The sequence below is a fragment of the Danio rerio genome, chromosome 7, assembly GCF_052040795.2.
Source record: "Danio rerio strain M-AB ecotype USA chromosome 7, GRCz13ab, whole genome shotgun sequence".
In the NCBI taxonomy this organism is placed as follows: domain Eukaryota; kingdom Metazoa; phylum Chordata; class Actinopteri; order Cypriniformes; family Danionidae; genus Danio; species Danio rerio.
In genome coordinates this window covers 43631182-43775360 of record NC_141027.1, presented here as the reverse complement: position 1 = coordinate 43775360, position 144179 = coordinate 43631182, and the positions used below count along the sequence as shown (strand labels likewise).

The window sequence follows — 144179 nt, the reverse complement described above, 5'->3', positions numbered from 1 at the left end:
GACCCCGGATTGATAAAGGGACTAGTTCGAAAAGAAAATGAGTGAATGAATGAATGACCCTTATTGAAATATTTGTTTTTGTACCATCTCTAGGAAGGCATATGTTTCTTAATATATGTTTCTAGTAAGACTGAGAAATTTTTTAGAAATCAATGTTTTAGTAATAATTTTCCACCACAAAACAGGTGAATTAAAAAAAGGGGTATAAATCTCAAACCACTTCCATAAAGGAAAAACAAATACTAAGTCAAAGGTTACAAAATAGCTTATTTTGTGTACAAAAGAAAAAAAAACTCTTAATGGTATGATACCAATTAAGGATGAGTAAACTTTCATTTTTGGGTGAATAAATGGGTCTGTGACAAGTGAAGGCAAATCTCTTCTAGAAAAAACATTGACTCTTTATTTACAAGTTTGTGTCGTATTTGAGTAGTTGCTGCTATTATGTGATGTGTGTTTGACAGAACGGATTGTACCTTACGTTCATTTTTAAGTGCACTTGGTTCATTTAAACGTACAGATTTCAAGCTTTATGTGGATATATTTCTTATGTCTGTGAAGCAAGTATTCACTAGGATTCCAGTGTGTTTGTTGACCACAAAGACTGTCGCAATAGCACACGTCTGATCAGAGTAAAAACTGCAGAATTTTTATTCCATGAATACCATGAGGAGGCCATACAAATAATAATAATAATAAAAAATAAAAAAACACTTTCTCATGTACTTACACAGGTGGGATGAATGCAGGGCCCTTCTTCATACACTGAAATCACAAATATTTATCCTGGAGTACAAATAATTCCCAAATTGTATTTTATCTGCTACTTCAATAATATCTCACCATTGGATAATTGCCTCGGAGAATACATTAACAATGTTAACGTCACGGTATTGTGGGCAAGGATTAATTTTGTTTTGAGACAACACAAACATACAAATTGTATTTTTCATGATTTCTTAACAATTTGCAATGCAGTCCTTGTGTTTCCATTAGATTAACCTTATTTGCAGCCTCATTTAAATCCCAAACACATGCTGTCTCCTCCACAAATTAATAACGCATCCCACGCTCCAGGTGAAAGTGTGGTTATTGCTACTAAATATTATTTTTGTTCACCCTGCTATCGAGCTTGCAGCAGCTTAAATCTTAACCATTGCAAGGTGGGAGAAAGTCGGCACAATTACAGCCAGACCTGCAAGCCCAGCAAACTGAGTCCGCTAAAACCAGGAAACCCTTTGTCTTTGTGTTTTGCTCCCATTAATAATAAACGTTCTCTCTGTTTTCCAGCCTTTGGACTTTGAGTCAAAGGAATTCTACAACCTAACAGTGGTGGCCACCAACATTCGAGCCGATTCCATTACGGGTGGGCCCTACATGGACCAGGCCACCATTAAAGTCGTCGTTCAGGATTCGGATGAACCCCCAGTCTTCACGAAACCATCATATTTGTTTGACGTGCACGAAAATGCTGCAATCAACACAGTCATAGGAGCCGTAGCAGCAAGGGACCAGGATGCCACACACAGCCAAGTCAGGTAAAGAAAATCATTTCTAGCACATGCAACCTTGTCAGATGAGGTTTGGCTGTTGTCCTACTGAAATAAGACCTAAAAATGACACAAAGATCAAGCTCAGGCTTCTATATCAATCTAATAGCCAAGTACTCCTTCACAGCTGCATCCTACCAGCCGTTAAATGCCACTGATGAAATTGCCCGTAGAACTGCATTTGCATTCAGACCAAATGGAGCTCTCACCTCCACAGAATTGGTTGTACTGGGAGCGAGAGATAGGACAGTGACACAATAAGATTCCTCCCCTTCCTCCCGCTGATGTATTTCACATCTGTGACTTGCTTCTTGAAAAATTACAAGGGCACCTTCAGTATAGGTTATACAGCCAATTTCTCTTAGTCCGACCTAGCATTCCATTAATTCTCCAGTGACTCGCGATGTTTCGGGGACAACAGGCAACAGGTTGTGTAATTACACAGGGAACTGGAAGCAGAGATTGGGCTTCAGTGCTGCAGTGGAGCTTACAGAAAGTGACCATTGGTACGTGTGTGATATTTTTATTCTTGAGCTGTGAAATCGACAAATGGCTTGCTTAAATTATTATAGAACTTTGTAATAATAGAAATACATTTATATGGGGCGACAGTGGTTAGCACTTTCGCTTCACAGCAAGAAGGTCGCTGGTTCGAGTCCCGGCTGGGTCAGTTGGCATGCAAGCGCATGTTCTTCCTGTGTTTGCGTGGGTTTCCTCCAGGTGCTCCGGTTCCCCCACAAGTCCAAAGACATGTGCTATAGGTGAATTGAAAAATCTAAATTGACTGTAGTGCATGTGTGTGAATGAGTGTGCATGGATGTTTCCCAGTAGTGGGTTGCAGCTGGATGGGTATCTGCTGTGTAAAACATAAGCTGGATAAGTTGGTGGTTCATTCCTCTGTGGTGGCCACTGATGAATAAATGCTAAGCTGAAGGAAAATGAATTAATTAATTTATATGTATATATATTTTTTTATATACAATAAGTATAAGCTTACTAGTAATACATGCCTCAGCCTACATCATGTTTGCAAATGTAAAATACTTGTAGGTATGTTTCATTGCATGTGCATGTGCATGTTTCACAAGTCCACTATAGGGTGCTTATTTACATTTTTGCAATTAAAGATCAAAGTTGAATTTTTTAAAAATAATATTGCTGTTTTTTCCCCAATTCAAATGTCAAAAGGCGAAATTCTGGCTATTTTCAAAAGAACGTTTTTCTTCTCTGCAGAGAGCGTTTTTTTTTCTACATTCTGTTGTGTTTATTTATGTAGCTTTTTTGTAGTTATTTGGCTGTTGTTTTAAAATACAACATATAATCATTTCCGAGTCATTTAAACATTGCAGCTCTGACTTCTGCGCACAATGATTGAAAGTAAAAGTGAAATTATTAGAAATGAAATGGGACATTTGCTGTTCCCAGGGTAGGGTGCTTTCTTTCTTTCTTTCTTTCTTTCTTTCTTTCTTTCTTTCTTTCTTTCTTTCTTTCTTTCTTTCTTTCTTTCTTTCTTTCTTTCTTTCTGTCATTCAGGCTTTTCATATTGATGTGTTTGTGTTATTTGGATGATGAATTACTTCTCTCCTGAGGCCATCGAGCAGATTGTGTTAAGCTCAACATGACAACATCCACTTAAGCATTAAGAGATGAATTATCTTGTCTAATGTGATCACGTTTGACCCTTTTCCTTTAGTATTTTGAACCATAAAGTGGTAAAGTTACATGCTTTCTCATGCTGGAGCAGAAGGGTGAACAAAATTTTTAAAAGCTATAAAAGGAAATTTGTAAACAGGAAACCAAATGCCAAAAAAAGGGATGACTGACTTTATCCGCCAAATAGCCTGTGCTGAATTTCATAGAGTAATAAGATAACCATACCTCACCTCAAATGACAATTTCTGCTTGAATACAGCTAATTGTGCTCATCGGTATGGTTGTCACATCAATAGAAGAAGCAATCAAGGTGAAGCGGGCAAAAAAATAGTATAATTGTGGCTTTTAAAAGACTCTGATAAAATGGAAATGTCAGTTTTAATCGGAGCGCGGCAGGGAAACAGTTATTCACTGAAACGTTATTCTGCATCAGCCTGACCTCTCAGACCATCAGCCTCTCTTACTGTAACATTGCAAGATTTCTCTTGTTATTGTGAAACTGGCCCGTATCAAACGATGCCAAGCTGTGCCCGACTTTAAATTAGCCTTGTTAAGAGTATTGTCTATCTGTCAAAAGAAGTGTGGGTGTAATCAGTGGGGATCCTTTAACCTTCTCTGACAGAAACCCCTCTGGCTCCAAATCGTGTTGTGGCACCTGATATCTAGCACATGCTAATGCATGGTGACTGCTCTCGATGGCGATTGTGCTTTATTGATGTATGCTTTACTTATATAAAGTAGGCAGTCATTTGATTTGGTTTCTGCGCATCTACAGAGTGCAGCCGACTGGAAAACATTTGGTACAGTAGAATAAATGGCACTCTTGTAAAAGTCCTCTTAATTACTCGATTACCCCACATAATAACTACATGCCAAAAAGCCTAGAGGACATGTTCTATCCTGTGCTTTTTTAGTAAAAAGAAAGATTTTTAAATACCTTTTTTGTTTTATTTGTGTTATTACTCCACTGTGCAGTGTTTTGTTTGCTGTTTTCATTTATCATGACATTTAATAAAATGGTCAGCCTTTACATTAGAGTGCTCAGGTTGCACCATAATTGCATAAACGAGTAGGGCTCTGAGTAATTATATTCCTCATGCACTTCATATGCAATTATCCTGTAGTGATCTGTAATTAAATGACTATTTTTACTATAATATTTTTAATTGTATTAACATTAAGTATATGTGGTTTTGTGCTTTTATCACACAGATTAATGTTTGATTAATGATACTCTTTGTGTATAAAAAAGGTCTTATTTTGGCAATGGGGTTGTTTTATTAAACAATTTAATAATAATAATAATAATAATAATAATAATAAAAATAATGTAAGATTTTAGTTGAAGAGGTGTTCATACAGTAAAATTGTCGTGAAACCTTAATAATCATGATTTGACTAGCATAGGCTCATTCTGAAAACGTAGCTTCATATACATTTCTGGAGATCGTGAATTATGTAGCCAGAAGTACGTATGGCTGCATTTGGTCTTTAAAACAAACACTACGGGGCAGTATAGTGCTGTACCTTTTCACGCTTACCAGCTGAATACTTACCTCCCAAAGGATGGCTTTCCCGCTGTTACCAGTGTCTAGCCATGTATGACAAAGGACTTGAGATGCAGAGAGAAGTTGACCACAATGATGGGGTTTGAGTCCATTGAAGAACGGTTCCAGAAAGCGAATAAGACAAAAACCGAAGCCAAAAAATAAAATAAACAAGTAAATAGCAGAGTGAGAATGTGGCAAAATATGAAAATGTGGTAAAAAGCAGGGGGCTTTTCTTTATTCTAGGTTGCTTTTTTAAAAACTGTTGGTTGGGTTTAGGAAAGTAGGTGGACGGGTCAATTTGTGCTTTTGAAAACACTTCTGGGTTTAGGTAGGGAAAAGGGTTGGTCAGTGGATCAGTCAGTCAGTCAGTTTTTAAGTATTTTTAAGCTAGAAGAGCAGGTGCGAATGGCACTATTGAGAGAAATTTGAGATCTCAAAAAGCATACACAGCAGCCTCTGGTGGTTTGACGAAAACAAAAACGTCAAAAAAATAAAAAATAAAAAATGTAGCTCCTGGGATTTATTTGCCGTTCTCCAGAAATGAATATAGGGCTACATTTTCAGAATGAGCCTGGGTTGGATTTGACTAGTTGCATGCATTTGCATGAGATTATATGCAAACATAAAATCTGTTTTTAGGTCAAGCTCAATTATGTCATTTGAAGGCAAAACGACATTGTTTGTTATGACTTCATCTTTAGCATAACAATTTGATGTCACAAAGACAACATAACTTAATAAATCTGACATTTAATGACTTGTTATAAGCTTGCATAAAATATCATTAACATTCATGACATGTGTCATGTCATGATTATAAAGGTTTAATGACTGTCCTATGAACACCCCTTCAAGTAAAGTGTTACCAATAATAATATTGTCATTTAAAGATGTCTGTTTATGAATAAATTTTAAAAGATACAGTATGATAGTATAATATTGACTTTTTGATTCATTATTTTATTTGTATTACATTATTTTATTTGTATTACATGTTTCCACTGAGGACTTATAATAAAACAATATGTGTAAAATAAAAAAAATTACTAATGTTTTGCTTCTTACACTTTACCTACCTGAAACTCACCTACAGCACTTATTCATTGTTGCTCTTGTAGTTGTGTAAATTGCTTCCTTGTCCTCAATTGTAAGTCGCTTTGGATAAAATCGTCTGCTAAATGACTAAATGTAAATGTAAATCTGAACCATATAGTCTAATCAGTTTTATCCTTTGAGCTATATTAATTGTGGTTATAATTGACTTTGCATTATTTATTTCACTCGGCTTAATCTGGGGTTACCACAGTTTAATGAACCACCAACTTATCCAGCATATGTTTTACACAGCTGATTCCCTTCCAGCTGCAACCCAGAACTGTAAAACATCCATACACACTAATTTACACACATACACTAAGGCCAATTTAACTCATCCAATTCACCTATACCACATGTCTTTAAACTGTGGGAAAAACCGGAGCACAACTTCCAACTGACCCAGCAAGGACAAACCAGCGACATTATTGCTGTGAGGTGACAGTGCTAACCACTGAGCCACCGTGTCTTCCCACTCTGCATTATATGAATCATAAAAAGAACCGGAATATCAGGTAAAATCTTCATTTTTTTTACTAAAGAAATAAAGTCGCCTGCATCTTTGATGACCTCGGTGTGAGTACTTCTTTATTATTATTATTATTATTATTATTATTATTATTATTATTAGTAGTAGTAGTATTATTATTATTATTATTATTATTATTATTATTATTATTATTATTATTATTTGTTTATTTATTTACTTTTTACCTCACAAAAATAAACATTTTTTTTATTTTTTGTGTGGAATAATTAGATGTGTGATTTCTGTTTATTTCTCCTTTTTTCTCCCACTCCATTTCCCCGCTGTAGCTTTGTCAGTTTGATTGACACATAGCAGAACATTTGAGGGTCTGTCTCTCGGTGGTACGTGGAGCTGTCAGAGCCTGACTGAAATCCACTCAGCCTCCTGGAGACTGATCCCAGGTGGGAATGCTGTCAGCAGTAGAGCCCTCCTCCTGGACTTCCAGCCTCAGTCTCAGGATCCCTATACCATGGCTCAACATTCTCCACAAAGCCACACATTCTTTTTTTTTTTTTTTTTTTATTTATTTATTTTACAACATTTTTTTTAATCCTCTGAGGCCTTTTTGACAGCTATACCTCACAATCAATCTGTTTTTTTTTTTTTTTTTAGAAGATGCACTAATAAACTGTACTTTTATAATTCAAAATTAAAAAGCTGCATGTGCATGTACACTGGTCGCTTTGAATCCAGTTGCTTGTTTTGTGAATATTAAAGGTGCCATTGGTATACTGCATTGGTTTAATAAGTTAAATTGTTCTCTGATATTTACATAGTAGGTTTATAGCTTCGGTAAATTAAAAAAAAATATCCAGCAACGGTTTTATAAGTTCATTTATCACTACATAAAATACCCATAAAATCAGAGGGTCCATGATTGACCATATATGGCTTGTATCATGAATATTAATGAGCTCTGCTCTGACATGCCGCTCTTACAGACACACACACAGCATGATGTGCGCTGAACATGGACAAATATAAACCTAATCAGAGGAACGTTTTGCTTTCCAGATATGTTGTGGATAAAGGCTAAATTATAATTAAACTTGATAAAAGAGAGTGATAGAGATGTATGGCGTTGTATTTTGAAGCTATAGTCAAAGAAAATAGCCAGGAATTCTTATTAACCTCTGCATGAACAGATGCCATTTGAGCTGAGTGATTTAACACGATTCAGCAGTCTACATGTGTTTGTTGAAATGCACACATTAAATTTCATAATAAACACGGTAAATTAACAAAATATAAAATATAGAGCTAAACATACCTTATGCCTATTTAGTGTGGAGAATAATAAATGTGTAATCTGTAAATCCTGCATTTTGCATCATGAGGCAATATTGAAACAAGTCTCGTTGCCCAGTAATGCACAGTTAACAATTGGGCTCTAGCGTTTTCAAAATAAAAGCCCCACATACATGGTAAGTGAAATGTATACTTAAAAAAAACGAAGGGAGGAAAATGATCACTGTTGTTTCACTTGAAATTGTTGTTGCTTATCAAACGCAGCATAATATTAATGATCTCAGAGCTTTTTATGATCTCAGAGCTTAAAGACATGGCTGCTCGTCTGGTCTGGATGAATGACCCAAATTAGGCATATATGCAAATGCACAGAGCATGGTCTGTGAGTCTCCTCACAGTTTGTTTTGTCTTCTGATTGGCCCGTTGCCCACCAGGGTTTTACACTTGTGGAATTTACATGAGAACGAGAAAACAGTGGTGTCTATGGCGGTTGTTGCTATATCAGATTCGGTTGCAGCCAAGAATTATTTATATTATTAATTACATTTCCCATTTATTGTATTTTATAAACGTATACTCCCACCCCAACACTAAACCCAACTATCACAATAACAAAATAAAAGTAGCTGTATCTATGCTATCTATTACCCAACATTTTTTTTTTTTATGTCTAGTTGCACTCCAGCTCTAAACCCAACCGTCACAGTACTGTAAAAATATGAATTATTGTTATACAGTGTAATAAAACAATGCTGCTATATTGATGTGCATATTGGACTTCCGACCAGCCGCAATCCCGATCTAGACTTTACTGTCTGTGGCTCACAGTATGCCCATCTCCATATACTGATCTTTCATTATTCTACCATGATCCAGATTTTCATTATAGGGCACTTTAAGTCAAATAAACACATTATGTTATTTCAATTAAATGTTATTGCTTTCAACTGTGACTTTACTATTGTGATGTGAAAATGAATGTTATGACTGTATAATAATCCACAAGTGAAAAATATTATATCAGGATGAAGTCAGGACTTTTAGCCCCCCTGCATTATTAGCTATAGTTTTCCCCAATTTCTGTTTAACGGAAAAACATATAATAAAAACACTTTTCTAAACGTAATCGTTTTAATAACTCATCTCTAATAACTGATTTCTTTTATCTTTGCCATGATGACAGTAAATAATATTTTATTTGGTATTTTTCAAGATACTTATATACAGATTAAAGTGACATTTAAAGGCTTAACTAGGTTAATTAAGCATGTTAGGGTATAACTGTATAATGATGATTTGTTCTGTAGACAATTGACAAAATAAATTGCTTAAGGGGACTAAACATATTGACCTTAAAATGGTTTTTTTATAATTTAAAACTGTTAATTCTAGCATAATAAAATAAATAAGACTTTTTTTCAGAATCAAACAAATAATGATAGAAAAAACACCTGAAAAAAAAATCACACGAGGGCTAATAATTTCTACTTTAACTGTATAATTGCAGTACATTTTTACCTCTACTAAAAGATTTGTTCTGTTTTCTCTCTGTTGTCTTTCTGCAGGTATTTCATCGATAGACACACAGATTTGGAGAGGCAGTTTAACATTAACGTTGATGACGGGAAGATCACATTAGCTAAACCTCTGGATAGAGAGACGGATATGTGGCACAATATCACAGTGACAGCCACGGAAGTTCGTGAGTACAGTTTTCCTCTTCTTGATTGAAACATTAATTTTTTTTAATGCTTCAAAATGATTGTGTAACAATATCAAAGAGATCGTTACGGTAATGCGCAGAGATCATTAAATTTTGCATCGAGGCACTTCAGGCCAATAAACATTTTACATCACAATTAACGTGTTTTTTAATTATGCAATGTGATTTCCAATGGAGAAACAAATGTTGGGTTATTGCTGAACATTTCAATAAGATTCACTAAGATTAAAAGGCCAAAACCGGGTCTCTGTCTTTTAATGAACCAGAACAGCTAATGTAAAAGAAAAGCATAACGTAGCACCTCGGATATTAATTTACCATCAACAGAATTTTAAGGTGGCCAAGTTTCTTCTCAGAAACTGAAGACACAGAGATTTTACTAAATTAAACAACTCAGCAGTCAGTTTGTGGACATCTAATGAGTAATTTCTACTCACGCCAGAGCTGTTTGCTGTACATAACAGATAAAAGAACATCTGTTGACTGGATAAAGAACTTATTAAACACAAGCTGTGGAGCAGAAATAAACACTGCACAAGCCATCCACGAACCTCGAGATTCAGTTTGATTGGCATGTACAGCAACATTATTCGGATATTGGAGCCAAAAATGGTTCCCTGGAGGCGGAATAAAATACTGATGTTGTCATATACAATTAGCATAAGATTTCTTGGAGCTCAAAGAGCAGAAAAAAATAAAACTGAGATATTTAAGGGCTGCTCACATAGCAGCACTGTTAATGATGAGCAACAAATCTGCATTATTTTGGCTGATGCCTCAGAATTTGAGAAATATTTGTACAGCATATGCTGTGTGTACAGCATGGCTAAATATGACTAGTGATGGACTGTAATTAAATACATTTTCCAAGCATTTTTAATCAGAGTATTGCTATTTTATAAATTTTTGCTTCATTCCAAACTGTATTATAAGGTATGTTATTTTTTTGTTTTTATTGTTGCTATTTCTTTCTTTAAAATGTGTCATTCCTTAACATTTTGTTAAGGAAAAAATGGTCAAATTAAAAATATTTACTCTCACAGAAACATGATGGTTATGTCTGATTCATGAATGAACTGATTCTTTTGACTTGCATGTGTGATTCATTAGTATATTGGATCTGCATCTGTTTATGAGTCAACAGCTCACTGATTCAAATGATCTGATCAGGGCAGGTCTCCAGTAAACAGCTTACTGATTCAAATGATCCAGTCAAAGTGAGTCTCCAGTAAACGGATCACTGATTTAATGTCACTGAATCAGTTATTGTGGTCAGTGGTGCATTTCCTAAAACCAACTATGGTCACAAGTTCTGTCATCACCGACAGAATTCAATAGAACCCACAGTCAGAGTTGGCTAACAAGGCTTTCAGGGCTTACACTTTAGTTTAGGTCACAATTCATCTGTGTTAACAAACCATTAACTAGCACTACTAGCTAAATAAACTAGTAATTAGCTGTTTATTACTAGTTAGTAAGGCAGAGGTTGAGTTTAGGTTTTGGGTAGGATTGGGGATGCAGTATACTTTGTAACTAATAAAGAACAGTTAATAACCAATTAGAGTTGGGTATTGTTTATTTTGATACTGGTGCTAAATCAATACTTTTAAAATAATACCAGTGCCTGAACTGATACTTTTGAGTGACAAAATTAGTTTGGATGACTCTAGAAAAATATATTTTAATAATTTTAATTGAACAATATAATTAAATTTTGAAGTATGCATCAATTCATATATATATATATATATATATATATATATATATATATATATATATATATATATATATATATATATATATATATATGTATACATGGTAGACTCTTAATCAGAGGATTGTCTTAATCATATTAAAATCAGAGTATTGGTATCCATGTAAAAATTACTCAATGAAAGTACCCGATGATGAATGTGATGAATGTGTCAAAGACATTCCTCTGCCTTTAGGTTGATTCCATGAGCCCTCAAATGTTTCATTAAGTTTGACTTGTTTGCCCCTATACATGTACTCTAACTTTGGTAATGCATCTGCTGCACGTTGTTGTGTCAGCAAAACTCCCATAATTTCAGCCTCCCCTTGACATCCCCACCATGCATCCCTGTGCCCATTCCCCATGGTTATGACCAGCCCTGTTTGTGAACTAAATCTGCTGTAAACAAAAATCTTAATAAAACAGTTGCATGTGGGATAGGTTTTGATTAAGAATTGTACATTTAAAATTTCCTCAACTACTTGATTTTTGTGCTTTGTCTACTAAAATATGAGAAGTCTTCTCACACATAGACACAGTCACGCACACACCTCTCTCTCTCACTTTTTATTCAATTTGGTTGATCAAGGATCGAATTTAATTGACAGGTCAAATGCATTTCAAATGCTGTTTGCTATTCTAAGTGTCAAACATTACAGCAAGAGTGCGCCTTGAATTACACCTAAGCTGTTAAGGTGCCATGTCATGTGCTAAAGCCAAACGAATAGATAATTGCTTTAAAAGTCGACGGTTGCAACCCTAATTAAATACAATCATTTACATGGGTCCTCAAAAGGGACTGTAAATTACTGCCAATGAATAATTCCAATGAAAAGTTAATCTAATTAAATTGCCCTTTATTGTCTTCTAGACTTCAGCTGCCACCGTTTTATTAATATTCATTTTTTTAACCTTCATGTATAAAACATGCACCTGTACAGGGGATTTCAAAAGCACTTTGAATGTGTGTGTGCGTGTGTTTTTTTTTTTCTCCACCGTAATCCTGTTTTGCATACTTGATAAAGTCTAAAGCTCAGACTGATGCTGCATCTCATCTGTCTCTCCATCCAAAAAAATAAATCGATAAATAAATAGCAGGAGCAGGAGAGAGAGAAAGAGACGTGTGTGAGGCAGAAAGAGAAAGGAAATAACTGGGTCATTGTATTTACCTGGGATTTGCAATAGCTCCCTTCTATATTTGGGCCGCTGTTCTCGCCTTTTCAGCATTTTAATAGCTTGTCTCTTTTCATATTAGATAACCACAGCCAGATTTCCAGAGCCATCGTGGCAATCAAAGTGCTGGACATAAACGACAACGCCCCCGAGTTCGCCACCGAATACGAAGCCTTCCTTTGTGAAAACGGCAAACCCGGACAGGTAAGAGGGCATCAATCAGAGCCGCCAGCAGCATCTCTCTCTCTCACAGCTCCTCCGTAACGATCAGCCACGGTAAATTATAGCCTATCGATTTAAGAGAGAGAAGTAAGAGACACCCGGGTGGCCTTTTTTAGCTACTTTCCCTCTCTCTCTTTTCTCTCCTGCTGCAGAAAATGAAAACAATCAGATCCATTCAGGCTCGGTCAGAGTCTGCATTGCTCTAGCCGACAAGCAGTGTCTGTAACTAACATTACTGTAGGTGTGTTCCATTAAACCGCTAGTTGACTTGGAAGTGGACTTCACACAGTATTTTCTTTATGTATTATGCAAGAAAGAACATTTACAAAGATACAATATGAACAAAGAGACAAAAAATGGTTACATAAATAAAATTCCAGCAATTTAAACAAGTTTAAATGATTTACATGAAGAAAGAGTTTTACATGCAATATAATTGTTAGAGCCTTTTAAGGAGTTCACATATAGATCAAAGTCCTTTCTGAAAATAGAAAGTATGGTGTTTCTGTGAAAATGTACATTTATGGATGTAAAATGTAGCCAAAAAAACTATAAATTAACTATACATGGACTTCACACAGTATTCAGGCTATAGAGTGTTTTCACATGAAGTCACACTTGAAATTTAGATCGGCTGCAGGAATTGATATCAGAACATCGAAATGTTTCTGTTATGTGTTGTTTATATTTATTTAAATCAGCCAAAATGAGAAATGCCGAACCGCTTTTATAGACCTCAAAATGTTTTTGCTCTTATAGGGAGGAAACGGAAGAAAAAGCAGCAAATAAACATTTATTCAATACATCCATGTGCACAAAATTTTTTTGAACGTGATAATTTGTTTGACAGCACCAATAAAGATTATATACAGGTCTAACTGTGTATAAATATTTTCATGTGTTATATAAAAGTTAGATACAAACACCTCAGGCCTGTAGCCAGGGGGGGTTCGGGTGGTTTGAAAGAACCCCCTTTCACAGACAGATCCAGAATTTGTCCCATCATACATGAGGTCATTTTTGACTGATATGCCAAAATAAATTGTTAAAATAACCCATCAGAAAAGGGAATCCTGTGTCAGCTGTCGGTACAGAATTTGGGACACCGAGTTTGGCCATTTTAGTGCCAAACTCGGTGTCCGAAATTCCGACTGAAGAAAGATGAATGTGCTGGCTAGTTTGTTATTTGCTTTATTAAATTATTGTAGGCTACTCTTTTTTTAATTTAAAAACTTTAACCGATTCCTATTATTTCCTTTGATATATGATGTAATAATTTTTAAATAGGTATTGTATTTTTTGTATATATTTTTGTATTATTTCTTTATTCTAAATCTTTAGGAAAGGTTTTTGGTACATTAAAATGTGGCGTTGACACAATACTCGATTGGTACTAATGCACCCAAAGTGTGCCAAGAAAGTATCCTCCACCACCAGCCTGAACCATTGATACAAGGCAGGATGGATCCATGCCTTCTCTCAGCTCAAATTAGTCTGGCCATTCTTCTCTGACCTCTGGCATCAACAAGGCATTTGCGCCCGCAGAACTGCCGCTCACTGGATATTTTCTCTTTTTTGGACGATTCTCTGTAAACTCTAGAGATGGTTGTCCATCCCAGTAGATCAGCAGTTTCTGAAATACTCCGACCACCCCGTATGGCACCAACAATCATGCCACATTCAGTCACTTAAATCACCTTTCTTTCCCATTGTGCTGATCAGTTTCAACTGCAGCAGATTGTGTTGACCATGCCTACTTGCCTAAATGCACTGAGTTGCTGCCATGTAATTGACTAAATAGAAGTTTGCGTAAACGAGCAGTTAGACAGGTGTGCCTAATAAAGTGGCCAGTTAGTGTACATTGTGTGGCTCAAATTTAGATTTAGTTCTTTTTTTAGCAAACAATCTGTAGGATAAGCTAAATATCATGTTCTTTGAACATATTTTGTAAACCTCCTACTAGAATTTAGGCAGCATTTAGGAAATTTTCTCAATATTTTTAACATTTTACTAATATGTTAACCCTCAAATTCCAGATTTCCAAAAAGTTTCATTTATCAGTTACAGAAAATTTACCCTTAATGTCTTAGGGTTTTGTCATTCAGGATCACATTTTATATAAATAAAATTATTACTGTATGTATTTTTCATTTTTAAAAAATACTCATGGATTTATTAATGATTATAGCAATGCACAATAAATTACTTCATATTATACCGAAAAACTCTATATGTCATAAAACCTCAATCTCCTAATATAGTTTCCTTTCAGCGTGATGACACGAGGTGTTGCAAATGAATGCATTTTGTTAAGAATGGAAAGAGTATTAACAGATATCCCATGCACAGTGAAAAGGGAGGAGTTAAGACTGCATAGGGACCCTGTTGATCGGAAAGCAGCCAAAATCAGTTTGTACTTCCTCCCCATCCGTCCTCAAAAACAGTCACCATCAGACCATTTTCCATCCAAGAGGAGAAAAAGAACAACCAGGACGTCGGGTCCTGCTTTCCAGGCCACTGTTAATCATGAAGAAAAAGAACTTGTCGTGAACAGGGGTGGCAGATATATAGATGGACTTGGCACAGAAAAGTGGGCTGCCAAAGCATGCGCCCCCTTAGCTTAGGGTCTCTCCTTTTATGAGTGAATGGGACAGATTTTTCATGCCGTGTTTGCTGCTGTCAGTGTCTGGACCCGTATGATGTCAAAAGTAGAGTAATAGATGGCTGATCTCTTTCTGTGTCCACAGGTGATTCAGACCATCAGTGCTGTGGACAAAGACAATCCTTCCCAGGGACACACTTTCCACTACCGCCTGGAGATGCTAAACAATCCCAATTTCACCATCAAAAACAATTTAGGTAAGATAGAAGTATGAGCAGGGAAATAAATATTAAATGAGAAAGAGAGGAAAAGATGAAGGTATCTGAAAGTACAAACATTTAAAGAGTTCAGATGCAAAAAACTCTAAATGCTGTTGAAAATGTTCACCTAAAATGAGCATTTTTATTATTTATGTTTATTATTTATGTTCAGTTATTTCACTTGAAAGGCAATGAAAAAATTAATTTGTCACTATAAAATTAAAATTACTGAGCCTACACATAAGAGTCAGAGACAAATGCTAATTTTATAAGAAAATATCAAATGGTTTTTAGAGGTTTTTGCATCTAAACTCTTAATTCATTTTATTTTTTTGTATAGCGTAAAAATAGTACAATGTAAAATATTGCAAGATAGTACATAAAGGATAAATATTGGTACCTAAAAGTTATATATCACTACTTAAAGGGCCTTTGTTGATTGTTAAATGTATATATTACAACCTAAAAGTACAAAAATATATTTTTGGAAAGGGTACTGCCTGAGTGACAACTTTTGTACCATTGTTGTACCTATTAAGCAGAAAAAAGTCTCCTTTTGAAAAGAGGGCTGGGTGTACAATCTCATTTGAATTTAAAGTGACAGCCACAAAACGGCACAATTAAGATCAAAGCCTAAAGGTGGAAGATTTAAAGAGTTATAAAACATTATTTTATATTTGTTTATTGTTTTGAGCTAAAACGCCACATACACATTCTAGGGACACCATAGACAAATTTTTAATTATCTCTCTTGTAAATAGAGGGCATATTGGGTCCATTTTAAGGCGACGCGGTGGTGCAGTAAGTAGTGCTGTCGCCTCACAGCAAGAAAGTCGCTGGTTAGAGCCTCGTCCGGGTCAGTTGGCATTACTGTGTGGAGTTTGCATGTTCTCCCCATGTTTGTGTAGGTTTCCTCCGGGTGCTCTGGTTTCCCCCACAAGTCCAAAGACATGCCGTATAGGGTATGCAAAATTGTCCATAGTGTATGTATGTGTGCGAGTGAGTGTGTATGGGTTTCCCAGTGATGGGTTGCGGTTGGAAGGGCATCCACTGCATAAAGCATATGCTGGATAAGTTGGGGGTTCATTCTGCTGTGGCAACCCCAGAATAATATAGGGACTAAGTCGAAAAGAACATAAATGAATGGGTCCATTTTAATGCATTGTCAGAAAACAAAAAAACTAAAATGGAGATACAATTTTGCATGTAGGGCAGTGGTCCCTGACCTTTTTTTAACCATGGACCTGTCAACACTTGACAATTTTATCACGGACTGGGGAGGAGAAGGAGGGGGGCAGTATTGGCGGGAAAAGTTTGGTGCTAGGCGACCATCAATTGCTTTCTCAGAGGATGACAAGCTGCCAAAACATTGCTGCAACTCTAATACAAGTTTTATTTGCATTAATGTGCATATTTCATACAAAATATGAAACTGATCGGTCAGTCACGTGACTTGCAGTGCGCTTGTGGCATTCTGAAGATTTTTTCAACGGAATCGCTCCTCGATTAGAAAAAACAACCTTGCACGCAGAAAAGATATGCACGTGATGTGTAAATGATTACGTTCATTTGCGATCTCCAGCAGTTGATCATTTTACACAGACATGCTGGATTTACCTGATTTGTTGACAAATGGGTTTCAGATTTATTCCTGGGCAGTTTGTGGGTCCTTTACTAGGTCTTTTCCTCTTTGCAAAGAAACTTTTCAAAAATGATGTTTCTTACTCATTTTGCTAGCTTGTGGGTTAAATTTTGGTGCTCAAGTAACTGAAAAGATATATAAGCCGCAATAATACAGTAGTTTTTTTCTAAATAAAAGGTCGTTCAGACTCAGAAATAAAACGAAAAAAAAATGTATGATTTCTTGTGCGGCCCAGTACCAATTGATCCACAGGCCAGTACCGTCTGTGGCCAGGACCACTGATCTAGAGGTCTTGTAAAGGTCCACAATAGGTATTTATGGTACAGTTTTTCACCCACAATGATTTTTATTTTTTTTTACTTTAAAATAGAGGTACAAAAGGTATCTCTCAGGGTGCTATCCCAGTGACAGCCATTTGTACCTTAAACATTACAGTATTGTACCTTTTTTTCTGAGAGTGTATGATGATATTTAATTGTTTTGTCTGCTATGAATGTATTTACTGCATAGGTCTCACACTCAATTCCTGGAGGGCCGCAGCTCTGCACATTTTTGCTCCAACCCTAATCAAACACAGCTGATTCATCTAATGAAGGTGTTCATGACTCTTTAAACACCTTGGTTATTTGGATCAGCTGTTTTCGATAGGGTTGGAGCAAAAATGTGCAGAGCAACAGCTCTCCAGGAAGTGAGTTTGAGATCTATGATTTACTGTAAAGGACAGTTGTGCTGAAAAATCCACAAGACATTTTAATAACAATCAATAAATTGAGATATGGTAAAAATGGTAGTATTAGTCAGTCATTGCTGTAAAACAATTATAAGATTAAAAAAAGAATGTAATGATAATTAAATGCACAACTAGATGCACAAATTGGTCTTGCAGAAATGTGATGGCAATACACAAATAGTATTAGCAGTAGTGTAAAGTATTTAGTATTATGAGAATGTAAAAAAAAAATGATTGTGTATATCTTTTTTGCTTAAATGTTGCTTTAATAGATTTAGTATGAATGAGATGAACAGAGAGAGTGGCATCTGCAAGTGTGAAGCCTGTGTGTGGAGTGCAGTCCGGAGGCGTGCATTTGAAGGGAAAATCTGGCGGAATTAGTGTACCCAAAAGTTAGCAGATGCACAATTGTCTGGACATCAGCTATTTTGTACTCCCCAGTGCATTTTGAAAGAAAGCAAATGAACAGAATCCAAGCGGAGGTTTAGCGATGCAGCTCGATGTAGGGTGACACACTCAAAGCTGAGGCTGTGCAGCAGATGGTTCCAAATTTGTTTGCTAAATACACTGACTTTTTCCGTCTTTTTTTCACATAACCTATCCGACCTTCCTTTTCACACTGCGCTCCTGCTGTTCTCTCTGCACAACCTAGCAATGCACTATGCTTTCGAAGACTTGAGGGACGACTGTATTGATCTAGTTCCATTTGGCATGTGGTCTTATGGCTGACCGTTGAAGGAGCTGTTGTTTTGGCTGCTCACCAAAAAGAGGAAACGTGATATTTTTGAACCAGACGGATCAGACGTTACATCAAAAGAGCTTTGCCTTCCGAGGGACAGTCGTGTTTTTGAGTTAATATGAAAGTATAAGGAAAAATGTGAAGTGGAAAGAGCATCTGAAGAAAAAAATGTGTTTCAAGTGGAGTGACACAGCCGCTATACATAGTTATAGGGTATTGATTATTATTGCAGGTTAATCTAAGTATAATGGAATTTTTTTTCTAATAAAAATCAATAAATAAAATTCACTTGAGCGTATAATTGTGTAAATATTATGCTCATAATGCTTAAGACAAATGTGTTCTTAGAAGTGTATTATAATAATTATACTACTACTAATATTAATACTACTACTACTAATAATAATAATAATAATAATAATAATAATAATAGTTATTGTTCAGTCCCTGCAGGATTTAGCGAATTTTGTGATTGCTGAATTAATCACAAAATTGTGCAAACTTGGCAAAATTTTGAAGATCTCACTTTTTTTTCTGAAATACGACGTATTTCCGGGAAATCCTGGGTCGAGATGCTTTTTTTATTATGACACAGATTCACCCGAATCAAAGGCAATGTGGATGCAAATGACCCTCGCTAAGCCCCGATTTTACATTTTACACAAATCAATATTGTAAGTGGCAGTATATACCTTTAAGCTGCTCTGTAACTGACCATTTAACCAGACGAAGAAGACACCACGTTAAATACGAGTAAACATACAAAATCACATTTACCTTTAAATATTGCTCTGAAAGACCCTGGAAAAAAAGGAGGTGAGTGAAATTAAAAAAGACCATGGTGTCATGCCTCTTTCACAGAGCACATGCTAGTGGCAGTGGTGTAAAGTAAATTACAAATACTCAAATTACTGCAATTGAGTAGTTTTTCTCAGAAATTGTAATTTACTAAGTAGTTTTAAAAATGTCTACTTTTACTTTCCCTTGAGTAGATTTTTAGTGCAGTATCGGTACTTTTACTCCACTACCTTTCTTCAAACTGCAGTCACTTCTTTATTTTTTCTGGTCTATGGGTATTAGAAAATTCAGTCCTGTGATTGCTGTCCAATCCAATCACACATAGAAGAGTTAAATTGCATCATACTGAACCAAATCAAGACATGGGCGATTTATAATTGCAGCAAACTGTTTTGAAGCAATAAAAGTGTTTCAAGAAGATGTCTAAAATCTTTACACGCATTGACTCAGAGACTGTTTAGATGCATGTCATTTATGAGAAAATGATGGATGTTTACTGTATAAAGTCGTGGGGACGTTGCATTCTGTCTGGAAATGAAAATCACGTCAAAATGGTTGACGTCAGAACTCAATGTCAGGCTGATGTCTATGTCCAACCTAAAATTAACCAAATATCAATGTCTAATGATGTTAGAGCTTGATGTTGTGTCGATGTTACCACTATGGCGTCTATCAGATGTTGGATTTTGGTTGTAATAGCTGATGAGTAAATGTCAGTGTTTAGCATTAATGTGACGTTGGTTTAAGATTTTGGCTTGACGTTGGATTTTAGTCACTTTCTAACACAGCCGAAAATCACCCAAATATCAACTTCATTTGTTGTTATTGGACATCAAAATAATGTTGTCCTTAGACGCTGGCTAGACATTGAATTTTGATCATCTGACATCACAACCTAAATCAGACCTTATATTGACAACTTATGCCATTGTGTGCACTCTGGGAAATAACTCAATACGTTGCAGAATGTTACGTTTGCACACATCCACAAATTACATGTAAATGTATGTGCGTTTTATAGCATACTCACTACTCACTACTCTTGAGTACTTTTGAAAAGGCTACTTCTTACTCATACTTTGAGTAATATTTACAACAGATACTTTTACTCAACTTGCGTTACATTTTTAGGCAAGTAATGGTACTTTTACTTAAGTATGATTTTTTTGTATCTTTTCACCACTGGCTAGCGGAGCAGAAAGCAGTGCATGTGCAGCGCATAGACAGATGCAGTGAGCTGGCTTTCACTTCAGCAATATTTGCAGCGCACACCTGATTCATGGCTGATGCACAGATCATTGTATTTACTTGTCTATACATGCAAAAACAACAACTCTGCAATGATTCAGTGGATTTTGAACTCTGAGCTGAATTGTGTAGACACAATTTATACAGACATATGGATACATTTTTTTCAACATACAGTATCCTTTATCAATAATGTGGAGATACATTACTTGCATAAGATTAATGCATTTGCTTGCATTTTTTTCTGTGATGTACTGTTGATTTGCAGGTAATACAATGCATTGTTTGCATTAAGTTCATGCATTCTTGGCATGTTCCGTAGTTGACTATTCGTCCCCTTAGAATTATAAGGTTCTATCTGACATTTTTGTCAAAATTGAGTTATTGACATTTTTACTAAATGACATCTTATTTACATTATGGGATGTTTTTTATAAGTTGTTATACATTTTAATACTTTTTATTTTAAAAAAAATGTTACACATATACTGTTCGCTATATGGAATGCAAGAACTTTTAAGCTCAATATCTCAAAATCTTTCAGAACGCAGATAGAACCGTATAATTCCAAGGTGACAAAATAGCAACAATCTTTGAAAAAAAAAAGATTATTGTAAAATAAACTTGGCATCTTAAATGTGCTTTATTACTTTTTATTTGTTTTATTATTAATATGTAATGTTATTAGGTTACATATGAAATTTTATACACTGTAAAAAGAAAATGAAGGGTTCACACAATTCATTCATGTTTACCCAACACAAATTAATTAACTGAACACTTTTAACAAATTCATGTGAATTAAACATAGAAAAATTAAGTTGTACTAATGAAATCTCAAGAACTGTGTTGTTTCAGCTCATTTTAAATGATGTCTGGGTCTAGGAATACTAAAAAGATATAAATAATAAAGATTTTTGTCTGGTATTTTTTTTAAAGCAAATCTACACAAACTAAAGAAAAAAAATAAGTGCATAAATAACTGCAAAAAAAAAAATAAAAGTCAGATTGTTTAGTGTTAGTATTAGTGTTAATTTTAATATTAGTAGTAATTTAACGTATTTATTAATGTGAACTAAGAATAAACACCTCTTGTACAGTTTAACATTTAATAAGGCATTAATAAATCCATAGTTGTGCTTGTTTACTTAATTTAATGAATTGTGGGCTAACATGAACTAACAACGAACAACTTTTTTTTTTTTTTAATAACTATAAGCTTAACAACAGTGGGAAAAAAAGCTGTAATAAATGTACTGTTTATTGTTTGTTCATGTTACTAAATACATTAACCTTAGTAAATAGAAATTTATTGTGATTTTTCACCAAATGTTTCCTTACGATTGTTTCAGTTTGTCTCTTAAACCTTTGGCTAGACTTAGCATAAACTAGACAAAGCTTGTAACTTCATTTGAATCATTACAACAAATGTATTTGTTATTACAGTGAACAATCAGCCCACAGAGAACATCAGTACAAAAAAAGCTGTTTCAAGGAGAAAATAAAAGAGAAAGATGAAACAATACTGATAGGAAAAGCGCTGAACAATCGACTGCTAAGACAAAGGCAGACCTTGAGGATTGCAAGATGAAGCAGACAGGCGGAATGTCATTAGTGACAATCTCAGTGATATCTTGAGAGGCAGCATGTATTATGAGTCAGCCTGAGTGAGTTCAGGTTAAAGATGGCCACTCCATCACAGAGACAGGAGAAAGCTCTGTAAGGACACCAGGCTTTGATGCACAGCCTGAGGCGTCTGCTGCACTAAGGCCGCTTTCTCATCTCTTCTGCTGGAGCGTGTGCGAGAGTGTGTGTGTTTGATCGCGCTTGGCATCAAAACTTGTGCTGCGATTTGACAGCATGTCCAAAAAGTTGTGCTATATCCTATTGCTTTTCCTCATAGCAAGTGAGAGTATTTTACAAAAAAAGTATGGCGTTGTAGTGCGTTAAAAGCAGCGTTAAAAGTTCATTTCATTACAATTCTCCTTTATGTTGTTTTTTTTTTTTTTTTTAAGATTTATTTTATCATTTTGATAAAACAGGAGAAACTAACATGTTGTTTAAAAGAGAGAGAGCGAGCGAGGGAGGGAGAATGTAATTGAATTGAATTGATTGAACTGATTTGATTTCATTTTATTGACTATGATGTATTTATTGTAAGTGTATATTGCACTATTTTATTTATTGTTTTAATATTGTTACACTTGTTACCTGCCCAGGGACTACAGATGTAAATTAGCTTTATAGCTCTGGCACAACATATCATATTGTATATTGTCTCGGTATAAATAATAAAATAAATAGAACAAAAATAAAATAAAACAAAGCAAGAGCAAGAGAGGAGCATAGTAAGGAAGAGTCCACAAGTCAGAACTCGAACTTGAAACGCCTGCAGTACAGTTAAACTATATACTGTTGAAGTCATAATTATTATCTCTCCAAATTCATTTGCGCCTGATTTATTTAATAACTAATTTGTTTTATCTTTGCCATGATGACAGTAAAAAACCTCTTACTGTATATTTATTTTATTATTTTAAAATTTTAATTTAAAGGTTAATTAGGCAAGTTGGGGTAATTAGGCAAGTAATTTTAGAATGATGGATTCTTCTGTAGACAATCAAAAACAAATATCGCTTAAGGGTGCTAATAATATTGACCTTAAGATATATATATATATATATTTACCCATTTATTGAGACTTTGTTTTCCAAGAGAAAATATATTATAGAAAATACTGCAAAAAAAAAATTCCTTGCTCTGTTAAACAACAATTTGGGAAATATTTGAAAACAATTTAAGAAATTCAAAGGAGGGCTAATGGTTTTGACTTCAACTGTATGTCAATAAACTGACTGGCCTATTAACGCCAACATTTAAAAAACAATTCCATTACAATTTATGAATTTACAATAAATAAAAGCTTGATTTCTCCACAGAATGAATTGATCAATCAATCAACGACAAGATAAAAAATTTACCAGAAAAACATCTCAACAAACATCTATTTTTTTTCTCTGAATTGTGAATCTGTTTCTCACTATTTTGAAATTAAATGTTCTTAATGTTGTGGGATATAAACAAAAAAAAATTATATGAAGATAAAAGCTTTGAAAATAAAAAGAAATATACTCAGAATTACAACATGTCATTTGAGTATGGTGAGATGTAAACTCAGAAATGCAATGAACAGTCTGATTAAAAAAAGAAAAAATCTAAAGAAAAAGTCTAAAGAAAATATAAATCAGAACTGAAATATAATCTCGGAATGGTGACCTATAATCTTTTTTACCTGGGCCACGCAGTGGTGCAGTAGGTAGTGCTGTCGCCTCACAGCAAGAAGGTAGCTGGTTAGAGCCTTTTCTGGATAGGTTGGTGTTTCGGTGTGGAGTTTGCATGTTCTCCCTGCATTCGCGTGGGTTTCCTCCGGGTGCTCCGGATTCCCCCACAGTCCAAAGACATGCAGTACAGGTGAATTAGGTAGACTAAATTTTCCGTAAGTGTATGAGTGTGGGTGAGTGTGTATGGATGTTCCCGGAGATGGGTTGCAGCTGGAAGGGCATCCGCTGCGTAAGAAAATGTGCTGGATAAGTTGGCGGTTCATTCCGCTGTGGTGACCCCAGATTAATAAAAGGACTAAGCTAAAAAGAAAATGAATGAATGAATGAATAAATGAATCTTTTCCCCTCGCTAATGCAGTTTATATCTCAAAATGATATGTTTCACAAAAGGTGAGGTTTATTTCTAAACTAATTTCGAGAAGACCATGTGCTTATGATTGACCACAGCCGGTCCCGCATTTGCTAACGCATGATTCATTAATCTGATTATTCCTAACCCACTGTAAAAAAAAACTTTTCTTAAACGTTTTCTTAAACGTTTCTTACCTTAGTTATTTTGTCTTGAAGAATCCCCCATTCCACCCCTGCTCCTCCTTCCTTTTCCTTGACAGTGTGACACGGTGGCCTAATGGTTAGCACTGTTGCCTCACAGCAAGAATGTCACTTGTTTAAGTCCTTTCTTGGCCAGTAAACTTTTCTGTGCAGAGTTTACATGTTCTTCCCAAGCTCGTGTGGGTTTACCACGGGTTCTCCAGTTTCCTCCTACAGTCCAGACATGCGACATGAGTGAATTGACCAAACCAAATTGGCACCATTGAAGAGTTCTTAATCAGCACTAAATAAGCATAGGAGTTCTCAAGATCTACCTGAGCTCAAACTCCCCTCTCGCCCTTCAAATGGGAGGGATCCCTGGGCTAGATAATCTTAGGGCTCTCTCCCGAGACAGCATGCCAAACATGCTTTATATTAAATCATTAGCTAAATGTAAACTCTTGAAATTTCATTTTTTATCAGAATTCTGAATAGTGAGATGAATTCCAAAATGCAAGAAAAATGTAAAAATTGTGAGAAAAAAAAGTGACAATTACTGGCTTAACTGTACAGCACTGACTTTTACTATAAAAAAAAATAAAAAAAAAAAAAATATATATATATATATATATATATATATATATATATATATATATATATATACTGTATATATATATATATATATATATATATATATATATATATATATATATATATATATATATATATATATACTGTGTGTATCACAAAGGTTATAAACATATTTTGAAATGCATGTAGTTGCATTGTTTCTCCCTGTGAAGGCTGCACACTTTCTGACGTAAAGCCTCCATTTCACTGACTCAAATTTAATCACATTCTCCTCCACCCATAACACTATTAATCATGTTTTTCCATGACCAGAAAACTTATCATACAATCATTGATGATGTTTTTTGGGGGGGTAGCATTTAATTGCATGATTATCCATCCTGAAGACTCGTTCCAAAGATCATGTGAAATAATGATCCAGATATGCACATCACGATGGCACACACACACAGTCTATGATGGTCCCCACCTGCACACAGCAGACAGGTTGTCTGAAGCAGAGCTCCGGAGCTGAGCTGAGGAGGTTTGTTTGTGATGATAGCTGTAATTGCAGAGGCTGGTGACATGGAGAGGCCGATGTGAGCTGGGAGCTGCCAGGACCACCTCAGCTATCCTGACCTAAAATTCATGCTTCAGGGTATAGCGTCCTGAAAAAAAAAAAAAAAAAAAAAAAACAGATTGAAGACTCAAGCACAACATAATAGTGCCTATATACTGTCAGAAAATGATATTAGCTTTTATAATGTAACTAAAATGAGATGCTCGAATGCATATAAACCTAGAAACATTTAATTTGGCCATAGCTATGTGTAGACACATGGAAATATAGTCTGATAATCATAAAAATAAATAAGGGCTTCATATCAACGAATATTCTTTGGCAAAATAAGATACATTAGTTCAGGACAATGTTTTTCACACATAATGACACACGAAAAAAATGCGGAACTTTAATTACATTGATAAATCAGCTCACTGCGTTCGCAGATAATTGCTTTGTGATCTCAGGGAAACAAAAAGAAAGCCATATTTACATTTTTCATTAGCATGTTTATGAGCGGAAATTAAATTCCGACCCTATTCAGTTTACCAATATTTGTTTCAGTGATGTCCTTTCATTGCGTAGTTTTAAATGATGAACTTCCTGTTCTTCATCCTCACCAGATGTAATAAATAAATGCAAACATACATTAGTATTGCCTCGGTTGCTCCCAGGACTCTATTACGTGATAAAGCTTTTTTTTCCCATAACTTGGTTATTGTGTTGTATCCTGTGCTATTATCTAAACTCTGTACTCCGACTGTATTTTCATTTCGGAAATAAAAATTGAAGGCTTTTAGGGAGACTTTTTACAGAGTATCATCTGAAGAAGCTCCTTGAGACACTGGAGAGCTCCAACATATGCTTTGCAGTGTGAGGGGGTAATGAAGTTACAACTTTTGAAAAGATGCACCAATGGAAGCTCAAGCCCTTTTGCTAGGTTTTTTTTTTTTTAATTGTCTGCCTCATTGAGACTCTTCCTCTTCTCCCATAGTCAGGAGATTGACAGCAGAGATGAAGCTATTTGTATCCATCTGTTTGTTTATCGGAGGAATAGACGTCATCTTGTTGTAAATTTAATAGCGTGTTGTTTCCCTACCATTTACTTGCATGAATTGTCTTCATTTTCATACATCACAGCCAAACTTTATCTCTCCCCAGATAACTCGATCAGCGTTCTTGCCAAGCACGATTCCTTTCGGCGACAGAAACAAGAGACGTACCTCCTTCCCATCGTCGTGACTGACGACGGAGAGCCTCCGATGAGCAGCACCAACACGTTAACAATCCGGGTGTGCGGCTGCAGCAGGGAAGGCATTGTGCAGTCGTGTAACGTGGAGGCTTTTGTTCTACCTATTGGTCTCAGCATGGGAGCTCTGATTGCTATTCTAGCTTGTATAATTCTACTACTCGGTAGGTCATTTTTTGAGTCCTTGCTAATTTTTTAATTTAAAATCCACTTTGGATGTAAAAATCAAATCAAAAAGGCACTTGGTAAAAGAATAGGAAAATCAAAGTCGCACAAATCCCTAAGTGGTTGTTCTTGTGCCTTTCAGTCATCGTGGTCTTGTTTGTGACTTTGAGGCGACACAAGAACGAGCCGCTGATCATCAAAGACGACGAGGACGTGAGAGAGAACATCATCCGTTATGATGACGAGGGAGGCGGGGAAGAGGACACCGAGGCCTTTGACATTGCCACCCTGCAGAACCCAGATGGCATCAACGGCTATCTGCCCAGGAAGGACATCAAGCCTGACCTGCAGTTCATGCCAAGACAGGGCCAGCACTCGGGTCCGAACGGAGTGGACGTCGATGAATTTATCAACGTTCGGCTGCATGAGGCGGACAACGACCCTACAGCTCCGCCATATGACTCCATCCAAATCTATGGCTACGAGGGTAGGGGATCAATCGCAGGCTCCTTGAGTTCCCTCGAAACAGCTTCCTCGGACTCAGACCAGAACTATGACTACCTTAGAGAGTGGGGGCCGCGCTTCAGAAGACTGGGCGAACTCTATTCGGTGGGCGAGAGCGATAAAGAGACTTGACCTCCAAGCACCGAGGACCCTTTGCTTTCGTCCACATAACTTGTGTATTACGCTACGGGGAGGTTAGACACTGCTCAAACAGGGGGAGGGCGCCTTTTTTTAAAAACTTCTTAGAGAGACCTTATAGCATTAGTCATCTACCACATCAGAGTGCATCGTACTGTCAGAACTTACCAGTGTCTATAGTAGGAGGTCAATGAATCTTGTGGAGTGTGAGTTTAGATTACTGTCACTGAGTGTCTAGCAGTATTTTGGCTATTTGTTGTTCACTGTGACCGCCAGAGGCATCAGAATCTTGATTCTTGGTAGTCGCTTGAAAAGGCTGGATGGATAAGGGACTTTCAGACACCCCATTGTGGAAAGAGAAAAAAAGACTGCAGAGGCCTCAAAACGACACTGCTCCCCGCCGACAACTCTTGACGTCATTCAGCCAATCAGATAAAGGACCTTTTTTTTTTTAGAAAAAAAAGAAAAAGAAAGAAGGTAACTAAATAGCAATATATTGTCTACATTACTTATGAATGTATGTGTGATTTAACAAATGCGAGCGCAATGAAAATTGGCTTTAGGATCTGCCTGCTGAGATAACGTTTGACCCTTTGATACTACGCGGCCAGATTTCTTGAGTAACTGGAAAAGCCTCGAGGCTTGCTTTATATAACTCTTTGTATCCATATGCTTTAAGTGTGATTCACACTCAAAGGTGAGTAGACTGTGCGAGGACAAAAAGAGAATTGCAGAAACAATTGAGGCCTTCGTTTTACAAACGCGAGCATTAAATACAGTCGTATTCCAATGTTTTTTGGAACATTGATGGTGTTTCTTCATTATTGTGTATGTTTTATATAAATATATAAATATTCATTGCCAGTCGTCTGTTTTGTGCTGCAGGTTTGAGTATATTTGTACTTTTTATTTTATATTTATTTATTCTAGGGAAATTGTTATTTTTATTAACACTTTAATTTAAACTTGCGAGCTTTTCCTCTTCAGCTTTGTTTCATTCTGCTGCACCACTGTTTTTTGAAAGCTGAACTCAATTTCTGTACCGAAATTCACATAGTGAGAATTCGGTAATAACTGAACGAAATCCACAGAGGATTTGCTCTTGACCGAGAAAGATAAGTCAATATTTTACTGACACTGTGTGTGTATATATCTATTCACATACTATATACAGTGATTTTAGTGATCATTCTAAGCACAATAGCTCAAAGCATCTAGTTCATGTTTATATTTGACCCCTGTCATTTTTTAAAGTCAAACATCAGAATCCACCGAGTAAAGAAATACAGAGGCAGACATGCGTAATGTCCTTTGCTGTATGCTAATAGAGCAAAAAAAAAAAGAAGAAGAAAAAAAGAAAGAAAAAAAGATGTACATAGAGTCATTGCTGATTCTCTTAGCTTTTTTCTTTGAAGTGCTAGGTTTTGTCTATGCACGTGAGCTATTGCACATGGGGATCTGGAAATGGAGCTACGTGCATATTCTGTTTGTATCAATGCGATATGTGGCGATTCTTTTGAACCGACAGTATATATAAAATAGTCTTTCATGCAAATCATATTTTCTACTGTGCTTTAATGCTCATACACTTGTATGTTTAATTAGCTACTCTCTGTATTGTAATCTAAGATATCCATGTATTGTTTCCTACTTTGTGAAATATATTTTTATAAATACTTGTGGGTGTTTCTTAAACCGAGTGCACTGCAGATCCTGACCCCTGTACCCTGTCTTTTTCTTCAAGGTTTCAATGAAAATGATTCTCCTAGTGGGGTATATGCACACAGACTTTTAATTCCAGCCAGCCAGCCACAGGGCTTCTGCTAATTGTCGTTCCATACAAAATCACATGATTTAAGATCTGTTTTTTTTTTTTTAAAACTGTTTTACACTGCCTGGCTGATACACGATATAAAGTGGGCATCAGACCAAACAAGAAGCACTGCATTAAATCATATATTTTCCTGCTCCATGTCTTTAAAATGTGAAAAATAATTTTACCTCAGTATTTTCATTGGAGTTCCTGCACTAGCTAGTATCTGCTGCTGATGACGGCATCTGGGTTTAAACGGTTTTTCGTCACTTTTTTCGCTTTAACAATCAAATAGACGCTTAAATCTGCTTAACTGATTGTATTTGTATTACATTACAACATCTATGCTGTAAAATCAATCTTATTGGAAATTGGAAGTTCATCATTGGCTGAATAACGATGTGCATATAGCCCATTGGCATACAACAATGGCTGTCAATTTTCATATTGAAACAAATTGATTACACAAGATGCTGATTAACCGCATCTATTTGTTTTAGAAATACTTGTGGGTGTAACTTTTCTGAAACTGACTGCACTGCAGACCCTGACCCCTATACCCTGTCTTTTGTCTTCACGGTGCAAATGAAAACGATTCTCCCAGTTGGCATAATACTATGGCTGTCAATTTAGATATTGAAACAAATTGATTACACAAGATGCTGATTAATTAAGCAGATGGACCGCATCTATCATCATTTTTAGCTGAGAAAACCTTTTTTTAGTTGGCAGAGAACAAAAATATTGAATAGACATCACTAAAAGTGGCTTTAGAAGAATGTTTTTGAATCCATTTTATTGAACATAATCCTATCACTGGCCTACAGCCAACAGTAATCCATTATGCAGTGGAGTTTGTCCGTTTTTCCAAGGTAAACTTAGAAATCCATTCAAGATAGGATTTTTTGTTTTTATATTAGCTCTGTAAATTATTAGTTTTTGTATAACTACATGAGTTTGAATAAGTTTTGGCCATTTTTTTGGCTATTTTTAGCCTCCTACGCTGTAAACCCATAGAGATTGATTCAACTTAAAAAAAATATATGGAAACTTGTTGTCCGAAAAAAGCTTATTTTCTTTTGTTTAAAAAAAAAATAAATAATTTTTAAGTTTACTTAATACTAACGTGTCAAAACTAATTTAATATGTAGTTTTCTTGCTAACTGTTACATATTTTGATATGTTTAATAAAGGAAAACTGTATGGGCTGTTTGAGACAAAAGTATAAAATTATGCTCACAGTGACAAGCAGACATAGAAAATGTGCACTGGATCCACCAGTGATGTAAGTGCAAAGAGCCAATCCTGTTTCCTTGCACATTGTCCCTTTGACAACTGTCTAGAATAAGCTCTGTAAAGTACATTATGTTTAAACATTCCAATAGAAGATAACACTTCATTTTGATGGCTCATTTGAGTATTCGTAGACTGTCTGCTTAATATTTGTTGATACTGCTCCTTTAACTGACATTTAACTTACTATAACAAACTTTGTAAATACATGTCAACTTAACATGTATGTCAACACTAACCCTAACCCCAACCTAACAGTCTACTTATAATTTAATGAGAATTAGTTGGCATGTAGATGCAATGTAACTTAAATTCAATAAACAGACCATCAAAAAAGTGAACAAGAAACAAACTGAACAAATGGAGTAATTGAACAAAAACATTGGTATCTATATTTAATCTAAGAAATTTGAATTAAAACAACTTTAGGTATAACGATGTATGCCATGAGCTAAAATATATATTTTTTCAATCATTATTAATATTTTTTACACTCAAATAGTTGACTACTAGAAAATTGTGTGGAGACCCATTGCTTTAAGCCACTTATTTTTTTAGGTAAAACTAAACAGTAGTTGAATTAACATAAAACTACAAAGAACGTTTTTAATTATTTTTCGACTAAAGGGCTGTTTAGTTTCATCATATCTAAAAATGTATGTGTTTTAAGGCAATTTTCTAGTATATGTATATAGTACAGGTATAACGTAGCATATAAAATGGGTAAAAAAATAAGTATTGAATATGTCACCATTTTTCTGAGAAAACATATTTCTAAAGGTGCCGTTGACTTTTCCCCAGATGATGGTAAACCAAAGAATCCATATATGCAAAGAAAACAAATCTAATTAGTTTACAAATGAAGTTAAGTGTAATAAAATGAAATGACACAGAGAAAAAGGGGAAAAGAAAGGAGGTGTAGAAAGGCAGTGAAAGCCCAGACCGCAGCTGAAATCTCTCAGTAGCTCTTCAGCAACACTCTACCCTTTGTCCTTGTAAATTAGATGCTTCAGTTCAACATTAAAATAGAAAATACAATACAAAATACAAAATAAAGCTCAGGTTTGATAGACAAGACCCGCAGAACTATCAAGATTTTTACACCCTGTTGAAGTCAGTGAAAAAATCACACCTAAAGCAATTCATGAGTCTTCATTCTCCATATGAGAGTCGTCTTCAAGCTACCATCAACAAAAAACAAAAAGCCTTTTTTATTATACACAACTATTTTTTAATGTTTGTATTGTTTGGGTTTTTACCAAAATCTGGTTTGATTCTATGTTAACAACTCCTTTATAAATATTATTCCCAGAGAAAAAAAAACAATACTTATTTTTTTCTGCTGTATTTTTATTAAGTACTGAATGGTTTTGGACAAGTACACTGCTTCTATAATACGTCACCTTGGAAGGTTATCTGCATTCTGAATGATTTTAAGATATTAATCTTTGAAGTTTTTCCATTCCATAGCAAACAATATGTGTGTAAAATGTTTTTAAGTCTTAAAATGTAAACAAATTATAAAAAAACATCTCATAATGTAAATAAGTTGTCATTTAATAAGAATATGTTAATAACTCAATTTTGACAAAATAGTCAGATAGAACCTTATGACGAACCTAAGGTGACGAACAGTATATAATTGTTTTAACAATATGCTTTACAATGATTTTATAATATGAAACACACATTCATTCTCCTTCATTGACAATTCACTGATTATACAGTATAAATAATCTTATACCATAGCTTGAGATATTGTACATCAGCATTTTGTTATGCCTTGTGTGCTTTTACCAGACCTCTGATTCACTTCTTCCGTTAATCTCTTGACCAATACGTTCATTTAATCTCTTTTTTGTGATTGGCATCAGGTACTTCTTTCATATCATGAGTCATATCATATAAAAGTTGCTTTACTGTCAGACTGAAATCCTTTGTGAGAGATGCTGATAGATTTTAATTATCTGTCCCCTACAGTGTTTTCCAACAAAGTGGAGGCTTATGAGTCATAATCCACTTCCCCTTTCCCCCGTTCCCTTTGAAAGATTGAATTTATCCTCTAACCTATCTGATATTAGATTGTTTTCATGAATAACAAAAGCCCACGATCTTGTCAATTATTATGCTGGAGTGGATTTCCTATTTATTACACTGAAACTAGAAATAAAAAAACTAAAAACATCCATCTTTACAAGTGCATAATCTCAACTGATCTGTATTACACTACCAGACAAAAGTCTTGTCGTCAATTCAGTTGCAAGAGCAACAAATAATAACTTGACTTCTAGACTCTAGTTGATCATTTGGAAAAGTGTCAGAAGGTAGATTTTTCTGATGAATCGTCTGTTGAACTGCATCCCAATCATAACAACAAATACTGCAGAAGACCTATTGGAACCCGCATGGACCCACGATTCTCACAGAAATCAAGTCAATTTTGGTGAAGGAAAAATCATGGTTTGGGGTTAAATTTGGTATGGGGGAGTGTGAGAGATCTTTAGAGATGATGGCAATATCAACAGCCTAAGGTATCAAGACATTTGTGTGGCCCATTACATCATAAACCACAGGAGAGGGCAAATACTTCAGCAGGATAGCGCTCCTTCTCATACTTCAACTTCCACATAAAAGTTCCTGAAAGCAAATAAGGTCAAGGTGGTCCAGGACTGGCCAGCCCAGTCACCAGACATGAACATTATTGAGCATGTCTGGCGTAAGATGAAAGAGGAGGCATTGAAGATGAATCCAAAGAATCTTGATGAACTCTGGGAGTCCTGCAAGAATGCCTTCTTTGCCATTCCAGATGATTTTATTAATAAATTATTTGAGTCACTGCACAGATGTATGGATGCAGTCGTCCAAGGCAAGCTAATGGGAGTCATATACAATATGAGTATTTTTTCAACTGCACTGTGACTTTATATTCTATACTGTACAATATTTCTGTTAATTTACAAGACTTTTGTTTAAGCAAAGTCAGACCTTACTGTCTTAATTAAATAATTAAATCTCAAGGCAAGATCATATTTTATTTTGGTAAAATAAGCATAATCTAGAGGCCTTTGCTTTTCAAATAAGCCACTTCTGGTACCAAGTGATCAAGTCAAATCATTTGTTGTTCCTAAAACTTGGATAGACAACAAGACTTTTGTCAGGTAGTGTTTCATTATTTTATTTACATGTCTGTGTGCTTGCAGTAAGCATTATAACACCAAACTCCATATTAAAATGCTGTTGTAGTTCTTTAGTAGTTTATAATAAAAAAATTAAAAAGATATATGTTTATTATAATTATTATTATTGTTCTTTTTGTACAAAAAGAAATAAATAACTCAGAGGTACTTCAGATTTTTGGCTGTAGCTTGCATTGCCTTTGAGTTTGACACTGAACTTTAAATATTAATTTTCTTTTAGACGAAAGAATTAAGTAAAAATTTAACATTTAATTTCATGTATAATGGATGTAGTTAAAAAACTATGTTCGAGACAAGTAAAAACTGTCCTCATAATCTAGTTTTAATTCTGCTCTTTTTTGCTGCTCGATGCACGAGGACCAGGCTGGTCAATTAAAAATCATTTAATTTAAGTGGGTAATACTGTATGACTTCAGATGTACTCTCTGCAAATTCATCCTTGGCATTTTCTATGCAGACTAGGTAATAAATTGGAAAATGGCATATGTCCCCATTAAAAGGACATCTTTATAGAAGTCAAGCGAGTTGGAACAGGCCATTACTCTGCCTCTCGCACAGATCACTGGAGCAGTGGAAATACACAGGCACCATATGACCACACTGACACACTTATTAATATTGTTGACAACTTTCAAACTTCTGATATGCCGTAGAGGATTTATCTTCTGATCCTGCAGCAAATGTCTTTTTGCCATGTGCTGATCCAAGTTAATGCTTGATGGCAAAACTTTCAAAAATGCCGGGAATATTACAGACTTTGAGGGGAAAACACAAAGATTTTTATAGTCCACTTTAGAAAATTAAAGTCCATCATCTTCTTCAGCTGCTAATACTCTGCTTAGTATGAATTTTCAAAATAACAAAAACAAACAAACAAATAAATAAATAAATAAACAAATAAAATAAGACTATATAGACAATGCAATGTATAAATTTAAAAAATATTAATAATTATAATAATAATAAAACAAGATAGTCCCTCCTTTCTTTCTACCTTTTTTGTATTGATGCAATAACTCCTTACTAAAAGCGAATGAGAGAAACATGAGAGAAAACAATGCATTAGACAGTGATATGCTATAGTTTAACCCAAGACAAACTGAGAGTGATGTTTGTCTGCTTGCTTTGTTAGAGATGTTTTTTGGTATGTTTCTAAACAGGGCTGCATGTTTGGCAGCTTTTTATTTAGTTCCAGTTCCAGACATGAAGAAAAAAAAATCCATACCTCTCTATATATCTGCATCATTCTTGGACTGAAAAATCTGTATTTTTGCTTCTATGTGGGAGACCTTGGATGTGACTCAGTCACACTTCAAGTGTCCTGGCATGTATGCATCAGTTCCTTCATATTTTTAACATATTCATGAAACAGTTGGCTTTTTATACCCTCTACTTTGTCATAGCAAGTTACTTTTGATGAGTCTTGGAAATTTATCCAGGTCAAAACTGAAAGATGGCTTAAAGGAATGAAAATGGCATTGCCGGTCTGTAAGGCACTGATGATGACATATGCATATTAATCAGAAATGCAGACAGGTTTGATGTGTTGATGACTCTAATTAAGTCAACCCAGATGAAAATTAGATGGACACAACCAAATGAGAACAGACAAGGATTATGGGCAATGAACAACAAAACAACCTTTGGGTTGCTTCTTTCATTAAAGCGCAGTTATTTCTTTGTGTTAGTTTTAGGATCTTTTTTCCTATACATGCCGGAATGGCTGATGAATAAAGAAATTTTACCAATTCAATTTAATTCATTTTTTTTCTATAGAACTTTTACAATGTAGATTCTGTCAAAGCAGCTTAACATATGTTCTTGTAAACTGAAACTGTGTCAGTCCAGTTTTTCAGAGTTGAAGTTTAGTATTGTTAAGTTTAATGTGGTTTAATTTTAACTGCTAAAAGTCCAAACTCCGAAGAGCAAATCCATCGATGTACAGCTCCAAAAGTCCCAAACCAAACAAGCCAGTGGCGACAGTATGACTGTTACTGGCCACGAAACTCTATGCATTATTCCATTTAAAAAAAAAAAAGGTAGAACAAACTGGGGGAAAGCATCGGACTTCAAGGACTGTTATTAGTAGTAGCTATAGTAGAAATGGTAGAAGTAACACTGTAGTAGTAGTAGTAGTAGTAGTAAAATAACAAAATTGATACATTTTTGTGTTGTTTTCCTTCAAACATAAAACAACAAAACTTTGGGAATAACTAAAAAAATTGTATAATAAAACATTTGATTTAGCAAATACTACAGAAAGTACATTAATTCATTAAATAAGACTGTTTAGAGAAGACTTTTAAAAGTAAGTGTTTTAGTGCTCAATTCAAATTACTTTTAATTAATTATGTTTACAAGAATTCCTTTTATCAAGTAATTCAGTTCAGTAATACTCCAAGTTCATATATTCCTATACTCTTCTTCTTTAATGCCCCTTTCATATTAAAATTGAGTTTAAAATTAAACTAATTTTGAGAGGAGCTCGTGCTCATGATTGACCCAGCTGGCCCACATTAGCTAATCATGATCCTCTAATCAAAGGATCCCAAATCACTATATATATCCTCATTTCCTTTCAACTATCTTTGTCTGGAAGAAACCCCCCTCCTCCCCTTTATCCAGAATGGGCAGCACGGTGGCCCAGTGACTAGCACTGTTGCCTCACAGCAAGAATACTAATGGCGTTGTGTCCTCACTGGGCCATCTGGTTTTTCTGTGAGGAGTTGTGCCCCGGTTTCCTCCCACCGATCAAATATGCTCAATATTATAGGAAACATAAGCCTAAATATTTTTTTCTATGTCTTACTCTCAGGAAGTTTACCTTAGCCTTAGCAGCATAGGAGTTGGAAATTTCACAACTTCCCCTCATCCTGCGAAAGGGGGGAGCCCTGGGTCTGAGGATCCCTTGAGCTCAGGGCCATCTCCCGGGACAGCATGCCAAACAAGCTATGTAAAAAATCATGAGTTAAGTGTGAATTCTTTAAATTGCGTATTATATACAAATAATTAAAGTCACATAGGTGTACACTTTAAATTTGGGTGGGCAAAATTCAGATCGGAAACCCCAAAATAGCCTCCGAAAGAGTTTAAATTCAAGCCTTCATGCCATATTCACTAGTACATTTTATGTTAATTTTTTTTTTTTTTTTTACTTTTGCCTGCTCATTTATACAACAGAGGTCATTTTTGGAACTAAAATGCCTAGATCTGATTACAATGTGGATATATATATATATATATATATATATATATATATATATATATATATATATATATATATATTTTTTTTTTTTTTTTTTTTTTTTTTTTTTTTTTTTTTGGTAAATGTGCTTAGCCATCTAGGTAACACTTTATTTTGATGGTCCATTTGAGTATTAGTAGACTGTCTGCTTACTATCTGTTAATACCACTCCATTAACAGACATTTAACTGACTATAAGAAACTTACAGTAGCAAGTACGTCAACTTACACTAACCCTAACCCCAACCTAACAGTCTACTTATAATCTAATGAGAAATAGTTGGCATGTAGATGCAATGTAACTTAAAATCAACAAACGGACCATCAAAATAAAGTGTGACCGCCGTCTTAGGCATGTTGTCATCATTTACATCATTTACCAAATACTGACCTGGCATATGTTATAAAATCATTTTTGTATAAAGTGCAGATGTAAACGCTGATTATATTGAAAATGTTGTCTAATTAATATATATATATATATATATGTGTGTGTGTGTGTGTGTGTGTGTGTGTGTGTGTGTGTGTGTGTGTGTGTGTGTGTGTGTGTGCCTTTTTTTTTAATGCAAGGGCAAAAAAATTCAGTGCTCTATGCTATTGTCATGTAAACATAAATTAAATATTACTCAACAAAGTCTTAACTGCCCAGGCTAATTTTGTTTATACAGTTTATTCGTTCATTCATTTGATTTAAAATGAATGAATGAATGAATGAATGAATACTTTTTTTTAGTCCAGAGAATGTTGTCTTCTGAAGTGCTTCTCCTTTGTTGACAACATGTTTATAAACCAATCCCATTAAAAACTTCTGAAGATGTCTTGTAGAGTTGCATTTTTAAATGTACTTTAGAAATGACTCAAACTGCCAGCATTTGCGGAGATGGAGCCCACGTGGATTGTATTGTGAGCTGAACAATTGAAACCACCATTAACATGAGCTACTCGTGAAAAGATTGCAGTGATTTGCTGCTTCAAATAACACATTTATATTATTCCAAAGGAGTTTTTTTTCAAATTTCACATTCACACCAAACAAAAAAATGTCAGAAGTAAAACAATAAAGTTGTAAGCCAAATGGTGAGTAGAACGTTCGAGGTTACTAAAGTAACCCTTCGTTCCCCGAGGAGGGGAACGGAAGCACTATAAGTGGATTTGATTGTTAAAATCCACGTATGGGAGGTTCGGTTCAGAAGCTACTCGTCTGAAAGAGTATTGAACGGGCCAATTAAGAATGAATTGGCAGCGCAAGCCTGCGCAGGTGAGCGGCATAAGCAATCAACTGAGTATATAAGCTCACCTGGCGCCAGCAGACGCTATCCTTTTTAAGCTGAAGAGACTTTTAACAGCTAAGGGACAGTCATTATGGCGACGGAGTATAGTGCTTCCGTTCCCCTCCTCGGGGAACGAAGGGTTACTTTAGTAACCTCGAACGTTCCCCTTCGGGGGGAACTTCAGCACTATAAGTGGATTTGATTGTTAAAATCCACGTATGGGAGCCCATTGAAAGCGCCATAATGACTGCACCTTACCAACACCCCCGATGAGGAGATAGTCAAGCAAGCGTGACGCACCCACATCATGGGGGGCGCGGTCCTCCAACGTGTCCCTGGCCCTAATTTATCCTACTTCAAAAGAAGTTTTACGGATTTAGATATATTTTTTGGGAAGTCGTGAGCATCTAGATAATTCTAGGAAAATACGACAGTACGTTGGGAAGCGTGCAATCCCGATAGGGAGGACGCTGCTGAGGCCATCCGTTACCCAAGGGGGGATAGATGGCAGAATTTACATATGGACTAGCCCTAAAAAGGGGGAGTACGCATAGCAAAAGAGTGGTTAGCGGGGAGGGAAGACACGGGTCCGCCCAGGGGGGGGGACTTAACCGTGGCGGAATAAGCATATGGGATCGCCTAGTGGGGATCACGCATAGCAGGCACCTTTACCCAAAACGCGGGCTGACCAGCGGGCAGACCTACAACGTAGTGGGCCAGCAAGTGACTCCTCCGCTGAGTCAGTGCTGGGGGCCACGGAGGAATCTGCAGGGCTCACCTGACGGGGAACTTTACTGACAGATAAAAAGGCGCACGTATCTCCGTGTTAGGGAAAATGGCGCAGCAAGCGTGTTTCAACACCCTACCGAATTGTTTCCTCAATCACCAAGCGTTACCTAATACCCTTGAGGAAACCGGCTCCACTCGCAGATTGTAAAACCTTGCAAATGTGTTGGGTGTCACCCAGCCCGCAGCTCTACAGATGTCTGTTAGAGGGGCGCCGCGTGCGCGCGCTCGAGAGGATGCGAAGCTCCGAGTGGAGTGCGCACGCGCTCTCGGGGGACGCGGCTCATCTCGGCTCTGATAGTGAAAGAAAGGCATCCACAATCTAGTGGGAACTTATTTCGGTATGGCACTTCCCTGCTGCCGACCGCTATAACAGACGAAGAGCTGCTCAGATGATCTAAACTCTGAGTGCGGTCCGGATAATACGCAAAACGCGAACTGGACAAAAAAGAAGGGCTGGGTCTGCCTCCTCCGAGGGCAGCGCTTGCAGGCTCACTACCTCGTATTAAAACGGAGTGGTAGGAACCTTGGGCACATATCGCGGGCGGGGTCTCAGGACGTGAGAGAAGCCAGCCCAATTACAGGCACGAGTCACTGACCGAAAAATGCCTCCGGGTCCCCGACCCTCTAATCGATATCAACGCGACCAGCAGAGCTGTCTTCAGGGACAGAAAAATACTGAGTCGAGGATCGAAGGGATCTGACGCGGCTTGTGTAGCGAGGGCGAGATCCTAAGAGGGCATGAGAGGGGGCGGGGTGGATTAATTCGCTTAACGCCCCTGAGGAACCGGATGATGAGGTTATGCGTTCCCACGGTGCTGCCAGCCACCGCGTTATGAGAGCGGAGATGGCAGCCACGTAACCTTGAGTGTGGAGGGCGACAGCCTGCTCTCCAACTTCTCTCGGCGTAAAGAAAGCACAACGCTAATCTGGCAAATTACGGGGGTCTTCTCAGCGAGAGACACATCATTCAGTGAATAGACTCCACGTCAGGGCATAGGCGCGCTCGGGGAGGGGGCTCTAGCCCGAGTGACGGTATTAGCCACCGCAATCGGAGGTTACCTAAGTCTTCCTCGCGTCTAAAAATCTCCAAAGATCGGCGAGGGTGCCAGGTGGTGCCCTGTCCCTGAGAGAGTAGGTGCTCTCTCGAAGGGACTGCCAGGGGAGGGCTATCGCGAGGGAGAGCTCTGACATCCAGGTCCGGTTGAGCGAGAGGGGCGCAACCAGCAACCTGTTCCTCGTCCTCCCTGACCTTGCACAGTAACTGCGCGAGCAGGCTATTTGGGGAAAACGCGTATTGCGCGTGCCCCGAGGCCAGCTGTAAGCCAGTGCATCCGTGCCGAGAGCACTCGGTCAGGGAAAGAACAACTGGCAATGAGCGATCTCGGGGGAAGCAACAGATCGATCTGGGCTTCCCCGAATCGCGCCCATATCAGCTGAACAGACTCGGGGTGGAGTCTCCATTCTCCAGGACGCAAGGCTGCCGTGAGAGCGCATCGGCTGCACGGTTGAGCTTGCCTGAATATGAATGGCGTGCAGCGATTTCAGCCGCGGATGACTCCAGAGGAGCAGACGGCGGGCGAGCTGAGACATGCGGCGAGAGCGCATACCCCCTATACGGCTGATATACGCCACCGCCGCCGTACTGTCCGTCCTGACCAGCACGTGTTGCCGCTCCAGCACCGGAAAAAAACGGTGGAGAGCGAGGAACACTGCCAACAGCTCCAGGCGATATGCCAATGCAACTGGGTACCTTTCCACAGGTCCGCAGCCGCATGCCCGCAATGCACAGCCCCCCAGCCCGTGTTGGAAGCGTCTGCTGAAACGACAACAAGACTGGACGCCTGTTCTAGAGACACCCAGGCCTGTAGGAACGAGGGGTCGCTCCAAGGGCTGAGGGCGCGGCGACACAGCGCAGTAACAGAGACTCGGTGTGCGCGCGCGTGCCATGCGCGTCTGGGGACTCGATCGTGATCAGCCAGTGCTGAAGTGGTCTCATATAGAATAATCCGAGCGGCATGAAGCGGCTGCGGATGCCATATGCCCCAGGAGCCTCTGAAATAGTTTCAGTGGGACCACTATTTTACTGTCGAGCTCTCTCAGACAGTACAGCATCAGCTGAGCGCGCTCTCCAGAGAGGCGCGCTGCCATGGTGACCGAGTCCAACTCCAGCCCGAGAGAAGAGATCCTCTGCACGGGGGCGAGTTTGCTTTTTTCTCGGTTGACCTGAAACCCCCACAGGTGGAAGTGCCAGAGCACTTTGTCTCTGTGCATAATCAATCGCTCCGAGAGAGGGCAAAAATCAGCCAGTCGTAAAGAAATCGAGTATGCAGATGCCCGCGAGCCGAAGGGGCGCTGAAGCACCCTCCGCGGGCTTGGTGAGGACCCGCGGAGACAGAGAGAGCCCGAAGGGGAGGGCTTTGTATTGCCAATCTCGACCTTCAAACGCAAACCGCAGAAACTGTCGGTGGCGAGGAAGAGTGGAGACATGGAAATACGCGTCCATCAGGTCTAATGCTGCAGACCAACCCAGAGGACGAACGCACCGGAGGATGCGCTTCTGCGTGAGCATTCTGAACGGCAGCTTGTGCAGGCAGCGGTTCAAAACGCGCAGATCTAGGATTGGCCGTGACCCACCGCTCTTTTTGGGCACGATGAAGTGTGGGCTGTAAAACCCGCTCTCCATCTCGGCTGGAGGGAGCGGCTCGATTGCATCCTTCGCCAGGAGGACAGCAATCTCCTCTCGCAAGATAGGGGCGGACAGGGGGCTGACCCTGGTGAATACACACCCGCGACTTGGGGGGCCGTTTCGCGAACTGAATCGCATAGCCGAGTCTGATTGTGCGTATGAGCCACCGCGAAGAGCTGGCCCGCGCTAACCAGGCAGGCAGAGCTCCCGCTAATGGACTCATCGCTACAATCGCTGACGTACCAGCAGTGGGGCAGCGCGGAGTGGGTGTGCTGATCCGGGAAGCTCGCGGGTCCCATGGAAAAGCTGGAGGTGAGATATTTGCTCTCACTCCGAACCTGAGCTCCGGAGGGGAGGCTCGAGGGGTGGGAGAAAGGAGACCGTCCTCCCAGCGCTCGTGAGCCACTGGCGAAACGCACCGAATCTGCAAGCTAGAAAGCATAGCGTCCCAGACTGGCAGATTTCGGGCTGTCACATCTGGGGAAGTGAAAAGTGCCCTTCCATAATGTTTTCATGGCAGTAAAAAGTGCCGTTGGAAATGGGGCCCCGCCCTCCAGCGGGGAAAGAGCAAGTTCCCTCTTCTCCAGATGGCCTGTCCCAGGGGCGCTTCGCGGTCCGTTGCCGGACTTAGCGGCGTTCTGGGCAGGGGGGCTGCCTGCTTCCGAGGTGCCCGACGCGCTCGCTCCGCCGGAGGCGTGTGCGGGGGCGGAGCAGCTCTCGTAGGCGGGCGCCTTCGGCGAGGAGCAGGTATGAATGGCACGGCGAGCGGAGCGGGCTACGGACCGCCGATAAGACATCACCCACCAACTGCTCTCTCACCGCCTTGAATTCCTGGGTGAATTCACAGACAGTGTCGCCGAACCTGGCTGGGGATATGGGGAAGTCAAGAAAGCGGACTTTGTCGACTTTGCGCATATCAGCCAGGGGTGGCGCTCCTGGACCACTAATGTGGACATCGTCCTCCCCAACGCACACGCAGCGGACTCAGTAGTCCGAAGAGCTAAGTCGGCGGCGGTGCGAAGCTCGTAAGCCTGGGTTGGACCCACCCTTGTGCAGCTCGGCCAGTGCCTGCGCTTGGTAGCGCTGGTAGGTGGCTATCGCATGCAAGGCGGAAGCAGCCTGGCCCGCAGCTATGTAAGCTCTAGCTCCGAGGGAGGTAGATAACTTACAGGCTTTGGATGGGAGACGAGGCTGACCCCGCCAAGAAGAGGCGCCGCGCGGATTTACCGCCATCGCGCACTCAACCTGAGGAATCGCCACATACCCCTTGGCTGTTTCACCGTCAAGAGTGGTTAGGGTGGAGGGACATGCAGCACGAGCAGAAAAAAGTGCTTTACAAGACCGCGTGAGCCTACTGTGCACCTCCGGGAAGAAGGGAACGCCCCTCTAGTCGGTCCGGCCGCGGAGCTGGGGGATAAACCATCTCCAACCCACGGCCGAAGCAGCCCGGGAAAGCACGGCTAACATGTCCGTTTCAGGATCCGTAGTGACAGCACTCACCAGCCCGGAGGGGGCGAGCGGGTCTGGATCATCATCGGACAATGAAAGCCCACCCTTCGATGCTGCGGTGGACATCTGGTCTCCGGTGTCATCGGGCGTAAGGACTACCATCTGTTAGACGGATCGCTTCCCCCGCCCGAAGCTTGGATGGAGCGCTTAGAGGAGCGGGAGGTCCGCGGGCCCGTGGGCGACGGATTATCTCTCGCTGAAACCCTCAGATCTGCCCGAGTGCCCGCTGCAGAGCAGGGGACAACTGGGGTGGTTCGCCTTTTTGCAAAGGCTAACCGCGATCTTGCGCAACAGTCATGGCATCGCAATGACGACATGAACTGCCCGCGAGCAGCGCATTAACATGCTGGACCCCCAGACATGTAACGCAGTGCCCGCGCCCATCATCCGAGGACAGGAAACCACCGCATCCAGAAACGCACAGTCGGAGCGCCGTCCTGAAAAGGACGTGCTGCACGACTGTGTTGCTCTTTCTGTGAAGTTTGCAACTTTATACGCACCGCTCTGGAGGACCGGACCCAAAGAACGCCAGGCAAGGGAGAAACCCAGCTCGACCGTCTGCCGCTGCGTGTACACACTCTGGACCGGGAGAATGCTCTCGTTCGCTCAGAATCGCTGGTCACAGCAGGAGGAACCCTCATCGACTCGATCAGAAAGTCTCTGAAGCGAAAAGGATAGCGTCTGCTGGCGCCGGGTGAGCTTATATACTCAGTTGATTGCTTATGCCGCTCACCTGCGCAGGCTTGCGCTGCCAATTCATTCTTAATTGGCCCGTTCAATACTCTTTCAGACGAGTAGCTTCTGAACCGAACCTCCCATACGTGGATTTTAACAATCAAATCCACTTATAGTGCTGAAGTTCCCCCCGAAGGGGAACTGCTTCATATTCTACCAAAGATGATTTTAACTTAATTTAGCCCCTGTTCTATTTGTTGTTTTTACCTTTTGTTTACTACAGATGATTTGTGAAATTAAATTTTGCAAGAAGGAAAGTTCTTCTGCAAACTTTGCAAGCGAACAACACATCAGCTGAAGTGCTCAGAGCTGTGGTCAGTCCTTTGACTAAACAGCCATTAACATCAACAACTCAGCTCTGGATGGCGAGAAATGTCAAGCTGATGAATTATACAGCAGCGGCGAAATATGAAAGCACTTCGAGGCTAGTGCTCCTGCAGAGAATCAGATAGAAGGCAAAACCTCTTTTGCAAGTGCCGTATGTAGAAAATCAATGAGTTCTGGTCAGAGGCTCTTCACCACAGTACCTACCCCATTTCAAGAGCTCAGGCGCTGTTAATGATAAGACGAGGGCACACAATCAACCGCAAGCCATTTTCACATCTCTGCCTTTGTGGAAGTTGGGTCAGCTTGGTGTCAACTACGTCTCCTCACAGACAAACAAAGAAAGAAAGAAAAAAAAAGACAGTACAGCATTCCCGAGACCAGCCACGGCTGATCAAATTAGGTATTGACCAAATGCCAAGAAGCAAGTGCTAGATGCTTTTTTGAGCCAGAGCCCAGCTAGTCTTTACCAGAATCCCCGTCTGCGTAGTACAAAATAACATTAGTACGAATTATACTATGGTGATACAACATGCACTTCCAGTACGAAGCACTTACCAGCGCTTAGGTTATTTATAATACATACTAAACAAGATACAGTCAGACTCTCTGGACAACTTATTGAATGTCATTTCATCTTGACATGGCTGCTTACCATATTGGTAACACTTTGCAATAAGATTACATTAGTTAATGTTACATTTATAAACATTAAAAAACGTTAACATTATATTTATTTCAGTATTCATTTATCTTTAAGTTAGTAAATATATATATATATATATATATATATATATATATATATATATATATATATATATATATATATATATATATATATATATATATTGTCCTCCACTCAGAAATGCCAAATGACCCAGCTGGGATGTCACCATGTCACCCCTACAATGCATTAGTAAATGTTGAAATTAATATATAATTAATACATTCTGTTCAAGTTTTTCTCAGTCTTAGTAAACATATCAACATAAACTAGTTGAATCTAATTGTAAAGTATGATCATCAAATCTATAAATATAATGACACAATACAGTGAATGTTGCAGATTATTTATATTTTAAAAAATGTTTACAAATATTTGAGTCCTTTTCAAAGCATTCATGTTATGGTATAATTCAAATTCAGTCAATTCAGTTATCAATTCTATCAAGTCTATTGTCACTGTATTTTTATTACTGTATGCTGACTTTTACTGTTTATTAATTAAAAAAACAATGTAAAGATTGTAATAATAATAATAATAATAATAATAATAATAATAATAATAATAATAATAACAAAAAAAATAATAAATGCACCACTGATAATCATAAGATCATTTAAAATAATTTTAATTCATTTGTTTGTATAATATGGAATATTTACACAACATGATTAATAGATTTAACTTGATTGTTAGACTCACTGCACAGAAAAAACAAACAAACAAAAAAAACACCCAATCAGACAAAACCTCATTGATTTTATTTTTCATAGCCCAGCTAAGTAATTTATCATGTTATGTCTGGGATAAATTAAGTTGAGGGAGTTTACAGTATATGTCAACCTCTTCTCCTTATACTCTCTTTAAAGAGCCCATATTATGGGTTTTTGAAAATTCCCCTCCATGTAGTGTGTAACACAGCTCTAAGTGAAGTGAAGTATCCAGCTAAGGCTTAAATCTGTAAGAATACAGTGTTTAAAACTGTTGATTCATCTATAAAAGAGTCGATTCATAGTGCTTCAAACGAGTCGCCTTGATACCGACTCATTAGGTGTTTCGCCATGACGTACGAACGAAACAAAGTTTTTCACGTGCACGCGCAAACCCGGGAGATTTCAAACCTGAGGCCCCGCCCTCTGACGCAGTAACCCAGACACACACACACACACACACCCACAAACACACGCACACAAACATGCCGGTCGATTGAAGTCACATTGCAGATGGATATATTGAGTCTCTACCCAAAGATGAAACCTCAGCATTATAGCCAAGCAGTTGGAAACTACTGGAAGCTACATGCTACAAAGAATACTTCATCTGCGTTTGTTAAAGGAAGGATCAGTAACTTACTGATGGACATCAGGATGGGTTTCTTCCATTTCTCAAGTGTAAGTACGTGCGGTTAAAGTTGTTGCCTCGTTGACTCTAGCTTGCAAATGTATTTAGTTGTGATTTGTTACTTGTAACCGCGTGTACTGTATCAGGTTAACTGGATATTTTATCTTATCGCGTGCAAAGTCACGTTAAAAACGCGACGCGTGCTGTTTGTTTATGGAGCTCCGTGCTAGAGTTCTGCTCCCGCGATTTATTCGGAAATTTATTCCCGCGCCGCAGAAATCTGGCGCGGGGACAGCCGCGGGAATAAATTTCCGAATAAATCGCGGGAGCGGTCGGTAACGGGTTTAATTTGGGACGGGAGCGGGCTGTCTAGCAATATCACGGATATTGCTATGCGAATTAGAAAGAGAGAGTCTGCGTGGTGCTTGTGTGTGTGTTAGTGCGCACGCGCGCGTATGAGAGAGAGAGAGAGAGAGAGAGAGAGAGAGAGAGAGAGAGAGAGAGAGAGAGAGAGAGAGAGCGAGCGAGCGAACGAACGAACGAACGACAGCTTGGCTGTCTGGACTGTATACTGGGTGATTTTTGGCTGTGTTCTCCGCTCTAGCGGGACCGGGCGCGGCGGGCAGAAAACGGAGCGGGTTCTCAGGCTAAAACCTGGCGGGTGCGGGCGGAAGCGGGAGCGTTGTCATCCGGAGGTGTGTGTGTGTTTTTGTGTGTGTGTGGTATGGCCAGTACACGACTGTCTCCTTCGTTCGGTTATCCGTGGCACTATCCACTCGCCATAGTGTGGCAGCTAAAATCCACGTCTGCACTATCGAGCGTGTATGAACTGTGATTACTTTTTAAATTGCTGATTAGCTATTGGTCATTTCCCTCTCTGACTGAAGGCAGTCGACCAATCGCGACAGACTGTCATCGGTCCAATCAGCGCAGATTAGCTCCGCGCTAAGGAGGGGTTTGGGAACAAATGAATCACTGGACGATTCATACAGGAGTCGCTGGGATAATTAGGTAAAAATAAATGCAGATTATAAGACCATGAAAGTGTTTTTTGACCTTGCATGCATATTAGACTGTTGTTGGAGACCCTTACAACCAGGATATGACCCTATTTCATGTATAATATGGGCTCTTTAATACTAGTAGGGCTGCACGATATTGGAACTATCTAACATTGCAATTTTATTTTATTTTTTTGTGATATATATTATGATATAAATACAATTTCACCATGTGACTTGATTTGGAAAGAATTTATAATGTTAGATTGATTGGGATGATTATGGAGTGGGAGAGCATCTCTATAAAATCCAATAAAGAATAAAAAATTTTAGTGACCCCTGACACATTTTTGTTGCCTTTTGTACTGTTTGCAGTGCATTTCTGCATTTGAATGTGTTGAGAGTATTTTCATGCACATGTCTAGTCAGAAATTGATGAATTAATGTTTACTATTTGCATCTTCATAAAGTCTAGTAAACGATCTCTAAACTTTTTTAAGGTCCTCCGACATTTCTGTATGTGCATTTGTTGTGAGTATTTTCATGCATTAAATACAATCAAGAAAAAGATACAATTAAAGTATTTTATCGTTTCCCGAGTTTAACAGTATTCAAGTACAGTAACTGAATGATAAAAATAATTCAATAAAATTAATTGTAGTTAAGGTCACAAATAGTACAATTTCTAATACCTGAATGCATTTTTTTATCTGTATAATCACAGGCATCCAAAAACACATGCAAATGATTATTTATAATCCAATCTCAACACTGCATACTTTGTGACTATTTCAAATGATGACACTGCGATATCGATACTGAAACGATATATTGTGCAGCCCTAAATAGTACAATCTACTGTATTTTTTATGATCAATGTAATGCGAGTGAGTTTCATAATCCACCGAAGAGCTAAGAGAAAGTAGATGAATACCAGGAAGAGCAGATAGAACAAATAAAACATAATTTTAATTTTGTTTTAGATTAATAAACAACCATAATTATGAGAGCAGACTTAAATTACTTTGCAAGCGGGTTCATCATAATAAATTGAAATATATAGTTAGCCTTAAAATATTTCTCTCTAACTTTTTTTTAAGTTGCACTTTGCTGCGTTAGGCTTTGTTATGAATTTATTTTTAGAAAAAAATACACTTACTCGGAAAATTGTAGTATTAGACACAAACAAATGCACTAGAGCAAAATGATGAGGCTAATAAATGAATAACTTGCTGAAATGTTTACAATCTTGTGTGGAAATAGGAATGAATTGCTTACTGCAGAGAAGTCGGCTTACTTTTTAACTCAGCCATCAAAGAGGAACTCAAATCCTAGTGGATTACAATATTTTGATGTAAATGGGGCACATTAAACTGCACGTCCGGACAATATGGGAGTTTTTGCATTTGTTTATTCACAGAGGTTAACAAAAGACCTCTGGCTGATTGGTTTCGTGCACTCAAGGATAGCGAAGAGACCAGAACAAGTGGATCAGTCCTGTGCTAGATCTGTCCAAACACATCTGCACACCAGCACATCTTGTTAATTAGCCAGCGAGACTTTAATGCTTTAATCAGAAATTTGTGAACAAGAAAAGAGAACCTTTCTAGCTGACTCTCAGCTGGGAAAGGCTGATTGAAAAGTGTACTCTGAACTAATTAAACCTGAGAGAACAAGTCAAAGGGCAAAGCAGAGAGAATTAACTAGCCGGGCTTCTTGCTGCAAACGATGCTATGTGCAGGACTGAAATAGCATGCATTGAAGTCTTGGTGCATTCATGCAAACGTTAGTTTCCCTTCGCTCAGTGTCAGAGAGCACCCTGTGATTACTCCAGAGGTGAAGTTTGATTACATCTCACAATGCCACAGGACTCCATTTGTGATTAAAATCGGGAGCTCTCAGTTGGAAAGATTAATACATTGATATTAACAATTCAGTTAAACGACACCTCAAAGAGATTCTTTGAAACTCAACAAACACCAGGCTCATGGATCAAAAGCAATAGTTGAATTCCAGACCTTGACACCAGGGAGAATCTGGCACATGGCTGTACAGCTCAACAATTAAACTTGTCCAAAGTCATTAAATTACATAAATGAGCCAATGCGTGAAGAGCTGCACTGAGCTGCAAAATCAGAGTCGTCTTGAATGAAGAGGGGGAAAAAAATGTTTTGCTTTGGAGATGTGACAGTACAGTGTCTCAGTGGGCTGCTTTAATGCGGGATGGTGATTTAGTAAAAGCGTGTGTTTTGCATCTGATGTTTTAGAAGACATAATCATGCCATAAGGGAATTTTGCGGCAGGCAACCAGGACCTCTTCCCTCAACAATACTACAATCTTACAAAGTCTAATGGACTGTCTACTGAAAAGCTTCTCCAACTACAGACCTACATAACAGTATCTGCAATCAGGCAACCCAGTTACATCTTTTATTGTAAGAAGTTTCAAAATTTCAACTCTTGCTTAATATATTACTGTAAAACAAGGTCAAATTCTTGGAAACCATCATTTGATTATATTCAAAACTGCTGTCAGATATAAATCTTTTACAGTGTGTTCATAGCTACAAAGAAAAACCCTGTATTAGTATATATTGATTGATTGGTTGATAAGTTTTTATTCATTATTGGAATGACTGTATCAGAGTCAATGCATCACATTACATTTTCATCATCTTAAAGGCTGACGTTTATTGTTATATATTCCTTTTCTTGTTAACATGAGACCAAAATTGGTTTTAAGTGAAGTTTCACAAACTAAAGCTGTGGTCACACTGGGCTTTTCCTCCCATAGACTTTCATTCTTATTCACGCAATTGCATCAGACCGGAAGCGCAGGGTCATGTGTCAAATTTCGTGTTTGGTGAACTCTGACCTGCGAAATCGCATCACTTGACTGCGTGAGACCAATAGAGAATCAAAACATGACATCTCTTGACAGAAATTTAAAACATGGAGCAATCCCTTGCTTTTAAAAATGTCTAATAAGCTTGTTTAACCACGCTCCTGTTCGCAGCGCCGCACGACAGAATATCGCAAGCTCAAACTCTAGTGTGACCACAGCTTCAATTCGAGAGGAGCACATGATAGGATTGACTGCAGCTGATCTATCACTAATCAATAACTAGCCAATCGGATCATTCCAAATTTAACATAAATATTCAGCCAATGCTTCATTCCTCATCTTAGTTTTGAATGGCTATTTGAAGAATCTTTCTCCAAGCTCAGGGTTCTCTCCCGGGACAACATGCCAAACATGCTTAATTAGTCAAGCATTATGTAAGTGTGACTTTTAAAAAGCTATTAAAAGCATTTTTATAGCACAATTTCAGGAAAAAAAAATGAGAGTTGTTGTTTGTTCAAACTACAATTTTATTTTATTTTTTTTTTTGTGGGACAATTTGTAAAAACTAATCAACAACATATTAGAGTGTAGACTTCATTGATTTAATATGATTAATTAATCTAAATAAAAGGTATGTGGCTTGGGTAATAGCAAAAATTCAACAGAAACGATATTACAGGTCCATTTCCATCCCTTGGAATATTCCCTAGTATGATATGTTTGGTTTTGACCATATTTTGAAGGGTCATGAATATTAATGACACTTCAGCAGCTCAACACCTGACGTAGTAAATGTATTTGTATATACCCCATGCTGAATGTTACCCCAAACCATGATTTTTCCTTCATCGAACTTGACTAATTTCTGTGAGAATCTTGGGTCCATTCGGGTTCCAATAGGTCTTCTGTAGTATTTGTTATGATTGGGATGCAGTTCAACAGATGATTCATTGGAGAAATCTACCATCTGCCACTTTTTCAAATGATCAACTAGAAGTCAAGTTATTATTTTTTGCACTTATAACTGTTGACAAGACTTATGTCAGGTAGTGTATATCCAGATTTTTATTCAATGGCACCTTTTAAAGCGATAATTTCTATGATTACAGTATGATAAAAGATAAAACAACCCGTTCTTTATTAACCTTTGCATTTTGTACAACCTGAGACACTCACAACTGTTTGGGGTACTTCACTAAAATAAAGCCAGGGTGAAGCTATGAAGGTTTAATGACCGCTTGATAAGCCAATGAAATTGCAAGGTTTACTATTTATTTATATTTTTATAGTTTATTTTTTCTTTGCATTTGGCAATTTGAAAATTCCACAGATTGATACATAAAAAGAAATCAATAACACTTATGTGTACATTAGAATAGATTAAATATTTAAAAGTTATTATTTATTTATTTATTTATTTATTTATTATTGTTGTGGGTTTGAATGCAAAAATGCAAGGTTTCTGCATGGCAGAGAAGAGATTATTATTCTGTAAGTGGGTAATTTGGTACTCATAACAGACACTTAAAACAATCTGTCTCCATCTGAAGAGCTGAAATTATGTTTCTGGGTTTCAAAAATCTGAAAGAAAAGAAAGCGTTTTTAAAAGAAAAATGTAATGGAATTTGTTTAATCTATCAGCGCTCTGTTTAGGAAAAGAATATGTTGCTCTGGTACTTTCAGCACTCGTTCACAATTAAGAACGCAGTTGGCATCACTTAAATGTGTGTGCCACCCATTTTAGCTCTGGGATTTGGAGCAATATGAGATGTGACAACAGAAGTGACAATGCATAGGAACTCTGAGGAAAACAATGTCAACAAACAGCTTTGAGATGCAACACTGAGAGGCGTTTATGTAAATAAAAGAAGAACCCTATTCTGGTAAATGACACTGCTGCTTAGGAAAAAAACAACATCGGGGAAAATGGCACGTAAATGATGAGAAATACAACTGATTTAACTTCAGAGGGAATGGAAAGAGTCTCGGAGGAATGAGCAATAAAAGCTAGCTTCTTTATTCAGAAATAAAAACATGTTTATTTCAAATAAAATGTTTTAGCTTTTACTTCGTATTCAGTGACATTTCCCCAAAATAATCCAAAAGCTTAATATGTTCTTAAATATATTTTATGATTTTTTGATAAATGTTTCTTTAAGTATTGTTATTAATATCTGTGCTAATGTACAACATGTACCACCATGTACAAGAAAGACAGCATTGCATCTCAATTTGTATCTTCTAAATTGTACTACGAATTGGTCCTTGGCAGAAGTCCAGTGTGCTATTTATTGGTCTCAGAATATGAAAGACTGCAGTGCATAGTGTGTCTGAATGCAGTGCTTTTCTTGCATTAAAGACTGGCATGTAAGCGCTTTGTGGTGTAAGATACATGCCAAAAGATTCTTTGAAGTTTGAGTGATCCCCAAATCCAAAAGAAACCTTGAAACTCTGGTCAAAAATATTTATCGTAATCCAAGCTACAACAAAAAGTTCTGACAACAGTTTTCTGTTGCTTGCCTTTTTTTTCTTGTGATTTTTGAGATCAAAGAGTTATATTTTACAAAGGAAACTTAGACAGTGTGTAAACTATTTTCAACACTACCAGTGCATTGTTAAAGACCTAAAAAAGGGCTTAAAATTACAAAATATTTCGGTTTATTGAGTTTACAATGTCCTATTAGCGTGCAGTTTTTTCTATTGTGTCTGTTATTGTGAATATGTGATGTTATATTCTTCTAAACTTAACTCAAATAAAAAGGTAAACATTTAGCCAGGTGTTTAAAATGCCACAGCAACATGATTGGCTACTTTTGACGTTTATGTTTCATTTTCCATAGGCTAAGAGAAGAGCCACCGTGTCTCTTTTTACACATATGATCCCCTTTCTCTCTAATTAAATGAAGTGAAAGAGCCTTCTGTAGCAGTTTCATGGATTCCATTTATGTCAGCAAGTTTCCAAAGGCACCCATCTGACTTTCAAATGATAAATGTAAATATAAATCCCACTCTTAGTGTGGCAATTACATTAAATCCCACATTATGGAAATAAAGACAAAACCAACAAAACATAATTTCATTTTCTGCATTTAGTTCCTGGTATGAGAACAGAGAGAGGAACCGTGCATTTAATTTAGTCATTTCTGTGTGCTTAGTCTTCGATGAAAACCCAATTAAGTCTGATATAAGTGAAATATTTATATAGCACAAGTGCTCTAAAATGCTATGGTATTTGAATAAAACATCAATGTGCAATAAAAAACTGCAGCACTACATGAAAGGACAGTGTGGTATTTACACTACTGATCCTTTTGATTACATAGGAGCATATGTACAATGACTATAAAGAGATTATATAAACAATCAAGCAAATTGTATATATAAAATATGCGCTTAAGGTTTATTCTTGAACCAAAATGCTCACTCAATAAAATCCTGTGGCATTTCTTCATTCAGTCTGCTTTACACGACATTAAAAGACATATGGATTTTAGCCTACAGGAATGCAAAGGAATCATTATTCCAATGGACATAGCAACGGTTATAAATAGGCCCATGAAGTTCTTGGGTAGTCCAATCTTTATTATCAAATTGTCCCTATTTGTCTTATTGATCAGTATCCATGTGGTAGAATAAACTTTTTTTCCTCCTATAAGAGGAAATGCAGTTTGTGGAATGATCCAAGGCAGTTTTCTCTAAAAAAAAACTAAATTTCAGGTTTTTGCTTTTTGGAATTTTAGATTGTACTTATTTCTTTTGTTTATGTTATGTTCCTGTGTTCTCCTTTTTTTTTTTTTTTTAATATGACAACTTATTAATTCATTGATTGTGTTGTTCTGAAGTATGTTTCGTTTAACTAATACTTGCCATTTCTGCTCATACCTACACAGAGCCCAGGAAGTTAGGTAAGTCAGACCATTTGAGGAAACAGATTGCAACAAACCATTTCTAAAAATTAATCCTAATGAGTACTGTGAACTTAATCCATTTGAGTACATGAAGCAATTTGAGCACAGTAAAACTCAATAAATGCAAAGAACTCAAACCGTTTGAGAAAACCGATTGCTACAAACCATTTGAGTTAAACAAAAAAACTAATCTATATGAGTACTGTGAACTTATTCTATTTAAACTGAAGTAATGAGGCATTTAATTAACTCATTACCTTCAACACTGAGTTCAAAACCCTTTTCAAATGAGTAGAATTAACTTTCAGTCAGTTTTGAGTTAACTACACTCATTTTATTTAATAAAGTTGACTGTTGGGTTTTACAGTGTGGGGCTAGACAGAATCTGCAGACATTTTTGGTATTTCTGCTGAGAAACTGCTGGGGATTATTTTGGGAGTATTGTAACTAAAATGTTAATATATGAAATAAAAACAATAATAATAATATTAATATATTTTGATAACATTAATAAATAAGTAAATAAATCATATCTAATAACGTTTAATAGTCACAATGCATATTCATCTAGATCAATGTATATAGTAAATAAAGCAAGTCTATTTAATATATCTACTAAAAGACAGAAAATATTATTTTACAAACAAAATAAAAATAAATTACTGAAATTAATTTATAAACTGAATAAATATAATGTCACACGTTATTTTGAAGGTCTGTTTGTTGAATTTAGGTTACACTGCATCTACATGCCAACTAATTCTCATAAGATTATAAGTAGACTGTTAGGTTAGGGTTGGGGTTAGTGTAAGTTGACATGTACTTGCTAAGTTTTTTACCTTACGTTCACACCGAAAGCCGCGAGAGCGTCCAAGGTCGCTCTGGCCGCCCTGGCGACAACGCTGTCTACCTTCAGCTCCGACGGCGAGAGCGTCAAAATTCGCTACATTGATCTCGTATTTAAAGGTGCCATTGCAGCATATCATTTACATTCCTGCATAAAACATGTTTCTAGCATGAAAATGTTGCGCACTTCTTATCAAATTTATACAACGATGGAAGATCATGTTGCATGTGGTGTGGCTTTGCTTTATTTATCCAATATGTGTCCATCTGTCTGAAATATCCTGAAGCAGCTGTACTGTTTTGTACTGTCACATCGCGTGAGATTCCCGCTTTTTTTTAGGATAAATTTATTTAACATTAATGAACATCAGTAACTCGCCAGTAACTTATTTAATGTATGTTCCTGTAGGAAAACATTGTAAATAATTGGAAATCCGGCGACCTCAATAATCAAACCCCTGGGAACAACTGTGGTCGGAACCAAAGTTCACAGGTCTGTGTTCTATGAACTCCTATCAAGCGGTGGACGTCTTCATTCTGATTGCTTGCCGCCGAACCGCGTCATAGCTCATTACCATGAAGTTGACTTCATTTCAACTCTCCTCGATGCCCACGCCGGCGAAGACGTGCCGCGCTGCTCCTCACCACTTATCGCCGCCGGCTCTCATTGAAAATTAATGACTTCCGGCTACTTTAACGCTCTCGCCACTTTCGGTGTGAGCGTACGGTTATAGACTCGATGGGCTAATATGCAGATTACTGTGCACGCAGATTGAGTGTGGCCCTACCCTCAGTTCCTTTATTTGATTGTTAATTGATTTTATCTGCATTTATGTAAAGTTAAATAAATAATTATTTTATTTAGTTTAAATCTTTCTTTCCTTACCTGACCCTGCAATGGCAGCTTTAAAATGTTAAGTTTTACAGCATTTTTTCGAAGAAAGTGCAGCCTTGGTGGACATAAGAGTCCTCATAAATATATAAATACAAAATTCAAATGTTTGAATAGTGGTGTGCTACTTTACTTTTTTGTTTCTAACATTTATCACTGTGCTTTGTATTTGGCCTTCATTTTCAAACATAGTTCATTGTAAATGCACTGTCCGTAGCAGTCAGCAAACAGCAAGCGTTTCTGCGGGTACTTTGTTCTCCAGTAGGTTTTCCCATAGGCGGGTATGCTTCTGTAAATTTCAACAGGCATTTCACAAAGTAACAGCCAGCTCAAAAGATGAGTCTTTGACCAAAACTGCTTGCTACGGCATGCTGTTCAATTGCTCCATTTTACGTTCAGCAAACAGCATTTCATTTCCACATTGCTGGATGTTGGGGAGCAGGAAGCACAGATGTGCTCCACAGGGCTCTGTTCTTCTCTACAGTCAGCATTTTCCTTAAGTACCTCACATATGTGCACCTCAGGCCTGGATCCTGTCCATGTTGACGACTGAGAAAGGGATTGCTGACTGTTAATTGTGCACGCTATGTGTGTGTATGTGTGTGTGTAAGAGAAAATATATATATATAATAAATTGAAAGATGGAAGAATAGTCAACCCATTGTCACCTGGTAAATGGGGGTTAGTAAAAAAAAAAGGAGGAGGAGAGAGATGGATGCTACTGCTGAGACACTTAGCATGAGCCAGAGGGAATTAGAAACTCACAGAAGCATAAAATTGCCATTGGCAAAATAATTTCATCCTGGTGAAATAAGTACTTCTAACCTAAGAAATGTCCCGCAACACCACTGCCTTCGCTCCATCTATATTTATCTCAATCTTTGCTATCTGACAGCTTGTTTCAGAAGATAAGTTTGTTTTTGCCTCAAGAGTGGAGTAATCCTTATCAAGTATTATTTGACTCCATGTTGGCATATGCTGCAGATGAGTAGTGCAAACTAATGTCGGCTTGGATGTTATTGTCCTCTAGAGGACAAAACATTAGTGTTACATGACAAATGTGGTATGACTTGTAACTGTACTGTTACTTTGTTTTTGTTTTCATAGATTTGAAAAATCAGTTGCAAAAAAAAGTACAGTATGTGGAATAACTGTGCAATTTCTGGTTCCACTTTTACAATATAATTAATATTTTTATGTACATTTCTTTATTACACTATATAGTCTTGAATAAATTAATAAATATATCAGTAATATTATATAAAAAATATTCATAATCAGTTATTCAAATTCATCAGGTGTGAAAAACGTGACATGGAATGCCATTGTGGGCAACGCAGAAGAAAATGCTGTCGCCTCACAGCAAGAAGGTCGCTAGTTAGAGCCTAGGCTGGGTCAATTTGCGTTTCTGTGTGGAGTTTGCATGTTCTTCCTGCGTTTGCGTGGGTTTCCTTCGGGTGCTCCGGTTTCCCCAGAGGTGAAAATGAAATTATTTAACAACAATAACTTGTCATAATTACAACTGAATTGGTTACAAAAAACTGTATAGAATGATAAAATATGAGTTGATAAAAATATATATATGATATTAATTGTAGAGAGAGAGAGAGAGAGAGAGAGAGGGAGAGGGACAGGGACAGGGAGAGAGACAGAGGAGAGAAGAATAGACAAAGAACAGATGCAGGCCTCAAAGAGAGCCTGATAGCAGTAGAGTCAGAAAAGATAGACCTCAGAGCAGGAGTGAAGCAGAGCAGGAAAAAAGAGGAAGAGCAAAGATTACAACCTATTTTGTATCTTTCTTGACCATGTGACCAAAACTCAAATACTGAGATATACAAACTGACCAATCAACATGTGACCACATTGTAAAACCCCCAAACTCCTCAGCCATATTAGCCAGGTCCTGATCTTATCAGCATTTAGAATCTGTATCGACCTTTGTGAAAAGGCTTGCTTTGCAATATAAACAATTCTATGTGATAATTTGCATTTCTACAATAGTCTGAAAAATTAAAAGCAAAAAAACGCATCTTTGAATTGCTTTTCAGTGCTTATGGAACCAATATCCAACCTAACTACAATTTGACTACTTTTGGATATTCTAATATAATGGACACCTTTCCGTTAACCCAACAGCAAGCCCTGATGGCATGTATATTATGTACTTTTTCTTCTTTTTATTGGTATTGTACTGCGTTTGTTAAGAATCTTATAAATTGTAAATAAAAATATCACAAAAAAGAAGATAAAAACGAATATCCTCATACTAATCTTCATTATCTTATATGCAGATCAAAACACCCTTCTGTGTTAAATTAAAATTGTTTGTACTAAGACATTTTTGATGGCTGTTTCGGCTAACAACTGCCATGCTTGGCTTTCCACTTTTTTCAAAGTACATTTATGATGAAATCAGTAATAACCAATGATCTGAATCAACACAAAACAGAATTGAGTGGAATAATGACATTATCTTTATTAAGATTTATTTTAATGAAGCTTCTAAATTTGCTTCACAGCAGAATTTGGATTTAACCTCATTTTTAAAGTTTGCATCACTGCTTTTGTTGTTTTCAAGCTAATTACTAAGCTTAACAAGGTTAACAGAAGTATTTCTGAAAGTTTTCATGTTCATTCATCGATGGTGAGATGTCTGGAGAAAGTTTAACCCTGCTGTTACTCTCTTCTAGCAGTAGGCATGCTGCGCACACACACGCACACAATATTCCACACATCTAAAGATAAGAAAATAGCACCTGAATGCTACTGGAAAAATATTCTTTAGACATATTAAACCAATATTGACTTGTCTGTGAGGAAAAAAAGGCATAGTACACTGACATCAAAACCTTGTCTCAGCTGTAACGTATGGTGGACAGGCCATCGTGGTTTAGAAATGTTTGTTGCCTTAGGGCCTGAACAGCTTGTTATCATCGGTTGAAAACTGAATTCCCAAGTTTATCAGGACATTTTGCTGGAGAATGTAAGGCCAGCTCAACAGGTTGGGTGATGCAACAGGAAAACAATCCAAAGCGCAAAAGTAAATCAACAACAGAATGGCTTCAATAAAAGAAAGCACACCGTTTCAGACCGGCCCTGACCTCAGCCTGACAAAAAAAGAATTGAGGACAGTGAGTGATTTACACCAGATATCTCAAAGAATATTACTGAACTGAAAGAGTACTGTCAAAAGGAATAGTGGAGATTTCCTCTTGAGTGTTGTAAAGGTTGGATTCATGGACGGACGGACGGACGGACGGACGGACGGATGGATGGATGGATGGATGGATGGACGGACATATGGATGGATGGATGGATGGATGGATGGATGGATGGAGAAAGGAAGGGATGGGTGGATGGATGGGTGGGTGGATGGATGGATGGAAGGACAGACAGACAGACAGACAGACACACAGACATACAGACAGACAGACAGACAGACAGAGGTTATGGCTGCTGATAATTATATCCAAGTTTCCAATATTGGTCAGTGTTACGTTTTTATGTATGTCTTGTGGTGTTTTGTGTTTGTTTTTTTGTTTTGTGTTCTGTTCTCTCTTCCGTTATGTACTCTGTCCTGTCCTACTGTAGGTATGCAACCATTGGTCGAGAAGGCTGTCAATCACCATTATGACACATTCGATGCCCTGATCAGGAGCTGGTCTGCCATGTATAAAAGCCAGCCTGTTCATTTGTGTCCGTATTCTTTTTGTTACTGCTGCTGTTGTTGTGTAGTTTGTTTCTCGTTAAAGTGATCTATTTATTATTAGATAAGCTTGTGCAGCTCAATTTAGTATTTATTATTGAGAAGTCGAACGATCTTTATGAGAATTGGATTATTTTTGCTAATGACTAACAGTGTGTACTTTATGAGAACTTGAGTAATTTTGAGCAGCATAGTTTTTTTTTTTTTTGTTAGGTAGTTTATGGAGGAGTTGCCACATTTGTAACTATGTTTTGAAATAGGTTGGAAGTTTAGTTAGCGTTGCATACGCTGAAGATAATTTTTGTTTCTGCTTTTTTCTTTGGTTTGTTAGTTTAGTGGCTTGGGGTTTAGTTAGATTGTTTTGTTATATATATTTCATTGTTTTAACAACACTCCTGTTTTTTTTCTGATTCGGTTGTTTAAATTTTAAATATTTAAATTAAATATTTACATTATAAATTCCAAATTTTTGTTTCACTTATTCATCGGTTATGTGTTCTCATTTTCACTCAGCACCATTAAAGACTCACTTAATGTTACGTCTCATCCAAATTAACTTAAACATGTACCAGTCAGTCAAATTAATGAGTGTTATTGCTTTATACATTTTTTTGTCAAAGGATATTGTATTTGTCTATCATTGTTACTTTGCAGTAATGCAATGTGTATGATTCAGATGGGGCTAAAGGGATATCACATACGAAGAGATGATGCCAACCATAGAGGACTTCTAGAGGTATCCATAATCCTGGACCAGGCCATATACTGTGCACATGCAGTGGCAGTCATGGAGGAGTGGAGATCAATGATACTGATTCCAGAAAGACCCCAGTGACGGACAAGTCTTAGCATTGATCTCGTGGAGCTGCCCATTCAGCGTATTCAGATTTGCTCTTAAGTGTTTGGACTTCAGCACTGAAAAATAAGCTGCATTGACACTACATTAAGGAATATAGACTTGAAGGTCCTGAGATATTTAGGACAGTTTAATGGTTTTATGTTCAAACCACTTAAACTGGTTAAGTTAACTTAATCAATTTGTGTTGGGACAACCTGGAGGAATTGTGTGGAACCCTGCATTTTTTACATGAAGTTAACTTGTTAACAAAGGTTCGACGGTAGAAATACTCCTCACTTTGTCTCCTTATCCAATCACCTACTCCTTGAAAACTTATTTAAAGCAGACCACGCCTCTAGCACTGTTCTTACTCTCTAGAAACCCACTCACCCTCCCTCCCTCTATTTTCTTGCTATAATACTCTCTTCACTCGTTGTTTAAATCGGGGGGTCCAATCACCCCCAAAATGTTAGAGAGATAGTAACTGAGTCTCTGGGCATCATCATATGATGCCCGATCAACATACCTACCTGTTCACTGTTTATCATCTTACTTCCCTTCCCCTTCATCCCACTGTTTTCTTACCATCCCTTTCATCCCTACAATAAAGTCAAGCTCAAAGTGTGGAGTGGTCCATGCTGGTGAAAGTGCAAAAGATCAGATTTTAGCAATTTATTCAGAAATCCATGGAAAATCATGTACATTCTCCATCAGATAATGAAATAAAATAGTCAGTAGTAAAGCAAGGTGCATTTTCAATGAATTTCCATTGTTAAGAAAAGCAAAGTGCCACCGTTATACCCAAGCCAATTTTTTATGGTGTGCTGACATGAATGCTACATGATCAGCGAGACAGATGAGATTGAAGATTACTAAAGATAAGAATATCCCCACATCTAATCTCCAATTTGAATCTTCAGAAACAACAGTGTGTGTGGGAAAATTTAATTTGAGGACGTCAATAAAGGATTTCAGACAAATAACTGTGATGCGGTTACAATCGTTGGACAATTTTTAATTAAAATATTCCTTCTGGATTTCATCACATGTTGGATATTGACGCTGCCACTCAAGAGAATACATCATAATTGAATATTTTACACCACAGAGCTGCCGTGCTTCATTGATGTATTCCATACCTCTAGGGGCTAAGTGGACCAGAGAGTAAATCGGGTGAATCATTCTGTACTGAGCTTATAAGATTCCAATAGTGTATTTCAAGTTGATAGATGCTGTCCTTGAGAAAGTGTAGCAAAGTAGTCACTTAGATGTATTGGCAATGTGTCCCAGAAACATACCCAGTGCTCTAAATACTAATGACACAGTGCTGCTGATCCCAGTGCCCTTACTTCACTTTTTGATGTTGATTTAATTAACAGCCATGCTCCAGTGTACATTCCAGTAAATTCAATCAGCTGCCTTAGATGAACAATTACACAAAGATATATGAGCAATAAATACTACATACCAACATATAAAAATGCTTTGATGAATGTTATTACTGTATCAGTCTTATTCTGTGATCTAACACATTTCTTAAAGCGACCCCTTTTAACAAGATCTACAGTCTCTGAAGTTTCAGTTCAAAATATATCACCTTTGTTATACTACACTGTACATTTTGAATGGAAACAATGACACGCTATTTCTGTGCGTTTCTTTGAATGCAAATGAGCTGCAGCCGCCACTTTTCTGAATAAATACTTCTCTGTGTGTATGTGTGAAACAATTAGGAGTGAATTTCCCAAACAATGACATGACTCGTGGCTGAACTATCATATCACGATGCATTGTTTGTGAAAAGAACGATGTAGTGGTGAGCGTTTCCTAAAACCATAGTTGCTTTGTCGCAGATCCATTATTTGAACCATGTAAGTTATAACGTAAAACGCCCATAATGATGCTGTAAACATGGTGGAGTAACAACTTCTTTAGAGGAAAATTTTATTTATTTATTTATTTATTGCAAATTATGTTGTTTTACACACACATGTATTAAAAAAATCAATAATAGTTTTGCTAAAAAAAACCCTGCATTCATTTTCTATATCAATTGAAATATATGTAAATGGAACATATTGGGTCTATGTTTCCTTTATACATATTATTGAGAATATTCCATAGGTTATTCTAAAACATAAACTAGCTAACACTTTTTTTGATCTCATAAAAAAAACATATTAATTGTTATTGGTTTTAATTTACAGTAGTCTATTTATTAAGATTTTTTAATCCTACTTAATAATAATAATATTATTATCATAAAAAATAATAATAATAATAATTATTATTATTATTTTTATTATTACTCATTCATTCATTCATTTTCTTTTCGGCTTAGTCCCTTTATTAATCTGGGGTCACCATGAACCGCCAATTTATCCAGCATATGTTTTACGCAGCTTTGACACATTCAAACCACTGCATAAAATATCTAACCCATAGACCCATGTTATATAGTGATACATTTCTTAACAAATAACCTATGAATTAAAACCATTAACATGCTACATATTTTTGTTTGCACAAGCTCTGTAGTCTTGAACCATGGCTGCGTTCAAAATGGTATTTAACGTGCACTGCGAACTTGCGAAGGGAACGCCATTCAATATAAAGATTGCTAAAACTGAACTGTAAAAAATAGTTTGAAAGCAAATTACCTTATATATTGACTTTTCAACTCCATTCCAAGTTTAAATGTTGGAACGTTCGAAGGGAATAGGGCTTAGGGGGGATAACTGGGAATAGTACACAACCAGGAACTCTACTTTTTTTTTTTAACCAGGAACTCTACTTCAGCTATGTGTAGTTGCAAGCGTTTGCGACGCAGTTTGCAAAAAGTTCGTAAAACTATGAATTTGGGAAACGTCAAATAACGAAGTATGTTTGTAACGAGAGCATTTGCGAAGTTAGTTGGCTAACGATGGTTTTCGGAAACGCAGCCGTTTGGATGTCTGTCGTGCTCCAGAGATATTGCAGTTTTTCCCCCCTCAAAGCTTATTACCTGCATGCGTTTTAAAGTCTTCTCCGTCTGATAACTATTTTCTGAGCACACTGAGGCACACACAGATAAAGCCAGAAGTCAGAGGGCGCATATGTCACGTAAGTATAGAACAATAAATCATTACAGTTTAGCCTCTTTGGCCCTGAAATACCTTAATGTAGAAAAAATAAAGATGGCAATTTAGATGTCATTATGTGAGGTCTTGTAAATTAAATTAAAAGTAAAAATAGATGAGACTGCAATTTTGGAGGTTTTAAGGGAAATGTACACTCACCGGCCACTTTATTAGGTACACCTGTCCAATGGCAGCAACTCGATGCATTTAGACATAAAGACATGGTCAAGACGATATGCTGCAGTTCAAACCGAACATCAGAATGGGGAAGAAAAATGATTTAAATGACTTTGAACGTGGCGTGGTTGTTGGTGCCAGAAGGGCTGGTCTGAGTATTTCAGAAACTGCTGATCTACTTGGATTTTTATGCACAATCATCTCAAGGGTTTACAGAGAATGGTCTGGAAAAAAAGAAAAGAAAATATCCAGTGGGCGGCAGTTCTGTGGGCACAAATGCCTTGTTGATGCCAAAGGTCATGGCCAGACTGATGGCTACTTCCAGCAGGATATACCATGTCATAAAGCGCGAATCATCTCAGACTGGTTTCTTGAACATGACAATGTATTCACTGTACTCAAATGGCCTCCACATTCACCAGATCTAAATTCAATAGAGCACCTTTGAGATGTGGTGAAATGGGAGATTCACATTATGGATTTGCAGGTGACAAATCTGCAGCGACTGTATGATGCTATCATGTCAATATGGACCAAAATGTCTAAGGAATATTTCCAGTATTTTGTTGAATCTATGCCACAAAGATTAAAACAGTTCTGAAGGCAAAAGGGGGTCCAACATGGTACTAGTAAGGTGTACCTAATAAACTGACCGGTAGGTGTAATATTGCAACTTTGAGCCTTCAGAGTAGTTGAAATATTAAAGTGAAGTTGGTTTTATATTCACACATTCTGACTTTCTCCTTAATAGTATACTTTCACAGTTTATTGATTGCAGTCAAATAAATAGTCTTAATGTTGTATTGAAATTATTCTTACATGTGATTTATGTGATTTAAGGCAAAATATTCAAAGTACCATGGCAAACAATAGGCTTATTTAAGAATGTCTAAGCTTATAAGAGGGTTTACTGTATGCCCATAACAGCAGCCTACATACTGTATCTATACACTAACCATCACACAGAAATGATAACACAAGTCATAATTTTATGAAAAAATTAAATATACTATGTCCTTTGACATTTACTATGTTTATTTCTGTAGGATTGTTTAGCTATGATAGTCTGGAATGTGTATGTCTAAACTGTGTGACATCATAATCTATAGAAAAGATTGTGTAGATCAGAACAATTTGAACAGCCACTTAAAACTGCATCCTCTATCCCTACTGACCTAATTATTCAAAGGTCATGCAACTCTAAATGACATTTTATGAGATTTAACAGAAGTGTTTGTGCTGCACATTATTGAAAACAGTGTTGACCACAGTATTTCGTGGTCTCGCCAATCTCTCATAACTGTTCTTGAGACTGTGTGTCCTTATCTTATGAGAAGAGGCTTCATTTTAATTATTTTATACATTGCTGTCACAGACACTTCAGACTATGAGGTCGCATACAGTACGTGAGAGACATTTCCAAGTGCTTCACTTTTGTGGCATTAGTGTGTGCCAATGTTTCTTATCAGTCTGGATTCTAAATCAAAGCTAACATGTTCAGTGTAGTTATATTATTGCTGAGCAGAATGAAAACTGTTGCTTTCTAAATGTTTACATGGACATCAATACTCAGATTTTAATATGATTAAGACAATACTCTGATTAAGAGTCTACTATGTAAACAAAGGTTTTTGAATGCATTACCATTACTGAAGTCATAATCAAAATAAATGCAAATCGAATTAAAACGTGGAGTACAAACACCAGCTCACAGATCACATGCTGCCTGAACTTCATCTAAGATCATATCGCTGTAATGTAACATAAATCCCCAACAGTACATTTGCATTAATCACTTCATGTGCTGAATACTTGTTATTAATATTAAAGACACCACTAAATGGGAAGAAGGCCCAGAAAACTGGACTGGCACAGTTTCAATTTATTAGTACTTCTATGTTAAGCTGCTTTGATACAATCTCCATTGTAAAAGCCCTACAGAAATATAGATGAATTGACTTTTTAGTATTAAAATATACAATTTTTATTTGTTTTTTATAGAATATTTAAATATCAAGAATATTTAAATATAAATTAATTAAATGAATATGAAAATTCAGTACAGACATTAAACTTTTTAACCATACTAACACCATCATCTGTGACTCTTCGCTGCATTTTACGACAGGATATGCACACAGTAGTGGCGGTCAGCTCTTTGGTTCTGTGTTCTCACAGTTTTCAAGTCGGTACAGGACAGTCCTCCATTTTCATCTTCAAGGGCACAGGTACATGCACAGTGAACTTTGGGGTACTCATCACACCCTCCATCATTGAACATAATTTTACAATTACTGTCTGGGCCATGCTGAATATTTCCTTCCATTCGGCGTCAGCAAATTTCAAACTCTTATACCAGTCCTTACTTCGTATTCGCATCGAGTTCAGGAGGTTTGTTGCTGGAGAATTTATATCTGCCGTCGTCTGTATATATAGCTTGATGAATTAACAGCAGTTGAAGTTGTCAAAAAAAATAAATAAATTGAAACGCCTGAATTTTTATGTAGTGCCATTACGCACACAAACTGTTGATGAGTCACACTCCAGAGGATGTGTTAGAGTCTTTAACACATCTTATTGTAAGGTTTAGTGTCTTATTTCAGAGCTCAGCACAGCGGAATGAACTGCCAATTATTCCAGCATAAGTTGTACACAATGCATGCAATTCCAGTCACAACTCAATACTGAGAAACATCCATACACACTTATTCATAAACACTCATACACTGCGACCAATTTGTTTTATTTAATTCACCTATACCACATTTCTTTGGACAATGGGGAAATGGGAGGACCTGGAGGAAACTTACGCCAACACTGGGAGAATATGCAAACTCCATACGGAAATGTTAATGAGCCCAGCCGGGACTTGAATCAGCGACTTCCTTGCTATGAAGTGACAGTGCTAACAACTGAGCCACCGTGCCACCCCTTAATCATATTATTGTCTTAGTTAGATTAAGGCATTTAATTTTTGATGTCCATGTAAGCTTAGTCAATGTCTCTTGTCTCCTTTCTCTTTCATACTGTATGTACATTTTTACACAAATTAAATTAATTGCAAGCTATTAGTAGCATACAGTTTTGAAACCCTGGCCTTCACATATTTATTCTACTCTGGGGTTCTACCTTCTGCAAACCTTTTTCTTTGGCTATGTGTGAGACTTCCAAATTATTATTTACATAACTAGCAAATAACAAAGTGCCGTGCAGGTAAAGCTATTTACTTTACAATCCAGTGTGTTTATGACTGATAATAAAATAAAATAGACTGGGTTTGTGCAGGTAAAATGTTTCAATTCCTAACTGGTCTCACCTGAAAAAGTTCTTCTTTTAGTTTCTCCTTATCATGATACTAAAATATGCAGGAACCAATGATGTTTATGGATTCTATTTCTTCTTTTATTGCAGAGAGTGTTGCACCTTTAAAAACAGTTGCTGCCTTTGAAGGAGCATTGCAATTTGAATGGAAAGAGACAAGAGGAGGATTAACGGTGAGTGATCACATAAATATGAACCAGTTCCTCACACACACACAAAACATTTACTTGCAATATAGAGCTTTAATCAGAGGTCGCTGCACCAGATGCCCAACTCAGTATTCGGAAGCACCCATACACACTCATTTACAGAAACACTACAGCCAGATTAGTTTGTTTCATCAATTTCACCTATACTGCATGTCTTTGGACTGTGGGGGAAATCAGAGCACTCGGAGGAGCAACCTTCCTGCAGTAATGTGACAGTGTTAACATCTTACCCACCGTGCCGCCCAGCTTATAGCTTTAGAACTACTTTTATGCTACTGTACCTGTCTGTAGTGTTAAAGAGTGTGATTGCAGTGGTGTAACAAGGCAGGTGATGCAGACACATGGGAGCTCAGAGATCTCTCGGAATATCTCAAGACAAGAAGAGGCTGAAGCAGTTAAATTCCTTTTAAAGTAGATGATCATTTCATCATTTTAAGTTTGTAAAAATATACTCTGAGAACATTGGATTGTTACAGTAGGGTTGCTGGAATTCGGTACCAATTGATACTGGAATTTTAAAAACGTCCATTTCCCGCGAACAATTGAGCACTGTTAAGCATGTTCTAAAACAGTGCTGATTTGCCGTTGTCTTCATGTACTCAACAGAAATGACAGTGATTAGCTGTGAAGGTCATCAGTTCATCGAACTCACCGCTGTTTACTTTGTGTAACTACAGATACAATGACACTGGAGCATTTTAAAGCCATGATTCATCAGCGGATTGCTCGTATGTCAGCTTATAGACAAAGCAGCTGATTGACGTGACTTTAAAACACTCCACTGTTCCTGTGTTTGTGGTTACACTCAGTAAACGATGGTGAGTATGGTGAAATGAATATTGGCTTTCATGGCCAATCACAGTCATTTCCTTTGAACATGTGAACTCTATGGCAAATCAGCTGTGTTTAAGAGCACACTCAGTAGCGATCAAATGTTAGTGGGAAATGAACATTTTTAATACTTCAGTATCGATTGGTACCAAATTCCAGTATCGTGACAACCAAAAATTACAGTGCTTAATTTTTATGCATTTATTGGGGTAGTCCACAGTCCGTCAAGTGATTTTCCACAAAGGCCCATAAGAACAGTAACAATAAATATTAATCTATGCTAAATACAGAAGAAATAATAAATGTTTAGCAATAAGATTTTCTTTTTCTTTTAATGTTACTATTGATCTGGCTGAGACATTAAATAATTCAACTATTGAGATATGCCGACGCTTGGGGAAGTGTAGACGGCACTATTTTGGTACTTTTTTTTACTTGCATACCTTTGATGCTTTTCTAATAAATTGCTGCACATTGTGCCCGAGAGAGCACTTAAAACAAAGTTCACCGTGTGAGGAATATGTCAGAATCCAATCTGTGAGGTCCAAATCAAATTGTGAGTAATTGCCAAAAAGTTATTCAAGCATAAAGTACTTTTTATATTTGCAAAGGTCAGTCATAAGTCTTTAAAACTGTGACACAAGCCTGTCTTTGGTCCAAGTCTGAAGCCTTTTGTTACCAGTGTACTATTATCTGTTTTATCTTCTGTCATAATGGACATTGAATTATTTCAGTATAACTTTTTTAAGGTCACTGGCAATATAAATGTCTTAGTTCATTTACACTCATTGTAGGACATCTCCATAACTCAATTTACCAGATTGTGTCAGGTCTTTTGAGTCCAGCGAAAACTCTAGATGGTAATCATGCAGTTTTAAAAGCAGACTGGTTGCGCCTGAGAAATGCGAGCATGCGCAAAAGACACAATATATGGACGACCCAATGAGCAGCTACGCTTCTCTTCACATTCAGAAGATACTTTCACTCCAGATCCAGCACACAAAAAAAAATCAATACATTCAATTTACCCTGTTTAGGCTGAGTTGGCCCATCCTGTTTTGGGTGCAGATGTCTTTCTTGGTGACGAGTATTGTCATAGAATACTTACTTCAAGTGCTTGAACAAGTTGCTGGTTGAGTTAATATCAGTCGAAAGTTGCTTAGACTGCATGTCACAGCAATGTTTTTGTTTATTTGCTCAATGAAATCAAAGTAACTGCTTTAACGCAATTACACTGACTTTATTAACCGTAATACAGTTACATAAATAGAAAATGTAATTCGCTACATTACTACGTTCCCTAAAAATGTAATTAGAATACAATAAAGCATTCCTGTGGAATGCGTTACACCCAACTCTGGGTTTTTTGTATATCAAGCAAAATATTCCAAAGGACTTTAAGTACCCAATTTTATCTGTGTTTCTGTACCTTACATTGAAAATAATAAGATAATTAGAGTTTTTGTTCCCATAAAAATTTAATTTAGATAATACTATTACTAACCCAAGCGCAAACATTTTCACAGTGTCAGTATATTGTGCACATTCTCAAGAATGTGCATGTTATACTGGGCTGCCTGCTGACATATTACTTTGGATGCACCTGTGCTTTGTTTTAAACAAAGGAAGCCACATGTGGGCATCTGCGGGAGGGGTTACATCAGTGCACAGTGCTCATGAATGTGCGCAATATACTGATACTGAAGAGAAGAAACTATTAAATAAAGTCATAATTTTTTTTATTGCATTTTGAAAAACTTCTCAAAGTTTGATGATATTCTGATTGAACCACTAAAGTTAAGTGATCTATTCTGAGAATGCTTTTGCTGCCTTTCTGGTGCCTTTAATCAAGTCAGGAACCTTGCTGTCTATGGAAAATTAGCAAACTCTATTTGTATTTAAGAGATAAATGAAGTTCTTTGATTTAGAATGACATAAAGGTGAGTAATTCATATTATCATTTAGGGCTGGGGGATAAAATCGGTATCAATTTATTGACCGAACACCATTGTCAATATCGATTAAAAAAAGGTTAAAAAAGAAGAGATTGTAAATTAAAAAAGGATGTCACTAGAGTGGCTTTTTGGTTTCTTTTCTTGTTTATCACAGCCACTAGCTTCTATCTGAAAGATTTTTAGCATAGGGGGTAATGTAGTCATTCAACTTTACAATTTATAATGTTGAAGTATGCATTTTAATAATGATGGTTGGTTCCTTTACTTAAAAGCTCAGGTTTAATCATCAAAATTTGTGTTATTTACAGAGTTTGAGGTTTGTTGTATCATTATTATACACACCCTAAAGTTTGCTTTGATTGATCAGTATTTACGCTTTACCATTGCACACACTTTGTACAATTTTATTGAGCAAGTTTAAGTGTCTCTTTAACACTTATGTTTATTTTATTAGAAAAAGATCAGATATTTTGATTAAACATTTTAGTTTTTGACTATCAAATCTATTTGCTTTAGTATTGTTGGTAAAAAAGGGGTTAAATAACAAACAATTCTCATATTCCTAAATTTATTGTTAAAAATATTCAGTAATTATTGAAATTAAATGATACATGAAACATATTATTATGATAATGCCCCATTTTGTTTCTCCAAGCATATTGCATGCAATCCATATGCAACCTGAAAACTTTGCTCGCTAATGACATCCATGCTTGATTAACCATCGATTAGAAGTATAGAATTAAAGGATTATCGTCAATTAATTGTTGGCATCTCTACTCCGGACCATACAAATCAACAAGTATAAGCACACCCTTAGTCAGCAGATCCTTAACCAACAAAAGTCCATTTGTTAGACCACCTGTGAAGACCGTTTTTTTGTAATGAGTCATATCTTTGTCTCAAACAGTGGCATGGACCAACGCTGAGCGACAAGGATGAGAGACTGGTAGGGGATTATATGACCTTTCCTATCCCTCCCTTTATTGAAGCTGTCCTGCAGACTCTGCAGCGGTGGTATTTACATTAACATTTCAATACATCCAGCCCAGCCAAAGATAAAATATTCATTTGACCTTTAAGGAGAAAGACTTACTTAAACACTGTCATGTCATTTAACCTTAAGAAATGTACAGCGGCAGGGCCCGAGAGCAGAAGTGACCCTCATTACTGTTTAGCTTCACAGTTAAAGGGACACTTTCATTGCTGCTTTGGAGGGAGAGATCATTGTGTAGATTCCTTGCTGCCACCTGTACACACCGTCTCATCTTTCGGGTCTTTACATTTCGGTAGGTTATGACGACAAACAAGGCGCCGCTAATTATGATGCATAAACACGGGGAACGCTCTTTTTCTCTATCTTGCTTTCTCGCACACACACACACACAAACACCCACACACAAAAAACCAAGACCCCACATCTGCTTGGAGCGGAAACAAAATGGATGCATGCCCTTTGGGAGCCCAGGCAAATGAATACTGTTGGCAGAACAATTAGCATTTAAAAGGGAGAGTAACCTTTGCTCAATACATCATTTTTATTGCTGCGGACGTTCATTTTCACCAAATACAGGGGCCCGCGTGTATGCGCGTGTGCGCGTGTTTGTTTAACCGTCAGGGAGAAATAAAGAATTTGATAGTCTTTGGCTCAGGTAGCAATTGGGTTCCTAAAATATGGTAATTCTTGCGCTTTCATACATCATGAGAACAGCCGGTGGAGGAGAACTTGTGTCTGCAGCGCTTTCATGTTGCTGTCTCTATTAATTATTGGTAGACGTTATAAACACTAATGAGTACACTATCCCTTTTTACGCCTGCCTGTGGAGTTGTTGCAGTAATAATTGTTTGGTCTATTTGCATTACTATTTGCATTTTTAAAATGTTATTCATAGAGACGGTGGAGGCAGGCAATGATGGTATTTTCAGGCGGTCTTTAGTTTAGAATAAAGGAGAGAATTGCTTAGTTGAGTGCATTTTTTTTCTCTCTATTATTCTCTGTTGCAGTACACATCTAAGTGAAATTAAATATTAAAAACAAAAGTAAGTGACTTGATTTTGGCCATTGCCATTATCTTATGTGAATGATAAAATTAAAGAGGAGAAAAGAGAGTGAAAGGTATAAGATCAGGACACAACATAGAAATGTATAGTGCTCAATATATATGTAAGTACACCCCTCACAAATCTATTTTTTAAATTCTTATTTTTAAAAGGAAGCAATACAATATTATATTTGTGCATATGCATTAGTCAGTACTGAAGCCAAATCTGGAGCTTATCTAACAAAATAACTTATGATAACAGTCCAAAAAGTAGTACACCCTAATTTATATATTATAGAAAAATATTAAATACAAATCAAGATAAGCAAAAAAAAAAAAAAAATGGAAACTTCATTTGACATTTTGTAGGTTTTCTTTTTTTTAGTTAAGATAATTGTGATATCTTTCAATTTTCTTAATATGTTTGGTGACTGAAATATTATTTTAATAAATATATCTGTTTAATATATCTGTTTTGTTTAGATGCACCAAAATACATTCCCTATATTCACTGAGCAATGGATACAAATATTCATTTTCAAAATGGGGTGTACTCAATATTGCTAAGCACTGTATATTATTGTTTTTTAAGTAACTGTACATGCAAAATAATGTATTCAACACTGTAATAGTCCAAGTAAATGTAAAAAGTCTAAGAATTATAATAGTTTTTTTTTTTTTTGTTAGAGGGGAATCTACTTACTGCTAAAGAATTTATACGATTTGAAAGTGATATTCATATTACTGTACTGCTTATTTGAAATCTCAGAGTCTCTCTTCAGTTGACACTGTCCAAAATGCTAAATCTTATCTTTCTAGACATTAACGTGTGATAGTTTTCAGAACATTAGGTAAATTGTATTGAGTGATTTAATTTAGAATTTTATATAAAGTTTTAGCAACTATTTAAGTATAAGGGAATAATCAAAATCCGCTTAGTTATAAATTGCAGACATAACCCCTACTCTTTGTTTTGCGTGTTTACGCGAAGGGGTAGGCGTCTCCCTGTTCTCTTTGGCTTGAAGGCGTAGGGCTAAGGGGAAGGGCTAATAGCCCTTGAAATTTCCCAGAATACACCAGCTACAGTAGCAACATGGCTGCACACGTTAGCCAGGTGCTGCACAAGTTTATTATTATTATTATTATTATTATTATTATTACATTCATAATGGTGTTCATGCTTTACGGTCATGCTTTTTAAGAAAAATGTGTGTCGGGTATAATGCTAATGTTGTTTTCGGGTGTTTACATAGATAATTATGGCCACGGTGTAAATACACAGTACAGTTATAATCTTATGCCACATTACATCATTATGATAAGACCATCTCATATAAGCTCGCGATGACATGATGAGGTGTACAGGTGTTGTAGTGGTGTCCTGTTTTTTAGGGTTACATTTTGAAGCCCTTACCCTTCACACTCTGTTTCAAGGATTGAAGGGAAGGGGTAGGGGTAAATTAATAGAATTGGGATTAGGCCTTCATGTGTTCAAATATAAACTAACTAATCCCCCTTTTTTTCTTTTCTTTTTTTTTAATATAAAGTATTGTTTTTTTGCAAATGCTTCTGAAAATTAACCTTGTTAAACACATTTCTTAACCTTCTAAGACATGCAAGCAAAGACTTGAATAAGGATTAGAATGATAAAGTGTGTACCAACAGCTACAAAGAAGCCACAATGAGAGGCAAAGCTGTTGTTTTAACCGTGCATCCATTGTGAAAAAAGACTGATAGAAGTGGAATCCAGGAACATATAAGCAGTTTGACCAAAGAGGGGATCGTTGACATACACAGAACATTAAAAGGCCATTAAAATTTTTTTATTTAAGGCCATTAAAAAATTACAATAAATAAATAAACATTTTAACAGTTTTAATACCTATATTGGAACAGGAGATCTACAGGTGTGAAAACAACCTGATTCTTCACCAGTTATTAATAACTGCTCTGCAATAAAGCAACAGTTGAAAATTTTGTTAGAAAACAAGGTGAGCCAGAACAGCACTAAGAAAAAGAATGAGGTAGAGATAAGTTCATTGCGAATGATGGGCTCCTTTCCAATTACTACATTGATAATAATCACAACTGGAAGTCCTCTCACTATCTGAGATCTGAAATCTCATATGAGTTAACAATATTGCAACATCCATCATAACCAAATGCTACATGTCAGCCTGTTGCAGAGCCTCAGTATGCTTTTATACAGAGTGATTTGTGTAATCCCATCTCAAAATGCAAACTCTGCTTCCATTTTTGCTCCGGTTTAAACATATTAAATGTTTTGAATCCTGATACATCTTTCTTTGGTTGACAACTAAGCTCATCCTTAACAAAATGGACTGTACAAAGACTTTGACAAAACTCCACAGTCATTCAGACATGTAACGTCTTAAACACAGTGACACGATATTCTCTCTTGCTAGCTGAACATACTCTAAAATAAGTAAATATGGCCAAGATAAATCCAGTGACTGTAAAGCCGTCCCTTTTTGTGTATTTAATTTCACACATATTTGCACAGGAAAATTACATTTTATTTATCTAATATTGCAGGGAATCCTGGGTAAATATCAGGTCTGTGGATTTCCTCAGGACATTGTGCTGTAAACATAACCCTGCAGGTTTAAAGAGAGTGCACTGGGAGGAAAAAAAAAAAGAAGAAAAGCTAAACTGACAAGTAACAAATCAATAGGCATTTACCTTTAATAATAAAGAAGTGTATTCGTGTTTATACTGTTATGAAAAAGCTTTTTTTTTTTTTTATATATATACACAAGTGTAAAGCATACAGTGTTGCTCGCCATTGCATCAGTAACAGTACGCAGTGGAAAACGGACAACATTTCAGTTTCCAGCTACCGCTTTCATTGAAGATGAATTTGTTTGACATGATTATCACTTTTATCTGTATGAAGAAAGCAAATACTTTGTCTTTATAGCACAATCTTGCAGTTTTTGTGATGTTCTGTTTTGGTTACTTTGGTGTATATGCCACTTGTTCAATGTTTTAAAAACAAAGCTTCTTTAGGCACTGATGGTTTGGTAAAGAACATTTAACTCCAATAAAAAAAACTTTGCATTCTACAAAAAAAAATAGCACTTTATAGTGGAAATATGGCTGTGTACATAATTAAAATGATCACAATATAAAATTGCTCTTGTAAGAATTGATACTGAAGAGTTCTTTGGAAAACCCAAATGGTTGTTCATTGCCGTCATTGTGTTTTTTGTATTCTCTGTTATGTTAAAAATCTAGTTGAAGAGTGAAGTGGTAGGAGATTTCACCAATGAATTCTCTGCTAAAAACTTACTGAAAGACTCCACTGGACTAATACAAGGCTCAGAACTAATATAATATTTATTACTCACACTTTAACAACGACAACACACAAACTATGAATAATATATTTGTACTGTGTATTTGTTCATGGATTCTAGAGACTAGGAACAACACATTCCGCTCAACTATTTTTTTTAGCAAAAAAAAAAAATCTAGTTAGAATTTAATCAAATATTTTTACTTGGATGCCCTTTTTTACCACATACGCAAAAGTAACTGTAAATTGTTTAATTTTATATAATATATGCATTTTTATGCTGAATATATTATACATAAAAAAACATAATTTGTATTTTTTATATTATTAATCAATGTAAATAAAATAAATATTAGAAATTGTATTAGAAATGTACTTTATCATAACTATAGCATTCCAATTTAGCAGAAGAATTTGGCAAACTTGTTTTTAATATACCTAATAACACAAAAAAATGCTGGGTTTCACACAATCCCTGCATGTCATCCCATTGCAAAGTTAGCTTAATGGTTTTTACGATTTTAAATTGAGTGAAGGAACTAAGAATTGTGTCATTTTTAGCTATAAATTTGTTGTTTGAGATTTAAATACGTAGCTAGAACAAACAGCTATTTCTTTTTCATTATAGGCAGGAAGGCAACAAGACATTTTCTGTCTCATGAAGTACCTTTAATCTTGAAGGCAGCATTCTGACAGTTAAGCTAAAAATAAAATAAAATAAAGTTATATTGTATCTCTTAGCACCTCTTGCGTGTCAACTGTTTGTAAATTTATGTTTTTGACCAACATTTTCCACTTCAATGGGACTTTCTGTGAAAATTTAGTATTGTAGTAAGCAAATATTCCCTTAGGTATCACCAAAGCTCTCTCTTTTTTTTTGTTGTTGTACATCATTAAATGATTTTGGTGTCTCAGAAGTCTGCTTCATGATGTGTCTTCATGTAAAAATGCTGCCTTCAGAGTCACTGCATCATAGGGTAACAAGTTAGCAGCCTAAGCTTTTTAATGCAGCTCTCAGATATTTATTTACATTTCAAGAGTTCACACTTAAGGCTGATTTGTACTTCTGCATCAAGCACACGTGTATGGACCGGCACAGCCTTCACACGGTTGCATAGCCCTCACCATGGCTGACGCTGATGTGCACCTCTTAAAAACTGTAACTACATGTCACAATGTTGTGTAGCGCAAGCTCTGTGATTGGTCAGCTTGGTAGCAGTAAAGAGCGTTGGCGTTGCTGAGAGCCACGAGCCCAATGGAGTGAGATTTTACAAGTGTTGAGTCCTGTAAAGGAGCTCCAGATGGAACCTTTTGTTTTGTGTTTACCTTATGATTAAAGTTGTTGCACATCCTCCACTTCCCGCCTCTGAATAAGCGAGTTTTAGCTAGTTGTATATTAAGGTAGCATTCAGAAAAAACAAAAGCGATTGCGTATGGTCCAGCACAGCCTTCACACAGTTGCCTTCACACAAATTCATATTTATCAGTCAAACTGCTGTAAACACACACACACACACTCAATCAGCATGTTCATGTCTCTTATGTGTGTGAGCACGGGACTGCACTGATTGTCTTCAGGCAGCTTTTCCATGTGTTTCACATCTCAGATAAGTGAAGTTTATTCATAAACTAATTTCAAGAGGATCACGGCCGGTCTCGCATTTGCTAATCTCTAACTTCCAATCATATGAGCCCTAAGCTACTATAAATAGCCACAGTTTTTAGTTCACTTTATCTTCGTTTGGAAGAAACACCCCTCCTCCCCTATTCTCCTCCTTTACCTCTGATTGGGCGGCACAGCGGCCCAGTGGTTAGCACTGTGAGGCCCACAGCAAGAACACTGCAATCCCTGGTTCCACAGGACCGGTGGGTGTTTCTGTGAGGGGTTTGTATGTTCTCCCCGTGTCCGCGTGGGTTTTCCCCGGGTTCTCCGGTTTCCTCCCACCATCCAAAGACATTCAACATACATAACAACCAAGCTTTGTCTAATCCCTTGTGTTCCCTTAGCTACCACAGCAAAGGGAGTTCTGAGATCCACCGAGCTCAGGCTCCCCTCTTGCTCTGCCAACGGGAGGAAGCCCCGGGCTCGAGGAGCCCTTGAGCTCGGGGCTCTCTCCCGGGACAGCATGCCAAACAAGCTTTTATAAATCATCAGCTGTGAACTCTTGAATGAAGTCGCAAAAGATATGTGGATGATTCATATTACTTACACCTGCATATTCCGGATACACGTGAAAGACATCTTGTAACGTGTTGAGTTAAAAAAATACAGTGCTAGCAGCAGAAAAATAAATCCAGGCTCAAACAGGTAGCATCCCAACTAAATCCGAGCATCAGGGAAAAAGAAAGTCCCGCGCACATGCGCTTGTTACAGAAAGTACACACACAAAATCTGCAGATTTTTACTGAAATTCTCCGCAGAAATAGCAAAAAAACGTCCGCAGATTCCGTCTGGCCCTGCACATGATACATTCTATACATATATGATACATTCTTTACATATACATACATTATACATTCTGTACAAACATACACAACCCATACACACATGATACATTCTACACATATGCACACATAATACATTCTATACAAATACACAAACACACATACGATACATTCTATAAACATACCTTCTGTACATGTTCTCACATAATACATTCTATACAAATATACACACGATACATTCTATACAAATACACACACAATAAATTCTATACATATGAAGAAACACTCACGATACATTCTATATATATATACGATACATTATACATATACACAAATGATACATTGTATACAAATACACACACGATACATTCTATACACATACAATTAATGCATGTACACACATGATACATTCAATTCAAATACAAACACATGACCAATTTATACAAATACACACACAATATCCTCAATACGTGTGCACACACAATACATACTATAGATATGCACACTTGATACTCTCTAGGATAGAACCCAGGTCTGCGGCGTGACAGGTGAGTGACTAATCACTGAGCTACTGGAAGTTGACAAACCCTTACAACAAATTAATATAACACAACACAGAAACACACACGATACATTCTATAAATATACATTCTATACATATACGATGCATTCTATACAAATATACACATGATACATTCTATACATATATGATACATTTTATACAAATACACACACAATAATTTCTATACATATACACACATGATACATTCTATACAAATACACACACGATATCCTCCATGCATATGCACGCACAATACATTCTATAGATATACACACTTGATTCTCTCTGGGATCGAACCCCGGTCTCCGGTGTGAAGGTGAGTGACTAGCCACAAGCTACTTGAAGTTGATAAACCCTTACAACAAAAACATAACTCACACAATACAAATATACACATGATACATTCTATTTAAATACACACACGATACATTCTATAATCATACATTTTATACATGTACACACACAATACATTCTATACAAATACACACATTCTATCCATATACAAACAAATGATAGATCTATACAAATATGATAACTGAGCACAAAGCTGGGAAATCAACTACCGGTGCACCATGAGGTCCTTATCACAGTCCTCAACATCAAGCTAGACACAAGCATAAACGGAGCTCAAGGCTTGCAGTTTGACTTGAAGGTGGCTGAATTCAAGCACACCTAAAAGGGGCCTTCCACGTTTTTACAAACCACTGCTAAACTCAACCTTCGGATCTGGAGACAAACGCGCCAATTGTTTTGTCCCACGAGCTCCTTTCCACCATCCCCATCGACAAGCAAGATTCAAGCGTATAGTAAGCACATGGTTGGGAATTTGACTTAAAACGGCTGAAAGCAAGCACTCCTAGATGTGCCTTGCACATGTTTACAAACAATTGGTTAGCTCAATGCTTGTGCCCGCGAGGCCATTTGAATTGACGAGCCTCTGATCTGGATGTAGAGGCACTGTCTTTGCACTGAAACATGCTTTCCAAAGTGCTCCACAGCCAGGCTTGGCTTGAGCATAATCTGAGTTCAAGGCTAGGAGTTCTACTTGAAAGTAGCTGAATCGCAGCACACTTAAAAGGTGACTTCCTCAACTTTACAAATGATCGTTAAACTCAATCAACGTGACCTCCACGTAACTTGTACATGCCATCTTCAGACCTGGAGTCAGACGCACCACATTTTTGTCCCACAAGGTCCTGTCCACAGTCCTCATCGACAAGCCAGGCTCAAGCATGTGGTAAGCACAGTGCTGGGAATTTGACTTTAAAGTGGTGAATGTAGGCACTCCTGGAAGGTTTCTTACTCTACTTAAAATAAAATGCTAAGCCTAATGCCCCGGCATGATTTACACACGCACGCTTCTGATCTAGAGTCAGACAGACTGCCTTTGCGGCTCAGGGTCCTTCTCAAAGTCTTCAAACAAGCCACAAACATAAATTGAGAACAAAAACGGAAATTTGTCTTAGCAGTGACTAAAACTGAGCACTCGTAAACTTTGCCTTCCACAACTTTAAAAATAAACTGATGAACTCAACGTCCGTGATCCCGTCAAGGTTTAAACATGCGACCTTTTGAATGGGGTACAGACGCAAAACAGCTACACCACAGGGTCCTTATCAGAGTCCTCGTTGTCAAGCTAGACAGGGAGCATAACCTGAGCGCAAGGCTTGGAATTTGACTTAAAAGTGTCTGAACGTGAGCATAGCTAAAAGGTGCCTCCCATAACTTTGCAAACAATTGCTAAAGTCAATCCTTGTGACCCTGGGGTGACGTAAACACGCAACATTGAGATGTGGAGTCAGACACGCTACTTTTATGTCCCCTGAGGTCCTGTCCACTGTCCTCATTGACAAACCAGACATAAGCATAAAGTAAGCACAAGACTTGGAATCTGACTTAGATGTTGCTGAATGTAAGCACTCCTAGATGGTGCCTTCCACTACTTTATAAATCAGGCCAAGCTTAGCACCTGTGACCCTGACGTGATTTGAACACGCAACCTTCTTATCTGGAGTCAGACGCGCTACCGTTGCGCCACAAGGTCCTGTATGAATGTGCCCAACAACAAGCTAGACACAAGCATAAACTGAGCACAAAGCTGGGAAATCGACTACCGCTGCACCATGAGGTCTTTATCACAGTCCTCAACGGCAAGCTAGACACAAGCATAAACAGAGCTCAAGGCTTGCAGTTTGACTTGAAGGTGGCTGAATTCAAGCACACCTGAAAGGGGCCTTCCACGTTTTTACAAACCTGCTAATCTCAACCTTTGGCACCTCATTTGAACTTACGACCTTCTGATCTGGAGACAGAGGCGCCAATTGTTTTGTCCCACGAGCTCCTGTCCACCATTCCCATCAACAAGCAAGACTCGAGCGTATAGTAAGCACAGGGCTGGGAATTTGACTTAAAACGGCTGAAAGCAAGCACTCCTAGATGTGCCACGCACATGTTTACAAACAATTGTCCTGTCCACTGTTCTCATCGACAAAACAGACACAAGCATAAGGCTTGGAATCTGATTTAGATGTTGCTGAACGTAAGCACTCCTAGATGGTGCCTTCCACTACTTTATAAATTAGGAAAAGCTTAGCACCTGTGACCCCGACGTGATTTGAACACACAACCTTCTGATCTGGAGTCAGACGCGCTACCGTTGCGCCACAAGGTCCTGTGTGAATGTGCCCAACAATAAGCTAGACACAAGCATAAACTGAGCACAAAGCTAGGAAATCCACTACCGCTGCACCATGAGGTCCTTATCACAGTCCTCAATGGCAAGCTAGACACAAGCATAAGTTTGACGTGAAGGTGGCTGAATTCAAGCACACCTGAAAGGGGCCTTCCACGTTTTTACAAACCACTGCTATACTCAACCTTTGGATCTGGAGACAGACGCGCCAATTGTTTTGTTCCACGAGGGCCTCTGGCATGAAAGGTGACTGATTAACCACTGAGCTACTAGAAGTTGATGAACACAACCTTCTGATCTGGAGTCAGATGCGCTACCATTGCGCAAAAGGTCCCAGCTCACAGCCGCTGTCGACAAACAAGCCAGAAACATAAAATGAACAAAAACGGAAATTTGTCTTAGCAGTGGCTAAAACTGAGCACTCGTAAACTTTGCCTTCCACAACTTTAAAAAAAAACTGATGAACTCAACGTCCGTGATCTCGGCAAGGTTTAAACATGCAACCTTTTGAATAGGGGACAGACGCAAAACAGCTACACCACAGAGTCCTTATCAGAGACCTCGTTGTCAAGCTAGACAGGGAGCATAACCTGAGCGCAAGGCTTGGAGTTTGACTTAAAAGTGTCTGAACGTGAGCATAGCTAAAAGGTGCCTCCCATAACTTTGCAAACAATTGCTAAAGTCAATCCTTGTGACCCTGGGGTGACGTAAACACGCAACGTTGAGATGTGGAGTCAGACACGCTACTTTTATGTCCCATGAGGTCCTGTCCACTGTCCTCATTGACAAACCAGACATAAGCATAAAGTAAGCACAAGACTTGGAATCTGACTTAGATGTTGCTGAACATAAGCACTCCTAGATGGTGCCTTCCACTACTTCATAAATCAGGCCAAGCTTAGCACCTGTGACCCTGACATGATTTGAACACGCAACCTTCTGATCTGGAGTCAGACGCGCTACCGTTGCGCCACAAGGTCCTGTGTGAATGTGCCCAACAATAAGCTAGACACAAGCATAAACTGAGCACAAAGCTAGGAAATCGACTACCGCTGCACCATGAGGTCCTTATCACAGTCCTCAAAGGCAAGCTAGACACAAGCATAAGTTTGACGTAAAGGTGGCTGAATTCAAGCACACCTGAAAGGGGCCTTCCACGTTTTTACAAACCACTGCTATACTCAACCTTTGGATCTGGAGACAGACGCGCCAATTGTTTTGTTCCACAAGGGCCTCTGGCATGAAAGGTGAGTGATTAACCACTGAGCTACTAGAAGTTGATGAACCTTTATAACACCATACAGAAACACATATGATACATTCTATACACACTATACATTCTATACATGTACTCACACGATACATATATTCTGTACAAATACACACACAATACATTCTATACATATACAGAAACACACACACAATACATTCTGTATATATACGATATATTCTATACATGTACACACGATACATTCTACACATATACACAATCCATTTTAAACATCTACAGAAACACAGACAATACATTATATATATATATATATATACTATACATTATACAAATACAAATGTTATATTGTATACAAATACACACACAATACATTCCATACTAATTCACATGATACATTTTATAAACATACATTCTATAGAGATACACACTTGATTCACTCTAGGATAGAACCCGGGTCACCGGCGTGAAAGGTGAGTGATTAACCCTTGCGCTATTGGAAGGTGATGAATCCTTATAACTAAAAGATACACCACCATAAAACACTATACAACAACACACATGATTAGGCCCACACGGAATCTGCGCGCACAGAATTCCGCAGATTTTCTGCAGAATTTAGCAGATTTGTGCAGATTTTTAGCCCATTATAAATTTTGTTTATTTACTAGAGTAAATGTGTAAATCTGAATTTATTCAGTTTTTATTCAGTAATTTATTACTTTTTATGTAATATATTAAAGTGTAAGTTATGATACTCCGCTGGATACTCCCAAAATAATTCTGCAGAAATCCGCAAATTTTTACCAAAAACCATGAGGTCCTTATCACAGTCCTCAACGGCAAGCTAGACACAAGCATAAACAGAGCTCAAGGCTTGCAGTTTGACTTGAAGGTGGCTGAATTCAAGCACACCTGAAAGGGGCCTTCCACGTTTTTACAAACCTCTGCTAATCTCAACCTTTGGCACCTCATTTGAACTTACGACCTTCGGATCTGGAGACAGAGGCGGCAATTGTTTTGTCCCACGAGCTCCTGTCCACCTTTCCCATCAACAAGCAAGACTCGAGCGTATAGTAAGCACAGGGCTGGGAATTTGACTTAAAACGGCTGAAAGCAAGCACTCCTAGATGTGCCATGCACATGTTTACAAACAATTGTCCTGTCCACTGTTCTCATCGACAAAACAGACACAAGCATAAGGCTTGGAATCTGATTTAGATGTTGCTGAACGTAAGCACTCCTAGATGGTGCCTTCCACTACTTTTACACAAGCACTCCAAAAAGGCGCCTTCCACAACCTTAAAGACAGTCAAGCCTTACATCTCTGAACCTGACGTGATTTGAACACACAACCTTCTGATCTGGAGTCAGATGCGCTACCATTGCGCAAAAGGTCCCAGCTCACAGCCGCTGTCGACAAACAAGCCACAAACATAAATTGAGAACAAAAACGAAAATTTGTCTTAGCAGTGGCTAAAACTGAGCACTCGTAAACTTTGCCTTCCACAACTTTAAAAATAAACTGATGAACTCAACGTCCGTGATCTCGTCAAGGTTTAAACATGCAACCTTTTGAATGGAGGACAGACGCAAAACAGCTACACCACAGAGTCCTTATCAGAGTCCTCGTTGTCAAGCTAGACAGGGAGCATAACCTGAGCGCAAGGCTTGGAGTTTGACTTAAAAGTGTCTGAACGTGAGCATAGCTAAAAGATGCCTCCCATAACTTTGCAAACAATTGCTAAAGTCAATCCTTGTGACCCTGGGGTGACGTAAACACGCAACGTTGAGATGTGGAGTCAGACACGCTACTTTTATGTCCCTTGAGGTCCTGTCCACTGTCCTCATTGACAAACCAGACATAAGCATAAAGTAAGCACAAGACTTGGAATCTGACTTAGATGTTGCTGAACATAAGCACTCCTAGATGGTGCCTTCCACTACTTCATAAATCAGGCCAAGCCTAGCACCTGTGACCCTGACGTGATTTGAACACGCAACCTTCTGATCAGTAGTCAGACGCGCTACCGTTGCGCCACAAGGTCCTGTGTGAATGTGCCCAACAATAAGCTAGACACAAGCATAAACTGAGCACAAAGCTAGGAAATCCACTACCGCTGCACCATGAGGTCCTTATCACAGTCCTCAATGGCAAGCTAGACACAAGCATAAGTTTGACGTGAAGGTGGCTGAATTCAAGCACACCTGAAAGGGGCCTTCCACGTTTTTACAAACCACTGCTATACTCAACCTTTGGATCTGGAGACAGACGCGCCAATTGTTTTGTTCCACGAGGGCCTCTGGCATGAAAGGTGAGTGATTAACCACTGAGCTACTAGAAGTTGATGAACACAACCTTCTGATCTGGAGTCAGATGCGCTACCATTGCGCAAAAGGTCCCAGCTCACAGCCGCTGTCGACAAACAAGCCAGAAACATAAAATGAACAAAAACGGAAATTTGTCTTAGCAGTGGCTAAAACTGAGCACTCGTAAACTTTGCCTTCCACAACTTTAAAAATAAACTGATGAACTCAACGTCCGTGATCTCGGCAAGGTTTAAACATGCAACCTTTTGAATGGGGGACAGACGCAAAACAGCTACACCACAGAGTCCTTATCAGAGACCTCGTTGTCAAGCTAGACAGGGAGCATAACCTGAGCGCAAGGCTTGGAATTTGACTTAAAAGTGTCTGAACGTGAGCATAGCTAAAAGGTGCCTCCCATAACTTTGCAAACAATTGCTAAAGTCAATCCTTGTGACCCTGGGGTGACGTAAACACGCAACGTTGAGATGTGGAGTCAGACACGCTACTTTTATGTCCCATGAGGTCCTGTCCACTGTCCTCATTGACAAACCAGACATAAGCATAAAGTAAGCACAAGACTTGGAATCTGACTTAGATGTTGCTGAACATAAGCACTCCTAGATGGTGCCTTCCACTACTTCATAAATCAGGCCAAGCCTAGCACCTGTGACCCTGACGTGATTTGAACACGCAACCTTCTGATCTGGAGTCAGACGCGCTACCGTTGCGCCACAAGGTCCTGTGTGAATGTGCCCAACAATAAGCTAGACACAAGCATAAACTGAGCACAAAGCTAGGAAATCCACTACCGCTGCACCATGAGGTCCTTATCACAGTCCTCAATGGCAAGCTAGACACAAGCATAAGTTTGACGTGAAGGTGGCTGAATTCAAGCACACCTGAAAGGGGCCTTCCACGTTTTTACAAACCACTGCTATACTCAACCTTTGGATCTGGAGACAGACGCACCAATTGTTTTGTTCCACGAGGGCCTCTGGCATGAAAGGTGACTGATTAACCACTGAGCTACTAGAAGTTGATGAACACAACCTTCTGATCTGGAGTCAGATGCGCTACCATTGCGCAAAAGGTCCCAGCTCACAGCCGCTGTCGACAAACAAGCCAGAAACATAAAATGAACAAAAACGGAAATTTGTCTTAGCAGTGGCTAAAACTGAGCACTCGTAAACTTTGCCTTCCACAACTTTAAAAAAAAACTGATGAACTCAACGTCCGTGATCTCGGCAAGGTTTAAACATGCAACCTTTTGAATGGGGGACAGACGCAAAACAGCTACACCACAGAGTCCTTATCAGAGACCTCGTTGTCAAGCTAGACAGGGAGCATAACCTGAGCGCAAGGCTTGGAATTTGACTTAAAAGTGTCTGAACGTGAGCATAGCTAAAAGGTGCCTCCCATAACTTTGCAAACAATTGCTAAAGTCAATCCTTGTGACCCTGGGGTGACGTAAACACGCAACGTTGAGATGTGGAGTCAGACACGCTACTTTTATGTCCCATGAGGTCCTGTCCACTGTCCTCATTGACAAACCAGACATAAGCATAAAGTAAGGACAAGACTTGGAATCTGACTTAGATGTTGCTGAACATAAGCACTCCTAGATGGTGCCTTCCACTACTTCATAAATCAGGCCAAGCTTAGCACCTGTGACCCTGACATGATTTGAACACGCAACCTTCTGATCTGGAGTCAGACGCGCTACCGTTGCGCCACAAGGTCCTGTGTGAATGTGCCCAACAATAAGCTAGACACAAGCATAAACTGAGCACAAAGCTAGGAAATCGACTACCGCTGCACCATGAGGTCCTTATCACAGTCCTCAAAGGCAAGCTAGACACAAGCATAAGTTTGACGTAAAGGTGGCTGAATTCAAGCACACCTGAAATGAATTTGACTTAAAAGTGTCTGAACGTGAGCATAGCTAAAAGGTGCCTCCCATAACTTTGCAAACAATTGCTAAAGTCAATCCTTGTGACCCTGGGGTGACGTAAACACGCAACGTTGAGATGTGGAGTCAGACACGCTACTTTTATGTCCCATGAGGTCCTGTCCACTGTCCTCATTGACAAACCAGACATAAGCATAAAGTAAGCACAAGACTTGGAATCTGACTTAGATGTTGCTGAACATAAGCACTCCTAGATGGTGCCTTCCACTACTTCATAAATCAGGCCAAGCCTAGCACCTGTGACCCTGACGTGATTTGAACACGCAACCTTCTGATCTGGAGTCAGACGCGCTACCGTTGCGCCACAAGGTCCTGTGTGAATGTGCCCAACAATAAGCTAGACACAAGCATAAACTGAGCACAAAGCTAGGAAATCCACTACCGCTGCACCATGAGGTCCTTATCACAGTCCTCAATGGCAAGCTAGACACAAGCATAAGTTTGACGTGAAGGTGGCTGAATTCAAGCACACCTGAAAGGGGCCTTCCACGTTTTTACAAACCACTGCTATACTCAACCTTTGGATCTGGAGACAGACGCGCCAATTGTTTTGTTCCACGAGGGCCTCTGGCATGAAAGGTGACTGATTAACCACTGAGCTACTAGAAGTTGATGAACACAACCTTCTGATCTGGAGTCAGATGCGCTACCATTGCGCAAAAGGTCCCAGCTCACAGCCGCTGTCGACAAACAAGCCAGAAACATAAAATGAACAAAAACGGAAATTTGTCTTAGCAGTGGCTAAAACTGAGCACTCGTAAACTTTGCCTTCCACAACTTTAAAAAAAAACTGATGAACTCAACGTCCGTGATCTCGGCAAGGTTTAAACATGCAACCTTTTGAATGGGGGACAGACGCAAAACAGCTACACCACAGAGTCCTTATCAGAGACCTCGTTGTCAAGCTAGACAGGGAGCATAACCTGAGCGCAAGGCTTGGAATTTGACTTAAAAGTGTCTGAACGTGAGCATAGCTAAAAGGTGCCTCCCATAACTTTGCAAACAATTGCTAAAGTCAATCCTTGTGACCCTGGGGTGACGTAAACACGCAACGTTGAGATGTGGAGTCAGACACGCTACTTTTATGTCCCATGAGGTCCTGTCCACTGTCCTCATTGACAAACCAGACATAAGCATAAAGTAAGGACAAGACTTGGAATCTGACTTAGATGTTGCTGAACATAAGCACTCCTAGATGGTGCCTTCCACTACTTCATAAATCAGGCCAAGCTTAGCACCTGTGACCCAGACATGATTTGAACACGCAACCTTCTGATCTGGAGTCAGACGCGCTACCGTTGCGCCACAAGGTCCTGTGTGAATGTGCCCAACAATAAGCTAGACACAAGCATAAACTGAGCACAAAGCTAGGAAATCGACTACCGCTGCACCATGAGGTCCTTATCACAGTCCTCAAAGGCAAGCTAGACACAAGCATAAGTTTGACGTAAAGGTGGCTGAATTCAAGCACACCTGAAAGGGGCCTTCCACGTTTTTACAAACCACTGCTATACTCAACCTTTGGATCTGGAGACAGACGCGCCAATTGTTTTGTTCCACAAGGGCCTCTGGCATGAAAGGTGAGTGATTAACCACTGAGCTACTAGAAGTTGATGAACCTTTATAACACCATACAGAAACACATATGATACATTCTATACACACGATACTTTCTATACAAACACTATACATTCTATACATGTACTCACACGATACATATATTCTGTACAAATACACACACAATACATTCTATACATATACAGAAACACACACACAATACATTCTGTATATATACGATATATTCTATACATGTACACACGATACATTCTACACATATACACAATCCATTTTAAACATCTACAGAAACACAGACAATACATTATATATATATATATACTATACATTATACAAATACAAATGTTATATTGTATACAAATACACACACAATACATTCCATACTAATTCACATGATACATTTTATAAACATACATTCTATAGAGATACACACTTGATTCACTCTAGGATAGAACCCGGGTCACCGGCGTGAAAGGTGAGTGATTAACCCTTGCGCTATTGGAAGGTGATGAATCCTTATAACTAAAAGATACACCACCATAAAACACTATACAACAACACACATGATTAGGCCCACACGGAATCTGCGCGGACAGAATTCCGCAGATTTTCTGCAGAATTTAGCAGATTTGTGCAGATTTTTAGCCCATTATAAATTTTGTTTATTTACTAGAGTAAATGTGTAAATCTGAATTTATTCAGTTTTTATTCAGTAATTTATTACTTTTTATGTAATATATTAAAGTGTAGGTTATGATACTCCGCTGGATACTCCCAAAATAATTCTGCAGATATCCGCAAATTTTTACCAAAAACCATGAGGTCCTTATCACAGTCCTCAACGGCAAGCTAGACACAAGCATAAACAGAGCTCAAGGCTTGCAGTTTGACTTGAAGGTGGCTGAATTCAAGCACACCTGAAAGGGGCCTTCCACGTTTTTACAAACCTCTGCTAATCTCAACCTTTGGCACCTCATTTGAACTTACGACCTTCGGATCTGGAGACAGAGGCGGCAATTGTTTTGTCCCACGAGCTCCTGTCCACCTTTCCCATCAACAAGCAAGACTCGAGCGTATAGTAAGCACAGGGCTGGGAATTTGACTCAAAACAGCTGAAAGCAAGCACTCCTAGATGTGCCATGCACATGTTTACAAACAATTGTCCTGTCCACTGTTCTCATCGACAAAACAGACACAAGCATAAGGCTTGGAATCTGATTTAGATGTTGCTGAACGTAAGCACTCCTAGATGGTGCCTTCCACTACTTTTACACAAGCACTCCAAAAAGGCGCCTTCCACAACCTTAAAGACAGTCAAGCCTTAAATCTCTGAACCTGACGTGATTTGAACACACAACCTTCTGATCTGGAGTCAGATGCGCTACCATTGCGCAAAAGGTCCCAGCTCACAGCCGCTGTCGACAAACAAGCCACAAACATAAATTGAGAACAAAAACGGAAATTTGTCTTAGCAGTGGCTAAAACTGAGCACTCGTAAACTTTGCGTTCCACAACTTTAAAAATAAACTGATGAACTCAACGTCCGTGATCTCGTCAAGGTTTAAACATGCAACCTTTTGAATGGGGGACAGACGCAAAACAGCTACACCACAGAGTCCTTATCAGAGTCCTCGTTGTCAAGCTAGACAGGGAGCATAACCTGAGCGCAAGGCTTGGAGTTTGACTTAAAAATGTCTGAACGTGAGCATAGCTAAAAGGTGCCTCCCATAACTTTGCAAACAATTGCTAAAGTCAATCCTTGTGACCCTGGGGTGACGTAAACACGCAACGTTGAGATGTGGAGTCAGACACGCTACTTTTATGTCCCATGAGGTCCTGTCCACTGTCCTCATTGACAAACCAGACATAAGCATAAAGTAAGCACAAGACTTGGAATCTGACTTAGATGTTGCTGAACATAAGCACTCCTAGATGGTGCCTTCCACTACTTCATAAATCAGGCCAAGCTTAGCACCTGTGACCCTGACGTGATTTGAACACGCAACCTTCTGATCTGGAGTCAGACGCCCTACCGTTGCGCCACAAGGTCCTGTGTGAATGTCCCCAACAACAAGCTAGACACAAGCATAAACTGAGCACAAAGCTGGGATATCGACTACCGCTGCACCATGAGGTCCTTATCACAGTCCTCAATGGCAAGCTAGACACAAGCATAAGTTTGACGTGAAGGTGGCTGAATTCAAGCACACCTGAAAGGGGCCTTCCACGTTTTTACAAACCACTGCTATACTCAACCTTTGGATCTGGAGACAGACGCGCCAATTGTTTTGTTTCACGAGGGCCTCTGGCATGAAAGGTGAGTGATTAACCACTGAGCTACTAGAAGTTGATGAACACAACCTTCTGATCTGGAGTCAGATGCGCTACCATTGCGCAAAAGGTCCCAGCTCACAGCCGCTGTCGACAAACAAGCCACAAACATAAATTGAGAACAAAAACGGAAATTTGTCTTAGCAGTGGCTAAAACTGAGCACTCGTAAACTTTGCCTTCCACAACTTTAAAAATAAACTGATGAACTCAACGTCCGTGATCTCGTCAAGGTTTAAACATGCAACCTTTTGAATGGGGGACAGACGCAAAACAGCTACACCACAGAGTCCTTATCAGAGTCCTCGTTGTCAAGCTAGACAGGGAGCATAACCTGAGCGCAAGGCTTGGAATTTGACTTAAAAGTGTCTGAACGTGAGCATAGCTAAAAGGTGCCTCCCATAACTTTGCAAACAAATGCTAAAGTCAATCCTTGTGACCCTGGGGTGACGTAAACACGCAACGTTGAGATGTGGAGTCAGACACGCTACTTTTATGTCCCATGAGGTCCTGTCCACTGTCCTCATTGACAAACCAGACATAAGCATAAAGTAAGCACAAGACTTGGAATCTGACTTAGATGTTGCTGAACATAAGCACTCCTAGATGGTGCCTTCCACTACTTCATAAATCAGGCCAAGCTTAGCACCTGTGACCCTGACGTGATTTGAACACGCAACCTTCTGATCTGGAGTCAGACGCGCTACCGTTGCGCCACAAGGTCCTGTGTGAATGTGCCCAACAATAAGCTAGACACAAGCATAAACTGAGCACAAAGCTAGGAAATCGACTACCGCTGCACCATGAGGTCCTTATCACAGTCCTCAAAGGCAAGCTAGACACAAGCATAAGTTTGACGTGAAGGTGGCTGAATTCAAGCACACCTGAAAGGGGCCTTCCACGTTTTTACAAACCACTGCTATACTCAACCTTTGGATCTGGAGACAGACGCGCCAATTGTTTTGTTTCACGAGGGCCTCTGGCATGAAAGGTGAGTGATTAACCACTGAGCTACTAGAAGTTGATGAACACAACCTTCTGATCTGGAGTCAGATGCGCTACCATTGCGCAAAAGGTCCCAGCTCACAGCCGCTGTCGACAAACAAGCCACAAACATAAATTGAGAACAAAAACGGAAATTTGTCTTAGCAGTGGCTAAAACTGAGCACTCGTAAACTTTGCCTTCCACAACTTTAAAAATAAACTGATGAACTCAACGTCCGTGATCTCGTCAAGGTTTAAACATGCAACCTTTTGAATGGGGGACAGACGCAAAACAGCTACACCACAGAGTCCTTATCAGAGTCCTCGTTGTCAAGCTAGACAGGGAGCATAACCTGAGCGCAAGGCTTGGAATTTGACTTAAAAGTGTCTGAATGTGAGCATAGCTAAAAGGTGCCTCCCATAACTTTGCAAACAATTGCTAAAATCAATCCTTGTGACCCTGGGGTAACGTAAACACGCAACGTTGAGATGTGGAGTCAGACACGCTACTTTTATGTCCCATGAGGTCCTGTCCACTGTCCTCATTGACAAACCAGACATAAGCATAAAGTAAGCACAAGACTTGGAATCTGACTTAGATGTTGCTGAACATAAGCACTCCTAGATGGTGCCTTCCACTACTTCATAAATCAGGCCAAGCTTAGCACCTGTGACCCTGACGTGATTTGAACACGCAACCTTCTGATCTGGAGTCAGACGCGCTACCGTTGCGCCACAAGGTCCTGTGTGAATGTGCCCGACAATAAGCTAGACACAAGCATAAACTGAGCACAAAGCTAGGAAATCGACTACCGCTGCACCATGAGGTCCTTATCACAGTCCTCAAAGGCAAGCTAGACACAAGCATAAGTTTGACGTGAAGGTGGCTGAATTCAAGCACACCTGAAAGGGGCCTTCCACGTTTTTACAAACCACTGCTATACTCAACCTTTGGATCTGGAGACAGACGCGCCAATTGTTTTGTTCCACGAAGGCCTCTGGCATGAAAGGTGACTGATTAACCACTGAGCTACTAGAAGTTGATGAACCTTTATAACACCATACAGAAACACATATGATACATTCTATACACACGATACTTTCTATACAAACACTATACTTTCTATACATGTACTCACACGATACATATATTCTGTACAAATACACACACAATACATTCTATACATATACAGAAACACACACACAATACATTCTGTATATATACACGATATATTCTATACATGTACACACGATACATTCTACACATATACACAATCCATTTTAAACATCTACAGAAACACAGACAATACATTATATATATATATATATACTATACATTATACAAATACAAATGTTATATTGTATACAAATACACACACAATACATTCCATACTAATTCACATGATACATTTTATAAACATACATTCTATAGAGATACACACTTGATTCACTCTAGGATAGAACCCGGGTCACCGGCATGAAAGGTGAGTGATTAACCCTTGCGCTATTGGAAGATGATGAATCCTTATAACTAAAAGATACACCACCATAAAACACTATACAATAACACACATGATTAGGGCCACACGGAATCTGCGCGCACAGAATTCCGCAGATTTTCTGCAGAATTTAGCAGATTTGTGCAGATTTTTAGCCCATTATAAATTTTGTTTATTTACTGGAGTAAATGTGTAAATCTGAATTTATTCAGTTTTTATTCAGTAATTTATTACTTTTTATGTAATATATTAAAGTGTAGGTTATGATACTCCGCTGGATACTCCTAAAATAATTCTGCAGATATCCGCAAATTTTTACCAAAAACCATGAGGTCCTTATCACAGTCCTCAATGGCAAGCTAGACACAAGCATAAACAGAGCTCAAGGCTTGCAGTTTGACTTGAAGGTGGCTGAATTCAAGCACACCTGAAAGGGGCCTTCCACGTTTTTACAAACCTCTGCTAATCTCAACCTTTGGCACCTCATTTGAACTTACGACCTTCGGATCTGGAGACAGAGGCGGCAATTGTTTTGTCCCACGAGCTCCTGTCCACCTTTCCCATCAACAAGCAAGACTCGAGCGTATAGTAAGCACAGGGCTGGGAATTTGACTTAAAACAGCTGAAAGCAAGCACTCCTAGATGTGCCATGCACATGTTTACAAACAATTGTCCTGTCCACTGTTCTCATCGACAAAACAGACACAAGCATAAGGCTTGGAATCTGATTTAGATGTTGCTGAACGTAAGCACTCCTAGATGGTGCCTTCCACTACTTTTACACAAGCACTCCAAAAAGGCGCCTTCCACAACCTTAAAGACAGTCAAGCCTTAAATCTCTGAACCTGACGTGATTTGAACACACAACCTTCTGATCTGGAGTCAGATGCGCTACCATTGCGCAAAAGGTCCCAGCTCACAGCCGCTGTCGACAAACAAGCCACAAACATAAATTGAGAACAAAAACGGAAATTTGTCTTAGCAGTGGCTAAAACTGAGCACTCGTAAACTTTGCCTTCCACAACTTTAAAAATAAACTGATGAACTCAACGTCCGTGATCTCGTCAAGGTTTAAACATGCAACCTTTTGAATGGGGGGCAGACGCAAAACAGCTACACCACAGAGTCCTTATCAGAGTCCTCGTTGTCAAGCTAGACAGGGAGCATAACCTGAGCGCAAGGCTTGGAGTTTGACTTAAAAGTGTCTGAACGTGAGCATAGCTAAAAGGTGCCTCCCATAACTTTGCAAACAATTGCTAAAGTCAATCCTTGTGACCCTGGGGTGACGTAAACACGCAACGTTGAGATGTGGAGTCAGACACGCTACTTTTATGTCCCATGAGGTCCTGTCCACTGTCCTCATTGACAAACCAGACATAAGCATAAAGTAAGCACAAGACTTGGGGTCCGTTCTTCGTACGTGGATTACTCAGTTAGCTGGATTTGGATATTGACGATTTGACACGATCCAGGATCGTTTCGTTCTTCAAAGCTGATCCGAGAGTTGTTGTCATGGCAACAGATCTGCTAGGTCAAACCTGATCGGGAGCAGGTTCAAATCATATAAACAGGATTAGATCGGCTCAGTTCAAGCAAAGATAATACAGAAAGTATGTACCGAGTTCTGATATTTTCTTACAGTAGTAGTTATATACACTTGGGAAAATAGTAAATATTTTTTAACTATATATATAAAAGTTATAGTAATAAATAAAATAAATAAAGTTATACATATTAATAAAACGTATGCAATCTGCACCCTCGAAATGAAATACAAAGACTGCCACCTGGTGGTGCAAAGAGAAAACTTATTGATATGAACTTTTTAGATCGCTTTAGTACAAATTGTGTATAATAGAAATGCACTATATGTGACTTTTTTAAAAGCAATAATACATTTATGCAGTCATAAACATGTTTTGACAGTTAATATGCCAGTGATGCTTCACAAAAGTTGCAGACGCCTTTACCAATATCAAAATGCTTTTGGAAACAACCAGTTATTCTTTACACCGATTTAAAAAACGGCTACTATAATAAAGAAAATCTTTTCTAAATTAAGAAATAAATACATTGATTTGCATTGAAATACATGATGAATACTCTTGTCTTGACACATAACGTGTAAAGCCTGCAGCTCACAACAAATGTGAAGTTACTGCGTGTCATATTTAACAAGCCGTTTACTGCTAATTTGATGTAATTTTGCTCACATGGATAATTGAATATTAATCAGATGATGTCATTACGCTGCTGTGCCGTCAGCCAATCGTTGCATTGCTGATCATGATTTCGAGGATCGATAGATCTGTCCTTAACAACAAACGCAGCGATCTCAGATCAGTTCATCCAGACATTCTAATCTGATTCGCGAACTTGTTTGAAGAACCAAATTAGCGAGAGATCAGTTATCAAGATTAAAAGATCCAGGATCTGGCAAATCATCTTAGATCATTTAAGCGAGGTACGAAGAACGGACCCCTGGAATCTGACTTAGATGTTGCTGAACATAAGCACTCCTAGATGGTGCCTTCCACTACTTCATAAATCAGGCCAAGCTTAGCACCTGTGACCCTGACGTGATTTGAACACGCAACCTTCTGATCTGGAGTCAGACGCGCTACCGTTGCGCCACAAGGTTCTGTGTGAATGTGCCCAACAATAAGCTAGACACAAGCATAAACTGAGCACAAAGCTAGGAAATCGACTACCGCTGCACCATGAGGTCCTTATCACAGTCCTCAAAGGCAAGCTAGACACAAGCATAAGTTTGACGTGAAGGTGGCTGAATTCAAGCACACCTGAAAGGGGCCTTCCACGTTTTTACAAACCACTGCTATACTCAACCTTTGGATCTGGAGACAGACGCGCCAATTGTTTTGTTCCACGAGGGCCTCTGGCATGAAAGGTGACTGATTAACCACTGAGCTACTAGAAGTTGATGAACCTTTATAACACCATACAGAAACACATATGATACATTCTATACACACGATACTTTCTATACAAACACTATACTTTCTATACATGTACTCACACGATACATATATTCTGTACAAATACACACACAATACATTCTATACATATACAGAAACACACACACAATACATTCTGTATATATACGATATATTCTATACACATATACACAATCCATTTTAAACATCTACAGAAACACAGACAATACATTATATATATATACTGTACATTATACAAATACAAATGTTATATTGTATACAAATACACACACAATACATTCCATACTAATTCACATGATACATTTTATAAACATACATTCTATAGAGATACACACTTGATTCACTCTAGGATAGAACCCGGGTCACCGGCGTGAAAGGTGAGTGATTAACCCTTGCGCTATTGGAAGATGATGAATCCTTATAACTAAAAGATACACCACCATAAAACACTATACAATAACACACATGATTAGGGCCACACGGAATCTGCGCGCACAGAATTCCGCAGATTTTCTGCAGAATTTAGCAGATTTGTGCAGATTTTTAGCCCATTATAAATTTTGTTTATTTACTGGAGTAAATGTGTAAATCTGAATTTATTCAGTTTTTATTCAGTAATTTATTACTTTTTATGTAATATATTAAAGTGTAGGTTATGATACTCCGCTGGATACTCCCAAAATAATTCTGCAGATATCCGCAAATTTTTGCCAAAAACCATGAGGTCCTTATCACAGTCCTCAACGGCAAGCTAGACACAAGCATAAACAGAGCTCAAGGCTTGCAGTTTGACTTGAAGGTGGCTGAATTCAAGCACACCTGAAAGGGGCCTTCCACGTTTTTACAAACCTCTGCTAATCTCAACCTTTGGCACCTCATTTGAACTTACGACCTTCGGATCTGGAGACAGAGGCGGCAATTGTTTTGTCCCACGAGCTCCTGTCCACCTTTCCCATCAACAAGCAAGACTCGAGCGTATAGTAAGCACAGGGCTGGGAATTTGACTTAAAACAGCTGAAAGCAAGCACTCCTAGATGTGCCATGCACATGTTTACAAACAATTGTCCTGTCCACTGTTCTCATCGACAAAACAGACACAAGCATAAGGCTTGGAATCTGATTTAGATGTTGCTGAACGTAAGCACTCCTAGATGGTGCCTTCCACTACTTTTACACAAGCACTCCAAAAAGGCGCCTTCCACAACCTTAAAGACAGTCAAGCCTTAAATCTCTGAACCTGACGTGATTTGAACACACAACCTTCTGATCTGGAGTCAGATGCGCTACCATTGCGCAAAAGGTCCCAGCTCACAGCCGCTGTCGACAAACAAGCCACAAACATAAATTGAGAACAAAAACGGAAATTTGTCTTAGCAGTGGCTAAAACTGAGCACTCGTAAACTTTGCCTTCCACAACTTTAAAAATAAACTGATGAACTCAACGTCCGTGATCTCGTCAAGGTTTAAACATGCAACCTTTTGAATGGGGGACAGACGCAAAACAGCTACACCACAGAGCCCTTATCAGAGTCCTCGTTGTCAAGCTAGACAGGGAGCATAACCTGAGCGCAAGGCTTGGAGTTTGACTTAAAAGTGTCTGAACGTGAGCATAGCTAAAAGGTGCCTCCCATAACTTTGCAAACAATTGCTAAAGTCAATCCTTGTGACCCTGGGGTGACGTAAACACGCAACGTTGAGATGTGGAGTCAGACACGCTACTTTTATGTCCCATGAGGTCCTGTCCACTGTCCTCATTGACAAACCAGACATAAGCATAAAGTAAGCACAAGACTTGGAATCTGACTTAGATGTTGCTGAACATAAGCACTCCTAGATGGTGCCTTCCACTACTTCATAAATCAGGCCAAGCTTGGCACCTGTGACCCTGACGTGATTTGAACACGCAACCTTCTGATCTGGAGTCAGACGCGCTACCGTTGCGCCACAAGGTCCTGTGTGAATGTGCCCAACAATAAGCTAGACACAAGCATAAACTGAGCACAAAGCTAGGAAATCGACTACCGCTGCACCATGAGGTCCTTATCACAGTCCTCAAAGACAAGCATAAGTTTGACGTGAAGGTGGCTGAATTCAAGCACACCTGAAAGGGGCCTTCCACGTTTTTACAAACCACTGCTATACTCAACCTTTGGATCTGGAGACAGACGCGCCAATTGTTTTGTTTCACGAGGGCCTCTGGCATGAAAGGTGAGTGATTAACCACTGAGCTACTAGAAGTTGATGAACACAACCTTCTGATCTGGAGTCAGATGCGCTACCATTGCGCAAAAGGTCCCAGCTCACAGCCGCTGTCGACAAACAAGCCACAAACATAAATTGAGAACAAAAACGGAAATTTGTCTTAGCAGTGGCTAAAACTGAGCACTCGTAAACTTTGCGTTCCACAACTTAAAAAATAAACTGATGAACTCAACGTCCGTGATCTCGTCAAGGTTTAAACATGCAACCTTTTGAATGGGGGACAGACGCAAAACAGCTACACCACAGAGTCCTTATCAGAGTCCTCGTTGTCAAGCTAGACAGGGAGCATAACCTGAGCGCAAGGCTTGGAGTTTGACTTAAAAGTGTCTGAACGTGAGCATAGCTAAAAGGTGCCTCCCATAACTTTGCAAACAATTGCTAAAGTCAATCCTTGTGACCCTGGGGTGACGTAAACACGCAACGTTGAGATGTGGAGTCAGACACGCTACTTTTATGTCCCATGAGGTCCTGTCCACTGTCCTCATTGACAAACCAGACATAAGCATAAAGTAAGCACAAGACTTGGAATCTGACTTAGATGTTGCTGAACATAAGCACTCCTAGATGGTGCCTTCCACTACTTCATAAATCAGGCCAAGCTTAGCACCTGTGACCCTGACGTGATTTGAACACGCATCCTTCTGATCTGGAGTCAGACGCGCTACCGTTGCGCCACAAGGTCCTGTGTGAATGTGCCCAACAATAAGCTAGACACAAGCATAAACTGAGCACAAAGCTAGGAAATCCACTACCGCTGCACCATGAGGTCCTTATCACAGTCCTCAAAGGCAAGCTAGACACAAGCATAAGTTTGACGTGAAGGTGGCTGAATTCAAGCACACCTGAAAGGGGCCTTCCACGCTTTTACAAACCACTGCTATACTCAACCTTTGGATCTGGAGACAGACGCGCCAATTGTTTTGTTCCACGAGGGCCTCTAGCATGAAAGGTGAGTTATGAACCACTGAGCTACTAGAAGTTGATGAACACAACCTTCTGATCTGGAGTCAGATGCGCTACCATTGCGCAAAAGGTCCCAGCTCACAGCCGCTGTCGACAAACAAGCCACAAACATAAATTGAGAACAAAAACGGAAATTTGTCTTAGCAGTGGCTAAAACTGAGCACTCGTAAACTTTGCCTTCCACAACTTTAAAAATAAACTGATGAACTCAACGTCCGTGATCTCGTCAAGGTTTAAACATGCAACCTTTTGAATGGGGGACAGACGCAAAACAGCTACACCACAGAGTCCTCATCAGAGTCCTCGTTGTCAAGCTAGACAGGGAGCATAACCTGAGCGCAAGGCTTGGAATTTGACTTAAAAGTGTCTGAACGTGAGCATAGCTAAAAGGTGCCTCCCATAACTTTGCAAACAATTGCTAAAGTCAATCCTTGTGACCCTGGGGTGACGTAAACACGCAACGTTGAGATGTGGAGTCAGACACGCTACTTTTATGTCCCATGAGGTCCTGTCCACTGTCCTCATTGACAAACCAGACATAAGCATAAAGTAAGCACAAGACTTGGAATCTGACTTAGATGTTGCTGAACATAAGCACTCCTAGATGGTGCCTTCCACTACTTCATAAATCAGGCCAAGCTTAGCACCTGTGACCCTGACGTGACTTGAACACACAACCTTCTGATCTGGAGTCAGACGCGCTACCGTTGCGCCACAAGGTCCTGTGTGAATGTGCCCAACAATAAGCTAGACACAAGCATAAACTGAGCACAAAGCTAGGAAATCGACTACCGCTGCACCATGAGGTCCTTATCACAGTCCTCAAAGGCAAGCTAGACACAAGCATAAGTTTGACGTGAAGGTGGCTGAATTCAAGCACACCTGAAAGGGGCCTTCCACGCTTTTACAAACCACTGCTATACTCAACCTTTGGATCTGGAGACAGACGCGCCAATTGTTTTGTTCCACGAGGGCCTCTGGCATGAAAGGTGAGTGATTAACCACTGAGCTACTAGAAGTTGATGAACACAACCTTCTGATCTGGAGTCAGATGCGCTACCATTGCGCAAAAGGTCCCAGCTCACAGCCGCTGTCGACAAACAAGCCAGAAACATAAAATGAACAAAAACGGAAATTTGTCTTAGCAGTGGCTAAAACTGAGCACTCGTAAACTTTGCCTTCCACAACTTTAAAAATAAACTGATGAACTCAACGTCCGTGATCTAGTCAAGGTTTAAACATGCAACCTTTTGAATGGGGGACAGACGCAAAACAGCTACACCACAGAGTCCTTATCAGAGTCCTCGTTGTCAAGCTAGACAGGGAGCATAACCTGAGCGCAAGGCTTGGAGTTTGACTTAAAAGTGTCTGAACGTGAGCATAGCTAAAAGGTGCCTCCCATAACTTTGCAAACAATTGCTAAAGTCAATCCTTGTGACCCTGGGGTGACATAAACACGCAACGTTGAGATGTGGAGTCAGACACGCTACTTTAATGTCCCATGAGGTCCTGTCCACTGTCCTCATTGACAAACCAGACATAAGCAAGCACAAGACTTGGAATCTGACTTAGATGTTGCTGAACATAAGCACTCCTAGATGGTGCCTTCCACTACTTCATAAATCAGGCCAAGCTTAGCACCTGTGACCCTGACGTGATTTGAACACGCAACCTTCTGATCTGGAGTCAGACGCGCTACCGTTGCGCCACAAGGTCCTGTGTGAATATGCCCAACAATAAGCTAGACACAAGCATAAACTGAGCAAAAAACTAGGAAATCCACTACCGCTGCACCATGAGGTCCTTATCACAGTCCTCAAAGGCAAGCTAGACACAAGCATAAGTTTGACGTGAAGGTGGCTGAATTCAAGCACACCTGAAAGGGGCCTTCCACGTTTTTACAAACCACTGCTATACTCAACCTTTGGATCTGGAGACAGACGCGCCAATTGTTTTGTTTCACGAGGGCCTCTGGCATGAAAGGTGAGTGATTAACCACTGAGCTACTAGAAGTTGATGAACACAACCTTCTGATCTGGAGTCAGATGCGCTACCATTGCGCAAAAGGTCCCAGTTCACAGCCGCTGTCGACAAACAAGCCACAAACATAAATTGAGAACAAAAACGGAAATTTGTCTTAGCAGTGGCTAAAACTGAGCACTCGTAAACTTTGCCTTCCACAACTTTAAAAATAAACTGATGAACTCAACGTCCGTGATCTCGTCAAGGTTTAAACATGCAACCTTTTGAATGGGGGACAGACGCAAAACAGCTACACCACAGAGTCCTTATCAGAGTCCTCGTTGTCAAGCTAGACAGGGAGCATAACCTGAGCGCAAGGCTTGGAATTTGACTTAAAAGTGTCTGAACGTGAGCATAGCTAAAAGGTGCCTCCCATAACTTTGCAAACAATTGCTAAAGTCAATCCTTGTGACCCTGGGGTGACGTAAACACGCAACGTTGAGATGTGGAGTCAGACACGCTACTTTTATGTCCCATGAGGTCCTGTCCACTGTCCTCATTGACAAACCAGACATAAGCATAAAGTAAGCACAAGACTTGGAATCTGACTTAGATGTTGCTGAACATAAGCACTCCTAGATGGTGCCTTCCACTACTTCATAAATCAGGCCAAGCTTAGCACCTGTGACCCTGACGTGATTTGAACACGCAACCTTCTGATCTGGAGTCAGACGCGCTACCGTTGCGCCAGAAGGTCCTGTGTGAATGTGCCCAACAATAAGCTAGACACAAGCATAAACTGAGCACAAAGCTAGGAAATCGACTACCGCTGCACCATGAGGTCCTTATCACAGTCCTCAAAGGCAAGCTAGACACAAGCATAAGTTTGACGTGAAGGTGGCTGAATTCAAGCACACTTGAAAGGGGCCTTCCACGTTTTTACAAACCACTGCTATACTCAACCTTTGGATCTGGAGACAGACGCGCCAATTGTTTTGTTCCACGAGGGCCTCTGGCATGAAAGGTGACTGATTAACCACTGAGCTACTAGAAGTTGATGAACCTTTATAACACCATACAGAAACACATATGATACATTCTATACACACGATACTTTCTATACAAACACTATACTTTCTATACATGTACTCACACGATACATATATTCTGTACAAATACACACACAATACATTCTATACATATACAGAAACACACACACAATACATTCTGTATATATACACGATATATTCTATACACATATACACAATCCATTTTAAACATCTACAGAAACACAGACAATACATTATATATATATATATATATATATACTATACATTATACAAATACAAATGTTATATTGTATACAAATACACACACAATACATTCCATACTAATTCACATGATACATTTTATAAACATACATTCTATAGAGATACACACTTGATTCACTAGGATAGAACCCGGGTCACCGGCGTGAAAGGTGAGTGATTAACCCTTGCGCTATTGGAAGATGATGAATCCTTATAACTAAAAGATACACCACCATAAAACACTATACAATAACACACATGATTAGGGCCACACGGAATCTGCGCGCACAGAATTCCGCAGATTTTCTGCAGAATTTAGCAGATTTGTGCAGATTTTTAGCCCATTATAAATTTTGTTTATTTACTGGAGTAAATGTGTAAATCTGAATTTATTCAGTTTTTATTCAGTAATTTATTACTTTTTATGTAATATATTAAAGTGTAGGTTATGATACTCCGCTGGATACTCCCAAAATAATTCTGCAGATATCCGCAAATTTTTACCAAAAACCATGAGGTCCTTATCACAGTCCTCAACGGCAAGCTAGACACAAGCATAAACAGAGCTCAAGGCTTGCAGTTTGACTTGAAGGTGGCTGAATTCAAGCACACCTGAAAGGGGCCTTCCATGTTTTTACAAACCTCTGCTAATCTCAACCTTTGGCACCTCATTTGAACTTACGACCTTCGGATCTGGAGACAGAGGCGGCAATTGTTTTGTCCCACGAGCTCCTGTCCACCTTTCCCATCAACAAGCAAGACTCGAGCGTATAGTAAGCACAGGGCTGGGAATTTGACTTAAAACAGCTGAAAGCAAGCACTCCTAGATGTGCCATGCACATGTTTACAAACAATTGTCCTGTCCACTGTTCTCATCGACAAAACAGACACAAGCATAAGGCTTGGAATCTGATTTAGATGTTGCTAACCGTAAGCACTCCTAGATGGTGCCTTCCACTACTTTTACACAAGCACTCCAAAAAGGCGCCTTCCACAACCTTAAAGACAGTCAAGCCTTAAATCTCTGAACCTGACGTGATTTGAACACACAACCTTCTGATCTGGAGTCAGATGCGCTACCATTGCGCAAAAGGTCCCAGCTCACAGCCGCTGTCGACAAACAAGCCACAAACATAAATTGAGAACAAAAACGGAAATTTGTCTTAGCAGTGGCTAAAACTGAGCACTCGTAAACTTTGCCTTCCACAACTTTAAAAATAAACTGATGAACTCAACGTCCGTGATCTCGTAAAGGTTTAAACATGCAACCTTTTGAATGGGGGGCAGACGCAAAACAGCTACACCACAGAGTCCTTATCAGAGTCCTCGTTGTCAAGCTAGACAGGGAGCATAACCTGAGCGCAAGGCTTGGAGTTTGACTTAAAAGTGTCTGAACGTGAGCATAGCTAAAAGGTGCCTCCCATAACTTTGCAAACAAATGCTAAAGTCAATCCTTGTGACCCTGGGGTGACGTAAACACGCAACGTTGAGATGTGGAGTCAGACACGCTACTTTTATGTCCCATGAGGTCCTGTCCACTGTCCTCATTGACAAACCAGACATAAGCATAAAGTAAGCACAAGACTTGGAATCTGACTTAGATGTTGCTGAACATAAGCACTCCTAGATGGTGCCTTCCACTACTTCATAAATCAGGCCAAGCTTAGCACCTGTGACCCTGACGTGATTTGAACACGCAACCTTCTGATCTGGAGTCAGACGCGCTACCGTTGCGCCACAAGGTCCTGTGTGAATGTGCCCAACAATAAGCTAGACACAAGCATAAACTGAGCACAAAGCTAGGAAATCGACTACCGCTGCACCATGAGGTCCTTATCACAGTCCTCAAAGGCAAGCTAGACACAAGCATAAGTTTGACGTGAAGGTGGCTGAATTCAAGCACACCTGAAAGGGGCCTTCCACGTTTTTACAAACCACTGCTATACTCAACCTTTGGATCTGGAGACAGACGCGCCAATTGTTTTGTTCCACGAGGGCCTCTGGCATGAAAGGTGAGTGATTAACCACTGAGCTACTAGAAGTTGATGAACACAACCTTCTGATCTGGAGTCAGATGCGCTACCATTGCGCAAAAGGTCCCAGCTCACAGCCGCTGTCGACAAACAAGCCACAAACATAAATTGAGAACAAAAACGGAAATTTGTCTTAGCAGTGGCTAAAACTGAGCACACGTAAACTTTGCGTTCCACAACTTTAAAAATAAACTGATGAACTCAACGTCCGTGATCTCGTCAAGGTTTAAACATGCAACCTTTTGAATGGGGGACAGACGCAAAACAGCTACACCACAGAGTCCTTATCAGAGTCCTCGTTGTCAAGCTAGACAGGGAGCATAACCTGAGCGCAAGGCTTGGAGTTTGACTTAAAAGTGTCTGAACGTGAGCATAGCTAAAAGGTGCCTCCCATAACTTTGCAAACAATTGCTAAAGTCAATCCTTGTGACCCTGGGATGACGTAAACACGCAACGTTGAGATGTGGAGTCAGACACGCTACTTTTATGTCCCATGAGGTCCTGTCCACTGTCCTCATTGACAAACCAGACATAAGCATAAAGTAAGCACAAGACTTGGAATCTGACTTAGATGTTGCTGAACATAAGCACTCCTAGATGGTGCCTTCCACTACTTCATAAATCAGGCCAAGCTTGGCACCTGTGACCCTGACGTGATTTGAACACGCAACCTTCTGATCTGGAGTCAGACGCGCTACCGTTGCGCCACAAGGTCCTGTGTAAATGTGCCCAACAATAAGCTAGACACAAGCATAAACTGAGCACAAAGCTAGGAAATCGACTACCGCTGCACCATGAGGTCCTTATCACAGTCCTCAAAGGCAAGCTAGACACAAGCATAAGTTTGACGTGAAGGTGGCTGAATTCAAGCACACCTGAAAGGGGCCTTCCACGTTTTTACAAACCACTGCTATACTCAACCTTTGGATCTGGAGACAGACGCGCCAATTGTTTTGTTCCACGAGGGCCTCTGGCATGAAAGGTGAGTGATTAACCACTGAGCTACTAGAAGTTGATGAACACAACCTTCTGATCTGGAGTCAGATGCGCTACCATTGCGCAAAAGGTCCCAGCTCACAGCCGCTGTCGACAAACAAGCCACAAACATAAATTGAGAACAAAAACGGAAATTTGTCTTAGCAGTGGCTAAAACTGAGCACTCGTAAACTTTGCGTTCCACAACTTTAAAAATAAACTGATGAACTCAACGTCCGTGATCTCGTCAAGGTTTAAACATGCAACCTTTTGAATGGGGGACAGACGCAAAACAGCTACACCACAGAGTCCTTATCAGAGTCCTCGTTGTCAAGCTAGACAGGGAGCATAACCTGAGCGCAAGGCTTGGAGTTTGACTTAAAAGTGTCTGAACGTGAGCATAGCTAAAAGGTGCCTCCCATAACTTTGCAAACAATTGCTAAAGTCAATCCTTGTGACCCTGGGGTGACGTAAACACGCAACGTTGAGATGTGGAGTCAGACACGCTACTTTTATGTCCCATGAGGTCCTGTCCACTGTCCTCATTGACAAACCAGACATAAGCATAAAGTAAGCACAAGACTTGGAATCTGACTTAGATGTTGCTGAACATAAGCACTCCTAGATGGTGCCTTCCACTACTTTATAAATCAGGCCAAGCTTAGCACCTGTGACCCTGACGGGATTTGAACACGCATCCTTCTGATCTGGAGTCAGACGCGCTACCGTTGCGCCACAAGGTCCTGTGTGAATGTGCCCAACAATAAGCTAGACACAAGCATAAACTGAGCACAAAGCTAGGAAATCCACTACCGCTGCACCATGAGGTCCTTATCACAGTCCTCAATGGCAAGCTAGACACAAGCATAAGTTTGACGTGAAGGTGGCTGAATTCAAGCACACCTGAAAGGGGCCTTCCACGCTTTTATAAACCACTGCTATACTCAACCTTTGGATCTGGAGACAGACGCGCCAATTGTTTTGTTCCACGAGGGCCTCTGGCATGAAAGGTGAGTGATTAACCACTGAGCTACTAGAAGTTGATGAACACAACCTTCTGATCTGGAGTCAGATGCGCTACCATTGCGCAAAAGGTCCCAGCTCACAGCCGCTGTCGACAAACAAGCCACAAACATAAATTGAGAACAAAAACGGAAATTTGTCTTAGCAGTGGCTAAAACTGAGCACTCGTAAACTTTGCCTTCCACAACTTTAAAAATAAACTGATGAACTCAACGTCCGTGATCTCGTCAAGGTTTAAACATGCAACCTTTTGAATGGGGGACAGACGCAAAACAGCTACACCACAGAGTCCTTATCAGAGTCCTCGTTGTCAAGCTAGACAGGGAGCATAACCTGAGCGCAAGGCTTGGAGTTTGACTTAAAAGTGTCTGAACGTGAGCATAGCTAAAAGGTGCCTCCCATAACTTTGCAAACAATTGCTAAAGTCAATCCTTGTGACCCTGGGGTGACGTAAACACGCAACGTTGAGATGTGGAGTCAGACACGCTACTTTTATGTCCCATGAGGTCCTGTCCACTGTCCTCATTGACAAACCAGACATAAGCATAAAGTAAGCACAAGACTTGGAATCTGACTTAGATGTTGCTGAACATAAGCACTCCTAGATGGTGCCTTCCACTACTTCATAAATCAGGCCAAGCTTAGCACCTGTGACCCTGACGTGATTTGAACACGCATCCTTCTGATCTGGAGTCAGACGCGCTACCGTTGCGCCACAAGGTCCTGTGTGAATGTGCCCAACAATAAGCTAGACACAAGCATAAACTGAGCACAAAGCTAGGAAATCCACTACCGCTGCACCATGAGGTCCTTATCACAGTCCTCAAAGGCAAGCTAGACACAAGCATAAGTTTGACGTGAAGGTGGCTGAATTCAAGCACACCTGAAAGGGGCCTTCCACGTTTTTACAAACCACTGCTATACTCAACCTTTGGATCTGGAGACAGACGCGCCAATTGTTTTGTTCCACGAGGGCCTCTGGCATGAAAGGTGACTGATTAACCACTGAGCTACTAGAAGTTGATGAACCTTTATAACACCATACAGAAACACATATGATACATTCTATACACACGATACTTTCTATACAAACACTATACTTTCTATACATGTACTCACACGATACATATATTCTGTACAAATACACACACAATACATTCTATACATATACAGAAACACACACACAATACATTCTGTATATATACACGATATATTCTATACACATATACACAATCCATTTTAAACATCTACAGAAACACAGACAATACATTATATATATATATATATATATATATACTATACATTATACAAATACAAATGTTATATTGTATACAAATACACACACAATACATTCCATACTAATTCACATGATACATTTTATAAACATACATTCTATAGAGATACACACTTGATTCACTCTAGGATAGAACCCGGGTCACCGGCGTGAAAGGTGAGTGATTAACCCTTGCGCTATTGGAAGATGATGAATCCTTATAACTAAAAGATACACCACCATAAAACACTATACAATAACACACATGATTAGGGCCACACGGAATCTGCGCGCACAGAATTCTGCAGATTTTCTGCAGAATTTAGCAGATTTGTGCAGATTTTTAGCCCATTATAAATTTTGTTTATTTACTGGAGTAAATGTGTAAATCTGAATTTATTCAGTTTTTATTCAGTAATTTATTACTTTTTATGTAATATATTAAAGTGTAGGTTATGATACTCCGCTGGATACTCCCAAAATAATTCTGCAGATATCCGCAAATTTTTACCAAAAACCATGAGGTCCTTATCACAGTCCTCAACGGCAAGCTAGACACAAGCATAAACAGAGCTCAAGGCTTGCAGTTTGACTTGAAGGTGGCTGAATTCAAGCACACCTGAAAGGGGCCTTCCATGTTTTTACAAACCTCTGCTAATCTCAACCTTTGGCACCTCATTTGAACTTACGACCTTCGGATCTGGAGACAGAGGCGGCAATTGTTTTGTCCCACGAGCTCCTGTCCACCTTTCCCATCAACAAGCAAGACTCGAGCGTATAGTAAGCACAGGGCTGGGAATTTGACTTAAAACAGCTGAAAGCAAGCACTCCTAGATGTGCCATGCACATGTTTACAAACAATTGTCCTGTCCACTGTTCTCATCGACAAAACAGACACAAGCATAAGGCTTGGAATCTGATTTAGATGTTGCTAACCGTAAGCACTCCTAGATGGTGCCTTCCACTACTTTTACACAAGCACTCCAAAAAGGCGCCTTCCACAACCTTAAAGACAGTCAAGCCTTAAATCTCTGAACCTGACGTGATTTGAACACACAACCTTCTGATCTGGAGTCAGATGCGCTACCATTGCGCAAAAGGTCCCAGCTCACAGCCGCTGTCGACAAACAAGCCACAAACATAAATTGAGAACAAAAACGGAAATTTGTCTTAGCAGTGGCTAAAACTGAGCACTCGTAAACTTTGCCTTCCACAACTTTAAAAATAAACTGATGAACTCAACGTCCGTGATCTCGTCAAGGTTTAAACATGCAACCTTTTGAATGGGGGGCAGACGCAAAACAGCTACACCACAGAGTCCTTATCAGAGTCCTCGTTGTCAAGCTAGACAGGGAGCATAACCTGAGCGCAAGGCTTGGAGTTTGACTTAAAAGTGTCTGAACGTGAGCATAGCTAAAAGGTGCCTCCCATAACTTTGCAAACAAATGCTAAAGTCAATCCTTGTGACCCTGGGGTGACGTAAACACGCAACGTTGAGATGTGGAGTCAGACACGCTACTTTTATGTCCCATGAGGTCCTGTCCACTGTCCTCATTGACAAACCAGACATAAGCATAAAGTAAGCACAAGACTTGGAATCTGACTTAGATGTTGCTGAACATAAGCACTCCTAGATGGTGCCTTCCACTACTTCATAAATCAGGCCAAGCTTAGCACCTGTGACCCTGACGTGATTTGAACACGCAACCTTCTGATCTGGAGTCAGACGCGCTACCGTTGCGCCACAAGGTCCTGTGTGAATGTGCCCAACAATAAGCTAGACACAAGCATAAACTGAGCACAAAGCTAGGAAATCGACTACCGCTGCACCATGAGGTCCTTATCACAGTCCTCAAAGGCAAGCTAGACACAAGCATAAGTTTGACGTGAAGGTGGCTGAATTCAAGCACACCTGAAAGGGGCCTTCCACGTTTTTACAAACCACTGCTATACTCAACCTTTGGATCTGGAGACAGACGCGCCAATTGTTTTGTTCCACGAGGGCCTCTGGCATGAAAGGTGAGTGATTAACCACTGAGCTACTAGAAGTTGATGAACACAACCTTCTGATCTGGAGTCAGATGCGCTACCATTGCGCAAAAGGTCCCAGCTCACAGCCGCTGTCGACAAACAAGCCACAAACATAAATTGAGAACAAAAACGGAAATTTGTCTTAGCAGTGGCTAAAACTGAGCACACGTAAACTTTGCGTTCCACAACTTTAAAAATAAACTGATGAACTCAACGTCCGTGATCTCGTCAAGGTTTAAACATGCAACCTTTTGAATGGGGGGCAGACGCAAAACAGCTACACCACAGAGTCCTTATCAGAGTCCTCGTTGTCAAGCTAGACAGGGAGCATAACCTGAGCGCAAGGCTTGGAGTTTGACTTAAAAGTGTCTGAACGTGAGCATAGCTAAAAGGTGCCTCCCATAACTTTGCAAACAAATGCTAAAGTCAATCCTTGTGACCCTGGGGTGACGTAAACACGCAACGTTGAGATGTGGAGTCAGACACGCTACTTTTATGTCCCATGAGGTCCTGTCCACTGTCCTCATTGACAAACCAGACATAAGCATAAAGTAAGCACAAGACTTGGAATCTGACTTAGATGTTGCTGAACATAAGCACTCCTAGATGGTGCCTTCCACTACTTCATAAATCAGGCCAAGCTTGGCACCTGTGACCCTGACGTGATTTGAACACGCAACCTTCTGATCTGGAGTCAGACGCGCTACCGTTGCGCCACAAGGTCCTGTGTAAATGTGCCCAACAATAAGCTAGACACAAGCATAAACTGAGCACAAAGCTAGGAAATCGACTACCGCTGCACCATGAGGTCCTTATCACAGTCCTCAAAGGCAAGCTAGACACAAGCATAAGTTTGACGTGAAGGTGGCTGAATTCAAGCACACCTGAAAGGGGCCTTCCACGTTTTTACAAACCACTGCTATACTCAACCTTTGGATCTGGAGACAGACGCGCCAATTGTTTTGTTCCACGAGGGCCTCTGGCATGAAAGGTGAGTGATTAACCACTGAGCTACTAGAAGTTGATGAACACAACCTTCTGATCTGGAGTCAGATGCGCTACCATTGCGCAAAAGGTCCCAGCTCACAGCCGCTGTCGACAAACAAGCCACAAACATAAATTGAGAACAAAAACGGAAATTTGTCTTAGCAGTGGCTAAAACTGAGCACTCGTAAACTTTGCGTTCCACAACTTTAAAAATAAACTGATGAACTCAACGTCCGTGATCTCGTCAAGGTTTAAACATGCAACCTTTTGAATGGGGGACAGACGCAAAACAGCTACACCACAGAGTCCTTATCAGAGTCCTCGTTGTCAAGCTAGACAGGGAGCATAACCTGAGCGCAAGGCTTGGAGTTTGACTTAAAAGTGTCTGAACGTGAGCATAGCTAAAAGGTGCCTCCCATAACTTTGCAAACAATTGCTAAAGTCAATCCTTGTGACCCTGGGGTGACGTAAACACGCAACGTTGAGATGTGGAGTCAGACACGCTACTTTTATGTCCCATGAGGTCCTGTCCACTGTCCTCATTGACAAACCAGACATAAGCATAAAGTAAGCACAAGACTTGGAATCTGACTTAGATGTTGCTGAACATAAGCACTCCTAGATGGTGCCTTCCACTACTTCATAAATCAGGCCAAGCTTAGCACCTGTGACCCTGACGTGATTTGAACACGCATCCTTCTGATCTGGAGTCAGACGCGCTACCGTTGCGCCACAAGGTCCTGTGTGAATGTGCCCAACAATAAGCTAGACACAAGCATAAACTGAGCACAAAGCTAGGAAATCCACTACCGCTGCACCATGAGGTCCTTATCACAGTCCTCAAAGGCAAGCTAGACACAAGCATAAGTTTGACGTGAAGGTGGCTGAATTCAAGCACACCTGAAAGGGGCCTTCCACGTTTTTACAAACCACTGCTATACTCAACCTTTGGATCTGGAGACAGACGCGCCAATTGTTTTGTTCCACGAGGGCCTCTGGCATGAAAGGTGACTGATTAACCACTGAGCTACTAGAAGTTGATGAACCTTTATAACACCATACAGAAACACATATGATACATTCTATACACACGATACTTTCTATACAAACACTATACTTTCTATACATGTACTCACACGATACATATATTCTGTACAAATACACACACAATACATTCTATACATATACAGAAACACACACACAATACATTCTGTATATATACACGATATATTCTATACACATATACACAATCCATTTTAAACATCTACAGAAACACAGACAATACATTATATATATATATATATATATATATATATATATATATATATATATATATATATATATATATATATATACTATACATTATACAAATACAAATGTTATATTGTATACAAATACACACACAATACATTCCATACTAATTCACATGATACATTTTATAAACATACATTCTATAGAGATACACACTTGATTCACTCTAGGATAGAACCCGGGTCACCGGCGTGAAAGGTGAGTGATTAACCCTTGCGCTATTGGAAGATGATGAATCCTTATAACTAAAAGATACACCACCATAAAACACTATACAATAACACACATGATTAGGGCCACACGGAATCTGCGCGCACAGAATTCTGCAGATTTTCTGCAGAATTTAGCAGATTTGTGCAGATTTTTAGCCCATTATAAATTTTGTTTATTTACTGGAGTAAATGTGTAAATCTGAATTTATTCAGTTTTTATTCAGTAATTTATTACTTTTTATGTAATATATTAAAGTGTAGGTTATGATACTCCGCTGGATACTCCCAAAATAATTCTGCAGATATCCGCAAATTTTTACCAAAAACCATGAGGTCCTTATCACAGTCCTCAACGGCAAGCTAGACACAAGCATAAACAGAGCTCAAGGCTTGCAGTTTGACTTGAAGGTGGCTGAATTCAAGCACACCTGAAAGGGGCCTTCCATGTTTTTACAAACCTCTGCTAATCTCAACCTTTGGCACCTCATTTGAACTTACGACCTTCGGATCTGGAGACAGAGGCGGCAATTGTTTTGTCCCACGAGCTCCTGTCCACCTTTCCCATCAACAAGCAAGACTCGAGCGTATAGTAAGCACAGGGCTGGGAATTTGACTTAAAACAGCTGAAAGCAAGCACTCCTAGATGTGCCATGCACATGTTTACAAACAATTGTCCTGTCCACTGTTCTCATCGACAAAACAGACACAAGCATAAGGCTTGGAATCTGATTTAGATGTTGCTAACCGTAAGCACTCCTAGATGGTGCCTTCCACTACTTTTACACAAGCACTCCAAAAAGGCGCCTTCCACAACCTTAAAGACAGTCAAGCCTTAAATCTCTGAACCTGACGTGATTTGAACACACAACCTTCTGATCTGGAGTCAGATGCGCTACCATTGCGCAAAAGGTCCCAGCTCACAGCCGCTGTCGACAAACAAGCCACAAACATAAATTGAGAACAAAAACGGAAATTTGTCTTAGCAGTGGCTAAAACTGAGCACTCGTAAACTTTGCCTTCCACAACTTTAAAAATAAACTGATGAACTCAACGTCCGTGATCTCGTCAAGGTTTAAACATGCAACCTTTTGAATGGGGGGCAGACGCAAAACAGCTACACCACAGAGTCCTTATCAGAGTCCTCGTTGTCAAGCTAGACAGGGAGCATAACCTGAGCGCAAGGCTTGGAGTTTGACTTAAAAGTGTCTGAACGTGAGCATAGCTAAAAGGTGCCTCCCATAACTTTGCAAACAAATGCTAAAGTCAATCCTTGTGACCCTGGGGTGACGTAAACACGCAACGTTGAGATGTGGAGTCAGACACGCTACTTTTATGTCCCATGAGGTCCTGTCCACTGTCCTCATTGACAAACCAGACATAAGCATAAAGTAAGCACAAGACTTGGAATCTGACTTAGATGTTGCTGAACATAAGCACTCCTAGATGGTGCCTTCCACTACTTCATAAATCAGGCCAAGCTTAGCACCTGTGACCCTGACGTGATTTGAACACGCAACCTTCTGATCTGGAGTCAGACGCGCTACCGTTGCGCCACAAGGTCCTGTGTGAATGTGCCCAACAATAAGCTAGACACAAGCATAAACTGAGCACAAAGCTAGGAAATCGACTACCGCTGCACCATGAGGTCCTTATCACAGTCCTCAAAGGCAAGCTAGACACAAGCATAAGTTTGACGTGAAGGTGGCTGAATTCAAGCACACCTGAAAGGGGCCTTCCACGTTTTTACAAACCACTGCTATACTCAACCTTTGGATCTGGAGACAGACGCGCCAATTGTTTTGTTCCACGAGGGCCTCTGGCATGAAAGGTGAGTGATTAACCACTGAGCTACTAGAAGTTGATGAACACAACCTTCTGATCTGGAGTCAGATGCGCTACCATTGCGCAAAAGGTCCCAGCTCACAGCCGCTGTCGACAAACAAGCCACAAACATAAATTGAGAACAAAAACGGAAATTTGTCTTAGCAGTGGCTAAAACTGAGCACACGTAAACTTTGCGTTCCACAACTTTAAAAATAAACTGATGAACTCAACGTCCGTGATCTCGTCAAGGTTTAAACATGCAACCTTTTGAATGGGGGGCAGACGCAAAACAGCTACACCACAGAGTCCTTATCAGAGTCCTCGTTGTAAAGCTAGACAGGGAGCATAACCTGAGCGCAAGGCTTGGAGTTTGACTTAAAAGTGTCTGAACGTGAGCATAGCTAAAAGGTGCCTCCCATAACTTTGCAAACAAATGCTAAAGTCAATCCTTGTGACCCTGGGGTGACGTAAACACGCAACGTTGAGATGTGGAGTCAGACACGCTACTTTTATGTCCCATGAGGTCCTGTCCACTGTCCTCATTGACAAACCAGACATAAGCATAAAGTAAGCACAAGACTTGGAATCTGACTTAGATGTTGCTGAACATAAGCACTCCTAGATGGTGCCTTCCACTACTTCATAAATCAGGCCAAGCTTAGCACCTGTGACCCTGACGTGATTTGAACACGCAACCTTCTGATCTGGAGTCAGACGCGCTACCGTTGCGCCACAAGGTCCTGTGTGAATGTGCCCAACAATAAGCTAGACACAAGCATAAACTGAGCACAAAGCTAGGAAATCGACTACCGCTGCACCATGAGGTCCTTATCACAGTCCTCAAAGGCAAGCTAGACACAAGCATAAGTTTGACGTGAAGGTGGCTGAATTCAAGCACACCTGAAAGGGGCCTTCCACGTTTTTACAAACCACTGCTATACTCAACCTTTGGATCTGGAGACAGACGCGCCAATTGTTTTGTTCCACGAGGGCCTCTGGCATGAAAGGTGAGTGATTAACCACTGAGCTACTAGAAGTTGATGAACACAACCTTCTGATCTGGAGTCAGATGCGCTACCATTGCGCAAAAGGTCCCAGCTCACAGCCGCTGTCGACAAACAAGCCACAAACATAAATTGAGAACAAAAACGGAAATTTGTCTTAGCAGTGGCTAAAACTGAGCACACGTAAACTTTGCGTTCCACAACTTTAAAAATAAACTGATGAACTCAACGTCCGTGATCTCGTCAAGGTTTAAACATGCAACCTTTTGAATGGGGGACAGACGCAAAACAGCTACACCACAGAGTCCTTATCAGAGTCCTCGTTGTCAAGCTAGACAGGGAGCATAACCTGAGCGCAAGGCTTGGAGTTTGACTTAAAAGTGTCTGAACGTGAGCATAGCTAAAAGGTGCCTCCCATAACTTTGCAAACAATTGCTAAAGTCAATCCTTGTGACCCTGGGGTGACGTAAACACGCAACGTTGAGATGTGGAGTCAGACACGCTACTTTTATGTCCCATGAGGTCCTGTCCACTGTCCTCATTGACAAACCAGACATAAGCATAAAGTAAGCACAAGACTTGGAATCTGACTTAGATGTTGCTGAACATAAGCACTCCTAGATGGTGCCTTCCACTACTTTATAAATCAGGCCAAGCTTAGCACCTGTGACCCTGACGTGATTTGAACACGCATCCTTCTGATCTGGAGTCAGACGCGCTACCGTTGCGCCACAAGGTCCTGTGTGAATGTGCCCAACAATAAGCTAGACACAAGCATAAACTGAGCACAAAGCTAGGAAATCCACTACCGCTGCACCATGAGGTCCTTATCACAGTCCTCAATGGCAAGCTAGACACAAGCATAAGTTTGACGTGAAGGTGGCTGAATTCAAGCACACCTGAAAGGGGCCTTCCACGCTTTTATAAACCACTGCTATACTCAACCTTTGGATCTGGAGACAGACGCGCCAATTGTTTTGTTCCACGAGGGCCTCTGGCATGAAAGGTGACTGATTAACCACTGAGCTACTAGAAGTTGATGAACCTTTATAACACCATACAGAAACACATATGATACATTCTATACACACGATACTTTCTATACAAACACTATACTTTCTATACATGTACTCACACGATACATATATTCTGTACAAATACACACACAATACATTCTATACATATACAGAAACACACACACAATACATTCTGTATATATACACGATATATTCTATATACATATACACAATCCATTTTAAACATCTACAGAAACACAGACAATACATATATATATATATATATATATATATATATATATATATATATATATATATATACTATACATTATACAAATACAAATGTTATATTGTATACAAATACACACACAATACATTCCATACTAATTCACATGATACATTTTATAAACATACATTCTATAGAGATACACACTTGATTCACTCTAGGATAGAACCCGGGTCACCGGCGTAAAAGGTGAGTGATTAACCCTTGCGCTATTGGAAGATGATGAATCCTTATAACTAAAAGATACACCACCATAAAACACTATACAATAACACACATGATTAGGGCCACACGGAATCTGCGCGCACAGAATTCTGCAGATTTTCTGCAGAATTTAGCAGATTTGTGCAGATTTTTAGCCCATTATAAATTTTGTTTATTTACTGGAGTAAATGTGTAAATCTGAATTTATTCAGTTTTTATTCAGTAATTTATTACTTTTTATGTAATATATTAAAGTGTAGGTTATGATACTCCGCTGGATACTCCCAAAATAATTCTGCAGATATCCGCAAATTTTTACCAAAAACCATGAGGTCCTTATCACAGTCCTCAACGGCAAGCTAGACACAAGCATAAACAGAGCTCAAGGCTTGCAATTTGACTTGAAGGTGGCTGAATTCAAGCACACCTGAAAGGGGCCTTCCACGTTTTTACAAACCTCTGCTAATCTCAACCTTTGGCACCTCATTTGAATATACGACCTTCGGATCTGGAGACAGAGGCGGCAATTGTTTTTTCCCACGAGCTCCTGTCCACCTTTCCCATCAACAAGCAAGACTCGAGCGTATAGTAAGCACAGGGCTGGGAATTTGACTTAAAACAGCTGAAAGCAAGCACTCCTAGATGTGCCATGCACATGTTTACAAACAATTGTCCTGTCCACTGTTCTCATCGACAAAACAGACACAAGCATAAGGCTTGGAATCTGATTTAGATGTTGCTGAACGTAAGCACTCCTAGATGGTGCCTTCCACTACTTTTACACAAGCACTCCAAAAAGGCGCCTTCCACAACCTTAAAGACAGTCAAGCCTTAAATCTCTGAACCTGACGTGATTTGAACACACAACCTTCTGATCTGGAGTCAGATGCGCTACCATTGCGCAAAAGGTCTCAGCTCACAGCCGCTGTCGACAAACAAGCCACAAACATAAATTGAGAACAAAAACGGAAATTTGTCTTAGCAGTGGCTAAAACTGAGCACTCGTAAACTTTGCGTTCCACAACTTAAAAAATAAACTGATGAACTCAACGTCCGTGATCTCGTCAAGGTTTAAACATGCAACCTTTTGAATGGGGGACAGACGCAAAACAGCTACACCACAGAGTCCTTATCAGAGTCCTCGTTGTCAAGCTAGACAGGGAGCATAACCTGAGCGCAAGGCTTGGAGTTTGACTTAAAAGTGTCTGAACGTGAGCATAGCTAAAAGGTGCCTCCCATAACTTTGCAAACAATTGCTAAAGTCAATCCTTGTGACCCTGGGGTGACGTAAACACGCAACGTTGAGATGTGGAGTCAGACACGCTACTTTTATGTCCCATGAGGTCCTGTCCACTGTCCTCATTGACAAACCAGACATAAGCATAAAGTAAGCACAAGACTTGGAATCTGACTTAGATGTTGCTGAACATAAGCACTCCTAGATGGTGCCTTCCACTACTTCATAAATCAGGCCAAGCTTAGCACCTGTGACCCTGACGTGATTTGAACACGCATCCTTCTGATCTGGAGTCAGACGCGCTACCGTTGCGCCACAAGGTCCTGTGTGAATGTGCCCAACAATAAGCTAGACACAAGCATAAACTGAGCACAAAGCTAGGAAATCCACTACCGCTGCACCATGAGGTCCTTATCACAGTCCTCAAAGGCAAGCTAGACACAAGCATAAGTTTGACGTGAAGGTGGCTGAATTCAAGCACACCTGAAAGGGGCCTTCCACGCTTTTACAAACCACTGCTATACTCAACCTTTGGATCTGGAGACAGACGCGCCAATTGTTTTGTTCCACGAGGGCCTCTAGCATGAAAGGTGAGTTATGAACCACTGAGCTACTAGAAGTTGATGAACACAACCTTCTGATCTGGAGTCAGATGCGCTACCATTGCGCAAAAGGTCCCAGCTCACAGCCGCTGTCGACAAACAAGCCACAAACATAAATTGAGAACAAAAACGGAAATTTGTCTTAGCAGTGGCTAAAACTGAGCACTCGTAAACTTTGCCTTCCACAACTTTAAAAATAAACTGATGAACTCAACGTCCGTGATCTCGTCAAGGTTTAAACATGCAACCTTTTGAATGGGGGACAGACGCAAAACAGCTACACCACAGAGTCCTTATCAGAGTCCTCGTTGTCAAGCTAGACAGGGAGCATAACCTGAGCGCAAGGCTTGGAATTTGACTTAAAAGTGTCTGAACGTGAGCATAGCTAAAAGGTGCCTCCCATAACTTTGCAAACAATTGCTAAAGTCAATCCTTGTGACCCTGGGGTGACGTAAACACGCAACGTTGAGATGTGGAGTCAGACACGCTACTTTTATGTCCCATGAGGTCCTGTCCACTGTCCTCATTGACAAACCAGACATAAGCATAAAGTAAGCACAAGACTTGGAATCTGACTTAGATGTTGCTGAACATAAGCACTCCTAGATGGTGCCTTCCACTACTTCATAAATCAGGCCAAGCTTAGCACCTGTGACCCTGACGTGATTTGAACACACAACCTTCTGATCTGGAGTCAGACGCGCTACCGTTGCGCCACAAGGTCCTGTGTGAATGTGCCCAACAATAAGCTAGACACAAGCATAAACTGAGCACAAAGCTAGGAAATCGACTACCGCTGCACCATGAGGTCCTTATCACAGTCCTCAAAGGCAAGCTAGACACAAGCATAAGTTTGACGTGAAGGTGGCTGAATTCAAGCACACCTGAAAGGGGCCTTCCACGCTTTTACAAACCACTGCTATACTCAACCTTTGGATCTGGAGACAGACGCGCCAATTGTTTTGTTCCACGAGGGCCTCTGGCATGAAAGGTGAGTGATTAACCACTGAGCTACTAGAAGTTGATGAACACAACCTTCTGATCTGGAGTCAGATGCGCTACCATTGCGCAAAAGGTCCCAGCTCACAGCCGCTGTCGACAAACAAGCCAGAAACATAAAATGAACAAAAACGGAAATTTGTCTTAGCAGTGGCTAAAACTGAGCACTCGTAAACTTTGCCTTCCACAACTTTAAAAATAAACTGATGAACTCAACGTCCGTGATCTCGTCAAGGTTTAAACATGCAACCTTTTGAATGGGGGACAGACGCAAAACAGCTACACCACAGAGTCCTTATCAGAGTCCTCGTTGTCAAGCTAGACAGGGAGCATAACCTGAGCGCAAGGCTTGGAGTTTGACTTAAAAGTGTCTGAACGTGAGCATAGCTAAAAGGTGCCTCCCATAACTTTGCAAACAATTGCTAAAGTCAATCCTTGTGACCCTGGGGTGACGTAAACACGCAACGTTGAGATGTGGAGTCAGACACGCTACTTTTATGTCCCATGAGGTCCTGTCCACTGTCCTCATTGACAAACCAGACATAAGCAAGCACAAGACTTGGAATCTGACTTAGATGTTGCTGAACATAAGCACTCCTAGATGGTGCCTTCCACTACTTCATAAATCAGGCCAAGCTTAGCACCTGTGACCCTGACGTGATTTGAACACGCAACCTTCTGATCTGGAGTCAGACGCGCTACCGTTGCGCCACAAGGTCCTGTGTGAATATGCCCAACAATAAGCTAGACACAAGCATAAACTGAGCAAAAAACTAGGAAATCCACTACCGCTGCACCATGAGGTCCTTATCACAGTCCTCAAAGGCAAGCTAGACACAAGCATAAGTTTGACGTGAAGGTGGCTGAATTCAAGCACACCTGAAAGGGGCCTTCCACGTTTTTACAAACCACTGCTATACTCAACCTTTGGATCTGGAGACAGACGCGCCAATTGTTTTGTTTCACGAGGGCCTCTGGCATGAAAGGTGAGTGATTAACCACTGAGCTACTAGAAGTTGATGAACACAACCTTCTGATCTGGAGTCAGATGCGCTACCATTGCGCAAAAGGTCCCAGTTCACAGCCGCTGTCGACAAACAAGCCACAAACATAAATTGAGAACAAAAACGGAAATTTGTCTTAGCAGTGGCTAAAACTGAGCACTCGTAAACTTTGCCTTCCACAACTTTAAAAATAAACTGATGAACTCAACGTCCGTGATCTCGTCAAGGTTTAAACATGCAACCTTTTGAATGGGGGACAGACGCAAAACAGCTACACCACAGAGTCCTTATCAGAGTCCTCGTTGTCAAGCTAGACAGGGAGCATAACCTGAGCGCAAGGCTTGGAGTTTGACTTAAAAGTGTCTGAACGTGAGCATAGCTAAAAGGTGCCTCCCATAACTTTGCAAACAATTGCTAAAGTCAATCCTTGTGACCCTGGGGTGACGTAAACACGCAACGTTGAGATGTGGAGTCAGACACGCTACTTTTATGTCCCATGAGGTCCTGTCCACTGTCCTCATTGACAAACCAGACATAAGCATAAAGTAAGCACAAGACTTGGAATCTGACTTAGATGTTGCTGAACATAAGCACTCCTAGATGGTGCCTTCCACTACTTCATAAATCAGGCCAAGCTTAGCACCTGTGACCCTGACGTGATTTGAACACACAACCTTCTGATCTGGAGTCAGACGCGCTACCGTTGCGCCACAAGGTCCTGTGTGAATGTGCCCAACAATAAGCTAGACACAAGCATAAACTGAGCACAAAGCTAGGAAATCGACTACCGCTGCACCATGAGGTCCTTATCACAGTCCTCAAAGGCAAGCTAGACACAAGCATAAGTTTGACGTGAAGGTGGCTGAATTCAAGCACACCTGAAAGGGGCCTTCCACGCTTTTACAAACCACTGCTATACTCAACCTTTGGATCTGGAGACAGACGCGCCAATTGTTTTGTTCCACGAGGGCCTCTGGCATGAAAGGTGAGTGATTAACCACTGAGCTACTAGAAGTTGATGAACACAACCTTCTGATCTGGAGTCAGATGCGCTACCATTGCGCAAAAGGTCCCAGCTCACAGCCGCTGTCGACAAACAAGCCAGAAACATAAAATGAACAAAAACGGAAATTTGTCTTAGCAGTGGCTAAAACTGAGCACTCGTAAACTTTGCCTTCCACAACTTTAAAAATAAACTGATGAACTCAACGTCCGTGATCTCGTCAAGGTTTAAACATGCAACCTTTTGAATGGGGGACAGACGCAAAACAGCTACACCACAGAGTCCTTATCAGAGTCCTCGTTGTCAAGCTAGACAGGGAGCATAACCTGAGCGCAAGGCTTGCAGTTTGACTTAAAAGTGTCTGAACGTGAGCATAGCTAAAAGGTGCCTCCCATAACTTTGCAAACAATTGCTAAAGTCAATCCTTGTGACCCTGGGGTGACGTAAACACGCAACGTTGAGATGTGGAGTCAGACACGCTACTTTTATGTCCCATGAGGTCCTGTCCACTGTCCTCATTGACAAACCAGACATAAGCATAAAGTAAGCACAAGACTTGGAATCTGACTTAGATGTTGCTGAACATAAGCACTCCTAGATGGTGCCTTCCACTACTTCATAAATCAGGCCAAGCTTAGCACCTGTGACCCTGACGTGATTTGAACACGCATCCTTCTGATCTGGAGTCAGACGCGCTACCGTTGCGCCACAAGGTCCTGTGTGAATGTGCCCAACAATAAGCTAGACACAAGCATAAACTGAGCACAAAGCTAGGAAATCCACTACCGCTGCACCATGAGGTCCTTATCACAGTCCTCAATGGCAAGCTAGACACAAGCATAAGTTTGACGTGAAGGTGGCTGAATTCAAGCACACCTGAAAGGGGCCTTCCACGCTTTTATAAACCACTGCTATACTCAACCTTTGGATCTGGAGACAGACGCGCCAATTGTTTTGTTCCACGAGGGCCTCTGGCATGAAAGGTGAGTGATTAACCACTGAGCTACTAGAAGTTGATGAACACAACCTTCTGATCTGGAGTCAGATGCGCTACCATTGCGCAAAAGGTCTCAGCTCACAGCCGCTGTCGACAAACAAGCCACAAACATAAATTGAGAACAAAAACGGAAATTTGTCTTAGCAGTGGCTAAAACTGAGCACTCGTAAACTTTGCCTTCCACAACTTTAAAAATAAACTGATGAACTCAACGTCCGTGATCTCGTCAAGGTTTAAACATGCAACCTTTTGAATGGGGGGCAGACGCAAAACAGCTACACCACAGAGTCCTTATCAGAGTCCTCGTTGTCAAGCTAGACAGGGAGCATAACCTGAGCGCAAGGCTTGGAGTTTGACTTAAAAGTGTCTGAACGTGAGCATAGCTAAAAGGTGCCTCCCATAACTTTGCAAACAATTGCTAAAGTCAATCCTTGTGACCCTGGGGTGACGTAAACACGCAACGTTGAGATGTGGAGTCAGACACGCTACTTTTATGTCCCATGAGGTCCTGTCCACTGTCCTCATTGACAAACCAGACATAAGCATAAAGTAAGCACAAGACTTGGAATCTGACTTAGATGTTGCTGAACATAAGCACTCCTAGATGGTGCCTTCCACTACTTCATAAATCAGGCCAAGCTTAGCACCTGTGACCCTGACGTGATTTGAACACGCATCCTTCTGATCTGGAGTCAGACGCGCTACCGTTGCGCCACAAGGTCCTGTGTGAATGTGCCCAACAATAAGCTAGACACAAGCATAAACTGAGCACAAAGCTAGGAAATCCACTACCGCTGCACCATGAGGTCCTTATCACAGTCCTCAATGGCAAGCTAGACACAAGCATAAGTTTGACGTGAAGGTGGCTGAATTCAAGCACACCTGAAAGGGGCCTTCCACGCTTTTATAAACCACTGCTATACTCAACCTTTGGATCTGGAGACAGACGCGCCAATTGTTTTGTTCCACGAGGGCCTCTGGCATGAAAGGTGAGTGATTAACCACTGAGCTACTAGAAGTTGATGAACACAACCTTCTGATCTGGAGTCAGATGCGCTACCATTGCGCAAAAGGTCCCAGCTCACAGCCGCTGTCGACAAACAAGCCAGAAACATAAAATGAACAAAAACGGAAATTTGTCTTAGCAGTGGCTAAAACTGAGCACTCGTAAACTTTGCCTTCCACAACTTTAAAAATAAACTGATGAACTCAACGTCCGTGATCTCGTCAAGGTTTAAACATGCAACCTTTTGAATGGGGGACAGACGCAAAACAGCTACACCACAGAGTCCTTATCAGAGTCCTCGTTGTCAAGCTAGACAGGGAGCATAACCTGAGCGCAAGGCTTGGAGTTTGACTTAAAAGTGTCTGAACGTGAGCATAGCTAAAAGGTGCCTCCCATAACTTTGCAAACAATTGCTAAAGTCAATCCTTGTGACCCTGGGGTGACGTAAACACGCAACGTTGAGATGTGGAGTCAGACACGCTACTTTTATGTCCCATGAGGTCCTGTCCACTGTCCTCATTGACAAACCAGACATAAGCATAAAGTAAGCACAAGACTTGGAATCTGACTTAGATGTTGCTGAACATAAGCACTCCTAGATGGTGCCTTCCACTACTTCATAAATCAGGCCAAGCTTAGCACCTGTGACCCTGACGTGATTTGAACACGCAACCTTCTGATCTGGAGTCTGACGCGCTACCGTTGCACCACAAGGTCCTGTGTGAATATGCCCAACAATAAGCTAGACACAAGCATAAACTGAGCAAAAAACTAGGAAATCCACTACCGCTGCACCATGAGGTCCTTATCACAGTCCTCAAAGGCAAGCTAGACACAAGCATAAGTTTGACGTGAAGGTGGCTGAATTCAAGCACACCTGAAAGGGGCCTTCCACGTTTTTACAAACCACTGCTATACTCAACCTTTGGATCTGGAGACAGACGCGCCAATTGTTTTGTTTCACGAGGGCCTCTGGCATGAAAGGTGAGTGATTAACCACTGAGCTACTAGAAGTTGATGAACACAACCTTCTGATCTGGAGTCAGATGCGCTACCATTGCGCAAAAGGTCCCAGCTCACAGCCGCTGTCGACAAACAAGCCACAAACATAAATTGAGAACAAAAACGGAAATTTGTCTTAGCAGTGGCTAAAACTGAGCACTCGTAAACTTTGCCTTCCACAACTTTAAAAATAAACTGATGAACTCAACGTCCGTGATCTCGTCAAGGTTTAAACATGCAACCTTTTGAATGGGGGACAGACGCAAAACAGCTACACCACAGAGTCCTTATCAGAGTCCTCGTTGTCAAGCTAGACAGGGAGCATAACCTGAGCGCAAGGCTTGGAATTTGACTTAAAAGTGTCTGAACGTGAGCATAGCTAAAAGGTGCCTCCCATAACTTTGCAAACAATTGCTAAAGTCAATCCTTGTGACCCTGGGGTGACGTAAACACGCAACGTTGAGATGTGGAGTCAGACACGCTACTTTTATGTCCCATGAGGTCCTGTCCACTGTCCTCATTGACAAACCAGACATAAGCATAAAGTAAGCACAAGACTTGGAATCTGACTTAGATGTTGCTGAACATAAGCACTCCTAGATGGTGCCTTCCACTACTTCATAAATCAGGACAAGCTTAGCACCTGTGACCCTGACGTGATTTGGAAACGCAACCTTCTGATCTGGAGTCAGACGCGCTACCGTTGCGCCACAAGGTCCTGTGTGAATGTGCCCAACAATAAGCTAGACACAAGCATAAACTGAGCACAAAGCTAGGAAATCGACTACCGCTGCACCATGAGGTCCTTATCACAGTCCTCAAAGGCAAGCTAGACACAAGCATAAGTTTGACGTAAAGGTGGCTGAATTCAAGCACACTTGAAAGGGGCCTTCCACGTTTTTACAAACCACTGCTATACTCAACCTTTGGATCTGGAGACAGACGCGCCAATTGTTTTGTTCCACGAGGGCCTCTGGCATGAAAGGTGACTGATTAACCACTGAGCTACTAGAAGTTGATGAACCTTTATAACACCATACAGAAACACATATGATACATTCTATACACACGATACTTTCTATACAAACACTATACTTTCTATACATGTACTCACACGATACATATATTCTGTACAAATACACACACAATACATTCTATACATATACAGAAACACACACACAATACATTCTGTATATATACACGATATATTCTATACATGTACACACGATACATTCTACACATATACACAATCCATTTTAAACATCTACAGAAACACAGACAATACATTATATATATATATATATACTATACATTATACAAATACAAATGTTATATTGTATACAAATACACACACAATACATTCCATACTAATTCACATGATACATTTTATAAACATACATTCTATAGAGATACACACTTGATTCACTCTAGGATAGAACCCGGGTCACCGGCATGAAAGGTGAGTGATTAACCCTTGCGCTATTGGAAGATGATGAATCCTTATAACTAAAAGATACACCACCATAAAACACTATACAATAACACACATGATTAGGGCCACACGGAATCTGCGCGCACAGAATTCTGCAGATTTTCTGCAGAATTTAGCAGATTTGTGCAGATTTTTAGCCCATTATAAATTTTGTTTATTTACTGGAGTAAATGTGTAAATCTGAATTTATTCAGTTTTTATTCAGTAATTTATTACTTTTTATGTAATATATTAAAGTGTAGGTTATGATACTCCGCTGGATACTCCCAAAATAATTCTGCAGATATCCGCAAATTTTTACCAAAAACCATGAGGTCCTTATCACAGTCCTCAACGGCAAGCTAGACACAAGCATAAACAGAGCTCAAGGCTTGCAATTTGACTTGAAGGTGGCTGAATTCAAGCACACCTGAAAGGGGCCTTCCACGTTTTTACAAACCTCTGCTAATCTCAACCTTTGGCACCTCATTTGAATTTACGACCTTCGGATCTGGAGACAGAGGCGGCAATTGTTTTTTCCCACGAGCTCCTGTCCACCTTTCCCATCAACAAGCAAGACTCGAGCGTATAGTAAGCACAGGGCTGGGAATTTGACTTAAAACAGCTGAAAGCAAGCACTCCTAGATGTGCCATGCACATGTTTACAAACAATTGTCCTGTCCACTGTTCTCATCGACAAAACAGACACAAGCATAAGGCTTGGAATCTGATTTAGATGTTGCTGAACGTAAGCACTCCTAGATGGTGCCTTCCACTACTTTTACACAAGCACTCCAAAAAGGCGCCTTCCACAACCTTAAAGACAGTCAAGCCTTAAATCTCTGAACCTGACGTGATTTGAACACACAACCTTCTGATCTGGAGTCAGATGCGCTACCATTGCGCAAAAGGTCTCAGCTCACAGCCGCTGTCGACAAACAAGCCACAAACATAAATTGAGAACAAAAACGGAAATTTGTCTTAGCAGTGGCTAAAACTGAGCACTCGTAAACTTTGCCTTCCACAACTTTAAAAATAAACTGATGAACTCAACGTCCGTGATCTCGTCAAGGTTTAAACATGCAACCTTTTGAATGGGGGGCAGACGCAAAACAGCTACACCACAGAGTCCTTATCAGAGTCCTCGTTGTCAAGCTAGACAGGGAGCATAACCTGAGCGCAAGGCTTGGAGTTTGACTTAAAAGTGTCTGAACGTGAGCATAGCTAAAAGGTGCCTCCCATAACTTTGCAAACAATTGCTAAAGTCAATCCTTGTGACCCTGGGGTGACGTAAACACGCAACGTTGAGATGTGGAGTCAGACACGCTACTTTTATGTCCCATGAGGTCCTGTCCACTGTCCTCATTGACAAACCAGACATAAGCATAAAGTAAGCACAAGACTTGGAATCTGACTTAGATGTTGCTGAACATAAGCACTCCTAGATGGTGCCTTCCACTACTTCATAAACCAGGCCAAGCTTAGCACCTGTGACCCTGACGTGATTTGAACACGCAACCTTCTGATCTGGTGTCAGACGCGCTACCGTTGCGCCACAAGGTCCTGTGTGAATGTGCCCAACAATAAGCTAGACACAAGCATAAACTGAGCACAAAGCTAGGAAATCGACTACCGCTGCACCATGAGGTCCTTATCACAGTCCTCAAAGGCAAGCTAGACACAAGCATAAGTTTGACGTGAAGGTGGCTGAATTCAAGCACACCTGAAAGGGGCCTTCCACGTTTTTACAAACCACTGCTATACTCAACCTTTGGATCTGGAGACAGACGCGCCAATTGTTTTGTTTCACGAGGGCCTCTGGCATGAAAGGTGAGTGATTAACCACTGAGCTACTAGAAGTTAATGAACCTTTATAACACCATACAGAAACACATATGATACATTCTATACACACGATACTTTCTATACATGTACTCACACAATACATATATTCTGTACAAATACACACACAATACATTCTATACATATACAGAAACACACACACAATACATTCTGTATATATACGATATATTCTATACATGTACACACGATACATTCTACACATATACACAATCCATTTTAAACATCTACAGAAACACAGACAATACATTATATATATATATATATATATATATATATATATACTATACATTATACAAATACAAATGTTATATTGTATACAAATACACACACAATACATTCCATACTAATTCACATGATACATTTTATAAACATACATTCTATAGAGAAACACACTTGATTCACTCTAGGATAGAACCCGGGTCACCGGCGTGAAAGGTGAGTGATTAACCCTTGCGCTATTGGAAGATGATGAATCTTTATAACTAAAAGATACAAAACTGAGCACTCGTAAACTTTGCCTTCCACAACTTTAAAAATAAACTGATGAACTCAACGTCCGTGATCTCGTCAAGGTTTAAACATGCAACCTTTTGAATGGGGGACAGACGCAAAACAGCTACACCACAGAGTCCTTATCAGAGTCCTCATTGTCAAGCTAGACAGGGAGCATAACCTGAGCGCAAGGCTTGGAATTTGACTTAAAAGTGTCTGAACGTGAGCATAGCTAAAAGGTGCCTCCCATAACTTTGCAAACAATTGCTAAAGTCAATCCTTGTGACCCTGGGGTGACGTAAACACGCAACGTTGAGATGTAGAGTCAGACACGCTACTTTTATGTCCCATGAGGTCCTGTCCACTGTCCTCATTGACAAACCAGACATAAGCATAAAGTAAGCACAAGACTTGGAATCTGACTTAGATGATGCTGAACATAAGCACTCCTAGATGGTGCCTTCCACTACTTCATAAATCAGGCCAAGCTTAGCACCTGTGACCCTGACATGATTTGAACACGCAATCTTCTGATCTGGAGTCAGACGCGCAACCGTTGCGCCACAAGGTCCTGTGTGAATGTGCCCAACAATAAGCTAGACACAAGCATAAACTGAGCACAAAGCTAGGAAATCCACTACCGCTGCACCATGAGGTCCTTATCACAGTCCTCAATGGCAAGCTAGACACAAGCATAAGTTTGACGTGAAGGTGGCTGAATTCAAGCACACCTAAAAGGGGCCTTCCACGTTTTTACAAACCACTGCTATACTCAACCTTTGGATCTGGAGACAGACGCGCCAATTGTTTTGTTCCACGAGGGCCTCTGGCATGAAAGGTGAGTGATTAACCACTGAGCTACTAGAAGTTGATGAACCTTTATAACACCATACAGAAACACATATGATACATTCTATACACACACGATACTTTCTATACAAACACAATACTTTCTATACATGTACTCACAGGATACATATATTCTGTACAAATACACACAATACATTCTATACATATACAGAAACACACACACAATACATTCTGTATATATACAATATATTCTATACATGTACACACGATACATTCTACACATATACACAATCCATTTTAAACATCTACAGAAACACAGACAATACATTATATATATATATATACTATACATTATACAAATACAAATGTTATATTGTATACAAATACACACACAATACATTCCATACTAATTCACACGATACATTTTATACACATACATTCTATAGAGATACGCACTTGATTCACTCTAGGATAGAACCCGGGTCACTGGCGTGAAAGGTGAGTGATTAACCCTTGCGCTATTGGAAGATGATGAGTCCTTATAACTAAAAGATACACCACCATATAACACTATACAATAACACACATGATTAGGCCCACACGGAATCTGCGCGCACAGAATTCCGCAGATTTTCCGCAGATTTTCTGCAGAATTTAGCAGATTTATGCAGATTTTTAGCCCATTATAAATTTTGTTTATTTACTAGAGTAAATGTGTAAATCTGAATTTATTCAGTTTTTATTCAGTAATTTATTACTTTTTATGTAATATATTAAAGTGTAGGTTATGATACTCCGCTGGATACTCCCAAAATAATTCCGCAGAAATCCGCAAATTTTTACCAAAAACCATGAGGTCCTTATCACAGTCCTCAACGGCAAGCTAGACACAAGCATAAACAGAGCTCAAGGCTTGCAGTTTGATTTGAAGGTGGCTGAATTCAAGCACACCTAAAAGGGGCCTTCCACGTTTTTACAAACCACTGCTAAACTCAACCTTCGGATCTGTAGACAAACGCGCCAATTGTTTTGTCGCACGAGCTCCTTTCCACCATCCCCATCGACAAGCAAGACTCGAGCGTATAGTAAGCACATGGCTGGGAATTTTACTTAAAACGGCTGAAAGCAAGCACTCCTAGATGTGCCTTGCACATGTTTACAAACAATTGGTTAGCTCAATGCTTGTGCCCGCGAGGCCATTTGAATTGACGAGCATCTGATCTGGATGTAGAGGCACTGTCTTTGCCCTGAAATATGCTTTCCAAAGTGCTTCACAGCCAGGTTTGGCTTGAGCATAATCTGAGTTCAAGGCTAGGAGTTCTGCTTGAAAGTAGCTGAATCGCAGCACGCGTAAAAGGTGACTTCCTTAACTTTACAAATTATCGCTAAACTCAATCAACGTGACCTCCACATGACTTGTACATGCGCTCTTTAGACCTGGAGTCAGACGGACCACATTTTTGTCCCACAAGGTCCTGTCCACAGTCCTCATCGACAAGCCAGGCTCAAGCATGTGGTAAGCACAGTGCTGGGAATTTGAGTTAAAAGTGGTTGAATGTAGGCACTCCTGGAAGGTTTCTTACTCTACTTAAAATAAAATGCTAAGCCTAACGCCCCGGCATGATTTACACGCGCACTCTTCTGATCTAGAGTCAGACAGACTGCCTTTGCGGCTTAGGGTCCTTCTCAAAGTCTTTAAAAGCCAGCTGGGCACGAGCAAAAGCTGAGCTCAAGGCTAGGAATTTGAATTCCTAAAATCATAAACTTTGCCTTCCAAAACTTAAAAAAAAAAATTTATGAACTCAACGTCCGTGATCCCGTCAAGGTTTAAACACGCAACCTTTTAAACGGTGGACAGACACAAAATAGCTACACCATGGGGTCCTTATCAGAGTACTCATCGTCAAGCTAGACAGGGAGCATAACCTGAGCGCAAGGCTTGGAATTTGACCTAAAAGTGTCTGAACAAGAGCACAGCTAAAAGGTGCCTACCACAACTTTGTAAACAATTGCTAAAGTCAATCCTTGTGACCCTGGGGTGACGTAAACACGCAACGTTGAGATGTGGATTCAGACACGCAACTTTTGTGTCCCATGAGGTCCTGTCCACTGTCCTCATTGACAAACCAGACACAAGCATAAAGTAAGCACAAGACTTGGAATCTGACTTAGATGTTGCTGAACGTAAGCACTCCTACACAGCGATCTCAGATCAGTTTATCCAGACATTCTAATCTGATTCGCGAACTTGTTTGAAGAACCAAATTAGCGAGAGATCAGTTATCGAGATTAAAAGATCCAGGATCTGCCAAATCATCTTAGATCATTTAAGCGAGGTACGAAGAACGGACCCCTAGATGTGTCTTGCACATGTTTACAAACAATTGTCCTGTCCACTGTCCTCATCGACAAAACAGACACAAGCATAAAGCGTGGAATCTGACTTAGATGTTGCTGAACGTAAGCACTCCTAGATGGTGCCTTCCACTACTTTATAAATTAGGCCAAGCTTAGCACCTGTGACCCCGACGTGATTTGAACACACAACCTTCTGATCTCCCAGAACATATATTTAAAATTAAATATATACTTCAAAAATATACAGACAAATGTAAAATACAGTAAAACAACCTAAATTTGTTGAAACTCGTCGTTTGCAGGTGAATGTTATTGGGAGATGGCTGACAAGAACAGTGAACAGCTCTGCCAGAGCGCCTTAAAGCTCATAGGCCAGTTACGGCATAAACACTGTTGAGGCTCGCTAGATCCTCCTGTAAGGGCATGAGTCCGTTATAAAACTCTCACAGGACATTAATTTGGACAACTATGCAGATATATTAAATAGTTTGCACAGCATAATAAACAAAGAGAGACTTTCACTTCACGCATAGTTCGTGAATGAACAGACTTGCATGTTGCCTACTAGTTGCAGACGTGATCATGAGGCGTTTTTTTTTTAGCCAAGTTTGAAGTAATCCATCACAGAACAGGAGAAAGTGCATTACTTCTCGCGGGCCACCTGCAGGATCGCTGAAAATTAACCATCTGCAGTTTTGCCATCCAGTGGACACAATTGAAACAGCAGCTTTCTTTATTGAAAAATTGCAGCTCATTTTTATATTTTACAAAATCATGTTGCGGGCAGCACTAAAACCTGTTTGCTGGCCTGATCCGGCCTGTGGGCCGTACGTTTGACACCCCTGCTTTAAACAAAGAGTGACTAAAAAGTGCCCATGTGGTTTCAGGAGTGACAGAATAACCCCTGCCACAGAAAAGAAGGTCCAAGATTTCTGAAGGGAATTTCTGGATAGCATTATCCATATGTTGTATGTTTTTCAGTTGTTTTAGGAATGTTTTGACATTGAAACGAGAGAGTGGTTTTAAATCGTCACACGATTCTTTAACTGTTCTTTAACATTTAATATGCAGATTTGCTGCTGATCAAGTGTGTGATTTTCATTTTCTTAGATTTTTTTAAAGATTATTTGAAGAAGAAATGTACACTCTAAATTTGTTCAGTTTAATGCTTCGTTGCTGAATATTAATGTAAAATCTGAAAATCTCTTTTTAACTTTAAGGAATGTTGGTACCTGAACTGTTTTTTTCTACACACACACACACACACACACACACACACACACACACACACACACACACACACATATATATATATATATATATATATATATATATATATATATATATATGGTCTGACTTCATGCGGCGTTGTGCATACAGTAGCAGTTTAAATCTGACTTGGAACTGGTTAGAAATTTTGTATGAAATGGCACTTTCACATGTGGCATAAAAATGCCACAATATTACTACAGGAGAAGCATGAATTAATATGTTATAGTTTATTACAGAGTTTAATTAAATGCAAAGCTATCAGAAATTAAAACTGCTGAATGGAGCAGATTGAACATACACTAACCTACATATTATCCAGTCAGAAGATAGAGCTCTGAGTCTATGATAACAACAACATAGATGTACTATCCCACTTTATCCCAAACTGAGAGTTTAAAAACAAAAGTCTTTTGCTAGATTGTAATGCTATATTTATAGTACATTTCTTATACATCTATATTTTAATTTATTTCTAATAAACATTATATCATTTTTAATGTATAATATATTCAGATATGGAATGAATTAAATGAATGAATGAAGGATCCCAGTAATTACTCATTTTTAACTGTATCCATAGATGGCAATTTTTTTAACATGACCTGCTTGCAGATATGCATATTAACTGTGGATTAAATTTGTCACAGGTCTGGTTAACTTATAGAAGTTTTAGGCTGGCTGTTTCTGGGGCCAGTTTAGCCTGAGGTAGGCTCCAATCTTTAAAGAGAAAAAAACTTGTTTTGAACTATGAGCAGGTTTTCATTCCTACATCCTTTGTTTTACTAATCATCCCATGGGCAAACACAGTTAATAACAAAAGCTGAAAAAAGCAGGGCCTTATCTCGTAAGAAAACAGGAAAATAGATATCCCCATTGTGCATAATTTAGCCCTGCTCTCATTTCGTTCAGCTTTCTTCTTCTTTCCCAAAGAAAATAAAGGTTGTGAAGCGGATAAGAGATGCTTAGATGGATATGAGTCTCAGTTACTCTGGGACCGATGGTGCCCCATGCATCTGAAAATTATAAAAATAAATATCAATTGAGTGGTGATGTGGCCTTGTGGCACATTATGTTGATTAAACACAGTAAATAGAAATTCAGCTTGTATCGAGAGCAGTTTATCGCAATCAGCCACTCGCTGTTTTTTTTTTTTTTTCTATTTTCCATTTAAACTTATTAAATTTCTACTTTCCTCTATTGCACATATTAAATTAAAGCTACAGAATTATTTCCAGATGGCAGGGCATAAAATTTGGTAAGTAAAATAAAAAATAAAATTTGGTTTGCCTAGCAAAGCTCTGCAGGAGCTCTTTAAATAAACTAAAACTCTCTAAACTCATCTGCAAAACTAGAATAGAGAAGTAATATGCAAATTTTGGAAAAAAGAGAAAATGAAATAAGCAAAGACATCTTGCTCAGTACTGAGGATGGAGTTAGTAGTTTTCCTGCTTTAAATGTTTGATGTTATAATATTTGATAAAACTAGCGTCTTGATAGATATATAATAACTTATAATGCATAGTTGTAAATACATGATTTAATTTATTATTCTGTTTTAAATTTCTTCAATTGATCAAAAATGAACAATGAAAAAGTTGAAACTGATTTCATTAGCACATTTCTTTTTGGGATGCAATGTCTAAAAATTTTGTATAAACTATTACACAACTGAGGTTAATTCATAAGCGAACTATAAGCTATATGTAGAAACAATACTTTTACAATACATTTTTTGTAAATTTATATGACTAATAATTAAAAATATATATATATTTTACTCTTTGTAGAGCATGCGTATACACACACACATACAGAGAGAGAGAGAGAGAAACATGCAAACAAATTATTAAAACACAAAAAGTATATTTGCCTTATCATTCATTCATTCATTTTTTTTCCGGCTTAGTCCCTTTATTAATCTGGGGTCGCCACAGTGGTATGAACCACCAACTTATCCAGCACGTTTTTACACAGCGCATGCCCTTCCAACCGCAACTCATATTTGGAAAACATCCGCATACACTCATTTACACACATACATTACGGACAATTTAGCCTACCCAATTAACCTGTACCGCATGTCTTTGGACTGTGGGGGAAACCAGAGCACACAGAGGAAACCCACGCGAACGCAGGGAGAACATGCAAACTCCACACAGTAATGCCAACTGACCCAGCCAAGGCTCGAACCAGCCACTTTCTTGCTGTGAGGCGACAGCACTACCTACTGTGCCACCGCGTCGCCCTGCCTTCTCATTTATTCATTCATTTTCCTTCAGCTTCTTCCCTTTATTCATCATCAACCCAGTACTGGAAAACACCCATACACTGTCACATGCAAACACATACTCTACAGCCAGTTCAGTTTATTCACCTTTGCATGTCTTGCTGTGGGGTAAAACAACACCAGGAGGGAACCTATACGAACACAGGGAGAACATGCAAACTCCACACAGCAATGCCCCCACAAACTGACCCCACCGGGACTCAAACCAGCGACCTTCTTGCTGTGAGGCAGCAGTGCTAACCATTGAGCCACCGTGTTGCTTTTGCCCTATCAATTAAAGTCAATTAAGTCCAATATTTTTGGTTGTTTGTTTGTTTGTAGCAATTCAAAGTAGAAAACGTGTTCTACTTTACACTTTTCTGGTGAAATATAGAAGTTTTTTTTTTTTTTATAGAAGGTAGAATTTGAATATGAAGCATGAAATCAAACCTACAAAAATAAAACAATGTCAATAACAATCAGTACTCAGAAAATAATCAGTACAGTTTATAACACATATACTAATACCTGAAAATAAACAAACAAATTGAGGAGCAGACTATGAGAGGTGGTGGTTTTGCAAAGAACAGTTTCGCAAATATAAAGGCTGTGGGAAGTGAGAGCTCAGCATGAAATTCCTTGAAATAAGAAAGTCCTTAGAACTTTTTGTTTTTCTTGGAGGAAAACACACACGCACAGCCAGACTGTACTGTACTGTACTGTACATGCAGTGGGTAATATTTTTCAATTCTGTTAGAGTTTTTTGACTTGCTTTTTCAGGCTAAAAAGGTAAAACAATATACACTACCGGTCAAAAGTTTGTGGTCAGTAGGTTTTTTAAATGTTTTAAAATAAGCTTATCCTGTTCACTAAAGCTGTATTTATTTAATCAAAAATACAGTACAGATTGTAAAAGTGTGTTGTGTATGTTATTGTGCTATAAAATAACTATTATATAATTATCTAATATATGTTATAATTTAATTTAGTAACTTATTCCATTGTTTTTAAAGATGAATTTTTTCTTCATTACTCCAGTATTGAGTCACATAATCCTTCAGAAATCACTGTAATATTTATGATTATTATGATTATTATTATTGTTATTATTATTTTTTTATTATTATTATTCCTATTATTATTATTAATTTTATTAATGGTAATAGTACTAAAATAAATAATGACTGAATAATAATTTCTGTTGAAACCACATACAATAAGTAACAAATAAATATTTTATAAATAAGTATTTAGCAAGTAATTTCTTTCACCTTGATGAACTGAATAATTTTATTTAAAAAATTAAATAAAAAAATGACCCCCCAAACTTTTGACTGGTAGTGTATATGAATACATTTTTGGAAAAAAAAAACAATAGCATTCAAAATTGTATATTATGACTCAAAACAAAAGTCTTGATTTCACTTTTGTATACATAAAATATAAAACGTATATATATATATATATATATATATATATATATATATATATATATATATATATATATATATATATATATATATATATATATTGTAAATTACACACTCAAAAATAATATAATCACTAAGGTATTACCTTAATTTTTAATTAAATAAAAAAATATTTTTAAATAATCTTTTTGTTTAGAGATGTACAATAAAACTTTGTTTTTATCCCATTTTATTACACAGCTCTCTGTAATACTTAATTTTCATTGGTCATTCACAACATTCTTACGTGGCTGTCTGGTATAGGTCTACTCAATTCATTCTAAGATGTGTTATTCCCAAATAACAACTGCCGAATAACATAGGCTCATCTGGGTACTCCAAATCAACTTGACCGTCAGTGAATTTGTTTGCACCCGCATACTTGTATCCACATTTTTTATCTATTTGTCCTTTACGCTGCTGTTTTTGAATGTTTGGCACCATCTAGTGAATTAATACTACTGATAATCCTGTCTGAATATATTCTGAGATAACAACCTCCTGGATGTACTTCATCTTTAACATAACAACTGCAAAAACTAATAGCCCATTCTCATCCGGGTACTTCAAATCATTTTGATCGTCCTTGAATTCGTTCACATCCATATTTATATGCTTGTTTTTCTCGCCATTATTTTTGACTTTTATTGATTGTTTGGTGCCGTCTTGTGACGAAATAATATGGTTAGTTCATGCACCAGTCATTTTCATTTGATTTAATTACAGAATCAACTATTATGCCTCAGATCCATGGTTTGTGTCTATTTTTTTTTTCTATTGTGCCAAGTATCTATGTAATAAGCAGCATAAACTGCATCCAGGTGGTTGTTTTTGCAGAATAAAGCCCTTCAGAATGAAACCTTTGCTTTAAAAAGCCTTTCAGGCTTTATTCTGGGATTAACAATAGGATGGCTGGATGTACTTCATCCATAATTTCAGAAATCCAATATTATGTGGATTTATGAAACTAAATCGATTCAACTGAAAAAGTAGGACATTAACCAATTGTATAAAAGTGCGACATAGTTACATGAGGGGGAAAATCTCCTAAAGAGAGGACGAGGACAGTTGAGTTCATATAGAGGTTATGCAGTGCTCTCCATACTGACCAGCTTTTCAGAGAGCACACACCTCCAGGTCCTTTTCCACACTCAAGGTCAGCAGAAGTAGAGATTTAGCCTTAGGTTTAGCCAAGTCTATTCCAGTGCTTCTGTAAGTCCTGTATATATTTTTTCTTTATTTATTAGATTTGTTTTTTTCCATCTCCAGAGATGTTTGAATGTCAGAGGGCTGTTGGTGGCGTGCCCTTTGGGGAAAGTAGTCCCGCTGCTTTTGTTGGTGAGGATGTGGCTCTGGAGAGCACGTTCACACTCAAAGGCCCGAGGAGGTCATGCGGAGAGAGGGGCAACTGCCTGTCACCATCTCTCTCATTCAGAGAAGCATCCGCTCTCCTCTTGTCCTCCCTCGGGGGGTGCAGGTCTGCTTTACCCCACCCTTACACACCGATGAGCAGTGATGGACTGTGGAGGACGAGGAGCTCAAGCTATAGTCAAACTCATACAAGTTTACTCAGTCAAGGGTTTTATATTGCAGGTTGGTGGGCTGTCATAGACTGGGGCCGTGCTTCATCTTTCTGTGTACACACACTGACATTTTAAAGTTTTTGGGGTTTCAGAGTCTTTTACATTCACCAAGAGTGCATTTACTTGAAAAGTAACACTGAGAAATGGTGTGAATTCATCTTACGATTTCAAATGAGCTGTAACATAAAACAACATAGTAATCTTTTCCAGTCATGTGATTCTTTAAAATCAGCTTTAAACACAATCACCGGCCAATTTATTAGGTACAACCTACTAGTACCAAGTTGGACCCAATTTTGCCATCAGATCTGCCTTAATCTTTCGTGGCATAGATTCAACAAGGTACTGGAAATATTCCTCAGAGATTTTGGTCCATATTGATATGATAGCATCACGCAGTTGCTGCAGATTGCACATCCATGATGCAAATATACCGTTCTATTATATGCAAAAGATGGTCTATTGGATTGAGATCTGGTGACTGTGGAGATCATTTTAGTAAAGTGAACTTATTATCATGTTCAAGAAACCAGTCTGAGATGATTCACACTTAATGACACTTACTGCTGGAAGAAGCCGTGTGGTCTTCTGCTGCTGTAGCCCATCTGCTTTAATGTTCGACGTGTTGTGCTTTCAGAGATGCTCTTCTCCATACCTTGGTTGTAACAAATGGTTATTTGAGTTACTGTTGCCTTTCTACCAGCTCGAACCAGTCTGACCATTCTCCTCTGGCATCAACAAGGCATTTGCGCTCACAGAACTGTCTCTCACTGCATATCGTCTCTTTTCAGACCATTCTCTGTAAACCTTACAGATGGTTGTGCGTGAAAATTCCAGTAGATGAACAGTTTCTGAAATACAAAGACAAGCCTGTCTGGTGCCAACAACCATGTCACGTTCAAAGTCACTTAAATCACCTTTCTTTACCAATAATAACAATAAAACATTTCTCTAAGAAAATAAATTAAATTATGAAATAGAATATATTAAATTGAGCTATGTGACTTACTAAAAAAATTACTGTCTCAAATCTCAATCTCAGTTAGAATCTACAATACACATTTTACCCTTCACTGATTTAATGGCAGTGTGGCTTTATTGAGGGTTTATATGGTCAATAAAATGTTGGGTAGGTTATGGAAATAATAATTTCCCAAAAATAGCAGTTTCCAAAACAGAATTGTTTAGGGCAAATAAATAAATCCTAAACAATCCTTTACAAATATTTTAAAAAACTATATATTTGATCTGTTCAATCTGTTAAATTATAGTATGTCCACTGTTTATTTTTGTTTGTTCATCACGTGACATGACATCATGTTCTATGTCACAGTTGCTTAGATAAATAACTGTATATATATATATATATATATATATATATATATATATATATATATATATATATATATATATATATATATATATATATATATGTGTGTGTGTGTGTGTGTGTGTGTGTGTGCCTCAATCTCTGCCTCGGCTGTGTCAGATAAACAGCACAGTGACAGACATGAAGGAAGCAGATCTCATGTAACATTTGCAAGAAATACTACCGTAAGAACTTTCCCAATGATTATTCAATGTATTTGTTGTGGAGTTAATTTAAGCTTTTCGATGAGTCACACAAAACGTCGTTACAAAGTTCACAGACACACACACAACACTCGCGTTTAACTTTCCACTGTTTTTACACGCAAATGTGACAGAATACACGTTAATATCCACTGTTGCATGGATATCCGTTATGTTAATGTACAAGATAAACCTGATTTAATGCCTACAAACTGGAATTGAAGCATCCTCTTTTTATAATTGTACTGTCATGTGGCTGTGGTGATAAAGAAAGTTAAATCGCTGTAATTCATCACAAAAACACTCATTCTTGATCGCATTTGATGATGATGATTGATGATCACAGACAGCTGAACAGATCTTTTAATCCTGGTTGCTTTGCGCACATAATTATACATGTTACTATGGAAACTGCACTCCTATGGGAGGGATTCAGATCCAATTTTAACCTCAGAAAAAAAAAAACATTTATTTTCTTTATATCACACAAACATGACTATGGACACACTATACATACCCACGGTTCTGTCTAAACTGCTTACAAAATATGATTTTCATCATTGGTGCCCCTTAAAATACTAATTAAACAATTATTTTTTGAATGAGATACTCAAAAACAATAACAAAACACAAAAGCTATGAGCTTATGTGCATTTGGACTTTTATCCTTACGGTTACTGAGACGTTAAGCTCTTGTGACAACTTCCCCGTGTGACAACTAGCCCCAGACTTCTTTCTCTCTCTATAGAAGATGAAACGTGTGCTCTCTATGGTGCGATCCTTCATGGCCCTCAAGGTTGTCAGCACATACCAATTCCATTCCAGCCTTTGTTTTGGAGGATAAATCTTTCACAGGCTTGGTTTTTATTGAGTTTACTGGCATGATTTGTTGGCCTCCAAGGTCTTCTTCCTCTCAGCTCAGATCCTGCTAACACAGGTGTCTACAGTCCACCATGGTCATGACTGTCAGCTGTATATGATGAAAGATGTTGGAATGAATAAATACACGCGCACAGACACACACACACACAAAACAGGTGCTTTGAGCCTTTCTCCCTCACAGCTAATATGAGCAAGACTCATAAAACTCTTATGGGATTTTCCCTCTGGAATTACAATGTGCCGCACATTTCTGAGATTCCAGGTTTTGCATGTTGCATTTTTAGTGGAATAAGCCAGAAGAAAGATGCAGCGTGTCAAGGTATGGAGTGGAATGTATTTCATTGGCACCTGTGTTGTAGGGAGACCACTGGCATATATTTACAAGTTTCAGGTGCGCGTTCACACCCGCTTCAGGGCATCTTCTACATCTATTAGTTTCAGTATGCTGCAGTTTTTGAAGTACCCTTGTTCGTAAACATTTACCAAGGCATAACACATGAGAGCACTGACCGATACCTGCTAAAAATCAGAGATTTCTATATCTATTTTTAACCTTGTCCAAAGGGGCTGTATCTGTTGGAGCGCTATACAAGACTCAATTAATTTTTCCCTCTGCTGTGATGTTTGTTGGTTTTCCATGTAGCAGGGATTTGGTTCAAGCTGTTTTGTCTATTGTCAGCCTCACATCGGTGATAATTCGGAGGCTGAAAATGGGGTATTTTGCAGATGTGATTATATCTTTCACAGTGGACCGCTTCTGTGAGGATGGACAGTTTAGAGTAAGGATTTAGCTAGAGGGCTTAAGCGATAAACATGCGAAAAGCTGGAGGGCTGCTGTCTGAACCTGCTCTGAACTCTCGTCTCTAACAGCACTCAGTCAAGACAAAGCTGCCCTCAGTAGTAAACAATGACAAGTCCTTAATAAACAATCTGTCACATTCATTCCATATTAATGCCAGACTTGAATCGCCTGTCAGTCTTGATTCTGAACAATTATTTAAACTTTACTCTCTTGGAAAGGCTTTTATTCTTGCTGTTTATCTCTCCTTTCAGTATGGTAAAGCTGAGTTACTATAATAATTCACAAAGCCAAGAAGATCCACTTTTTATTCTGAACATCTTGGCAGGCTGTTTGATTATTTGAAGGGATTTGGAGAAAGATGCTGTCTCAGTTTAAAGAACATTGATTTTCAATATGGGTCTTTTCTCCTCAAACTTTTGAGAGCAGATCATTTCTGTAAATAAATGAATGAAATGACCTTACATGCTAAGAGTAAGCAAATATTTTATATGAAGTAAAGAGATCATGATTCAGCAAAAGTTGTGATTCGCATGCACATCTTGTCAAGAAAATATGATCATATGTGATCAGTTGTGAATCTCAGACAAAGGGTCTAATACGGACACTGAAAGTACCCCACAAAAAGATACTCGAGAAATCAAAAGAGCAGATCATTTTACTGTTTTTATTGATTCAATGTAATTTAAAAAAAACAATAGAATCATATTGCCTAAATGACTTACTTCAAACTAGGGCTGCACGATTAATCGAAAAAAAGATTACGATCTCGATTCGACCCCACACGATCTTAATTCAGCTTTTTTATATAATTCAGCCTATTATATTTTCAAGTTAAGGAGAAAAGCACAAAGACGGACGCACAAGTCTTCACATTGTTTTATATACATTGCTCAGCAACATGGACACCTCCAAATGGTGTTAAAAAATGTCACATACTGTATTTCTAAGGCATAATTCACCAAAAATGTCATTTCTGTCTTAATGTAATGATGTATTCGCGGCCGCATAATCACGCATGAGCTGACTGGAGTTGGCGCATTCTTTGATTACTACAGAGAGGAAATGCATGTGTCCGCCAATGATGTCAACTTTAATGAACAGAATATGTCTCAAACAAAATAATTCAACATTAGAATTATGAATAGTTGTATTTTTATGTTATCACTTTACTGTGCATTGATAACTAGGACATATTTAAAGTCTGTTCAAGACAAGTCCACCATTCCAAGTCAATAAAAAAATTACCATTTTAACCAGCAGTAAATCTACACATACGCCTAAAATTGTTAATGTTTATCTTACCATATGTTTGAGAAATAATGAAAGCCTACTCATATTAACCTTTATTTTTCATCGTGGGAAAATCATGATCTTGATTTTAAGCAAAAAAGAAAAGAAAATCACGATTCTCAGTAAAATCATGTTAATAGGTGTGCTTTTTTAACATGCTTTCAGATTAGCATCAACACTAGTAGATCACTACTAGATCACAAGTAGATCACTAAGAAATGATGCAACATCTATTTTAGAATCACACCAATTAAAATTGTCCACAATCTTGTGTTTATCTTGTCAGTGAACTATGACTATGTGTAGTAAATGCTGCTCTATCTGAAAGCAGGAGGCAGAGATTGATTACAGAGCCAGTTTTACTGCCAAAATGGGCATGAAAATCATCTTTGATTAATCATAGATTCTTTTCTTAAGTCTTCTAGGTTTTCATAATTGGGTTTGGAGTTAAATTGATAGGTAAAATTAGCATAATAATTTCTGTCCTACAGGACTGAGGAAATCTCTGGAGCTGAAATTAATGTGAATAGACATCTTATTTCTGACACACAGTAAACGGTAGACCAGTCACAAAGGACTGGGCCATCAGAGCAATCAGAGCAGAGTTGGTTTGTGAAGAGGATGGCCAATTTTAAGAGTTTTTGAGAAATGAACTGCAGTGAAACTATGGTAGGAGACAAAATGAGTAATGTTTAAGTATAGGAATAAAGTATGTACATTTGAGCATTTTTTATTGAAGAATAAAGCCTGGTGCTATAAAGTGTTGTATTCATTAAACACAAACAGTAAAAAGTAAAATGACTAAATTGAGCTTACCTACATAGAAGACACATAAACACTCAAACTCTGGCATGAATCAGTTAAATTCAGTTAATCTATTTCTATAGTGCTTTAACAATGTAGATTGTGTCAAAGCAGCTTAAGTTGTAGTAAATTAAATTTGAAACTTTAAGTACAGTTTTCAGAGTTAAAGATCAATTTAGTTCAGTTCATTGTGGTTTAATAGCATTACAGACAAGCACATAAATATAATGTGTGTGTGTATGGATGTGAAAGTAATCACTGACAGTCAAGATGATTCAAAGTAGTTTCAAATTAGTTTCAGTGGTTGTTATGTGGGAATACTTTAACATACCTTGGAATGTTGCAAGTGACTAAATCAATCGAACATGACAGAATCATGTAATCAAGAGTGCCATGTTATAAAATAGCATAACAAATCTTGTTAATTATGTGAACTATTTACAGACCAATGTATTTACCCAGAATAGGAATATGGCGCACTAAACTGCAGGTTGAATATCATTAGTATTATACAGAATACATTTTCTATTTATATTGAGATTGTATGTTATATAAAATGAAGAAAAATGTTCCTAATTGTTCACATATCTAAATTTACAGTTCAAATACATTTGCATATTGTTACAGGAAATATCTGTGAT

General features: G+C 39.2%; 1 protein-coding gene and 37 non-coding genes across 45 annotated transcripts in view; 1 reads left to right on the top strand and 37 right to left on the bottom strand.

Annotated features, from left to right (window-relative positions):
• The window catches only part of cdh8 (cadherin 8), a 435086-nt gene extending 405835 nt beyond the window's left edge, over nt 1–29251 (top strand). For all 8 annotated transcript variants that reach the window (XM_087261647.1, XM_087261652.1, XM_087261649.1 and 5 more), the window contains 6 exons: nt 1291–1538; nt 9191–9327; nt 12357–12478; nt 15244–15355; nt 26681–26932; nt 27076–29251. In XM_087261647.1, the coding sequence (XP_087117773.1) occupies nt 1291–1538; nt 9191–9327; nt 12357–12478; nt 15244–15355; nt 26681–26932; nt 27076–27569 (1365 nt within the window). In that variant the 3' untranslated portion in view covers nt 27570–29251. The remainder of the gene's footprint in view (nt 1–1290; nt 1539–9190; nt 9328–12356; nt 12479–15243; nt 15356–26680; nt 26933–27075) is intronic.
• A 51238-nt stretch (nt 29252–80489) lies between these two features.
• trnaw-cca (transfer RNA tryptophan (anticodon CCA)) lies at nt 80490–80561 on the bottom strand. The gene has a single exon. It is a non-coding gene; the product is annotated as a tRNA-Trp (tRNA).
• Nucleotides 80562–81116: 555 nt separating this feature from the next.
• trnaw-cca (transfer RNA tryptophan (anticodon CCA)) lies at nt 81117–81188 on the bottom strand. The gene has a single exon. It is a non-coding gene; the product is annotated as a tRNA-Trp (tRNA).
• Nucleotides 81189–82117: 929 nt separating this feature from the next.
• trnaw-cca (transfer RNA tryptophan (anticodon CCA)) lies at nt 82118–82189 on the bottom strand. Its single transcript has one exon. It is a non-coding gene; the product is annotated as a tRNA-Trp (tRNA).
• Nucleotides 82190–84413: 2224 nt separating this feature from the next.
• trnas-acu (transfer RNA serine (anticodon ACU)) lies at nt 84414–84485 on the bottom strand. The gene has a single exon. It is a non-coding gene; the product is annotated as a tRNA-Ser (tRNA).
• A 929-nt stretch (nt 84486–85414) lies between these two features.
• Nucleotides 85415–85486, bottom strand: trnaw-cca (transfer RNA tryptophan (anticodon CCA)). Its single transcript has one exon. It is a non-coding gene; the product is annotated as a tRNA-Trp (tRNA).
• Nucleotides 85487–86415: 929 nt separating this feature from the next.
• Nucleotides 86416–86487, bottom strand: trnaw-cca (transfer RNA tryptophan (anticodon CCA)). Its single transcript has one exon. It is a non-coding gene; the product is annotated as a tRNA-Trp (tRNA).
• A 469-nt stretch (nt 86488–86956) lies between these two features.
• On the bottom strand, nt 86957–87028 carry trnaw-cca (transfer RNA tryptophan (anticodon CCA)). The gene has a single exon. It is a non-coding gene; the product is annotated as a tRNA-Trp (tRNA).
• Nucleotides 87029–87957: 929 nt separating this feature from the next.
• On the bottom strand, nt 87958–88029 carry trnaw-cca (transfer RNA tryptophan (anticodon CCA)). The gene has a single exon. It is a non-coding gene; the product is annotated as a tRNA-Trp (tRNA).
• A 2240-nt stretch (nt 88030–90269) lies between these two features.
• On the bottom strand, nt 90270–90341 carry trnaw-cca (transfer RNA tryptophan (anticodon CCA)). Its single transcript has one exon. It is a non-coding gene; the product is annotated as a tRNA-Trp (tRNA).
• A 931-nt stretch (nt 90342–91272) lies between these two features.
• Nucleotides 91273–91344, bottom strand: trnaw-cca (transfer RNA tryptophan (anticodon CCA)). Its single transcript has one exon. It is a non-coding gene; the product is annotated as a tRNA-Trp (tRNA).
• A 931-nt stretch (nt 91345–92275) lies between these two features.
• Nucleotides 92276–92347, bottom strand: trnaw-cca (transfer RNA tryptophan (anticodon CCA)). Its single transcript has one exon. It is a non-coding gene; the product is annotated as a tRNA-Trp (tRNA).
• Nucleotides 92348–95672: 3325 nt separating this feature from the next.
• On the bottom strand, nt 95673–95744 carry trnaw-cca (transfer RNA tryptophan (anticodon CCA)). The gene has a single exon. It is a non-coding gene; the product is annotated as a tRNA-Trp (tRNA).
• Nucleotides 95745–97958: 2214 nt separating this feature from the next.
• On the bottom strand, nt 97959–98030 carry trnaw-cca (transfer RNA tryptophan (anticodon CCA)). The gene has a single exon. It is a non-coding gene; the product is annotated as a tRNA-Trp (tRNA).
• A 920-nt stretch (nt 98031–98950) lies between these two features.
• trnaw-cca (transfer RNA tryptophan (anticodon CCA)) lies at nt 98951–99022 on the bottom strand. The gene has a single exon. It is a non-coding gene; the product is annotated as a tRNA-Trp (tRNA).
• Nucleotides 99023–99953: 931 nt separating this feature from the next.
• Nucleotides 99954–100025, bottom strand: trnaw-cca (transfer RNA tryptophan (anticodon CCA)). Its single transcript has one exon. It is a non-coding gene; the product is annotated as a tRNA-Trp (tRNA).
• Nucleotides 100026–100947: 922 nt separating this feature from the next.
• On the bottom strand, nt 100948–101019 carry trnaw-cca (transfer RNA tryptophan (anticodon CCA)). Its single transcript has one exon. It is a non-coding gene; the product is annotated as a tRNA-Trp (tRNA).
• A 931-nt stretch (nt 101020–101950) lies between these two features.
• On the bottom strand, nt 101951–102022 carry trnaw-cca (transfer RNA tryptophan (anticodon CCA)). Its single transcript has one exon. It is a non-coding gene; the product is annotated as a tRNA-Trp (tRNA).
• A 2226-nt stretch (nt 102023–104248) lies between these two features.
• trnaw-cca (transfer RNA tryptophan (anticodon CCA)) lies at nt 104249–104320 on the bottom strand. Its single transcript has one exon. It is a non-coding gene; the product is annotated as a tRNA-Trp (tRNA).
• Nucleotides 104321–105251: 931 nt separating this feature from the next.
• Nucleotides 105252–105323, bottom strand: trnaw-cca (transfer RNA tryptophan (anticodon CCA)). The gene has a single exon. It is a non-coding gene; the product is annotated as a tRNA-Trp (tRNA).
• A 931-nt stretch (nt 105324–106254) lies between these two features.
• trnaw-cca (transfer RNA tryptophan (anticodon CCA)) lies at nt 106255–106326 on the bottom strand. The gene has a single exon. It is a non-coding gene; the product is annotated as a tRNA-Trp (tRNA).
• A 931-nt stretch (nt 106327–107257) lies between these two features.
• On the bottom strand, nt 107258–107329 carry trnaw-cca (transfer RNA tryptophan (anticodon CCA)). Its single transcript has one exon. It is a non-coding gene; the product is annotated as a tRNA-Trp (tRNA).
• A 2230-nt stretch (nt 107330–109559) lies between these two features.
• trnaw-cca (transfer RNA tryptophan (anticodon CCA)) lies at nt 109560–109631 on the bottom strand. The gene has a single exon. It is a non-coding gene; the product is annotated as a tRNA-Trp (tRNA).
• Nucleotides 109632–110562: 931 nt separating this feature from the next.
• trnaw-cca (transfer RNA tryptophan (anticodon CCA)) lies at nt 110563–110634 on the bottom strand. The gene has a single exon. It is a non-coding gene; the product is annotated as a tRNA-Trp (tRNA).
• Nucleotides 110635–111565: 931 nt separating this feature from the next.
• Nucleotides 111566–111637, bottom strand: trnaw-cca (transfer RNA tryptophan (anticodon CCA)). Its single transcript has one exon. It is a non-coding gene; the product is annotated as a tRNA-Trp (tRNA).
• A 2272-nt stretch (nt 111638–113909) lies between these two features.
• On the bottom strand, nt 113910–113981 carry trnaw-cca (transfer RNA tryptophan (anticodon CCA)). The gene has a single exon. It is a non-coding gene; the product is annotated as a tRNA-Trp (tRNA).
• Nucleotides 113982–114912: 931 nt separating this feature from the next.
• Nucleotides 114913–114984, bottom strand: trnaw-cca (transfer RNA tryptophan (anticodon CCA)). The gene has a single exon. It is a non-coding gene; the product is annotated as a tRNA-Trp (tRNA).
• Nucleotides 114985–115915: 931 nt separating this feature from the next.
• trnaw-cca (transfer RNA tryptophan (anticodon CCA)) lies at nt 115916–115987 on the bottom strand. Its single transcript has one exon. It is a non-coding gene; the product is annotated as a tRNA-Trp (tRNA).
• Nucleotides 115988–118242: 2255 nt separating this feature from the next.
• trnaw-cca (transfer RNA tryptophan (anticodon CCA)) lies at nt 118243–118314 on the bottom strand. The gene has a single exon. It is a non-coding gene; the product is annotated as a tRNA-Trp (tRNA).
• Nucleotides 118315–119245: 931 nt separating this feature from the next.
• trnaw-cca (transfer RNA tryptophan (anticodon CCA)) lies at nt 119246–119317 on the bottom strand. Its single transcript has one exon. It is a non-coding gene; the product is annotated as a tRNA-Trp (tRNA).
• Nucleotides 119318–120239: 922 nt separating this feature from the next.
• Nucleotides 120240–120311, bottom strand: trnaw-cca (transfer RNA tryptophan (anticodon CCA)). Its single transcript has one exon. It is a non-coding gene; the product is annotated as a tRNA-Trp (tRNA).
• Nucleotides 120312–121242: 931 nt separating this feature from the next.
• On the bottom strand, nt 121243–121314 carry trnaw-cca (transfer RNA tryptophan (anticodon CCA)). The gene has a single exon. It is a non-coding gene; the product is annotated as a tRNA-Trp (tRNA).
• Nucleotides 121315–122243: 929 nt separating this feature from the next.
• On the bottom strand, nt 122244–122315 carry trnaw-cca (transfer RNA tryptophan (anticodon CCA)). Its single transcript has one exon. It is a non-coding gene; the product is annotated as a tRNA-Trp (tRNA).
• A 931-nt stretch (nt 122316–123246) lies between these two features.
• On the bottom strand, nt 123247–123318 carry trnaw-cca (transfer RNA tryptophan (anticodon CCA)). Its single transcript has one exon. It is a non-coding gene; the product is annotated as a tRNA-Trp (tRNA).
• Nucleotides 123319–124247: 929 nt separating this feature from the next.
• On the bottom strand, nt 124248–124319 carry trnaw-cca (transfer RNA tryptophan (anticodon CCA)). Its single transcript has one exon. It is a non-coding gene; the product is annotated as a tRNA-Trp (tRNA).
• A 931-nt stretch (nt 124320–125250) lies between these two features.
• On the bottom strand, nt 125251–125322 carry trnaw-cca (transfer RNA tryptophan (anticodon CCA)). The gene has a single exon. It is a non-coding gene; the product is annotated as a tRNA-Trp (tRNA).
• A 2244-nt stretch (nt 125323–127566) lies between these two features.
• Nucleotides 127567–127638, bottom strand: trnaw-cca (transfer RNA tryptophan (anticodon CCA)). The gene has a single exon. It is a non-coding gene; the product is annotated as a tRNA-Trp (tRNA).
• Nucleotides 127639–128929: 1291 nt separating this feature from the next.
• trnaw-cca (transfer RNA tryptophan (anticodon CCA)) lies at nt 128930–129001 on the bottom strand. The gene has a single exon. It is a non-coding gene; the product is annotated as a tRNA-Trp (tRNA).
• Nucleotides 129002–144179: the final 15178 nt, after the last annotated feature.